This window comes from Falco biarmicus, chromosome 3 (assembly GCF_023638135.1).
Source record: "Falco biarmicus isolate bFalBia1 chromosome 3, bFalBia1.pri, whole genome shotgun sequence".
Taxonomy (NCBI): Eukaryota; Metazoa; Chordata; class Aves; order Falconiformes; family Falconidae; genus Falco; species Falco biarmicus.
In genome coordinates, this window is record NC_079290.1 from 87,684,393 (window position 1) to 87,809,730 (window position 125,338).

At 41.9% G+C, this 125,338-nt stretch overlaps 1 protein-coding gene and 1 long non-coding RNA gene across 7 annotated transcripts; one reads left to right on the plus strand and one right to left on the minus strand.

The window, feature by feature from the left end:
* Positions 1-325: 325 nt before the first annotated feature.
* Positions 326-45,007, minus strand: DENND3 (DENN domain containing 3). Of its 6 annotated transcripts, none has more exons than XM_056333024.1 (23): positions 44,793-45,004; positions 37,872-38,145; positions 37,031-37,146; positions 36,392-36,533; positions 30,231-30,280; positions 28,366-28,485; positions 26,708-26,926; positions 24,291-24,412; positions 23,677-23,832; positions 20,828-20,924; positions 15,469-15,572; positions 14,983-15,164; positions 13,856-14,377; positions 12,743-13,005; positions 12,021-12,191; positions 11,042-11,171; positions 10,467-10,574; positions 9,097-9,236; positions 7,704-7,864; positions 5,995-6,128; positions 4,897-5,012; positions 4,630-4,767; positions 326-1,865 (listed from the first exon to the last, which is right to left on the minus strand). In XM_056333024.1, exons 1-23 carry the CDS (start codon positions 44,874-44,876, stop codon positions 1,665-1,667), a joined length of 3,750 nt encoding a protein of 1,249 aa, XP_056188999.1. In that variant the 5' UTR covers positions 44,877-45,004; the 3' UTR covers positions 326-1,664. The 6 variants fall into 6 exon arrangements, with proteins under 6 accessions (XP_056188999.1, XP_056188998.1, XP_056189000.1 ...); XM_056333023.1 differs by lacking the exon at positions 30,231-30,280 and adding an exon at positions 30,089-30,200 and having other exon boundaries at positions 36,392-36,522; positions 44,793-45,003; XM_056333025.1 differs by lacking the exons at positions 26,708-26,926; positions 30,231-30,280 and adding an exon at positions 30,089-30,200 and having other exon boundaries at positions 36,392-36,522.
* A 228-nt stretch (positions 45,008-45,235) lies between these two features.
* LOC130146650 (uncharacterized) lies at positions 45,236-70,862 on the plus strand. The gene is made up of 5 exons (XR_008820970.1): positions 45,236-45,448; positions 61,099-61,199; positions 61,279-61,374; positions 62,837-62,923; positions 65,922-70,862. It is a non-coding gene; the product is annotated as an uncharacterized LOC130146650 (long non-coding RNA).
* The last annotated feature ends 54,476 nt before the right edge of the window (positions 70,863-125,338 follow it).

Here is a 125,338-nt window from a genome sequence, read left to right on the forward strand (position 1 = left end):
ACATTCCCTTTAGAATGCAGTTTTAAAATGTGGAGCAGAGCTGACATTTTCATCATTGTGTGTCTCTGTACAGAGAAATCTTTTGATTCAGTAAATAATTCATTTCACTTACCATCACCAGTCAGACAGCTGCCAGGACAGGAAATAAGAAGCCTGAAAGTTACAGATGAGAAGCTGATTTTAGAAAGGAGAATATGTAGAGGGAAAAAGCCAGGCAATTACTCCCCATAGTACACAAACAGGATGCAAGTGAGCACTAAAAATCATCATTCTTTTATCGTGTATCAAGTTACACAGGAAAACAAAGAAAGTATAGAGACCAGAGTATCAATATGGTGTTTAATATTCTTAAATTGAAAAATAAAACAAAACTAAAAAGGTACAATTCCAGTTACCATCATATGATAAAACCTTTCATCAGTACATTGAAAGAGTTAGAAATATTACAAGGTGCATATCTCCAGTACTTTACACTTGTATTAGGTCTACACTGTTTCATATTTATTAACAAAAGTAGCAGCCCTTTTTTTCCTTTCTATTTACAATATTTAAAATATTGCCTTCCACTTTCCTCAGCACTGATACAGATAAAACTATTCTGTATATATTTATTGTTTTACTTATAGAGAATTGTCATAAATGGAAAAAAAGACGTACATCAGGAAGCAGTTAGGGAATGCTAAAGAGAATCCTCAGACTGCAATTTGATGATGCTCACTTCAGTAATCAAGGAGTAGTTTGATGACTCTGCAGTAGTTAAAAATTAAAGCAGTTTCTACACAAAATAACAGCAGTTCCTCTGATTGTACTGCTCCTCCTTTCAGTCACAGTCTCCAGGTTTGTTTGCACAGTAACTGAAAGATTGTTTCCAAAAGCAAGTATAATATATACAGAAACCACTTAATTTAAGTGCTTCAGATGAAAGAAAAAAAAAAAAGGTGGGGTTTTTTTTCAGAGAAAAAAAGACCAGTTAGAAATGTCAAGCGCTGTGCATCGTTTTTAAAGAAGAAAAGTTTTTAAGTGCAATGGTCATTAAAAAATATGCAAGTGTCTTGTCTGAGCAGCAGTGAGCTTTCAGTGCCACCAGGAAGAACCTGTCTGTGTTTACATTTGAAATACAGCACCATAAATATACATACAGGGGTAATGGACAGTCTTCCCAGCTGAATCTAGCTGCTAGGTCAGAAAGATACTCAGCATTCATAGTGACTCCACAAGTCCAATAAATGCATTTTGTTTTTTCTTTTTGGTGATCGTTTCCAGCTATTATAGGCTGTAAACACAGTATCTAATTCCATTTTTTAGGCAACACATGCACTGCACAGAACGAGCTCCAGTAGAATTACTGAGCTGGCTTCGATGCTTTCAGTGCCACCTGGCCTATAACCCTGATCCTTCACATCACCACATGGCAAGCTGAATGCCAGTGACCCCTCTGTTCACATTTCTGTTTCTTTACCAAACCTGCAGGAGCAGCACAAGGTGCAAGGAGAGAGTCACTTCCATTTCGATTTTCTACAACGATGTAGGGATTAAAATAATTCAATAAATAGAAAACAGTAACACTGACAGGTGGTTGAAACATGTGCAAAACGCTGGAGTAAACACAGCCTGAGGTCTTCACTTTTTTCCAGCACAGGTAAGACATATTTTGAATAGCTTAACTATTCAGCTTTCCAAATGGCAATCTTCCCTTCTTCCTTTCCAGAGCCGCTGAGGACGTATCTGTCCTCTGCTGAGCACAACGCCTTTACTGTATCAGCGTGACCAACCAACTCTTTCTCCACAGTCTTCTTCTGAGCACTGATCACATAGATCTTCCCTTTGGTTTTGCCTTGCAAACTTCCACTGCTGCCAACCCACATCTGGAATAAAACAAGACCAAACCACAATCATTTTCATTACTTCACATTTCAGGCTAGGACACAGTTGAGGAGTTTGATGTGCCACATTGTATCAATGAGGATTCTCTCTTGCTAGGCTGGAAAAAAAGAAACAGTAAAAATGTCATATATAAGTATCTCCCCACCCCACCTCAAGTCTTTCTGTCTTCCCCACCCCGACTCCCTGATCCTCCTCAGCCTACTCCCCTCCTCCCGGTGCTCTGCCACTGAGTGGAGGAGTTCCTCCAGCTGGGCACATCTCCCACGGGAGCGCTCACCGCTGCTGGCTGGTACTGCCATAAGAGCCGGGCACGGCCTGCAGCGGGGCACCGGGGTGGCTGCCCGTTCCCACCCGAGCTCTGTCTGGGCAGCTGCGTCAGTCACCGTGGGTGCAGAGGACAGGGCCTTCTGTTGGGTGGATCCCCACTGCTCCCTGGTCTAGCCAGCAGAGTCATAACACCCTTCCTGTGCGCCAACTGCTGCACAAACTGCCACATTGTAGCCCATTTGCCTGTCCCCGTTTCTAGCATTCCCCAGGGGTTTCCTTTACAAGTGGGGTGGCTTGCCCACTGTTGACTCTGGCCCTGTTCCAGTCTCCTCAGCCGCTGCCATGTGAGCTGTGGGCTCCTGGCAGGTGTCTCTGCTCCCCTGAAGTTCCCCCAGTTCAGGAAACATCTCTGTGCATCACACTAGAGCGCTCGGCTGCTGATCGTGCCAGCACTGGAGCTGTTCACCTCAGCAACTCAACTTGCCTTTGGTTCCACAGACCCAGTGCAGAGAATAAAACAGAAGGTGTCACTTTACCACTGCATAAACCACAGCATGCCCATTTCTCCAGTGCTGTGTGCTCTGGATATCTGCTCTCTGCACTGCAAGAGCAGTGAAAATCCTGGGAAGATTAACTGCAACTATCAGGAGAAAAAAAACAGCTGTCGTACGAGCAAAGATGGAAAAAGGCAGGACTCCCTAGGCTGGAGAGAAGGCAGCTGAGGAGGGATCACATCAAGGTTTACAAAGTCACAAAAGTGCAGATGAGCAGAATGTAGAATCATTTTTCACATCCCACAGTTAAGTAAGGGTCACATGTGGAAGCAAGTAAGAGTTCAGTTTCACTTAGACAAAAGTACTTCTCTGTACGTGGCTGGCACTGAACTTCTAGAAACAGCTGCTATGGGAAACTGTGGCACCAGCAAGTTCGAAATACAATCAGATCCACAGAGATCTGGTTCAAAAATAGCTAATAAATGGCTGAGACAGATGTGCATACTGTAGTACCCATAAACAAGGACCACGGATAGTGAGGGTGCTTAAGGGGAATGGACTGCAGGTACAGGCCAGGTTCACGTGTGCTCCCTACTTCACACTGCTATTGCCAGCAGTAAGAAGCAGAATACAGGGTCAGAGGTACCTGGTCTGGCGCAGCAGAAAAAACAGAAGCTGTGGTCACCCTGCACAAAACTTTGCACAAGATAAGTACTCACTGCTGTGTATTAGCAATGCTTGGCAGCCAGAAAGCATCTTACTTCAGACAGGCACATTATACAAATGGTTTTGTCTCAGGTTTCTTAAAAGACTAAAATCGGCTGGTTTTTAATTGAAGCACAAGCCTGTGGCAGACAACCCTACCAATGCTGTCACTAGCCTTTAACAAGCTGCAAGTTCATTCTTAGCAACTGCAGCGCTGTGTAGAAGAGGAGTACGTGTGCTCCAGCTACTACAGCAGGCTCCAGACTCGTCCCTGGACAACCAAGGCTGCTGAGCTGTTGGCAGGCTAAAAGATGAGGTGCTGAACACTCAAGTTCAGGAGACATTTCACACAGGGATATCTTCCAGTTGTTCCTTTGGTATCAGTGAGCTGAATTACAATGGTAGTTAAGGTGGAGCTGTGTGAGGAGTAATTGAAAGAGAAAAGGAACACAGTTCTTAGGTAGAACAAAAGAGAGCTTAATGCCTTGGGGTTTCCAAACAATCCTCTTAACCCCCTGGGTTAAATATATTCATCTCTACTTTGAGGAAGGATGTATCAAAAGGTTTTTCTATTTTAGTTCACAAATCTAACCAAGGGCTGAATACACAGAGAGCTTCCTTATCTCATGAGGCACTTCATGAAAAAAAATCATTTTTGAGGAAGGAAGGAGGAAACACCAAAGATTCAGATAGTTGCTTTCCCAATAGATACATCTTAGATATTTATTTGTAAGTTAACCCAGAACCTGTCCACGTGGTATCACAACTACAATCATTTGCACCGCAACAGGTATGACAGGAACACAAGATGCTAAGGTAGGAAGCCCTTGGCTCCTTTTGTCTCTGTTGAGTTACAAATGTGGTAACTAAACAAGAAAAAGGTTATATATAAAAACAGGCTAGCTAGCTGCCATTTACTGTTTGTCTATTAATCTTTTCCAAGGCTTAGTCTTCGGAATCCTGAGATTAAATATCAACAAACCTAAATGTTCAGTTTCTACAGTTCCTCGAAAACGTTAATGGCTAATAAAAGTCACCACACATTTAATTATTGATGAGGCTTTTGGCTTGAGAAGCATTTTAGGCTATACCTGTAACAGCCAGTTGTGGCGGGCAGTCGTTAGCTTCTAATTTCAAAGGGGAATCAAAGTTTCAAACCAGTACATATGGCAAACACCCAGTAAGGACACTAACCAATGACAGCCCGTCAGAGCTGCAAACAAACAAAACTTCAGCAAAGAATTCCACAACAGGTAAACACAGTCCAAATGTCTCTCACCTGATTTTTAACTCTTATCATACAAGTAATCTCAGAGCAATCCTGAAGATTAATCTTTTGAGGTGTACTTGAAAAGTCTTTGGTGTTCCAAATATACACGTCACTACTTTGCGAGTAAGATGCCCACACTTCATCTCTCTGAAGCACAGAAAGATACATTTAACGTGAGTACTGCTGACAGGAGGTATATTGCAATAAGTAACTATGGCTTGTAATGCCACATAGTCATGCTTCCTTTAAACTCTATTGTCAGTTTAGATATAATACCTCAGGAAAGAGCTGGAAGCACAGAAAGTAGGAACACACATCCTTCAGGTGATGCTCAATTTTCATCTGCAGCTGATATTCATGAATTGACACTACAAGTATGCAACTCCGAGTACCTTCAATGTTAAAAATAAAAAGTTAGTAACAGAAGTGCCAACTTCCTCCATCTCTATATATCATGGAGAAAAAAGGCTAAATAAAATGGATGCATCTAACAACTGTCTTGTTTCTCAGTCAACAGTGAAATTTTTGAGGTACTTCTTCCTGGTTTTCACAGTATCCGTTTTCCAGATCGTTCTTTCTCTAAACACTGACTTCTATTCTGCAGCGCTTACGCTTATTAGTTTAGAATCCAAAAACGATTGAGAAAAAAACTCCTTAAAATTAGGACATCTTATACGTAAGAACTTAAGGAGAATAATTATTTTCATCTACAGAACTGAGACCAAGTGTCTGTGCTAAAAGGTTAACAGAGTTGAATCCTTACTCTACTACAGCACCAGCAGCATCACTACTGCCCATAGCAGGACCAGGATCTCCCAAGTCTTTAGCTGCTGTTTTGTTAAGATACGTTTGGATCCAGGCTCTTGCTATGGCAGTACTGAGAATCAGTGCAAAATTCTTGATCCGGTCACCATTTATGAAACGACTTCAAGGTGACCTTTTACCCTAGCAAAAAGCTTGCCTTTGTTCATCTAAATTCCTACAGAGGGAATGAGAAATTTCTACAAGTAGCCAAAATGCAGGTCTGAGGATTACCAAGCCAGACCAATACCATAAAATCTAGCTGAAATATCAAACAAAATTTGCAACTGCTATGGCCCTCTCGACAGGCATCGCTAGGGGAGGTGAGAAAAATACAGTGTAGCCAGAAGTCACACCCTGAAGTAGGGGCAATACCTTGAGGAGCGATCCAAGCTAGCCATCTATGCAAGTGTTTTGGAGGCCTTACCTACACAAGGGTGCTTAAATAGAGAATGGGGGAAGAATACCATGTACATATAAGTCTGAGTTTGAGATTCATGTATTGTTCTAATAAAACAGCGCGTTATGTGAATATGTAGGGGGTTTTTTTAATTATTTGAGAAGTGAACTTACAGCACCACAGTTGGTCATTATGAAGCTTGATAGAAGTGAGATTTTGGCAGGGCAGCTGAAAGATGTGATTAACTTTCAGAGTGCTGATGTTCCAAGCAATAACTGTTCCATCTAAGCTGCTCGAGTATGCTTCACTGTTTGTACAGATTAAAAGAAGAGTATAATATACATTCATGTTCCAAACAGAGCACATACACAGAAGAGACTCACTTGCAAAATAACCAATTTTCAGTGAGCCAAATTAATGTTCCTCATTTCAGAGACTGGAATAGTAAAGCACTGTAATGATTTCAAACAGACTGAAGTCCAAGAGTCTTCAAGGCCAGATACTGTAGTTCTTTTACTAGCAAACAATTAGACTGGTTCAGTTCTTTAAAACAAGGTAACCAGAGTCTTGAGTGCACGGAAGCATGTCCATCCTGTGCCCACATGCCTAGGGAAGGATCTAAACTTCTTTTCTTCCCTCACTGTATTCTAGGTAGCTGGCTCTAGACAGCTGAAAGTGCATTTAAGCAATGAACAGCTCTGGGTCACAACCAGGCATCCAACTTTCAAGCTGCTTATGTCTCCTAGTATTCCAGTAGAGGTACCTTTCTCTTCTTAGGAGTGTACTCTGTATCACTGGAAACACTGCAGGCTAATTCAGAGCTCCAAGTGAACTAGAGTACATGTTACATCATGCATGAGGAGTTAAGTACAACAAAAACTTTCCCTATAATTATCCCGAATATTGTTGCCTATAGGATTTTCTCTTTTTCTCTCAAGTTAGGACAAAAACATCTCAGAACTGTTTGTTACTGCACCTGAGAAAACAAACTATAGTATTTTTTTTCTACCCTTAACATCTGTTGTCTTCAGATGAGAAAACCTTTTTCGGAAGGTTCCAACAACACCTAAGCAAATTCTGCCTGAAACCCATTACGCCTGCTGCACCAATGGCAGAGCTACGGCTGATGTCTGGTCTGGCCTGGGAGTTGCTGCTCCCATGGGAAGACAGCAGGTTAAGGCCTCCAGCCAATCTCTTCCCGGTGCTACCAAAAGATCAAAAGCATTTTGTCTTAACAAAACAATAAATGTATTTTTTTCTTTTACAAACAGGCAGGAAAATCTAGAAGCATGCTGTAAACACCTAGTTGATGATGTGTTCAAAGCACAAGTGAAGTGGTCTTTAAACTGCATCTGTACTGATTCATCATTGGATGCTGCCAATTCCTGGCTGCTCTCATCCTCATCCAAAAAAGCATTCCTTTGTCCTCTTTGTTCCAAAGTACATAATGGCCTTTCTTTAAAAAGGAAATTCTTACTTTACCATATACAATATGGGAGCTACAAAAACAGGCTAAATGAAGGCTTATGTTAGCAGAATAAGCTCCCCCATTTAAAACAATAAATTCTTTCCAACATCTAGGAAGATCAGTCACTGGTTTCCTGTGTGGGCTCCTTTTTCTTTGCCACAAGTTAACTTTTTGCCCTTGTTTCAGTCAAATAATTAAAGCACAACATATATCATTTGGATCTTTAACTAGTCCTCTGCTGACTGCAGGCCAAATTCTCTAGGCTGGTGAATACTATTCTAGCTACATAAATGGCTTTCTACTCAACCACAGGAAGATTTTCCACATGTCTGTGTCTCTTCTGGCGGGTACAGACATCCTTCACATTTGCTCGTATATGTATTTTTAAGAAGAACACACAGTAATTAAATATACCTGGGTATTCCATTCTTTTTCTCCACAATGATGTCTGTAACATCAGAACGATGATCATTTAGTTGCTTATTACAAGACATACTGTGGGTGTTGATAATATAAATAATGGAGTCTTGAGAACCAATCCACACTTGACTCTGTTCTACCATGACCATACAAGTCTAGAGAGAAAAAGTAAGATTAAGTAAGATCTAGAAGAAAAAACACTCTTTAACATAACATGGAAAAAAATTGTATTAAGATGCTAAAGTTTTCTGGTGATTACCATATAAGATCACGACTTGGTGCTCCAGTATTATATCCTTTTCTCTGCTCTATTAAAAATAAGAGAGCACAGATCTCTGCTGAGTTTATTCTTCCGTAAATACAATTAATAATGTATCTTGGTAAATGATTCAAAGCTGTTTTTTCTGACCCAAACAAAGTAAATGCTACAAAGTGCATCAGGGGAAACCACAGAAGTTAGCGTACTTCTCTGTTCTGTACTGGAAGCCATCCTGTCCGATATAAACATACTTCCTACTTCAGTTTGAAGTAGTGTCTAAGAAAACACTGTCTTCTCCTCTATTGACTCCAGGACATACTTCCCTCATTCAGCTGCTCTTCATTTCTCTCCCTCCTGAGTCCCACCAGTTCCAAACTTCCGTCCTCGTTTCTTTCTCTTCTTTATAAGAGGTTGGTATCTGACTCTTCTCCTGGATTTCTATCTTCCCTCCGCCCAGCTCTTCACCATCAGCCTTTCCTCTCCCTTTCTGACTCTTTCCCACACTCACCCACAGAGATGTTTCACATAAGTACCCTATCCAATCCCTTTCTCCGGCATGTTCTCTCTACTGCATGTTTTTCACTCAGTCCACAGCTCTGGTCAGCTTCCCCTTTCATCAAGAGAGTTATTCTTTTCAGGTGGCCTTTCACAAGCAACAATCTTTAACCTGCAGGTTGTGTCATCTTCTTTTTGAGCACTGTCTCTCTTTCAATATCATCCACCTGTCTTCCTTATACCTTTCCCCAGTTTCCAGTTCTTCAGCACAGGTGACACTTCATCTGTTCTTAGGGCTCCCCTTCTCATCTTCTCTTTATATTGATTTTCTTACTCCTTCTCCTCAGCTGTTTCAAACCTGCCTTCCTGCCCCATGAACGCAGGCCATTAGGCCAGCAGGCTTTCCCAATATCCAATTCATCACTTCCACCAGTTGACTCGTTTCATTATGGACCCACCTTCCCTCCTTTCCTTTCTTCTCAAAAATCTCCATTTCTCCAGGTTAACTGAGGCCCAAAAATCTCAACTGTTTTTCTACAACTTTTAAAAGAATGACAGCGATTCAGGGTCGTACAGGCTATAGCAACAAAAGCACCAAACTAAAGCAGCAATCGCAATGTGTGTCAATCTTACCAGTTTAGAGCGGCCCATTTTGAAACAGTGCTGTTGAATAGACCAGGTAGATGCATCGAAGACCACCACCTTCCCCTCATTTAAAGCACACCACAGTTTGGGATGAGCATTGCCAGGTCTTTCTGAAGGGTCAAGATGTCCTAGAAATAAAGCAGAGAAGATGAGAGAGATACAAGAAAATAAACCACTTTTGGAGATGTGTGGGAAAACCATTATTAGGCAGAGCAGCTTTCTAACAAAATACATCTGTATTCTGGAACTTACATCATCAGCATACAACACAGTTCTCACAACGCATTTGTGCTTGTTCTCATCCATTTGTTGAGCTCACCTGATGATTCAATCTTACACTTCAAAGTTATTCAGAGCAGAGGCAATGTTTTTCGTTGATAATGTACTTAGCTAACTGGGATTGCCGGAAGGCTTTTAAGCTCTATGAAATACAACTAATAAATCTACTCATTCTGCCTGCTCCATTAGAGCTCCACTTTGTAGTATGAGGCTTCTAAGAAAGAAAAGCACCACTGAACCAACCACCACCCACCCACCCAAAGTTGCTCCTTCCCACTTTCTTAACGCTGGAATTCCACTAACTTTCCCCTTTTGTCTAAAATTGCCCAAATATCAGGAATCTCATACGAACTTACATCAGAAGACTAGCAAGGTTATGAAGCTAAGAGTTAGGAACTTCCAGAACTAATCTGCTATCTAAATTCATGCCCACTGCACGCAGTCCTTAGCTTTGGGGTTGGGTTTGGGTTTTTTTTTTCCTCTAATGCTTTTTGAGTTAGCCAGATATAAATGTGCCAAGTATCACCAAAAAGCTCACAAGGAAATTGATAGTGCTTTCTGCAGGGATGGATTTAAGTTACATGTGATGAACAGTACGTTAAATCACATAATATACAATGAGAGTCATGGGCATATAGGTCTGCCTGAGATTTCAAGAGGTGGTACGCTATTCCCTGCACTGTTTCAAACATCCCCATATGACTCTACTGAAAAATAAAAAAAATTAAAATGAATATTGATCAATAGTGGAGCATCATTCACCACCCCCCCCCCGCTCAATAAATAAGGCAGAAGTCTTAATGGGAAATCAGCACATTAACACATAATTGAGGTCTACTATAAGGCATATAAACACAGGAAGACACATTAAGACTGTGAAAGCTATGCCTTGGAGTATCTTACTCCAATTATTACCGTTTTTTTTTTAATGATTTTCTGCTTTAGTATTCAACACACAACCAAAGCATGTCAGAATGTGAACAAAATCAGGCAGTTATAATACCAAGCGTTATGAGATAACATGCTTTATAGACTAATTAAAGCTGGGCTAACATAAAGCAAGCAATACATCACATTACCTGGTGTATAAAGCAAGACATCTATTGCCTGTGGAAATGTCTCACCAGCTGAGGGGTTGATCTTGTGCTTTAATGTCTCTGAAGTTGTTTTGGGGACCATCATAGGCACTAAAACAATTTTTAAAAGGTCATGAAGCACACATTTAAGCCTGAAATAGATTCTCGTGAAATAAGAATTCTGCACCATTTATTCACATTTCTCACTTTTCTTTCCCTCTAGCCTTAGCTGACTGGGAGAGTCCAAACACCATTTGTATGAATTCTGGTAGCAGAAGCATGCACACAACACCCAAGCAGTCTAAACAACCAAAACAAAAACACTGCATCCAATATGGAGACACACATACCAACTAAGGTTCTGATGCACAGAAGAAAAAGAAAACAACAAACAAAACCCTCAACCCTAAGCTTTCTAGTAATACTATTTAATAAGCTATATCTGTGAAAGTGCAATCAAGACTAACATCTTTTTATATTTCTACAGAAAATCAGTTTGAAAAACAGAAGATAAACAGAAAGAGCTGAGACACATGATACAACAGCAGCAGGCTTTATATCATTGCTATGTGACTGACCTTCATTTTTCATCCTGTCAAAATAAGACAGTTTAGAGGCTGCATATATGGTTTTGGAGGACTGCAGGGCACCAACCACAGCATCCATCAGAAGAACATTTGTCAATGCTTGCTGAATATACTGAGGATCCTAAAACCAAAAATCTTACTGTAGTTTATCTATTGCTCATTATTACAATCTCCACATTCAACAACACGTCTTTCTTAACACAAGCACTGACCAGTTGCTGCCCTGCAGCATAATTCATGCAACTTACAGTGAAACCGCACTTCCACATTACGTGTTCCACTCCCAAGAAAGGGCATGGAGCAGGGAGTCAAGAGCCAGTGTAAATTCATTAGACTGGATGAATACTTCAGATCTGATGTAATCTTGATACAGATGTGCCAATGAAACCATATGAATGGCACTGATGGAAAACATACAGCAGACATAGGATGGGTACCCATTTTCAGGCTAGATCTTTCTTCACAGGAGGGAATTACACATTGTGCTTCCTTCCCGAAAAACCACCAAGCTATATTTTCACTATTATATTCAGCAGTCACGAAGAATCATGTAGTTTAAATGAAAACCCTGCTTCTGTGGCAGAACACATTTTGCTCCATTCATTGAAAGATTCTACAGTCACCAGGGTCCCAGCATGGCCAAATTCTTTCTACACATTATATTTTGAAGCAAGGTGAAGAAAATTTTCTGTTAGGATCATTACTCTCATATGTTGTTAGCTTCAGAAACTGCTTCACAGAATTGGTGAGTAAATCAAAAGTTCTGTGCCAACGAGTAAGAAAAAACAATCTATAACTTTATTTCTTTCCTTTTTTTATTATTCCAGAAGTATTCTATTTAGAAGCAAAATTTAAAGTTTTTTAGCTATTTTTTGCTGGAACTTAGACATTCTAAGATTGATACATGAATTATTTAGAACAGAAAGCACATAATTCATACTTATCTGTTTAGAAATTCCCATATTTATACCTTGTGATCATCTGCCATTTTTTTTCCAGCCCACATTTCTTTCACTATCAGGTACCAGAGATCACACTCAGTTTTAAGGTTAGCTTCAAAGACTTCTTTTTTATAGAATGTTTTAATCCTCAGAGTAGGTATTCTCAAAAGAAGGAAAGCTACAGTTGTGCTCTTAACATCCTAGAAAGGTATGAGAAAAAAGAAAACAAGGAGGATGTATCACAGATAAGGTGCAGCACCTACCCCTACAGGGCAACTCTCTATTCCTAACTATAGCTAATAATTTCAATTGTCCATACACACCGTTAAGCTGAGATGGTTTTATGAAAATGGAAGTTCCAGACAGCATCATACAGACTTCACTCTACAGTGGATACAAGTTTCACTGACACCAACAAAATAAATTCAAATAAGCACACTTACAGCTCGTGTTAAACTTCTCTAGCTCTATATCCCATGTGCTGCACTGTGCACATTTCTGTACATTGAGAGGCTACAACCTCTAGATTTTTATTCTATTTCATCCTAGCACCTAGCAAACCACACTACATCACCTCTGATGTTTTTGGTCCAAAGACTCAGAATTTTATCTAATCACTCGTAGGTTACGGACTTCAGAGGTTTCCTACACTCCTTACTGAAACTAAGTTGAGAGACAGATCATTTTGCAGAATGGAACATGGCTTATATCCATAGGCATGCAAGAGAACAAGAAGTTACGTGATGCTCACCTCTATATCCCTGAAAGCAGCAATCTGGACATAGCCAGGATGTCCTCCTTCAGTCAAAAGGAACAAGCGCTTTTGGGTCAGAGCTATTTTTCCTACACCATAGTTAGTTTTAACTGAGCACGATAACTTGTAGACACATTCATTTTTATCTAGATGTTCTATTACTGTTGGTGGTAGATTCACCTCTTGAGCTTCTGCTTCAGTTTCTTTCCAGTAGTTGTAGAAATCTCTGAATGTTTCAGGATCAATTTGTTTCTGACGTCCTAAAATTTTTTTTAAATTGCAACAGTTGAAGACTTCAGCAATAGTTACTCCAAGTAATTAATTATTCTAAAAGTTCAAGTGTTTGGACAGCAGAATCTCAAGCAAACACAAATTCTTGTGAGATGCTACCTCTGGCTTCAGAAAGTCTTGCTATTTTGACCAGTGTTTAATCCTTTGCGGCCACAAAATACAACAGTTACCAGGATAATGAGGCACAGAAGATAATTGAGTAGTATTTTATAAAAGCACCCTCAAACAATTTTTTTTAGAAATCAATCACAAGATTCAGATCTCATTCAGGAGAAAAGAAAATTCTCTCAAGTTTATACAAAACCTCTCCTTTTGCTATGATGACCATCCATGAGGAATTTAATTGTAGCTACTTGAATTCTGGATTTTGTTAGTTTATTTTTAACAGACCACCACCTTGTCATGTTACTTAGTGGTTTTATAACACAGAGCTATTTTCCATTAGGAGAGTTTGTATTCACTTCACTCATAATATACGCCAAAGCAGAACTGCACACCATCAGATCATAAAACTACCTCACCTACACAACATGAAAAATTGAAAATTGTGTGCCCAAATATAAGTAGACTTGTCGTCTTCATTGTGGATGCAAGTATAGGCATTCTTGAATACATTAAAGCTATTCTCTGTAATTATCCTAATTAAATAAAGTTGTCCATAAAGCTCACATATTGTGAGTTTTCAGAGGCCCAGAAAATGTTGAATAATAATTAAAGTCAACTGGAGACAAATTTTACTTTGGTGCAATAATAATTTTGAACTTTTTTTTTTTTTATGAACCTATGTAGACGGTCACTAAAAATGTATCTTATACTCACCTACTGTTAGGGCATCAAATAACCGATGTATAGTGTCTATATCTTTGACAATCCCAGATTCCTGGATTCGCTTCACAAAATCATCAAGTTGCATGTGCGTTTTTGGTAATTCAAAGTTTTTTACATGATCATCTATTTTCACAACTTCTCTTTGTTTTTCCATCACTCGACTTATCAGCTTCTTCAGCTCAGGTTTGCGGTCTGCTTGCAAACGCTCAGAAGGAGGCATGGTTTCCACTATTTTTCTTACAAGATCAGTAGGGAAAATTCTTAAGTCTGTTTTATCTAGGTTCTGAAAGTCAGAAAGCGCATTTAGTAGTTTGCCTTGCATCAAGCTTATAAGTCCCCGGAGGTAGAAGTACCTTGCCAGCAATGCTGAGTTATCAGGTGGTAAGGTATTTATAGCTTTGCTGAGATGATTGAAGAAGTCTGTATAGTAGGAGTGAACACACTGGAACATCAGAGGAAAGTGAATTTCTGGGATTTTGAACATACTGACTGATTTGGAGGGCATTCTCACAGCTAAAAACAAACAAAAAGTACATTAGTTAGAAGAAGCAGTGAGTAAAAGCGCAAGTATCTTCACAACCAGCAATACTATAAACAATAAAAAGAATCCCCATCACAGCAACAAGCAATTACATCACGTGAAATTCAAGTAAGATTACAGTTGTGCTAAGGACACAAATATATTTCTCTGTCCGCTGTTCTTACCATCAGAATATTCCCACATCTGATAGTGCCAATTCTGGGAAAGAAAAAACAAAAAAACCCCAACATGCAGTTTTATTAAGACTCACCTTGTTAAACAGTGATAAGCCTAAGCCTATGTTTAAAGGTAGTGGAGAACTAGACATAAGGTGGGCGAGGACTGAACATGGTCACTGCCCCAGGAAGCGATTCTCCGTCAGTCCTATTGTGACCAATCAGTCTTTTGTCAATCAGGCACAGCAAAAGTTACAGCAGGCTGCAGACTGATTTAACATGCAAGAAGCACAGATGCAAAATGACTCAGCTCACCAGTTCTTTACAGCATCTGACCCTGTTTCTGTGAAAATCACTCAGTGATGTCACCCATAAAGACAACAGAAAAAACACCGTATTTGTTCAACACATCCTTCTCTTACCAACGCCTGTTTCTATTCTTTGAAGTGAGGAATTTCTCGTAGGGCCCTCTGGCAGCTTGATATCTTGGAGATTAGGCATACTGATTACCATACGCCTATTAATTATGCGCTGTGGATTAAATTGTTTAGAAGCCATTTTCTCAATAGTCAGTCTTCTCGGGCTATGAAACATCAAGTTTAATCTGAGAAAAACAAAGATTATATATAAACTATATAATCAAAATTCAGTATACATACACACTAAATTACTAAATTATTATTTTTTTTATAATAGTATTAAATTACAATTATAGTACCAATTTACAATTTCAACAGCCATTGCTGGACAGGTTCATATCACCCTTGTAATCTTAATAAAATGGCCTATCAATTAGCCATCATCTTATTCAAAGATGACCTAATCTCATACCAATAGAGTCAAAAGGACTTATATCACTGATACGAACAAAAGAGTCAAAATCAGAATAAGGAATAAGAAAACTTTACCTCTCCTCTTCAGACTGGGTACTCAACTCAAGTCGAGCAAAAGCATCCATCTTTCTGTTCAGACGAGCTTTAAGAAAAGAGTGAAACATGTAGGTCTCTAAAACCTGTGAGACACAAACTGGTTAGCCATGGATCATTTACAAATTACATTTTTCTTAGCATTTTTTTCTCATTTTTATTACCTTTACATATGCAAAGCTGAGAATAGCAATCACAAAACCAAAAATATTTGAAAGCTTCAACAATGGAACACTAACTCAATTTCCATTCACCTTCCGTACCACGATACTTGCTTAGGGGCAAACAGTAATCTCAGACTGCCCTCAAAAAGATGAAACAAAAAAACCCCGAAGAAATATTAAGCAAAACAGAGTTTTAGCTACAAGTTTAACAGAATCTTTTCTGCCTAAGTGCTGATAATATTGTCTATGATTTGGATTAAGAAGTCTGCATAATGTTAATTTATAGTGTCACAATCAAAGTAAAATGACAAGAGAGGCATCTTTACTCCTGCTAACCACCAAAATTTTTCCCTGTCCAGGTAATTATCATAGTTTTATCCAGAAATAATTCCTAAAAGGTCAAATTGCTATTGTTAGGATAGACGCCGCCGTAAAAAATAACAAGTGTGAATTAAAGAGAGTGGAGAGCTATCACCTCTCACCACTGCAAATTAAAACAAGATGAAAGCTAGAATTTGAGGCAATACAACATGTGTACTATATGACTGTTAGTTCTAGCACTGGGCTTTTAGCATTGTTTGACATAAATAACTCTGAAAACTAATCTGTTTAGCAAATCAAAAGCAAATTTCATCAGGAGACAATACTGTCATAACCAGGAATCCTGTCTTTATGTTTATACAACCTCTAGGCTTTAGAAACTTACTGACAGACAGCTGTATCTTTGAATGTAACTATGAAAAACTACTATGATTAACGATACATCCCAGAGGCTTGCCTAAAGTACCCTAGTTAGTCTTGGAGTTTATCACAAGATCAAAAAAACCACCAAACCAACCCCCAAAAAACACTGATCAGTGTATTTCTATGATGTTTTTAAAAAGCAAATGAGAAAGATTCATAAGTAACCTAGATACTCTGAAATTAATAGAAATATTTCACCAACAAATAAGCTATTCTTATTCAAGATGCCGCTTATCAATCCATTTGAAACGTATCCTGTAAAATGACATCTACAAAGACATTAAGATTTCATAGAATGGTTTGGGTTGGAAGCGACCTTAAAGATCATCTAGTTCCAATCCCCTGTCACAGGCAAGGACACCTTCCGCTAGACTACATCGCTAAAAGTCACATGCACCCTGGCCTTGAACACTCCCAAGGATGGCGCATCCACAGCTTCTCTGGGCAACCTGTGCCAGTGTCTCACCAACCTCACAGTAAAGAATTTCTTCCTAATACCTAACCTAAATCCACTCTATTTCACTTTAAAGCTGCTCCTCCTTGTCCTGCCACTACAGATCCTTGTAAGAAGTCCCTCTGCAGCTTTTTGTAGGCCCTTTAGGTACCGGAAGGCTGCTCTCCCCAGAACCTTCTCTTCTCCAGGCTGAACCACCACAACTCTCTCAGCCTGTCTTGATAGGAGAGGTGCTCCAGCCCTCTGATCATCCTTGTGGCTCTCATCTGGACTTGCTCCAACAGGTCCATGTCCTTCTTGTGTCAAGGGCCCCAGAGCTGTATCCTTCAGGCAGTACTCCAGGTGGGGTCTCACCACAGCAGAGGGGGAGAATCACCTCCTTCAACCTGCTGGCCACACTTCTTTTGATTTGGCCCAGGATACAGTTGGCTTTCTGGTCTGCAAACACATTACTGGGTCATGTTGAGCTTTTTGTCCATCAGCACCCCCAGGTCTGTCTCCTTGTCGCAGCACTCAAAACTAGCCGGCTGCAACAAGGCTTTTACCATCCCATACCAGGTTAACTTCAATAAGTAGCTCCCACACCTTGCCCTGGCACAGCCACCAATCCACCACAAGGTTTCAAAAGTTCATCTACTGTCCACGCTGTTTCTTCATCCTCTGCAGGCCAGTCCACCCTGTTTCTTGCCTCTGCTGCGTCCAGATTCTCTCTTCATCCAGGCTCCTCTTCCAGCCAGCCTCTCCTCATCCAGGCCCCCTGCTTCTCCCAGGGCCTCTCCTACATCCAGAACACTCTCTCTCTCCTCCCTCTGCTTCTTACAGGTCTCTCTTCACCCCGGGCTCCTCTTCACCCCATCCTTAGAGCTATTTAACTACTTAACAGAACCAGCCACAGCTGCATATCATCCACATCAACTAACCCTCCACCCCTGAAGCCAGCCCACAGCTGCATATTATCAACATTAATTAATCCAGCTTCATTCCTCTATAATTACTCTACATTTCCTCAGGGCTACTCTCAATTTATTTTCCTCCCAGCCTGTATCCGTGCTTAGGATTGCCCTGACCCATATGCAGGACTTTGCACTTGGCCTTGTTGAACCTGATGAGGTTCACACGAGCCCACCTCTTGAGTCTGTCAAGGTCCCTCTGGATGGCATCCCTGCCCTCCAGCATGTGAACTGCACCACACAGCCTGGTGTCATCAGCAAACTTGCTGAGGGTGCACTCAACCCCTGTGCTCATGTCACCCATGAAGATGTTGAACAGCACCTGCTTTTACATATTTCGCCAGTAGATGGCATATTTTGTTGGCAATTGTGTGTGTAGGAGATGACAAGCTGCAGGAACTGGAAGAGTCTCTTCTAACGCTTTTTTGGAGTTCTCTTTATATAATTCTAGATACTATTAGTAACTATTCCATACTGTGTTATCTTCTAAGATTTACTTGAAGGCAAACCTGCCCCTAGTTATTTACTACTGAAGCGAGTCAACTGCTTAAAGCTCTTCTTAAATATGCACATCTGAATTTTAAATTATTTTTAAATTTCAATTCATAGAACTGCCACTGTTTCATTTTAAGCCTCAGAAACTGCTACTGAAAATACTTTAATTATTTCTATTCATTTGCAATCCTGGTCAGAACATTTCTGATTAGCTTCTCTCCTGATGGCATATTAATAGGTTCTTTTTAACTTTTTCTTTTTGTTTGTTTTTAAGAATATTTGCTAGTGTTGGAAGCTTTATCCAACAAACATTATTTCTTATTTAGGATTCATCAGTTTATCTTTGAATTGCCAGATATTCTGCCAAGTTTGACAACTACCACTTAAGTAAAATGAGATACTTTTCTGATCATTTCCTTCACACACTGACATGTCGTTAAAACAGATGATCAGAAACTTTTCTTACCATATGTTTGAAGTACAAAACAAAACAGGAAACTAAAAAGGTGTTATCAACCACAGCCTGTTGACCTTAGTGAACAGTTCTTTTTGCCAGGTATAAAACAGTTACTCCAGAGAGTTAACTGCCAAATTCTAGTGGCAAAGAAAACCTCTGGAACTTTCATATGCACACATGGAACATAATTAAAAGCAAATGTAAGATGGTAGGTGCACTTTCTTACATTCCTTGTTAAACCTTTGCTTTGACCCACAGGTTTGTTAAACAAGCTATAGTATCACCAAAAAAAGTGGGGCCATATTCCATAATATTTTACTTTTGAGAAGCTTAACTAACAGCACAACATGTCTTACAGCTGGTTAGAATAAGAAGCTACTTAATAAAGCATCTGTTAAAAACTACTATGTAAGTTGCATCAAAGGGTGCAAGAAGCCAAGAAAGATGTCTCACATCCCTTCAGAAATTAGGTATCAACCATAGACACTCCCAGTTCAAGGTAACACTCTTCCAAACAACTATTACTTTTTTTAACTAAGGCAAACCTTTTATTTGGTTAATAGTCACAACACAAAAAAAAAAACAAAAACACAGGAGTTTATAACTTTGGATTTTGGCTTGCTATGTCAAGACCAAATTCTCCTAGAACACTATGTGGGTAGATACAAATGCTTAAAACATGTAAATTCTGTTTCTCACATACACAACAGTTTAGTTCTTTGAAGGCAAATACTAATTTAATCAGGTGTAAACAGTTTAATGTAAAATAACTGTCTCAACTGCAAGGATGAAACTCTCAACCTTCCCACTTCTGGGCAGAGTACCCTAACACTGCAAGATAGTCTCACAGGAACCCGTGCACTCTCAGTCTCTTTCTTTCACTGCTCCTTTCCTTCTATTCCCCCTTCCTTTCTCCTTCCTTCTTACCCAAAGTAACTCCAACCTTTGATGGTCAGTGACAGTCCTACACCAAAGGCATGGAGAACTGCTCCAAATTCTACAGCCTGGTGACAAAGACATCCTCCTTTCAATGAGAAATTAAATCCACACCATTGCCTCACGATATACAAAGCCATTACAGAAAAGGGCAGATTCAGGCACTGGTACCACCTGTGCTCCATGGGATAACAGACCTGCATCCTTCATAAAAAGCTGGTTCACTGTATACACTGGGTGAAAACTGAGTCATTTTGGACCTTCAGCTGATTGAGCTGATGCTAACGAAGGATCAAGCTGATCAGTGCAAGCACAAAAGGGACTCAGGGCTTAAATGGAAAAATTCCACCCCCCTACAGGTTTTCAAACTCAGATAAGTATCTAATCAGCTGAATTAGCAGGAGGGCTAAAAAAACCCAAACAACTAAGTGGAGATTTCAGGTTGTCTCTTAGCCTCTGGCTCTACTGGGCCTGGCCTGAGGCTATGCACTATTTGAGTATTACTTCACAGGCTTCACCAGCACTTACAGTTATACTACTTGGTAAAATACATGTAAGCTAAATCAACCCACATCCTACGTGCCATGTCACACTGCAGGCCCTAAGGACACCAGTGCCCACTTACGCACTCACAGTCGGCATCATGCATTCACCGTGACTCGTTGTGGGCAACAGGCTCATGGCCTGGTGCCAAACAGGCATCGTTAACTCCATGCCCTGTTGCTCAGGATTCAGATAAAGCAGGTACTTCAATTTGTGTCATTGAAGCTCCCTTCCGCTGTGCTCACAGGCTTGCTGAAAAGTCATGTCTACATATGGGCTTTGGTCCAAAAAGTCTGGACAAGTGCCTGCACTTAGAATACAGTTTAGATATAGCTTTACTGACCACCTGCCATAGGTTAATCTCACCCCCGTCGAATTACATTTAATTTGCTCTGGAACTACACAGTACATTGCTCTCCAAAATACTGTCAACTATTTTATCTGTTTATAGGAAATAAAATAAATTTGGTAAAGCATTCCATGAAAGCTGGTGGTTCAACACCACCACACAGACCAAACTGTGACCATTTCATTAATATTTGACATTAATCCTAAAATTAATAACAGAGAATCACAATGTATTTAACACTGATTTTACCTTTTTGTAAAATGGCTGGTCTCCAATTGCCCTTGTTTTCAGAAATTCTTCACTGTTGAACACTCTGTGTTCATAATTTAGATGGTCTTTTACCTCCCTGGCGAAAAAAATAAATACATAGATAAATATACTTGCAGATTTGTAAGCAAGCTGCACTTTTGCAGTTGCAGCAGCCCACTGGTTCTACTAGAAATATGCTGCAGCATCAGAAGGCAGTTAGAAATATGCTGCAGTATCAGAAGGCAACCTCAGTTTTAATGAAAAAGTCTGAGTTACTGAATCATAGAAAAAGAATGTAAACTCTTCTAAGTAGTAGGGCAGGCTACCTGCTGCCACTGTCATTTCAAATCAGCAAATTCACTTTAGAGTCTTAGGTTTAGGAAACCACAGAGGAGAATCTATATATTTGGGCTCTATATTTATTAAATCTATATTTATGATTTAGGCTCCAATCCTGGAATTACATTTACATACACAGCTCCTGAATCACATACAACCCATCTGGAGCACTAAAAAGACAAGTGTAACTATCTGCATAGGCCATTTGGAAGCTGTCATCTGACCTCAACACTGCCTTATTACATTTCATCTGTAACACACACATGAAATATTACAGATTACATAACTTTTTGTTGCACTCTCAAACATGGCTTATAAAGCCAGCAGCAACTAGCAATTGTGTTAAAGACACCAAACCGTTGACAGAAAGAGAAAGCAAGATAAAGAATTGATGCATATTTTACTATATGCATGGTCACAGCAGGCAGCAGAGGTCCTATGCTATCCCTGGAAAACCAGACATCAATAGTAACTTCCGTGCCCTAAAGGTGAGCCAGAAAAAGCTGTTTCAGAAGCAGAAAGTGGGAGTTTTTCAGAAAAAAAAAAACTGTTCTCCAAACTGCAGTCTGTGAGTAAGAAATCCAAGTTATTTAACAGGTATGTGCAAGTGGTTAAATCAGGGCTCTTATTATTACATCTTATTTCATCTACTCATGCTGGGTATTGATGAATAAGAAATTCCCATGAAAAAACATGAATGAAGAAAATAAATTGGTAAGCTAAAATCTGAATGTAAGCACAAAAGGGGAATCTTATACCCATGCAGAAAACATACATCGCTTGTCTTTCACAGATCAGTGATAAAAGTGCATAAGTTTACCAAGCTGTATGGGTTCAGAAAAACAATCATTAGTAGAAGTACATAGTTCTATATAATTCTACATAATTTAGCATTGTTTGCTTTAAACGGGGAACCTACACAGACACAAAAATACTACAGTGCTTCACTGAAGACAGTAACAACTGGCAGAACAATTGCATCGCAGATTTACTTCCCTTCACTCCTGGACACTGGTAGTTATAGCATTAGAAGATAGAAGAAACAAGGCTGAAAAAAAAGAACAGAGAACGTAAGTTTGAAGGAAAGGAGAATGAAAGCAAGTGAAGAATCAATCCCTTTGCAAAACATATTGTCTCTTAGACAGCAAAACACCTGTTCATTTTTTGTAGCCAAGCATTTAGTGCATTAAAGAGCTCAAGCTGTCAGCAGCAAAATGCCTTTCTCCTCATCTTTATCTGGACCATATTGTTTCTAAACACTGAAATCCACCAGATCCCACTGTGGTAGCACAACAGGTTGTAAATGCATTTCAGTTTCCATATCCAGCTTGCTGTAAAGTCTGTTCTATATTCCACACCCAGCAGCTATTGTCCTCCTGGAGGGCCCAGCCACTTGTATGTATGCTCCCTAAGCTGATCCAACGAAAGCAAGCAGGTTATCAGAGACCTGGTATTTGGACTATATAAAATAACCCAGCATCTTCTGACTGAAAGTGTTAGGGAGCATTCGTGTGAGTCATTGAGTAGCTGATCCAGTGGGGAGCACCATCTCCAACAAAAGGCAGGAAGAAATAGCTGGGCATGGCCATGTGCACAGCTATTTGCTGACCTCTGTCCGTATTTCTTTAGAAGTACCAGGTAGGCAGTTTCACTTTCACGGTTGAGTATGTTAGTATCTATGCAAAAAGAAATGAAGCATGTGCAAACCAGCTGCCCATTTTCCACAATTTTTTTTGTACAAATCTCCTACCACACTTCTATTCTCTCCCCATATACAAGCAAATAGTAGCAGAATTTACAACCAGTACCCTGACAGGTAAGATAAAGCAACTATGGGTATCAACACATTACATTAGATTAAGAACAGGGAAAACTAGCATAGCTGAACCTTTTTCTAGAGGAGAAAAAAACAACCTAAACCCAAACCCTACTCCACATCATTGTTAAAAAAATAATTTCTTGTGCCAAGACTGTGTCCTTGAGCTTAAACTGCTCCTCTCCTTCCTTCATTCCCATGTGGTTGCATTCTCCAGATATTTTATCCTTTCTCAGCATTTGTTTAGTTAGCCAAAACACACTCAGGTGCTTCGAACTCCCGATTCTGCTTTCAGCTCTTCTACCCTGGTCTGGCTCGAATTAATTTTCCCCTAACAAAAGTGACCAAGATTGTGTCCATTTACAAATTGATACTTCTACTGGGCCTTAAACGCCTCCCAATTACAAAATGAAGACTGCGCTTCTCTTCCTGGAATCTTCATACAAAAGACATACAAGTTCAAAATTAGAACAATTTTATCTAAGATGTCCTAGCAATGTATATGCACCCAAATACTTTAATTATTGATATTCCAGCAGGTTAGCAGGATGTTCTTCTCATATTCCCTCACAAAACTTAAAAGATTTATAAAATATCTATACAGAAAGACAAAACAAGAAAATTTTCAGTGACAGTAAAAGTATCTTAACCAGTACCATGTGCTCTTATAAGAAAAAATACTATATCCACCCACCTGAAGATATTAACAATTAACTGCAAAGTTGTTTGCTGAACTTCTGTATTCAGTTTCTGTTGCCAAGCCCTTCTACGCATTTGGAGTTCACCAAGATCTGTGCTGGCTCGCTGATGGCAGAGCTCTAAATCATAATGCAGCTGAAGACTCTCCACTCTACAGAGAGAAGAAAATTATCAAGTTACATCCCAACACCAACAATTTTTTTCATACCTTTTAAAAAGAGTCATTTAGGCCTCACACATCTTACAGCCAGAGAAAGTGCCAGATTGATTTGCAAGTGTTGACAAGCTAACAAGATTCCTGGAAGTCCTATTAGCACATGTAAACCACAGTGCACTCAGTCTTCTTTGTAGAGAACAGTAAAGTTCAGAAAATAATCAGTAAGAAAAAAAGAAACAGTAATTCCAGGTGTAGCAAAATAATTTGGTTATGATTATTATTGCTTACAGTTACCTGTATAATCCATCAATTGAAATTTTCAGTTTTCCCTTATCAAACAAAGTGGGGTTTATATGAATGAAAGAGTGTAATAATAAATAATACAAAGTAAGAGAAAGAATGTCAAGCATGATTTATGCACTAAGATAAACACAACTTCAAAATCTTTTCACCTTTTTATGAAAGCTTCTGCTGCTTGTGCTGGAACATCTGGAATTTCAGGTTCCTCTTCAGCCACTTTTGAATGTGTAATATCTCCATTATCTATATTAATTAGAATTAAATCTTCAGTTTCCTTTTAACAAAAGAAAATAGAATGACTGTAAATATACTTTTTTTTTTTTTAAAGACATTCGTTCTCTTTTCTTTAATCCTCAGACAATGAATTATTTGAGCAAGGAGGTAAACCAGAGGTTTGACTTCTTTCCCAAACTAAAATGGATAACTAAACAATTACTTTCAAGAAAGATAAATGTCATTAATAGACATTAATCTCAGTACATAAACATTTACTAACCCAGTATGATCTTCATGCAGTATTAAATTAATACTGGATCTCTAAGCCCATCCTTGAAAAGCTATACATTATGATGATATGCACAAAGCCATACATATGTACACAAAGAGGCTCGCAGAAAGCTTTGTGGCAGTCCTTTTTGTCACCAAACACGAGGCACGAAGGGGTTGAGGTAATGCCAGATTCGATTCAAGTGTACTGGATTGAATTTATAGCTGTTATTGCTGTTTAGCTATTAATCAGCAGGCTCCTGTGCTTGCCATGGGGCTCGCTTGCCTTACTGTATACTTAAGAGTCTAGAGCTCGTTAGTGGCTGCTTTTCACTTTCATTGCTTGCTGTACCGCTGCATTGCTTGTCATCTTACTGTGCTGTGCCCGGAAACACTCTGATAACATCAATGGCGATGCGCCGGGGCTGGCAGATGGCCAGGGCATTGCTGCTGTTTCTGTGCTGCTGTACTGGACAGGCTGGAAATCCAGTGTGAGCTCGAGTCGAAGGGACTGAGACCTGCGGATGAGTCCATGCAGGAGCAGGACACCCCAAAACATCTGTGGCCATGAATAAGCCCATGCCCAAGCAGGTGTCTCTCAGGGTGTCTGCGGCCATGGTCATGCCTGTGCTGCAGCAGGTATGCCTCTGAAGGGACTGTGGCCCAAGGATAAGTTCACACTGGAAAAGGTACACGTCAAAGCATCTGTGGCTGTGGATAAGTCCCTGCTGCAACAGGTACACCTTAAAGCACCAGTGGCTGTGCGGGAGGACATGATCGGCCACCTCAAACTGCATGGCCATGGATAAGCCCACAATAGAGCAGGTATACCCCTGGACGGACTGCAGCCAGGGGTAAGGCCGTGTTGGAGCAAGTCTACCTCTGAAGGCACTGCAGCTGTGGGTAAGGCCACGCTGGAGCAGGTCTGTCTCTGAAGGCATTGTGGCCCATGGACAAGGCCACGCTTGAACAGGTGTGCCTCAAAGCGACTATGGCTGTAGATAAGTCTATGCCACAGCAGGTATACTCTTGGAGAGACTGTGGCTCATAGATGAGGCTCCACTTGGAGCATTTACTCTTGTATTTACCCCATGGGATGACAGGGTGAGATGATAGAGAGAGGGAGGGTTTATGTATCAGTCCAAAACACAGAAACACATGCTAATGCACAAAAAGTCACACAGAGGTAAAGCCCATGCTTATCCCTCAGTTTGCAATTTTAATAACCTTAAAGATCAGTCTGCAACACAGTGTATATAAAAGTAAACATAAAATCTTTCCAATTACATCAAAGAAAAATGTGTTCTCTAATCTGTACTTATTTATCTCCTTCATTTTAACATTTTTTTATTTTGGACTTGTCTAGGTGGACCAGTGTCACTTTGGCTTATAATCAGATAGATAAATCTAATAAAAATTAACATAATTTTTCTGTGTTCCATTTTGAACACCCACAGAAACCTTATGTGAAATCCTCAAAAAAGTAGATTCTCATCAGCCCTCTACTATGAAGTTGAGTTCTTCTGAAATCTTTTTGGGTAACCAAGATAATGTTACCCACTGAAAGAGACTTTATTAAATTATATTCTGAAAAAAAGACAAGAAAAAAAATCAGAAGAGTTGTGAGATTACATTCTTTACATTGCTTTTTCTTTCTTATTTTATTAAATAATTAACTCCACTATGGGGAACAGCAGCATCATTAGAGTATTTTCAAGTGCATGCTCAATTCTTAACCCAGATGCCTGGAAAAGGCACCTAATTCATCCCACACGAGACTGAGCAAAAAATAACCTCACCAATCTGAGGGAAAACTATTTATACTACACAAATGACATGTAAGGAGAATTTTTGCCCAAATGAAACTTGAACTCACAAAAATCTTTATATTATCCTGCAAAGAAAAGAAAGGTAAGGGATACAATAAGCTTTTTCCAATAAGCCAGTGGTCACATCAGTATGGCTCCATTACTTTTACTTTTTTTCCTTCTCACACACCTAAAGCCACACTAAAGCCAGTTTCTGCATACATCTGAAAGAAGGGGATAGTGAACAGCAAGAGTGGTAATAGTCTAAAACCTACCGTGCTAACTTCCTCAAAATGATCAATATGACATCCCATAAGAAAAGATGTTGGGGCCATTACAAAATCCAGCATTTGACGAGACAGAATAGGCACAAAAGTGTGCTGCCACTGAAGAGGATGAAGGTACAACATAAAGCATTCAGCAACGAGCGTCAACAGAGCCCAATCTGAAGAGAAGAAAACTATTTTCCGTTCAGTCAAAATACAGGTCATAATCTGGAAAAACCAAAATGCTAAATGTTTACAAAGAGTTGTATCTAGAACATACTAGATATGCACAAATATTTCATCTGCTTGTGAAACTCAGCCTCACAAGTTCTGTTTTTTTAATAGCTACCTTACATATTTACAAACTGAAATAATGTCCACTTAAGGATTCTTACAAAACTAAGAGGAGGAGAAAACAGAAAAGGAGAGGTGGTGAAGTGACAGTGGAAGTTAATAAGACTTTTGCCACCAATGTCAACAAGGCTAGGATCTAGCTGGAATTACTCAGACCTGTCGCATTTCTTTCGCAGTATTAGACCATAAAATGTCAATTAAAAAGTATCCAGATGAAGACTATAAGCAAACCTGTCTTTGATGGTGAACACAAAGGCCATTTACGTTTCAGACATCTCAGCCAAACATCTATTCCAGATGACAGCTGGTCGAGGTTCCTTATAGTGCCACTAGGGAGCAGTGCTTTCACAGAGCAATTCAGGAAGCTACCTGGAGATGTCCAGCCTTTTCCACTTACAGAAAGGGATCCAGTGGCATCTAAGCACCAGATGCCTCAAATTAGGTGGGATGAATTCAAGCCAAGACTAACGGCACACAGACGACATCTCACAATGGTGCCAATGTAAAATTCATAAAGCTCAAGATGCACCAGCTGCAGAAGACCATTTAGGATTTGAGATAGTTTTATTCATAACGTGCACATGTGGGCAGAATCCCAAAAAATAAACCAGTCTGCCTACTCTCAGGATTAAGGAAGCTTGCAATCATCCCTGGAAATAGACCTCCAACCTGCTCTTTTTAGAGGAAGTGGCACCAATAATACTGATGACCTTGAGCAACCTAACTTCACAGGTGGCCTTTGAGTGGGGAATTGGGTCAGGAAACCTACAAAGGACACTCCAAGCTCAAATTACCGTAAGATTCTATGAAGCACTGAAAAAAATCTTTGCAAATAGTTTGTATTTATTCTTCTTTTATATATATATATATATATATACACATATACACACACTTCTTTCTACATCATTTACACTTTATTTGTATGAGTGCCAATTGTTACCAATCCATCCTACAGGTCCTTTTCTTACACATTAAGAAGGTTCTTATAAATCTTGTAGAAATGCAAGAAATGAGAACTCAAAATCTGCCAATCAGCTTGGGAATTTATGTTTTAAAACTTACTCTTAAGAAATTTAATACCTATTGCTAAACCACAGGAGAAAAATCCAGCATGCCTTGATCTAATTGGTCTATAAACAACAAAATATCTTACTAAGAAATATACTTTATTGTGCCATGTGTCTAATATGTAGAATTATCACTACTTTGAATTCCTGGGTTTATAATGTTTTTTGGGTAACTAAACACTTTTACTTTTTCTAATACCAGTACTGTCAATGTCTAACACATTTTAAAGTATCAGTTAGTTTTACCTGCAGCACCTGCTTTGGCTTGAAACACAGCAATGGAAGATGAAGATCCAAATCAATAATTGGACTGTCTGGATCCTCTCGTGAAGGAATTATTATTTGAAGTGGTTTCATATTAAATACCTGTAATAACAGATGTTTTCCCATTTAGTTGTTAATGAAAATGCTCCCACAGCATGTATAGTTTGGGATTTTAGTTCCAACCTACAAAATATTAATATTAATTGAGACCAAGACAATAGATATTTACAGACTGCAGAAAACTGAAATAGAAAGCCATAATAACTAGTTTGAAAGATTAACATGGACTATCTCATTTCACTCTCATAGGTTGTTTAACCAGTAAAACCTTGGAAGTGTATGTGCGTGTATATATATATTCTTTTAACAGAATTAAACTTGCTTTGTTATAAAGATAATAAAATAATGGAATTTATATTTGTAGATACAACTGGGAAATCAAAAGCATTGATAAAATTCATACAGAAAATAGAAAAAATAGCTGAGCATAGGTGCTCATGTTAAAAAGATAGAATAAGCCAAAATGAATGTGCTCTTTCAGTGTTTCACATACTCTAGCTCAAATCTCTGGAGGCCAGATCCTGCACGTGCCGGATAGTTCAGCATGTCACAGCTGGTTTAGCCAATCATTCAGACAATTTTCCATCTATGCTATTTTTAATCCTGCTCCTAACCCCTCATCCCAAGGGCCAAGGAAAGCAGCTAAGAAGTCCATGGCCAAAGCACTTCTTCCCTAGAAGCCATTTCAGAGGTCAAAAGAGAGAGTGTGCTGAAATCACTGCTTCAGATAACATCTAGCTGGACTTGGGAAGGGTTATAAAGAAGCAAACACAGCCCACACACCTCAGCTTCTACACTGAATACAAATGTTTATGTGAGTTTCTCCTTTCAGCTAGGTCTTATCCAGGCAGCAGCCAATCCAGAACATTTAATTCACTCACCAGAACATTTAATCCACTCCACACTGTTCTGCTTCTCTAGAGTCATTCACACACACAAAAAGAACAAGTCCACAGCTGTACGTGTTGTTCCAAGCAACTGATTTCTTTGGCGCCTTCTCTCTCACAGGGACTGCACTACTTCTCAGTCTCACAGCTGCATGTCCACCCATCACACCATCAGGATGATAGCCATAAGCATCCGCATCAGGCAGCGTGTGTTGATATCAGACACGAGATGGGCAATTCCCACACTTTGGTGGACTAAATAGTTACATGATTTACTGGAGTTCATGCATGTGTATTCAATGACATGGTAATGCCATACTGTCCAGGTGAAAGGCAAGCTTCCATTCTTCTACAGTAGTTACAGACTGGAGCTTCCAACCACCTGTAGTAAAGATTATGTGGGCTGACCTTCTAGAAATCACAAGCTAGACTACGCTGTCCCAGACCTATCTAGGCATCATCTCAAACAGTAAACAGTTGGCATGAGCCAAATCCTCCCCAGAAGAGTACTAAAAATTAAGCAGCACGACCAACTGGTATGCCAGTGCTCAAGCCTGCACCTTGATTACCCTGTTATTTTAGGTACTAATAATGCACAGCCTTATTTTCAAAGCACGGGTAATGAGATCAATTTTATATCAGCAAGTACAACCTCTGACCTGAGAGTGAAGAAAGCTCCCAATTTATAGAAAACAACATCTTAGCGCTTTATAAAACATAATGTTAAATTAATTACGACATTCAGCATCAGTGATTACCAAGTGGAGTGGTCCTGGTGGCGGGCTGGGTATCAAAAATAACTTTGCTGCAAATTCTTTTAGGTGCTCCTCAACATCTAAATCCTTGAAAGGTTGCAATTGCACTAGTAGGCTGAAATTAAATTATAGAAAAATTACTTACAAACAGTAATATGCAAACAGAAAATGTGCCTTTCTGCTGATAACCTAGAACTAAAAAAAAATAAATAATAAATTACAAGCAATGAAGCTATTACTGCAGCTAATTAATTTCTAATTTATTAGATACTTTAGTGGCTCCATTTAATTTTAATGATGCTGCTATGTCAGAAGCAGGGGTTTTTTTACTTGCATGCATAAAATACTGCTGCATCATATATATCAGGGGATGCAGATAGTACACTGGGTCTCATGATGACAAAGAAAATGGAGAGGCAAGACACAGCTAAAGCAATGTGTCTTAAAGATTGCTTGAGGAACAAAACACCCACAGCTGCAACACAGTGCCATGGCATTTCTCTCATCCCAAGCACCAGACACCAGCTCTGGGATGGAAAATAGCATCAGAGAAAAAGAGAGGTTGTAGACATGGGCTTAACTGCAGAGGAGTGTGAAGCAAGAACCATATCTAGCGTAAAGCCTAAGCCTGCAGGAACACTGCTCTTTGCTATTGTTCCTAACTGTAAAAGAACAAATACAGTTATGCAAACCTGCCAAATGTTTCTATTTTAGAACAGTATTACCATTACCCTTGCTGTGTCAAAGCCACAAAGGTCATGCAGCTTATGTTATTACCAGATCAATTCATGAACATTTAAACATACACATTATTAAGACTGCAAACCATTAAGTCTAACTGCATTTCTGAAATGTAACAATTAACAAGTTTGTAGTCAGAAAGGGCATTTTATTCAAGATTGAATATATATTTATAGCAAAAAAACCCCAATCACTCAACCCCCCAAAAACCACACCTAAACCCAAAAAACCCCAAACCTTTACAAAATCAGAAATTTAAGCCTGCAAGTCTATATATACAGAAACTAGGAACTTAAAATGGTTATATTCTCCCTTGCAGTTTTGTTTCAGTTTGGTTTTACTGGTTTCATGCAGAAGAATACTTGCTCTTCAGGAATAAAGTGGTCTAGAAAGCAGCCGAGTAGGTCAAGAGGTATATTAGAATTCAGGACATTGTATTTGTGTATGGCACTTAGATTCCAGAATAAAAATATTCTGCCATATACTACTGAACTTTTAATCAATATTAATGAGACATTTAAATTCACAAATTCACATTTGGAAACTGCCCTGGGCTGAGTACTAGGCTGTTACACATATCCCCAAAAAAGCCAATCAGCTATTCAGGGGTGCAGATGAAGAAGGAAAATTGAGAATTACCAAAGAAAAAACTGATAGCAGAGCCATCAATTTAAACAAATACGCTGTCACACTTTGTAATGCCCTAGGTGCGGCCCAAGAGCATAGGTAGCATGCTTGGGGTTTTTTTTCTTTTCTGGTGTGTTTTTTTTTTTTTTAGACATAAAGCACATATCAACACATTCAGTCAATGTTAACAACAGAAACAACCTGACTCTGACACTGAAAAAGCAGCTGATGTACAGAAAAGAAGGTAAAGTGCTCCCTAGTCAGTACACTGTGTCCATTAATGCAACATAATAGCATTTGACAGGTCTGCACTGCAAACGTCTGCTGAAATAAATGAAGTAATCTCTAAAACATTAAAGTGGAGAGCTAAGGAGTTTATGAACCTTCCATTACCTCTATTAACTGTCCACAGACAGATATTTCAGAAAGCAAGAACATCTAAGAATAGGTCCTTTGTACGACCGCAGTGCTGTAAGCTATTTCCACAGTTCCACCTTTCCTCAAGGCAGCTGAAAGGACTAATACACAGGTTGGAAGATTTACTGTTTGAATGAAGCCTATTCATCCATCCAAGATGGGAGTTCATCCAGAAGGGGATTACTGCCAGGAATATTTCACTTTTCACGCAGTGTTACAGATTGAGGCAAAACTACCTGTGCAAAGCGCCAAAACCTCTCAATTTAAAATTGAATCTTTTCAAATAATGTAGAATAATCCAACAGTCACAGTGTTGTGAAACACTCTAGATGCACATCTGCTTGCTTTGGAGAAAGGCAGACACACTCCATTCAAATTGTTCCAGATTTGAAAGCACTGTATAATAGTAATATTTTAGTTTAAAAATTAATTGCACAATAATGAAGGTCTTCCTATTCTATGTTGAAAGTCTGCAAGTTCTTGCAGTTCAAAGCACCTACAAGGATTTATAGTTGAATGTTGCCTTTGCATGTCAGTTTAACCTCAGTTTTCAGTTATGGCTTTTACTATGCCATCTGAAAAAGTTTTAGGAACATGGATTTTTATCCGAGAACGTTTAAGATTATAAAATACCTTTAAGGACTGTTCTGAATGAGAACAAGTACCACCCCACCTATAAGCAATCCTGTGCACTGCAGGTCCTGGAAAGAAGAAGATAGGCATAGAAGAATTCTGGAGGAGAATGAAATCTGTTGCTGCACAAAGATCCTGAATGAAAGCAGAACCCCTTTAGAAGCTACTTCAACATCAGGCCGTCATTAGCAATGACAATTAGTGTTCTTCAGCTAGTTCTCATGAGGAAAGGGCTATACACTAGAAATAAGCGGTTTGAGGTCCACCAGCAAGTGTTTTCAAATCCCCAGACTTGCAGAACAATTAATGTTGAAGCATCCTGCAAAACACCACTGAAGTACACCAAAGATAGAAGTGCACTGAACACATTATTACTTAAGTATATAGGAACTACTACTTGAGTACACTCAGTCAACAAAAACATTTAATTAAATTTTTAACTATTTGGCCACCTGATTACAGTTAAGGCATCCAAAATGACAATAACTCCCTTTCTGGTTTACAGGAAAACAACATCAATGTTTTGTAATGTTACAAAAAGCTGAAACATCCCCAGCTGTACAGGGCACTACACTGAAAATACATCATAGTTGTCTTTACTGTAATTGCTTATATCACATTCAGAACGGCCATACATCCCAGCAGCTGTTTCATGCCATACGGAAAAATTTCAGTGACTCAATCAAAACAAGGAAAAACAGTACCTCTCCACCCCTTCCTTTACTCCCACTCAAGTATACTCTAGCACAGCAAAATATCTTTTCCAAAAAAATGTAAGGGCAGACATCCTGAAATTATCTATCAAATAGTATCAAAGAAAATATGTGGTGATTATGATATTTAAGAAAAAAAAATCCAGAGGAAATTATAATGGAAACTTAATCAGTTTGAGTTTCCAGTGCAATGGGAAACACCAGCATCAAATACAGCTTTGTCACTTGCATTCCCCCTCTCCTGCCAGTTACACAGACTTGCACCTCACATTCAGATGCAGCAGCAAAAAGGAAAGAGAAAAGCTGTGCAGGTATATGACAAACTCCCCTGTTAAATGCCCAGGACAACATAGAGTACTAATGTGGAAGGCTACTGTCCTGCTGAAAACTCCTCTATAATTATTCACATATCTACAAAACACTTAAAGCTTAGATGGCAGGTTACTGATAAATCTGAACTCCCCTTTGAAACCAGCACAGATTCAGCTTAAAGGGGAAAGCCATCCATAGTAGTTAGCTTGGACATTAATGCTTTAAATAGCTGCAAAACCCTACTACATATGATCAACCCAGAGATGTTTAATTATGATGTTTAAAATACCCACCAGAGGCAAAGCTTGCATCTCTAGAGAGTTAACTCCACCTGGTTCCTGTCTGCTCTAAACAAACATGAGATCTAGAAACAGCTTTGTAACCTCTGGAATTTTCCATGGTTCTCTTAAATGTTATCCCACTTCTCCCTCAGTGGGCTCTAAAAAATCCATTTGCAAACTGACTGCTTCTCCCAGCTCAGAGATGTCTCACTTTAGAGAAGCAATTACTCATTTATGGATATACTATATAAACCACTGACGAACACCATAACGGTAAAGCTGAATCTACCCTATTTCCCACCAGGTGGAAAGCTCATCTGCAGTGCACCCTCATACAGACTGAATTGACAGCATAAAAGCATGAGTCCTGTTACAAAGACTGGATATAAACAGCAGAGCACCACAGCTCAGGTATACAGCTGTAAGAGCTACATACGCAGATTAGTGTTTGAGATTTGAGGCTATAAAAAGACAGCAATGAATCAGCTCCTGCAATACCAACAACAGATACAACTGGCTTAAACATAAGAAGTGGGAAAAGTGACCTGATCAGGAAAGGAGAAAGGGAAACAAACACTTTCTTTCTATTCTTTTTACAGCTCATCACAATTTCACACTAACCTGTGCCTACATAGTTTCCAACATGTTGAAGTCCCTCACTCACATTAAACCCCTTCACTAACGCTTTGAAAATGACAGAGCAAAGGGTAGGGTGAACACCATGAGTGGTGTGTTTGCTCATACTTAAGGGCTGCCAGAGTGACTCTTTTCTGCTATCGCAGTTTTTTTGATGGCAACATCTGAATTGCCCAAGCGGCACTGCTTTGTTCCTCCAGGGCTCTCTTCAACCATGGAAAAGCCAGGGAAAGCCAGTCAGTGCTCCAAACAGTTCCAAGCCCACAGCACTGGGAAGAAGAGGTGCGTGGGGTGAGGAAATGAGTGCTCAGGTCTCATCCTGTTACGGAGTCAGGTTAGGGGCTAGTGATGCACCTCAGCTAGTGCCCAGAAAGCACACCCTTGCTTGCTCATCTGTTCAACACACCAACCACTGGCAGAACAAGCTGGAAGACTCAAACTCCAACCTAAAACACTAACATCTTTCATCTTCCGTATAAGCAGCAAAGACCTGCAAAAGGAAAACACCTGACTTCAAATTTGACTCTAGAAAGCTTGACTGGAATTTGGTGAAAAAAAACTCTTCTACCTTTGGCCCACAAGTAAAGATCACCCAGTAATGTCCAGCGTACAGAGACAGGCTCCCCAACGCAAGGAGTTTTTAATACGCTTCAGAATGGAAGTTCATGGATTTTAGCAGTTTAAAGCAACACACAACCTCAAAAGAAGTTAAATTACTAAATAATAAGACAGACCCAGATTCACTTATCTTTTAACTCACCTACACTGCAGAGTGTTTAAGTGTTTCTAATCCATGAAGTATTCTGTATCCTAAGATTTTTGCTCCTAGATCTACGACAGGGAAGTACTCACTATACTCCCTCAAATGACTTGGATTATTCAGTTAAAGTGTCATTAACTGCTTATCAATACATATATTCATGTTCTTAGGACATTTATTTGGTGCACTGTAAAGAAGGGTTTGTGCTTTCCAAGTGATTTCCACTAGTGTGGTAAAATTATAGTCAACTCTCTTCCAAAAAAAAAAACAAAACAAAAAAACCCTAAACAAAAACAAAACACCAGCCACCAAAATCTGCAAAATCTATTTCCTGCAAGTTAGTATTTTCTACAATAACCTCAAAGAAAACAAAGACAACATCACTAATTTCCTTGATATTTAGAACTTGTGCTTACTCTCTGGTAACATTCACATTACCTTTCTTCTTTTCCTCTCTGTCCTGGTTTTGTCTGGTACAGAGTCAATTTTCTTCCCAGTAGTTGGTACAATGCTGTGTTTTGGATTTAGTATAAGAATAACGTTGGTAACACACATAGCACGTTTTCAGTTGTTGCTAAGTACAGTTGATACTAAGTCAAAGACTTTGCAGTTTCTTAGGCCCTGCCAGTAAGAAGGCTGGAGGGCCACAAAAAAATCGGGAGGGGACACAGCCAGGACAGCTCAGCCAAACTGGCCAGAGGTATTCCATGCCGTGCTTGGTATATTAACAGGCGGGAGTTGGTCAGGGCCTGCTGACTGGTGCTCAGGGACTGGCTGGGCCTTGGTCAGCGGGTGGTGAGCAGTCGTTTTGTACATCACTTGGGTTTTTTTCTTCTCTTTGGATTTTACTCTCTCTTTTTCATTACAATTGATGATGATGATGATGTTATTATTTTATTTCAATTATTAAATTGTTCTTACCTCAACCCTCAAGTTTTACCTTTTTCCTGGGATGTTCCTCCCCATCCCACTGGGGGTGGGGAGGAGGGGTGAGCCAGAAGCTGTGTGGTACTTAGTTGCCAGCTGGGGTTGAACCACAATACACCCTCGCACACACCTCACACTACTGTAACAGAGAACTAACACCCGCTTTAGTATTATGCAGCTATCCTGACCACATGATGCAAATTCACATATTAAAACCAGCACAGTGACTTTGAGAAGCACACAGCACAGCAAGCCTTACCAAGAAAGACAATCCTTGAGGGCATTAAAATATGGATATCTGGATATAACACAAACAGCAAATGGTACAAAACAGACAGGCACCTTCCCAGTCTGCGCAGATTCCCAATGGGCCAGCGAAATACAGCCATCCTGCAAGAAAACTACAGATTATGTATTTATGTTAATCATTAATTTATAGCTCATATTGTCTTGAGAACCATAGAGATATGATACCCAATTCCCTCTAAATTTCCAGGGGATTTGGATGTCTATCTCCCTTAGGCCCTCCAGAAAAATGCCAGCCCACAAGACCCAGACATACGTATTAAAAAGAATTTCAGCACAAAAGATATTCAGAAAGAAAACAGGGTACAATCTTCACCAAAAAAAAAAAAAAAAATCATCGAAGGGACAAAGTCTGCTCCTAAATATTCAAAACTCCTAACTGAAATCCATAACAGTTCCTCCCAATGCAATGCTGTTCCAATGTACTTAATATACAATGACAATATAAAGTACAATTAGTTCGGTATTCCTACTAACATAAAAACGTATCTGTTCACTAATTTCATAATTTAAACCTGAAATTATTCTCAAAATGTTTTTTTTTATGTATCTTTTAATATATTTTAATAAAAGCATGAGTTAAGGAACATACTTGCATAGGCTGGTAATACTGTGCAACAACACCGTATGTTCTGTTACCACAGACATCTGTGAAGACCAGGAAATGAATGTGGTCCTCTTTTGATTCAGAAGTTACATAAAGTCCTCCTGCAATGAAGGCAGAAACCTTTTTTTAACTACATATTTAACTACAGCTGCTTGGAAAGCAATTAATGACAAATACTGCACATTTCCACTTAATTTCAAGAGAAATGTCTCATTTCAAGGGATTAAAATGCATGTATACAGTCCGTTTGATCCAAGGGTTGTTACAAAGGCTGCACATCACTGAGGAAGAAAAATATTATGTAATTATTCTTCATTTTAAGTGGCAAAATACAATAGATGGATTTTGTTCCCTTTTTTTTTTCCTTTCAAGATGTTTGTAAGATCTGCAATAGTGACATGAATATTAAAATTTCTGCAATTAAACCTGGAGGAAACAGTCACTACCTCAGGTATATCTTCACAGCAAATGAAAAGCGAAAGGGTATTTGGTCATGGGGCAGGGAGGGCGTGGATTTTAAAAGTGTGCATTTCATTCTAACTCAGATTTACCCATAAGGGGTAAAGTGACTTTCAACTTCCCTCTCTTGCAGGTGTTGCAGCTACTACTGCTAATAGATCCGTTTCACATAATGTGGCCATACAGAGTAAGCACACCCATTCCAGTTAACAGCTGCTTTCATCACTGACCTGCTCACACACAGACACACTTTTTATACTGGGAAAGACAAAGAGATAGATAAGATCATAAAAAAAATTGGCTGTACTATGGGTCAACAAATATGTATTAAAACAGTTCTCATTAAAAAGCGTAAACTCTACTGTACCTGGGAAGCATAGCTGTGGCAAACCAATAAGATCAATGTCCTTTGGAACTGTGATGTCTTCAGCGTCAGGTGCTTTCTGCTCCCCATTGAGACTCTTGACATTTTCAATCTTTGGTCTCTCCTTTTTCTTTCGGAAAGATCGGCGTTTGCTTTTATTCAAGTTATTACCAGCATTAATCACCTGAATATCATCTCTGCTGATAAATGGTGGCACAAATACAGAAAGAACTTCCGGATCAAGAGGAGGAAGACTTTTGGGTTTTCTTTGTGTACCCTATAAAAAAAACAAAACAAACAACCACTAAGTTGACACTCATCCTAATATTTTTTTAAAACTATTTTTAGCCCTGTTTTCTCTCCACCCCTTAAGCTGTGGCTTTAGACTACATTTTTTCTTCTTCCTAAATATTTGATTTTTCCTTCTAATTTCTTGCTTCATGTATGTTAACACATAGGGAATACTCTGGGCATTTTCAGTAGGTAAAGAATCATTCCTCATCATTCAAAATGCACCATATCAGTATTACACCTTTGGCACAAGAAAACTAACAAATATCAAACACTGTATTTCCTCCTTTGAAATGTAAGCTATACTTAAAATAAACACTGGTAGTAAGCAGAACCAAGCAACAAATACACAAAAACAAAGAAAACCAACTGAACTGCCTAGATAAGCCTTTGTTCATTTTTAGGGAAAGTGACATATTAAGGGAGAATAACTACTACAGGAAAAAAACACCACCAAGAAAACACATAAGGTTTCACATGACAACTTTTAATTTTATAAGACAATTAAGAAAGTACAATTAAAACTTACAATCACTGTTACAATAAACACAATTTTAAGACACTGTACAACATGAAGCCATGAAAAAACCTCTGTATACCGATGACTAAGTGCAACAGGCATCCCAAGAGCATATATAAAATTGCAACATTCTTCAGGAGGCAGCATTTAAAGTACTACTGCACTGAAACGCCTTGCAGCTTGACTATGAAAGACCTGTGGAGGAAGCAATCAGAAGAGGAGATTTCCTTGTACTTGCAAGCACTTTTTGTATTCTTGACCCTGCAGTAGAGACAAGTAGCTGCATTTTCAATTACTTCACTGCTATTTTAATTCTTCCTGCAAGGTCAAAACAGCAAGTAAAAAAAAAAAAAAAAAAAAAGCCTTGTTTAGTCAACGGATATTTGGAAACAGGAAAGGCAAGCTAACTGTGGCTAAAAAGCTGTTTCATTTTCAACTTTTTGCTAACTAATTCAAAGACAGATGCAGCATACATGCTGCATTCATCGTGTCTGAAGGTAAAAGCATCAGTATTGTATGTAAGATGTTCCTTCAGAATCAATGCTGGCCTCTCTCAATTTCCCTGCTTTTTAAAATAGCTACGACATAAAAAGCTCTATTGTTTCACTGAAGCCAATCTTCCTCCATCCAAGTTTTGGAACAGAAAGTCTCAGGTTATTTGTCCTAGTAGATGAGTCCACCAGTAGTCTTCTTCACATTTGAGCATCACAGGAAAAATGCGAAGGAATACTTACCTTCATGATATAGTTGTTACTGTATCATAAGCTCCACCATATTCTATACTAGGATACTTGAAACAAAGTACTTCAATAAAAATAACAAGTGAAAAAATACTTTTAATAAACACAGAGCCTGAACTAGAAAGAGATTAGAGTGGAAAAGATAAAACTTCAGGAAGTATCCACTGGGATATTCAGAAGACAGGAATTACCTTAAAAAGCTGTCCTGGTTTTGGCTGGGATAATTTTCTTATTAGTAGCTAGTGCAGTGCTGCGTTTTGGATTTAGTATGAGAATAATGTTGGTAACCCACTGATGGTTTTAGTTGTTGCTAAATAGTGTTTTCACAAAGTCAAGGACTTTGCAGTTCCTTAGGCCCTGCCAGCATGAAGGCTGGAGGGGCACAAGAAACAGGGAGGGGGACAGCCAGGACAGCTGACCCCAACTAGCCAGAGGGATATTCCATACCATTGGACGCCACGCTCTGTATATAAACTGGGTGAGTTGGCCAGGGCCTGTGGATCATTTCTGGGGGACTGGCTGGTCAGTGGGTGGTGAGCAATTATATTGTGTATCACTTGTTTTCTGTTCTCACTTCCCTTTGGATTTTCATTCCTCTCCCTTCTTTTCATTATAACTGTTATTATTATTGTTCTTTTGTTTTTATTTTATCTCAATTATTAAATTGCTCTTACCTCAACACCAGAGTTTTGCATTCCTCTCCGATTCTCCTTCCCAGCCCTCTGGGTGAGGGTGGAGTGAGTGAGCAGCTGTGTGGCACTTAATTACCAGCCAAGGTTAAACCACAACAAAAGCACATTACAAACTGGGGTACTCAGTGACAGATCCTGCCATGCTAAAAACTTTGTGTCATTTTCCTTAGCTGGCAGCTGACATCCATATCAAGTGAATAAACTGGAAACGCAGATAAATCCAACAGGATCACTCAAAATAACATGCAGCTCAACATTTCAGAAGCAAATGAACAATTATCGATCAGCCCTGAGGCTGTTATGCAAAAAAACCACTGACCTATTCAAACAGTAGCAATCTTAATTTGGCAGATTTGCCCTGCAGAGGTTTCCATACAAAGTTGCTTTGAGAGGGCAATCCCTGACTTACATTGAAGGAATCTCTGTGATACAAGTGCTGGATGACAGCCAGCAATTTAATAGCCTCACAGCCTACAAGCTTCTAAAATTGCAGGTCCTTAATGTCTTGAACTACAACAGAGGCATTAAACACCATTTTCCATCAGCCCCCGCCCCAGAAAAAGCACAGTCAGCATTGTCACTGACCCAGCGACTCAGTCAATCAGCATCCAAGTTGGCTCGTATTAACATCTGCAGCCAAAGTTGTACTTTCTTACACTTTCAGTTCAGAGATAGTGAGCAGGCAGCAACAGAGCAACAGTCACTTGTTTCTACTATTCTTTGAACACTTTGTAGTCTTTGCTTCTACTGTTAATTCTTCATTTCGAAATGCTTCTCCTCTATCGCTTTTTACTATCAAATGTCCTTGCATCATGCATAACCTCTTATAAATACTAATGCCTTTTCTTCCCTGTAATTCTGCAAGATTCCAGAAATCAGGGACATTGGTCCATCCCCATTTACCAATTATGTTCCTGTAACAATGATGCCATACAGAACAGACAAGACTTTTTACACTGACCACACTATTTTAGACACAAACAAGAAGTAGTGTGTTGAAACCACAGATTAGAGTGTGATCTCAGCTATTTGGTGTTTCCTTGATCTCATTCTCGTCATCACTGAAGAAGTTAATATTGTTTTAAATGCCACGAAAGAACGAGCTTCTTTAAGGAATAACTGGGCAGGGAAAAGTATGAAGACTTCGAATACTTAGGTTGGAAGAGACCTCTGGAAGTTCTAGTGCAACCCTTTGCTCAAAGCAATGGTAACTTTGAAGTTAAATCAGGTTACATTAGGTCTCGTCCAGTCAAGTTTCAGAAATCCCTTAGGAAGGAGATTCTTCCATCCTTGTGCTTCAGCCCTCATATAGGGTAGCTTCTTCTGGTCTCACTGCCATTGGCGTGCAGTTCTCTGGTATCAAGGTACCCAAATGTGGGACAGTATTCCAGATGTGACCTAAAGAGCATTGACTAATAACAATAATAGTAATAATCCCTTCCCTTCACCTACGAGCTATGGTCCTGATGATGCAGGCCATTACGCACTCACTTTTCACTGCTGCAGAAATCAGGGCCTCTGGTTGGAAGGGACCTCTCGAGATCACCCAGCCCAACCCCCTGCTAAAGCAGGGTCTCCTAGAGCAGGATGAACAGAGTCTCGTCCAGGTAGGTTTTGAATGTCTCCAGAGAAGGAGACTCCACAGCCTCTCTGGACAGCCTGTTCCAGTGCTCTTTCACCTGCAAACTAAAGAGTTTTTCCTCATATTCAGAAGGAACTTCTTGTGTTGCAGTTTGTGCCCGTTACCCCTTCTCTTCTTGCTGGGCACTACCGTAAAGAGCCCGGCCTCATCCTCTTGACACTTGCAGACATTGAAAAGATCCCCTCTCAGTCTTCTCCAGGCTAAAGAGGCCAAGGTCTCTCAGCCTTTTCTCAGAAGGGAGGTGCTCCAGTGTCTCAGAGCGACAGTATCTTGAGAATAGGAACAACTGATGGATGACAGCCCAGAAACTTCAGTTTCATGACCTTCCGTGCAAAACTGTATCTCCACCTCTCCCCTCATCATCTGTGTAGCCCTCTGCTGGACCCTCTCCTGTACCACCCTGTCTCTCTAGAACTGGGGAGCCCAGAACTGGACACAGCACTCCGGGTGCAGCCCCACTAGGGCAGAATAGAGGGGGAGGATCACCTACCTCGACCTGCTGGCCACACTCCTCCTGATGCACCCCAGAATCCCATTGGCATCCTTGGCCACACAGGCACGCTGCTGGCTCACAGGCAACTTGCTGCCCACCAGAACGCTCAGGTCCCTCTCTGCAGAGCTGCCTCCCAGCAGGTCAGCCCCAGCCTGTACTGGTGCATGGGGTTGTTCCTCTCCAGGTGGCAGGACCTTACACTGGCCTTTGTTGAACTACATTAGGCTCTTCTCCATCCAGCTCTCTGGCCTATCCAGGTCTTACACCAGAAGGCTATGCTGCCATTCGGCCACTTCTCCCAGTTTTGTATCATCAGGAAGCCTGCTGAGGGTACACTCTGTCCCTTCTATCCCTCTGTCCCACAAGCACACACTACTAACTAATGCTCAATTTGATCACACCTCATTCCTTTCATACAACTTGACACCCAGGAGGGCGTTACAGAAAAAGAAAAAATATGGTTTGGTGGTTATGTCTGCATTAGCAGGGCCAGAAAGCACGATGCAGACACTGTAAGAGACAAGATCTATACCACTGACTGTGGTAGGTAGATACAGAACCCAACAATGGAGCCAACAGGAAGATCTGAGACACCTCACTGATAGTTTGCACATCATACTTGTCATATCAAACCCCAGCTTTATAGCTGAAGATAACTTAGGGGAAAGAAGTTTTATCAAAGATGGCTGTATGATCTTCACTATTGTACATCTCATTCTTACAAAATAACACACTTCCAACACTAAAAAGTAATCTCTAGCTGAAAATAGCAGCCTTTGAGCTCTTAAAATTTAAATCTTAGAGTGACAGTATCCTGGCAATAAGGACAACTGATGGATGACAGCCCAGACACTTCAGTTTCATGAGCTTCAGTGCAAAACTTTATCTTTTTTTCCATTGGAATCTCCATTGACAACAGGTCAGTCATACAAGACTTTTCTTTGACAGTGGGTTATATCACATTCCCACTAACTTCATTGACTTTGTTACAGTAAAGAACATATTGCAATAAAGTTAAGAATACCAAACACACTTTCAAGACCAAGATTTGAAGCATTATCGAGATTTTTACTCTGCTGTTTCATCTGTAAATATCATCAGAGGTCCACTACTTTCCATTGAAATGTTCTTATTTTCTTTCAACAAGATCTCTTCTTTCTACATTCACTGAAATTAGACACAAAAATATTCCACTATTCCTTTACATAGATAGTGCTGCAGAAGGAAGAAGAAGCAGACTAAATCTATAAACTTGTCCTGAGACAGCGACTGAAAACCCTGTGGTGTAACAGCTTGCAGGGATGTTACTACAGTTAATACTGTCAAGCATAGGGACTACTTCCCTTTCTGACACTCCATTTTACACCTTCAGCAAAAAAACAATTCAAAACCTGTGGCGCGACCAGAATATTGGAATGGTTTCTATGTTTGTTGCCAATTATCTTATTTGTTGTTCTACAGGTTTTTTTTGGAAGCAATGAGTTCCAACTGAGCAGACTGGAATGAAAAAGAAATTGCCCTTCTTTTGGGTTTACTGTACACGCAGGTGCTGAAGCAACACACACACATACACCAATTTCAAAAGTCTGGTGGTGACATTTATGGCAAAACTATTTCTCAAATTTGAATGTATACAGGAATGAGATCCTGGAATTTGAAGCTCTGCTTAGCTGGTATCACTTAAGAAGCTGACATCAGCAAAAGCCATCTCCTCAGCGAGTTAGCAGCAACAAGTTTAACAAAGACTTCTTTATCTAATGGTATTAGAGCGCACAATCAAATTCAAGTTCAAGCAAGACAACAGCGATCCCTGGGAACAGCTTGGCTTTTCCGCACGTGCTGGCACCACAGCTACTCCCACAGTCAGGCAGCTGATAGGCATCTCACAAAATCATCTGCACATTTTAATAAAGCAAAATCAGGATGAGGCCTTTAATTTTTACCTCACATGTGAAAAGGCTACAGTCATAAACAAATTATAAACCACATATTCAAAGCAGGAACAAACTCATTAACTTCTGCCAGATCTGAGTTGCTCCGGTCCTGCTAAATTCAGAGCACTGAACTCAGGGGTTTAGACCTGGTTGTTGGCCTAAGGATGCAAGTCACCAGGCTTTATTCCCCTGTCTTTAGCTTTTATCTCAAGGGATGGCAGGAAATGGTGTATCATCCCGTAAAGGATATGCATTGTTCAAGCATTTTACTGTTCCTGCTTATATAAAGCCACATCGCATTCTTTGTCTAAGCTCAGATCTTTGAAAAAGCGTAATTCCTTAACATCGCTACCAAACTACTCCTACTTTGCTGAGGTTCGCCTTGTCAAAACAAGTTTTCTTTAAAGTATTGCAGCTCTACCCGATATATAACAGCAACGACCCAATCGTTTTATTCAAGTCCGCAGGAGGGAGAGGCCCCGCTAACCGGCTCTGGCTCGGGCCAGACCTCGGAGCAGAGCACGGCGCTGCCCCACACACCAGCCGGGACACCCGGCCGGCGGGCACCGCCAGCCCGCCCCGCGCCCCCTCACCACCCCGCGCCCCTCTCACCTGCAGGAGCGCCCTCACCCGGTCCCTAGGCACACCGACCAGCAGGCATATCTCGAGCAGGCCGGAGGGCAGCACGTCCTCCATGGCACAGCGGGGCAGAGGCTGCCAGCACAGCCGCCGGCGGCGGCGGCGACTCCTTCCCGCAGGGCCGCTCGGTCCCTCCCCGCGGGCTGGAGCGGGCTTGGGCGGAGAAGAGAGAACACCCGCTCCCTCGCCCAGGCAAGCACTCGCACAGCAGCCGTCCCCACCCCTCACGGTAATGCGCGCTTTGATTGGCTGTCTCTCCCGTCGCTCTGATGGGCTATAACCAATCAGAATGGTAGCACGCGTGTGCCTCGGCCTCGCGGGCCGGGCGGGGGCGGGGCGTAGCTCGTCACTGCCCGTTGGCGGGCGGGGCGCGAGGTGCCTGAGATGAGGGCTGAGGAAAGCTGAGGGCATGGCTGCCCCGCCGTCGCACGGCGGCCGGTGCTTGCAGTTAGCCGCACGTAGCCACCCTCTGCTCGCCTCACGCCAGGAGAGCCCCCAGGGAAGGCGCTTACCGACCCAAGGAGTAGTTAATTTTTCTCCTGGCCTGCCACGGGCTGATTTCCCGGTGAGGCTGTTGGCCCAAAGGAGCTGCGGTGCCTCAGGGTTGGCCATCACCGGCACATCGAGCGGTGGGTGAAGTCATGCCTCGTGCTTTGACAAGTGATGTCATTCCCTCTTGTTTGCTCCAGGTGACTCAGCAGGGGTATGTGACTGCTGCTAAATAAGAGCCTTTATCATGGGTCATAGTTTCAATGAACTGTAAGCACACAGCTGATGGCAGACTGGGTGGTGCTCTCACCTCGCGAGCAGCAGGGTTTTCAGTGGAGCTACCTGCACAGCAGAGAAACAACATAGGGGACTCAGGATTTCTTTTTGAGGTGTTTAATCTAAACAGACAATGAGTCACTCTGTATGTATTGGCGCTGTAGATCTTCACTGAGAGAAATGTGTTTCCTCTCAGACCAGGTCATAAAGTACCTGAAAATGTAGAGAGCAATTACTCTGAAACTGAAAGTGTGAGACATAGTTTTATCATAGCGACAAACTTTTTTTGCAGGCTAACATTCATGCATTTAAAATGCCAAAATTCCCAGTATAAATGGCTCCAGGCTTTCACAAGTTTGCAATCAGTCCAGGGTTCAGAACAGACTTCTTCAGAAAGTACAGAGAACATCAGAAACACAAGATGTGGTCTTTGTGGGGATTTTATTATCTGTATTTTTGTGGTGTTAAAGCTCAGGATTATATGGCCCCTTTAGAGGAAGTCACAGATGCAGAATGTAGGAAACTGTTTCTATAGCACTGACTAAAAGAAGGAAATTCTTGAAAACCTGGAAGTTCAGGGATCACTTCTTCAAAGTGATAGAAGATCAGAGGCTCAAAGATTTAGGTTAATAAAGTTTAAGGTCATAAGGGAGTGTTAAAATCCTCTTGTTTAGCTTGTGTAGCCCAGGTCACAGAATCAGACTGGTTCCTGTATTAAATTTGTCACTTTTGGCTGACACCATGAATTCCTGCAACAGGGATTACTAACAGTCACTGTTAAAAGTTAGGCATCTCATTTTTAGTTTCACTGTTTCGTTTAGCTTTTTGCCACTGATGATGTTACAGTTTTCCTGCTGTTTGAACAGATTCTTTACTACGAAAAGACTTCTTGCAGAATTCAAGATTGTTAATTTCTTTTTAAGACATTATACAATTCATACTTTTTAAATTTCTTTCCTGATCACTTGTGTGTATCTTTTCTCAGCATCTTCAAATGTTTCCAATATTCTTTTTTAATTATGAACACCAGAAATAAGCTTTACTATTGCCGAATATACAGTGGTATGTCACACTGCTATTTCTAACTGATATCCCTACCTAATTAAATCAGAGAAAGACCCATATTTGAATCATTCAAAACGGGTGTAAAGTTTAATTGGTTATCGACCATAACCCTGTATGGTTTTCTTAGGTTTATTACTTCCAACATGACAATCCTACCTCTTATATTCATTGGCCAATGATTATGACCTAGCATTTGACCACATTAAAAGGAAATTACAAATGAACTGAGGCTATTAAGCAAATCCAGGTCACACTGTAGTTAATTAATCTGTATCATGATTAGTTTCTGATTTCTCTGCTATCTGCAATGATAAATACTGAATGATTCTTGTTCATAATTAATGTAGCCCTTAAAGCAAAGATACAGTGAAGTTATTATCAGAACAGAACTACAAGATGAAAGGTACTAATGTGAATCTGATAAAATCTCAAAAGCTCTGGAAGTAGGAAACCTGCTATACAGGGTCACTGGTAAGAGACAAAATAATTCACATAGAGAAGAACCTCTTTGTGCTACAAAAAGATTTGTGTAGTTAAATCATTTTTTTCCTAAGAAAAATTGCCAACTGAGGAAGAAATGCCAGCTTTTGTTACGTGTTTTGTTTTCATAAGACTGCAAATACAGTAAATGTTTGTTTGTTTAACTGTCTGATGTGGTACTTGGCTGCTTAGAGCTATATGCAGAAAAAACACTGATCTTGATATATCCTCAACACGGATAAGGCTTTATCAGACCTGAGAGCCATATCTGAATAATTAAAGATTTCCTTGACATAGAAATCAAATTCAGCTTCCAAATACAGGGTATTATATTTCAGATAGACTGCCTCTGTTAAGAGGAGAAAATAATTTAACAAGTCATGTGTTTCTTTGATGCAGTCTTGCTGATAAAATATACCCTAGCCAATCAGATGAGAAGCCATGAGCTGGCTCTAGTTTAACAAGGCCACCCTCAAAATCCCACACTCATAGATGATATAATACAGCCTTCTGTGTTCAGCCTTACATTTGAAATACATTCCAAAATAATCTCCAAGCTTCTGCCCTCACCTCTTTCAAATTACTGCTGTAAATTAGTAATTGCACATGGAATTTGTCTGACAAGCATGCTGTAGACTGCATGGAAATGGTTGAGTTGCTCTCCATCAAGACTGAAAGGAGCTCTGAGTGACTTGTTGAGTTGTAGATTCCTATGGGATATGGACCAGGTGAAGAGTAGAGTCAGAACCCTGAATTTTAGGACAAACTTTCAGTTGTTTAAGGAATTAGTGAATGGGACCCACTGGGAAACTGCTCTCAAGAAGCTGAAAAGACTTGGCAGTTCTTTAAAGGACATTGTCCTTAGAGACAAGAGCTTTCAACTCCCATCTGTAAGAAATCAAGCAAGGAGGGCGGAAGACTGGCATGGGTCAGTAAGGACTTTCTGCTCCAACTAAAGTGTAAGAAAGAAATGCACAAGCAGTGGAATGAGGAAGAATATGGGACATATTCCCTGAGCAGGAAAGCTAAGGGCACAGTTGGAGCTGCCTTTGCCAAGGGATGCGAAGAATAATAAGAAGGGCTTCTACAGGCATGTTGGGCAAAAACTGAAAATTACAGAAAGAGTATACACACACACACACACAGAGATAAATAAGACAGGAGAACTGGTGAAAACCAACGTGGAGAAGGCTGAGGTACTCAACAATTTTTTTTTGCCTCCATTTTCAATCATAATCTCTCTTCCTACATCTCTCAAGCCCCTGAACCTCAAGGTAAAGTGTCGCAGCACTCTCCAAACTCTCGCTCTCTCGCTCTCTCGCTCTCCCATTTTAAGTGAAGATCGGGTTCAAGATCCCCTGTAGAACACACATAAGTCCATGGGAGCCAATGACATGCATCCCAGAGTCCTGAGGGAATGGGCCAATGTAGTTGCCAAGCCACTTTCCCATCATATTTGAAAAGTCATGGCAGTTAGGTGCCCCCAGTCACTGGAAAAAGGGAAACATCATGCCTATTTTTAAAAGGGAGGACCCTGGGAACTACCAACCAGTCAGCCTCACCTCTGTGCCTTGTAAAATGGAGCAGATCCTCCTGAATGACATGTTGAAACATATGGAAGACAGGAGGTAATTAGAGACAGCCATGATGGCTTTACCAAGGGCAAATTGTGCCTAATTGATCTGATGACCTTCTATGATGAAGTGGCTGCATCAGTGGACAAGGGAAGAACTACAGATGTCATCTACCTGGACTTCTGTAAGGCTTTGATATGGTCCCATACAGCATTCTTGCCTCTAAATTGGAGAGATTCGGGTTTGATGGATGGGCTGTTAGGCAGATAAAGAATTGGTTGGATGGTTGTATCTGAAGAGTTGCAGTCAATAGCTCGATGTCCAAATGGAAATCACTAACAAGCAGGGTCCCTCAAGGGTCCATAATGGAACCAGTATTATTCAATATATTCATCAATGACACAGGCAGTGGGATTGAGTGCATCCTCAGCAAATTTGTGAATGATAGACACCAAGCTGAGTGGTGCAGTTGATTCACTTGAGGGACAGAATGCCAGCTAGAGGGACCTTGACAGGTTTGAGGAGTGGGCCCATGTGAACTTCATGAAGTTCAGGAAGGCCAAGTGGAAGGTCTTGCACTTGAGTCAGGGCAATCCCCAGTATCAGTACAGACTGGGTAATGAATCAACTGAGAGCAGCCCTGAGGAGAAGGACTTGGGAATACTGGTGGATGAAAGACTGGACAAGAGCTGGCAATGTGCACTTGCAGCCCAGAAAGCCAACTGTATCCTGGGCTGCATGAAAAGCAATGTGGCCAGCAGGTCAAGGGAGGTGATTCTGCCCCTTTACTTCCATGAGACCCCACCTGGAGTACTGTGTTCACCTTAGGGAATCGCAGCACAAGAAAGATATGAACCTGTTAGAGTGGGTCCAGGGGAGAGCTATGGAAATGGTCAGAGGGGTGGAACAGCTCTGCTGTGAAGACAGGCTGGGAGAGTTGGGGTTGTTCAGCCTGGAGAAGAGAAGGCTCCAGGGAGACCTTATTGCAGCCTTTCAACACTTAAAAAGGGGCTATAAGAAAGACAGAGAGAATCTTTTTACCAAGGCCTGCAGTGGTAGGACAAGGGACAATGGTTTTAAACTGAAAGAGGGTAGATTTAGATTGAACATAAGAAAGAATTTATTTTACAATGAGGGTGGTGAGGCACTGGCACAAGTTGCCCAGAGAAGTTGTAGATGCCCCATCCCTGGAAGTGTTCAAGGTCAGGCTGGTCAGAGCTTTGAGCAACCTGATCTGGTGAAAGATGTCCCTGCCTATGGCAGGGAGGTTGGACTAGATGACCTTGAAAGGTTCCTTCCGACCCAAACTGTTCTATGATTCTATTTAGTGAAATGAATCCTATCCCATGGAGTGGTAAAGCCATTCAATATATCTTCATCATAGCATCTTCTCTCACATATATGTAATCTTTTATCTTTGGTACCCATAATACAGGACTGAGTCCTCAACCATTAATATGTTCCCCCCTGATGGATATGATAAAACCACCTGATAACAACAGCTCTGCAGTAAATCTAAGAAAGGAAATTGACCTCCAGAAACTCTAGGGCTGTATGCTGTAAAGTCTCTATGTGACTTAAGGAGTTTCAAAATACTATGATTATTAGGCATGTTCTTTTAGTACTGATTTATATTCATGCTTGTGCATCATTTCAAATAGTGCTGAGAACTAAATGTAGGCAAACTCAGGACTTTGTCCATGAACTCTTGCAGAGTTTCACCATGATGTGTTTAAGGACTACAGGAATTTCCTTTTGAAACTGAATGTAGACATCACTTGTATTCTGCAGGTTTATTGATACGTTGCTCAGTTCAATATCCTGTCTTTGGCTTACGTTTATGTGTGTTGCACGGTAGTGTCTTTAGGTGAGAACTGAAACTCAGGTCACTGCTTTATTCCAGTACCTGGCTCAGAGGAATGTATGTTGCCCAGAGAGATGGGTAGATGCTCCACCCCTGGAAACATTCAAGGTCAGGTTGGAGGGGGCTCTGAGCAACCGGACCTAGTTGAAGATGTCCCTCTTCATTGCAGGGGAGTTGAACTAGTTGACCTTTAAAGGTCTCTTCTAACCCAAACTACTCTATGATTCTATGATTCTGTGATTTCTGTGTCTATGCTAAGCAAGACTGCATAGATATGAAGTCTTTACTCAGTCTGGCAAGAACTGTGTGCTCTATCCAAAGGGAAGGCAGGAAGTACAGCATGATGTGTGCTGCTCTGACATGATTAGACAACTCTGTGCAGTCTAGAAGTCCATCCAAAAACACTGCATCTCAGGATTTTAAACCCTTTGTCTCTAACATCAGTTCTTATTAACAAGGTCATTCATAGGGGGAAGGATTCGTTTTGAACAAAACTCAGGGAGTCAGCTTGACGTATTCTCTCCAGCTTCAACATTTCTCATTTTATATTCCTTCTTCCAGAATAATGAAGCAGGAGAATTTGATGAATCTGCAGATAAAGATCTTTATTGGCAGATGTAACATTTCTTTCATTGCAGGAAAATACACTTTCTAAATTTACACTGATATTAGCAACCAAGCAATCACTTGGTAACTGATTATGCAAATTGAATCTTGATTTTCAAACTAGGCCCCTGCAGTCTTAAAATTCCTCTCTCAGTGTTTCAGACATTTATTCCCATTCTTAATAATGCTACAGAAACTTACTATGAGAATTCTTCGTTGTCACAGGTATCATCCGATTCAGTGCAATGACTTTGACCCCAGTATTGTTCTGTAAAAGGTCACCAGGTTCCGTGTAAATATATCAGAAGGAAAGAAGGGGCAGTCTAGGGATCTCTGTGTCTATTAACAGTTCCATTTGCATCTTCTTTCTTTTTTACTTGGCTTGTCTGGTTCGTGCTGCCACCGTTTATGGTATAACAGAACACAAATTTTCTGCAACATTAACTGTCATTTAGCATGCATCTCTTCAATAATACATAGATATGTTTCACTGACATGACAGAAAAATGCTAGCACGAGACCAGTTTTTCAACATATCGCCAGATTGTATTCTCCACAGCTTGTACCTGCCTGTGTGCTGGAGAACTCAGCTACTGTCTGCGATTTTCTCTGTTCTCAAGCTATGGAAAGTTAGCCCCAGTTCAAACTTATATAGGGAAATACACCCCTTAAAGATCAGATCCTTGGGATTTGTCCACCTATGTTGAAGAGCTTTGTCATATTTCTCTGCCACCTCTGAATAAGGCAGTGCAAGTACTAAAAACAAATAGCAGTGAAGTGAGGCATTTCAGCCTAGGAGGGCTCTTAAAGTACCTGAGCTAGTAGCTCTTCTCTGCACTACCGCATGCAGTATAGATATATCCTAGAACTGTCAATAGCAGTCTTTTTAAGATGAAAAATTATCAGATTAATTTAATATGTTGTTTGCAGAATATTCTTTGGATTATATTATGGCTGTAATTAGTTACGTGAATGTCTGCCATCCTTTTAAACATAAATACAGATCAAGCCACACTGTGAATGAGGGCAGGATATGGGAGGGAGAGAAGGGTGCCTCACACACAGCTGTGTTTTGTGACCTGATATTTGTGCCCCACCAGGGAGGGAGAGAGTGCTTATGAGGATAATAAAGATTCCTTAGCCCCACTTTCATCCCATAACATAATAGAAGCTTCTGCAAGGACTGTAGGATTACCATATGCAAGACTGGGATAAAGACATTGATAAACCGAAACAAGTTCAGCAGAGAGCTACCAAGATGGTTGGGGCTGAAGCACTTGCCCTGTGAGGAGGGCCTGAGGCCACAGGGCTGGAGAAGAGATGGCTTCAGGGGAACCAGCAGCATCCCAGTACCTACAGGGAGGTCATCAAGAAGACAGAGCCAGACTCTTTACCAAGGTGCACAGCCAGAGGTGGAGAAACAACAGTCATAAACTAAAACAGGGGAAGTGCAGACTGTATCTAAGGCAAATGGTTTTAATTCTGAGATTAGCTGAGCACTGGAGCAGAGGCCTAGAGATGTGCCATCTCCATCATCAGAGGTTTTCAAGAAGAGGCTGAATAAAGCTGTGAACAAACTGGTCTGATCTGACAGCTGACCCTGCTTTGAGCAGGAGGTTGGACTGGAGATCTCCTGGTGCCCCTTCTAACTTGGACGATTCTGTCATTCTCAGGGACTCTGTGTACAAATACAGCAAGAGGGTTAAAAAATTTTATATGAAGGAAAAAAAAGTTAGAATTCCAGTCAACCAAGTAAGGAAGATCCTTAGCCAGTTGTACAGTCAATAACCTTTCAATTTAACATGCATAATTTTTTTGTGATAGGATAACTGAGGCCCAAGGAAATAGCTTTGGATGTCAGTGCAACACTTATTCCTCATCATTTCTGTATTTCTGATAAGGAGGCTGGCTGTAGTTTTATTTCTCTGAGAAAAAAAAATCTGTTGAAAGTTCTGGGAGGGAGAAAAAAAAGCTGAGCTTTTTCACAGCCCCTGCATCTAGACAAGTATAGCACCACTAAGCTGCCAAGTCTTGGCAAAGAACCACACTAATGTGAGTGCTCTGAATATTAGAAACACTTTGCATTGTAGATATTATGAGATATTCCTGAGGCTACAGAAGAGCTTATTCCTAAATCTAATCACTCTAGGGTCATTTTTAGCGGTGTTTTATTTATGTGAGTTGCATAACATGTCCCTCAAACCTGACTTGCTTAACATGACATTTATTATACTTCCGGGTCTTTACCATCTGGCACATTCTCAGGCAGCCAAAGAGATTTTGCAGCTGTTTTTATAGTAGCATTAAGATTTCATAACATTTGTCCTTTTACTGCAGTCCTATAAAAGAAGTACAGATTCAGAATTACTGAAGTGGAGGGACAAGAGAGAGGAGAGGTCAATTAGTACAGAAAGACAGTCAGATACAGAAAATAAAATTTCAGGAAGAACAGTTTTTGTGTAATAGCTTTTTGTATACATCAGTGTAAGAAACTTTAAAATGCATAAGCATAGATATAATAATTCATAACCATGAACTGTTTTTTTTAATAAACTTGGGTTTGTCCCTGGAATTTGAAGAATCTCTTGAGATACTCCACTGTGTTCAGAAAACATCTATCAGCAGTTCATAGCTTGACAAAAGCACAATATAGTACGCTTCACTGGTAATTAATGTTACCTTAGTGAAACCCATATTAAAATCCAAACCCTTTCCCTCTTGATCTTTTTGTAGCTGCCCCTACATCACTCTCTTTATGAAAAACCAGCATATGTAAATAAAAATAACTTTGTTACATAAAACCTAGTCTTCTCTAAGCTTGTGAACTGTTTAAATATGATGTTTTTTCATTTTTAAATATTCACATTACTAGGTTGTTGAAGAAGATTAATCCAGGTTTGGATCTAACCAGAATACCAAACAGTTGTATTTTCCATGTAAAATAATTAGCTTCCAAGTGACCTCAGCTTATTCCCAGATAAAATTGCATCAAGAAGAACTGTAGCAAGGCAGCATACAGCAAGTAACCTTTATAACAGTCTAATGTAAACACAAAAATAGGAGAATCCATGGGCTTTAGCCAGTCTGGTTATGTACAGCATGAGACCATTCTAACTTGACAGCATTTCATGTTGATGCTTCTCTTTCTCTAGCAGGCAAGTCAACATCATGGAGCAAGAGCTCATTAACACCCTTTGTAAGCACAGAAGGAACAAGGTGCCTAGAAGCAGTGAGCATGGGTTTAGCAAGGGCAATCATCCCTTAACACCCTGTGTGCCTTTCCTTGATGACCGACTCGGTGGAGGAAAGCAGAGTAATGGATGTCATTTACCTTCTCACATGGCATGACACAGTCTCCCATCCTAGCTAAGCTGGGAAGATATGGACTAGATAGGTGAAGCACAAGGTGGTTGAAAACTGTCAGGACCATCAGTTTCAAAGTGTTGGGATGAACAGTTTGAAATCTAACAGCTGGTTATGAGTGGCATTCCTCAGTGTTTGATACTGGGGCTAATACTTAGCATCCTCATCATGAATGTGGACAATACAATGAGAGGCATCCTCAGCAAGTGTGTGCATTCCTATATACAGGGGAAGGCTGACGGGCAGAGCTGCCATAAGAGAAGGCTAAGGAGAGATCTAGAGATCTAATTGCCATCTACCTGAAGAGAAGTTATAAAGAAGAGCAACACAAACTCTTCTCAGAGGCACACAGTGGGAGGACAAGAGGCAACAGTTGAAAGTTGCAGCAAGAGATTTCCATTTGAATATGAGGAAGAAAGTTTTCGCCATGAGAATGATTAAGCACTTCAGCAGGTCCCCAGGGAGGCAGTGTAATCTCCTTCTTTAGAGATTTTTGAAACCTGGCTGCATGGCAGCCACATCTGACTTTGAAGTTATTGCTGCTTTGAGCAAAGAGTTGGACTAGAGACCACCAAAGGTCCCTTCTAAACATTTGCCTCTATAACTAATTAAGTCCATATAGTTTTATTTGCATCCAAGAGTCCTTAGAGATTTTGAAAGTGCAGCAGACAGAAATGAAAGTTCATCCATTTGCATAGCTAAACATATCATACTTTTAGGTGTACTTCTATATCAGTATAAAATGAGTATATTTAAATATTGCCTGACACGTCAACTATAGCAATTAGGCACATGTTGCTGTATCATGTATGACTGAAACTGGACAGAACGTAAATTCTGATAAATAATTAATTCCCTTTTATTGCTTAAAAATCCCTGATTTGCATGAAGACATTACGGGGCAACTTCTGCTGTGAGATCAGGCATGCTTTGCTGCCACAAGGCCAGGGAAGATTCTGCATAGCGGACTGTATAAAGAAAAATCGTAGTAGTATAAGCACTACCTGATAGTCTGTGCTTGCTTTCCGTGTTGCACTTCTGATGTTAAAACAAAGAACTGCCAAATTTGGGGTTGGAAAACTTAATTGACCGTGTGTCCCCACTGTCTTGTTTTCTATGGTTCTTTATTCATCCATAATAGCTATTCTAGTTTTCTGTAGGGTATCTAGTTAGTTGAAGAGCAGAGATATCTCATCTACAAAGCTGAATTATTCATCAAAGGTATTTTAAGAAACCATTTTTAGAGCAATTTAGGCTTGCTTTTCTGGCACAGCTGAATCTAATGCTGTCTTTCCTTATTTCAGTTTGTCTTTCTTTGCTGTTTGGAAAACTTTTCAGAGTTGATTTACCTCAAATCTTCAAATCTTCTAGTAGGAGAAACCCACCAAAATATAACGTTTCAACTTGGTGAAATAACATAACCTGACATATATGGAAATGACTGAAAATTATAAAAGTAGCTTCATATTCCACAAAGATTAACCTTATGTCCAATTTTTTTACTGTCAGAAAGCACAAACCGTTTATGACAACTCTGGCCTTCCTAGGTAAGGTGATCCTTCTGAAGGGTAGCTATTAATTTTCTGTGTTTGTAGAGCACACACAACAACAGGAGCCCAGTTTGGTCAGCTGCCAAATGCTGTTATAATGTTATAGGAGTGCTCATGGTGATTGTGGGGCAAAAAAAGGGTTTTATTTGATTAAGAGTTGAATGCAAAGGCAATTATTGTATTCTAGAGTGGAAAAAGAGTTTGTTGTGTGATTTGGGAAAGCTTCCTCTTACAGGAAGCAGTTACTCAGAAAACACTGCTCATAACTTTCTATAGTATTGTCACCAAAGCTGTTCACTTAGTGAAGGTAAATTAAGTAATATAAAAATATATAGAATTTTGAGAGATTGTATTAAGTACATTTGTATGAAAAACTAAAAATAGATATAGCCCAAGCTAGAGTTGGAAGCAAATTTATTAGTGCTTCCACAGACTACAGGTTTTATTTTTAAGTCCTGGCCAAAAGAGACAGACTTCTTTTGAGTTCTCACATTATGCAGACTGAAGGCTTAAACAACAATGTTTTCCTATTAGTTCTGTTCTCATCTACATGTTATGTATTGGCAAGTTCACTTGCTGCATCTTTTCTACAATTAAGCCTTCAGCCACAGTTTCTTCTTCAGGATCAAGCCCACACAACTCAGTATTGCATCGCAACCTTAGATCATAAATGCCTCAGGGTAGGAGGGTTTCTCCGAGTGTAGTACAGCAGGGCACTGATCCAAGGTGTGAGGATAACAGCACAACAACTACTTGCTTTCTGGTATTTCTTTGTTAAAGTTCCACCATTGTTTTAAAAGACAGCTGCTTTACATCTTTCAGCAGATTGCATTTTGGCCTTTTCACCAAATGTGGCTGGAAGTGACATTAATATAAATCGTGAAATATATTATTCTGCACTGTCCCACATTGCACCAAAAGAGGTAATTTTTCAAGCATGCTAGGTATGTGTAGTTTGGCACAACATGTGAGGCATTCCCTTTCAGGACTTTCTTCAGGCAGTGCAAGTTGCTCATAAGTCAAAAAGTTGATCACACACTGATAGAATCCATGTGTCTTTAATGGCAAGAATACATGCTTCTAGTAAAAGCTGGTTCAAAAAAATTTCTTGTGTCTTTCCTGTCTTTCCTTGGCTATAGTTACAAGAAAGCAACATTAGTGCAGTTCGTAAATGAATCTATGAACAGACTTTCCTGCTGAGTCTATTCTTTAATACATATTTCCCTGGGTTTTCTCCCAGATTTAACAAGATTTTTCACAAAAGCTTTCTTAGTGATTTGCTGCCAATATCTATGCAGCACCAGTAGAGAGCTGACTTGAACAGATACAATCACTTCTTCATAATGACATGCATGATTACCCCTGCAAATCATGTAATTATGATAAAGATTTCAAAGGAAAGAAGGTAATTTATTTACATACTGTCCAGAAACATTCAGTCTCTTGATGCAGAGCAAAATCTGAATCTCAATATGGAAGTATTTAGAGTTACTGCATAAAGACCAGAGTTAAACAGGAAGGAATCAAAGAGGCTATTAGTAAAGCAGTGCCGAAAAATGTACTACAGGGCACTGTGCTGCAGTATATATTTATAATATGTTATAAAGGCTGCATTTATTTCAAAATTAACATCTTTTAAAAGCAGCACATTTTGTTTTGGAGAAAGCAACCCTCAAACTGAGTTTCCAAGTGATCTGGACCTATCTAAATCTTGTGAAATAACAACCAAGCCTTCTGTTTTTCAGCTCAGCCAAAAAACAAACTTTAAACAAACCACACAAAAGCTTTGGCACTAAGCATAATCTGTAATTCAGCACTAATCCAGCTATTGAATCCCCCGTACAATATTTTTTTACTCTGATTTTTTTTCCTACCACCTAGATACCCCATGGGGGCTTGAAACACCACTGATGCTTGGTGCCTTACGGACCCATGGCATAGTCTTTTCTCAAAAGAGCTTACAGAACCATCAGCCAAGCAACATGGGCTTGTTTTGTCTTTATTCTCTGTGTACAGATGGTGTTCAGTTCTGCTAAGTTAAAATAAATGCTACAACTTAAATATAACATCTACATCCTCCAGACAAGTGATTGCATGAATATGCAGAATTTGCAGCCTTGTTTTTGTATTAATTCTAACTGCATCTCACTTACATCATCATGCAATGTTTTCTGCTTATTATCTTTCACTACCAGTCTCATTTCAGACAGCAAAGCCAGCTCCAGACACATGACAACTCTATGATAACAAAACATCCATGGCTACCTCTGTAGTCTATGTCAGAGCTCTGAAAGATGTGCTTACCCCTCCAGCTGCCAGCAAGGAAAAGGGAGAAGGAGTGTGAAATGAAGATTCAAAGGTTGCCAGCACGTAAGCAACAGCTATGGGCTCCTACATTCCCATTCTGTTCAAGGCACAAAAAGTATGCTCAGCTCTTCACAGCTTTCCCATGTGTTTTCTAGCCCAGGTCTTCTCCTTCACCTATTCATCCTGTTTTCTATGCCAGGAAATGCTTAGTCTCAGCCAGGCATCTGTCCTCACTCCTTAGGATGACAGAATTCAGATTGCCTGCAGAGACAGTAACCCTGAATTATCTGTACCTGAAAACCAGGGATTTATAGGTATTGTCTGGTTTCAGTGCTTAACATTTGTCAATGTTGCTTTCACCCTGTAGCTATAGTGCCACTCAAAAGCATCATGGAAATACCCAATTAATGATTTTTTCCTTTTGTCATTTTACAAGACATTTGCTGATTTGCAGCAAGGGAGTATGCAAGGTTTCTATGAAAGAAAAGGGTCAGGAAGGAGGCTGAGGTCATCAGTTTTTTCAGTTACAAGTGGTTTTCTCTACAGACCACATAACCCTTACCTTTGCCAATGGAGCTCAAAATGGTTCCTAAAGAAGTCATTACTACTTGTATTCCAGTGGTACCTAAAGCCACCAGGATCCAGGCTTTGCTAAATGCAGTATAAACTTGTAGTGTTTACCCTAGGGAATATTCATTCTCCATCTTTCCTCACCCTCATTGCATATTTTGCCCCAAGGCAGAATGGAAGCAGTCAGTGGTAGCTATAATGATGACTGCTGTCAGGTGAACACTTTCCACTGCAAATTGTGTGGATGCCAATACTGATTTCTCTTCAAACACACTACTGATTTCATGACATTCAGTCACCCTCAGTAATGGCTAAGTCTAAACTGCAAACTAGGCTGTAGTCTCCACTCTTGTAATCATCTGCCCAACAAGTTTTTCTTCCTTTTAATTAATCATGAAATTCCCATTCCTCAGCAATCTAATCTAATTTACATGTTACCCCTGCTTCAAGACTGGAGACACTGGTTCGAGGCTAGAGAGCTCCAGAGAACCCTTCCAACTTGAATTTTTCTTGATTCTACATTTTATAAAAGCATGCATATTGGGTGTTCATGTCCATGTGGTGACAGCCGGGGGGCTGCAGTGCTGATCTCTGAGTCAGAGCCAGCTCCAGCCAGCTCCAAAATGGACCCACTACAGGACACAGCTGAGACAATCAGCTACACTGTTGGAACCTCTGGGAAAACATAGTTGAAGGACCAAAAAGCTGTGCAGCAGCAGAGAGGAGCGAGAAGAAGGTGAGAGAAGCAATCCTGTAGACACCAAGGTCAGTGAAGAAAAAGGGAGAGGAGGTGCTCCGGGTGTCAGAGCAGAGATTCCCCAGCAGCCCCTGGGGAAGACCATGGTGACACATGATCTCCCTACAGCCCATGGAGGATCCTGTTGGAGCAGGTAGATGTGCGCCAAAGGAAGCTGCATCTCATGGAGAATCCACACCAGAGCAGGCTCCTGGCAGGAGCTGTGGCCCATGGAGATGAGCCCATTCAGCGTCAGGCTTTCTGGCAGGACCTGTGGCCCTTTGGGGACCCATGTTGGAACAGTCTGTTGCTGAAGGACTGTAGCCTGAGAAAAGGACCCACACTGGAGCAGTTCTTGAAGAGCTACAGCTGGTGGGAAGGGCATACCCTGGAAAAGGTCATGAAGGACTGTATCCTGTGGTAGGGACCCCACAATGGAGCAGGGGAAGAACATGAACAGGGAGCCGCAGAGATGAAGTGTTATGGACTGACTACAACCCCTATTCCCCATCCCCCTGTACTGGACGGGGAGAAGGGTTGTAGAGTTGGGAAGGAAGGAATGAAATTGAGCCTGGGAAATAGGGAGCAGAGGGGGAAAGGTGGTTTTAGTTTTAGTTTTGTTCTCACCGTACTGCTCTATTTTGAACTGGCAAGAAATTAAGTTAGTTTTCCCCAAGTCAAGTCTGTTTTGCCCGTGACAGTAACTAGTAAGTGATCTCCCTGTCTTTATCTTGACCTGTGAACTTTTTGATCTTATTCCTCCCCACCACCCTGTTTATGAGGGGGAGTGAGAGAGCAGCTGGGTAGAGGGTCTGGCAGCCAGCCAAGGTCAATCCCATGGCAGCAGGTACTGAACTTTGCAAGCAATTGCAGCCATGCCCTGATCACTTTAAGCACATGAACCACATTGTAGAACTCGTAGTGGAATTTATTCAAGTGCATAAAGGCATCAGGGTATGCCCTTTCATGGTTATACTAGATCACCTCTACCAAATGTCTTCAGCCTGTGCACAGCAGAGGTCAAAGTGTGCTGCACTCTGCCACTCACAGGATGAAACAGTAACACACGAAAGTACGTGACTCTCATGCTACAGCTGTAAACCTATACCTCTTTACGAAATCATAGAAATTATGCTAACAGATATCAAAGCAGGTATTTTTTGTAAACAGTTTTGAGGAAAATAAGAGTGAAAGAAAATCTTGCAGCAAGGCTTTCCTATTTATAGTTAGACAGGCTAAATCATTTACTATCACTCAAACCACTTAATGATTTCCTAATTTAATTAGGAAACAATAAAGTTTCAAATGTCAATGTAAGTTCTTTGCTTTCAGTGCTGATCTTTTGGGTGAATGAATACAAGCATGATACATAAATGTAACAAAGACTATTTCTCAACAGGTAAAGAAAAACAAGAAAACCCAGTAGTAAGGCAATACTATAAATGATGGCAGACCGGAGTTACTTAGCCCAAACTGGACTGATTGGTTTCACACACAAAGGTGAGGAACTGTCATTGTTATCTCCTTTCCCCCAGTGCAGCTATTTTCTTGGTAAGTTTTAATCCTCTGCTCTCACTAGTGTCCACTTTTTTCCAGGAGGAAAAAAAAATACTTCTGTTAGCACCGGGATGGAAGGAATAAGGAAAGTACAAGATTGGGAAAAGGCTGTTTACTAGTGAGTAGTGCGTAGAGTTTATTCTGCCTGTGTTGGTAAAACCTGCTGTGAATGTTTCAAAACTGTGCACTTGCAGATCAAACAAAAGCAAACCTCCAAAAACTTAGCAGCTGCAGGGCAGAGTTACAGGCTCAGATGATAACTAAGGAATTAGCAATGCCAAATGAAGTATGTCACTTCAGATTCACAACATCAAATCTGGTCACCCCTGCTTGCAATATATACCAGCACTAGCTGCACATAAAAAATAGGAAAAAGCAGGAGGTGAGCTGGTAAAAAAAGCTTAAATGGAAGCATCACTTCTCTTGGGGAAGAGAGGGGAAATGCAACCTTTTTAATGATGTATTCAATATGACAGATATGACAGCTGTTTGTGACACACCATTGATGTGCAAGATCCTACTGAAAGGAACCTGTCTTTGTAAGTGTGTGCAAACATCCTGGATGCAGCCCATGAAACTGTAAACAAAGGTGGAAAGGTTTACTTTTGACTAGTAGTGGTGTGAGCAAACATGGTATGAGAAAATAATTGTAGCGCTGTAACCAGAAGTTCCCTGTCTCCTAAGTCTACCCACAAGTAACCAACTGCAAAAGCTGGTGACAGTTAATGATATTCCACAAGCATTTGAATTTCTGAGTGTCAATGCCACCAATTTTATATCTTAGCAGACCAAAGCAAGTCTTTTCCCTCCAGCCTGTCATGCTTCAGGCTTGTAGATACTGCTTATACACAGCAGTGTATAAAAACAATGAGTTGGTTTTGAAAGTATACCTTTTGCTTGTAACAACTGTGGAGCAACTCAGACCAGGTTTCAACCTGACAGTTGGATGAAGACAATACTGAGAACAGAAGGAGCTTACAGTGGATTTCAGTTTAGGTACTTCGGTTGGTACTTAAAGACCAATGTGACAAACCTCAGCTTAATTGCTGTAATAAGAATACAGAAACATTAGAACAATAAATACATATAGGAAGCTGCAAATTTCTCAAGAAGTGTTTGTACATCTGCAGTTACACCTCCCAGTTACAAATGAGGAGAAAAAAATTTCACATTTGATGTCATCTGTGCATTCAGTACTTAGATTCTCATTGGAATTATTAAGAAGATGCTAGGTTATATAATGTGTTTTTTCACTTGTTTTTCACTGCTAACAAGAAGTTACTAAGACTAGCAAATGACTCTGCCTGAAAGATTAGTTTGAAAGCTTAGAAAGGTAATAGTTAAGATTACTTAAGTTAGAATAGTTAAAATAGTTAAAATAACAAGCTGGATTTCCTTTCCCTGCCAGCCTGTTCATGTTGAATAGTACCAGCAGCATTCTCCATATGATGCACAGTAATACTGTTATTTGGTTCCTTTAGTTTATAAATAAAGTACTTGTATCTGCACCTCTCTTCACCGTGACTCACCTCTGTAAGATCACATGAGAAAGATCAGTGCACCACTTTCTTCTCTAACAGGCAAACTGTGTTGGCTGCCATTGTGCCTTGACATTCAGGACCTGAGCTGCCTGCCTCTTTGTTTCACCTTCTGTGCAGAAAAAACAGGTACAATAGTTCCACAGGTTGTTTTTTTTTAGCAGCTTATTTTGTTTGCTCCATCTGTTCAAAGCAAACAAACACTGTGAACAGGGCAGGTAAGAGGCTAGGCTAGATGTACAGAGGTGGTTACCTGTTTTATTTTATGCAACTTCTGATCTTCAAATTCAATAAAGAAGGTCTTCTTTCAAGCTCTGTTCAAGCATTAACTCATAAAAATACCCATGAAGGAACAGGTAAGAAGCAACCATTTCACAAATAAGACAAAATATATCAGTTTGGGGGCAGTGGGGTGTGGGTGTTGGTGTTCTTAAGCTGGACAACTTGAGCTAAAACTCCTGTGAGTATGGCAACTGAGGTTTTTAACCTGGGTTAGTAGTAAATGAATACTTAAAAAGGAAACTTGAGGATATAACCAGTCCTCTCTATTAAAACCCCAGCTGACTTGTCTATGTATGAGGAGTGTACTTTCTGCTTGCATTCTTTCTTTGGAATGTAAGCACGTTCCAAATGGAGACAGGGAATTTCAGAAGTAGCTACTGATTTTGACTGGTTTTGTATGTTGAGTTTGAGGTAGCTTAAGAGAAATTTTGAGAAATGCTGTCTCTGACTGCAGTATAAACTGGAGGTATACAGCCATCACGGCTTCTTGGCAGCCAGAGACATCTCTGAGGAAGCTTGGGGGAAAACTACTTACCCCCTCTCTGAAAAACAGAAGTCGGATAAAATGCTGGTAAACTATGGACTTCCCTTCCCTACTACTGCTGATAAGAGAGGAGAAAAAGCTATACTTATTTGTTCCTTGCCAGCATGTGTACAGACTGAAGTCAAAGTCTTCATCAAAGGGCCTACTTGGAACAAACTGTTTCCTACAACTGAGATCGGGGTTTCCCCCACCACAAAGTACTCCTTTTATCTTCCTTTTTATGTGTAGTGTCTTCCAGCTGAGAAACCCCCAGCTCCTTTTGTCCACTGCCACTTAACTCTTGGTAGGCCTACTTCCAGATTCTCTGGAAAAGCTATTTGATTTTCACTGACACTCAACAATACTGTTTTAGATTTCACAGAGACTTAAATAATTCAGACTTGATAAAATACCCTAACATGTGTCCACAGCCACAGAGTGAGCTCATGTCTGAGCTAGCCTGAAACTAGAGCTTAGGACTTGTTAAATTAGTTCCCTATGATGTCTATGCAGATTATCTAACCCACCACCCCTCTTCATGAACAAGGAAATACTTCCAGTGTCATAAACTTCCTTTTTGGTATGGGGCAATCAGATTTAGAATTGTTTGAAAGAGGAAGAATGCTGTTCTTCTATGGGGCTCCAGATCTGAAGGTCATGAGGAGAAGGCAGGAGTTATTTCAACTGGTAATGACAGAAAATATTCATTCAAATACAATCAGCGTGTCAAGTGGCATTTTAAAAATCCTTTGAGGGCAAGATGGACACAGCTGCAGGCAACTGCTTTTGTCTAGGCAGGAACAGGGCACAGAGGGGTCACATTTGCTCAAGACTGAATCATCTTGCACAAATCACACTAGAAAGATTCTAAAGGCTTCTTGAAAAAGATTGGATTTGACAACCTCAAATTCAACTCTTACAAATGTGACAGAGGTAATCTCATGTTTAAGAAACAGTGGCAAACAAGTCTTTGCAGTAATTCAAAAGGATACAAAACCAGAGGATCTGTTTTTCAGGAAATATATTTTAGTTTCTGTTGCATGTCACAAATAACTGTAACTTCATACAGTCTTTTTCACAGTGGTCCTCCCAGTTGTCTTCACTGCAGACAGCAGACCAAGAATATTCAGGGTCAGCGGGCAGTGGGCTGTGTCAGGAATTTACTCTGAGGAGCTTTGTGAGATTAAAAGTTGGAGTCCTTTAAAAGTTATTTTCTGTTCCAAACAATACTTTCAAAATCAAATTTTATGGGGCACTGAGACATGCTTAAGAGAAATGTTGGGTTTAGATATGACGCTTCCTTCATTATAGTTACCTCACTTGTGCCGAGATGGGTTAACTGTTTTGACAGTAACATGCTAGCTAGAAGTCTTGCTGTGTATTTTAGTTCTTTTATGCCAACACATGGGTAAGTAGGTCTCTTGCCCCCAGTGAAATGTCTTTTACTTCCTGAAATGAATACACACACTAGTACTAAAGCCAGAGCAGCCACAACCAGTATTTTAGCCACTGCAAATGAAAATAAAACCCAATCTGATATGGCAGAGTCTGCAATTGCTAAAAAATCCCTTTGGCAATCTTCATCTTAATGACCTTCTCTGCTCATATCAGAAGGTTATGGCCTAGTGTCTTCCAATTTCTTTGCTTGTCATCTGTCTAAAGTCATGCTGCCTTTCTTTAAAATTATTCTAAGTATTTTCTCTGGAATGATTAATTTAACAATACTCTACTCTTCAATGGTATTTAAACACACTTAGACATGCTCATGAATTAACCTTCATAACCTCCATTACAAATTCATGGGTATCATACTTACTACACAAATTAGTTACTGTTAGATGTTCAAACAATCAATTTCATGCTTTCTCTCATGCTTTGGGCTTACAAAAATATTTACAGAGCTCTCTCATTAGCTTTCCTCAAATCCATCATTAAAATGTTTTTGCCACAATACGGAAGCCTTGGCAACAGCTTATACCCTGTGGTGGCTGTCTATCACGCTGATCAGTATTGCTTCACTGTTGCTTTAAATTCCCCTCTGTGACTGTATCCATCTGTTGTTTCTTGTCTCACACCTCAAAAGCAATTTGGGGCAGGATTACCTTTTCATTTCAGATTTTTATTGCTTCAGTCACAATAGGATCGTTTTCTGTGACTGCAGTTCCAACATCCAACATGCACAGTAGTGAACAAATGGAGAGACAGACAGGAAAAGGCAAAATGACTTGCCTAAAATATCCTGTGATGGCTAGGAGTCAGGGCACTATCCATCTTCCTGTGTTTGCATCCTTTTTCTCAAAGTTTTCATCTTTCTCATTGCAGAGGAAGTCCAAGAATTCTAGCAAGGATGAAAAATCAATTTGCAAAAGGAAGGAAGACTACGATGGGTAGTTATATGGAAAATGAAGAGTTACTCATCCAGTTTCCCAAGAGCTTCATAACGCTAGCAAACCTCATGTACAACATGTCATGGGTGCTTTTAACCACTAGGAGCCGTATTCAGACCATCTCCCGCCTATAACGGACCTGGCAAATTTTAGCATTTAGATCAAGGGAATAGTTAAGATCTTCAGTCACCCAGGGCTGCCAGATGCTGCAGTCACCTACACCTTATCCTTATGTCTGGGATTGCCAGGCTCTCATGATGCCTGGAAATGGTCGACATGTCCCAGCCTGAGCTGAGACTTAAGCTCCGTTACAACACCAACTCGGAAAGAGGTACCTACCTCTAGTTTAGATTTCCTTACTGTCCCAGTATGATCCCATCCCACCCAGCACAGCCAGCCAGTATTGACAGAGCTAGAGGGAGGGTTCTAGTGATACTTACACAAAAAAGTTCTGCAAAATTTGTAAAGGTTGTAAGCCTTACTGATCCCAGAAGTGTTTGTATCTATAACTCCTACTTCTCAGACAGTTACTTCAGCTAAAGGCCCCATTCTCATTAATGACCCATCTTGTTTTCACAAAGCTCTGGGCTCCAGAAAGGTCTGGAAAGGGGGCAATCATGGCTTGGCTAGTACTGTTAATTGTTATGGGTTATACACATTTTTTCCTTCAGTTTGCCTGAAAACCTGATGATGTTGGGTGTTTGATCGTTTGAAATGTTCATTCTTGCAAAGCTTGAAATGTCTCTTCTGGGAGATTTTGCACTTCAATGATATTCATCATTTCAAAGCTCAGATATCACAAATGCCTTTAGAAAAAGTATGCTAGGTCAGCTGCAGAAAGACTGGAATCTCTCTATCCATTGCCTATTTTGCCAAACAGTCTTCAAATATGAGGAGCTTAATGCAAAAAATCCAGATCTTTGCCACCTTTTTCAAACAAATTCTGTCCAGTCTAACCAGTTCATGCACACACAAATTTGCAGGACATTAACAAGCTTGTACAGAATTCAAAAGCTTAGAAAGTTATTTAGAAAGCAAACCTTTTGCTCGCTCTTCCAGTATTCAAGAACCCAACAAATCTGCATTTAAAAATGCATATAAAATTTTCTAGGTACTATGGCTGTGATTTATTATAGCAACTTCCACAGCCTCACTACATTGGCCACCTCCCTGGAAGCTGAAACACATCTTCTCATATTTGCTAGCCTACTACAGGTGTGAGCAAGGAGGATTAATTAGTTGATGCTTTGACAGGTATTTAACTTTGTGTGATGCAACAGAATTGCAGTGCTGTGTGGTTCTCATAGAAAGAACAAGTACTTAATAAACACCTAAATAATCTACAGATGAAATTTGGTCCCCTGAGGCTTAGAGTTCAACAGGTATAAGCCAAATGCTGCTTGATACAATAGCAGGTATGAGAAGACCCAGCACTGAAGGCATCTGTAATGAAGTATGTGGCATCACAATGACCGGTGTGTTACAGTTTGGACATAGGTATGAATCTTGTTTTACAAAAAAGCTGAAAGTCTATGCTGCTAGCTACGTGTCTGTCTTGTGTGCTAGTGGCTACTGAAATTGTCATGCCTTTACCCCGCTGCCTTTGGCACACTACAAGCCTTCATCTATTTTACTGAAGTGTAACATAAGCTACATAAAACAAGCTGGTTGTACCTGACTTAACAGTTCTTCATCTGCAAAGACTACAGAGCCAGAGCTTGAAAACTGTTGTGCTGGGCAACCAAACCATGAGAACCAAATAGGTGGGACCAGGCCACAACTGTGTGGCAGCAATGCAGCAGATGCACACCAGTCAAACTGGTGTCTACTGCATGCTCCTCGTGCATCTTCAGGGCTGGACCCCCTTACCCAGCCTGTCTTGTAACCCTGAGCAAACCATCCTACCTGCCTGCCAGACATTTCTCCTCTGTAAAATGAGAAGGCTTCCCTCATCCATGGGGATAACTTCCTAACATATGCAAAGTGCTTCGAGACATTCTGATTAAAGGGGTAAATTTGGATGTTTTATTTAGTAATACATGAATTATTTCAAAGACTGCATTTCTAGCATGTGATGTTGATACACTGTCAACTTTTTCTAAAAGGAAGCAATGTTGTAACTGTGGAGTAGGTTATTTTAAACTACCTATGCAGAGATGTCTTTCTAGCAACCTGCAAAACTTGCACAGTAGTTTTTGACCACCAGTGAATCCTGGCTTCCTGGAAACTTGTACCCTGATTGACTGCCTTCCATATCTAAAGAAGCAAAATCACCAAGTGAATCTTTTCCCACAATAGCAGCACCTACAAGGTGTCCCTACACCTGGATTCTCTAATGGTGCATGAGTTTCCAGCCTTTACTTCACTTAAGTATGCTTACAGGTACTTTAATTTCTACCCATCTGCCTACTTTCACAAAGGTGGCATGAACTTCTGTTCAGCATTTTGCCCTTCCGACATATTTGAATTAAAACAGATTGAAGGTCTCTTTCCAGGCAGCACAGGACATCCAAATGTAGCCTTTTCCTCTGGAATCCAGCACTGACTGGATTTTTTGCTCAGCTTGCATATATTGTTGCTGTACTCAGGAAGCACCTAGGTCTTTATCTGATCTCCGTGGCAAAAAACAAGGATAGGTAAATTTGCAAAATCTGCTTTTTATGTCCCTGCTTAGACAAAATAAAATATATTGAGAGAAGGGCTGACAACTTTCTGGAAGCAGCAAGAAACCTTCTCTGGCTACGTTCCCGACATAAAAACATCAATTGTTGAGATGCTAATTATGTTGTACACATCTGTTACTTTTTGTGCTTTTCACAAGTTAAGAGTCGCTGCCACAGATCCAGCTTTCATGGAACTAGCCTCCCTACTCTGCAGGGTTAATGTTTGCAAACAAATGCACATTCATTTGTTTATGCTTAGCTGCATGGATGATACACACAGTTATGTGCAAACACCGCCTCATTTTGTAGGTAGCAAGTCACATGCCTAACATTAAAGTGTAAGTCATGTGCAAACTCATCTCTGACCCTTGTTCAGATCCCTGCTTACCCTCCTGTATATGAATATACAACATTAGATGGCACTGAATACCTAAATTGAAGCGCTCTTAAGTTTTATTGAAGTAACAGACTGCAGCTCCTTTTGGTCTTTGCCAGCACACAGGTGGGAAGAGCCATCTTGGTCCCAAATTACATGCAGAAGGCAGCACGCTTAAGCAACTTATTATATTACTACAGTATCTTAAATGACTTCTAACAACAGTTCAGAGACCTCCTACCCAGGCTTGGCAGAGCCTGGCCTCCACGGCCTAGTAGTTGTGGGTAGCAGGTGGCCTGAATTGCTCTCATGACGTCAGTATGCCATGTTATTCCATCTGTCACAGGCACCATAAGGTATGTCCACCCTGTATATTAAGCCTGCCATGCAGAGTGAGCTGCCCAGCTGAGGCTGGTGTCTGCTTGTGAGCACTTTCAGCCCTCTCGTTTCTGTCTCCTTGATCACTGAGCAGAGCTGAGCACAGGGATCAGCTGAACCAGAGGAAGGAGCAGCTGAACAGAAATTGGGAGGAGCTTAGTGCCATCCTAGCCCACCCTGTGAAGTTCTAACCCTGGGGTCTCCTAACCCTTGGCTAAAGGGCACTGTAGCCCAGAGGTTTTACAGTGTGATCAGCAAGCCCAGGTTTGATACATCATGTGAACACAGCCATAGTAAGCAGATGGGTGAAGTAATATTATTAGGGTCTATTATATTATAATAAAATTGTAATTAAATATATGTAATTATATATATTTAGACCCATTTCAGGATATAGCCTAAAGAAAAAAAGTTGGGTGTGATTCAGTGTGTTTTCCAAACTGTACATAAAATTACCAGCACTCTGGGATTCAGAGAGGGGAAGGCCACTGCATGCTCCACTGATAAAACTGCTTGCTGGGATCTGGCTTTGAAATTTTTTGTGCTTGATAGTCAAAATGCTGTTTGTGCACAGCCCAAATAGTACAAGGGACCAGCACAGCAAACAGCACTTCACCTGGGAAGAATTGCCTGCAGGCTCCCATGGGAGCAGAGATTGCTTCTTCCCATCACTCAGCAGAGCATGAGGATATCCAAGTGCCATCACCTCACTTGACAGGCTTTGAGATGTGGTTTCAGTGGGTAGCTGCTAATTTAAATGTTCTGGCTAGAGGTTGTAGCACTTCAGATACGCTTTTTAACTTCAAAAAAGGCACACCTGACAGTGCAAATTAGTCACAGCTAAGGAAAACCTAAGAAAATGCATTAAAATTAGAGCAAAGACGTGGCTCTCAGGAGAGACTGATGTTTTCATTAGCTGCAAAATACAGATAAGATTTTGTGACTGCTTCCTATTTACATTTTGAGAGCCAGAGTTGCTGGATATTCCCTTCAAACAGGAGCTCTTGAGTGCTTCACACCTCAGCTGTTTTCCATGATTTCTGCACTAATCACTTCTGGAAAATTCAGTTCAAGCCCCTGTCTTACCTCTAATGTAGGGAAGCTTCAAAAATCTGAGGTATATTCTTTTTGCATCCGTCTATATTTGTATCACTACAAACATTTTCCTGCTGTGTGGGTCTGCAGTAAAGTTCTTACTGTGAAATTCTTGCCTTCTGAGGTACAATAGAGAAGGAAATCCGAAGGGAAATGTCCCTTTTGTAGGTTTTGGGGAGGCTTGTGAGCCAAAGCACAGCCAAACCAAAATGCAGATGAGGTCAAAAGGACATACACAAGTGCCAGACGGTTCAGCCTCTCACCGCTCATGCTGCACACCACAGCTGGAGCAGGATATTTTGCCAGGAAGTCACCTCCTAACCCCTGGTGGGATTTCCCCTAGTATGCAGATCGCTCTGGTGTGATGCAGAAGTCCCACTGCTTCCTAAGCAGTTCCCCCTCCTCCTGTACCATCAACTTTGATGCTGAGGCTGCTCTGGGGTTTTGCGGGGATCTAGTCACAGCAAAGGGTTCTGGGAGGCTATATCAGCCTTGTCCAGGCAGCAGTATCTGTGGGATGAGCAAGGATCTGGCTATAATAAGATCGTATGGCCTCTGGTTTACGGTCCAGCTCTAGTACTCTGCCAAGGAAGGATTTCACTGGGTTATGTTCAGGACCAGCAATTAAACTTTTTCCAGATGTTGCCCAGAGAGGGCCTCTGAAGGAGGAAAGGAGGTAGTGGATTTGTGGTTTGGTCGGGTTTTTTTATAAAAGGTAGAGGTTTGTTTTCTGACAGCTGGACTGCATTTGAACAGCTTGTCAAACCCTTACATCAGTTTTAAAAATACATTTTCCTACAAAGTGATTTCTGCTACAAAAAAACCCAGTGGGGAAGTAGGTGCTTTTTATAAAAATATTTCAAATTATCATTCTAGAAGAGGAAACAAGACAAAAGGCAAACTCAGTTTCACATTGTCTTCCCCATGGAGAATAATCCATCACTGTATATCACACGTGGTGCAGGTGGATGGGCAAGGAGGTGAGCTCCTGCTAGGCCAGGACATGGGAGTTCAGACTCAGAAGGAAGATGTCACATTCTTTGTTGTTATGGTATACAGAGGCAATACTTAGCCAGCAGTAATGTCCCAACAGCATGAAATACCACAAGATTTTCATAATAAACAGAGCTGATTAGCTGTGAAGAAACAATTAGTTTAAAGGACAGATGAATGAAAGTTTGGCCATTTACCTGAAGCCTCATATCAACACATTAATCAGGAGGAAAGCAAGGGACAGATCCCAGAGTGAAGGAAACAGACAGTTCCAAAACTATTTCTATGAAGATAAATCACCACAGAGGAAGAGCATGAATATTAATGTAGTACTGAATATTAACTTGTGTGCATGTGCTCTTTAGAGGCTTGAGATAAATCCCATTTGGGGTGCATCTACCAGAGTCCTGTGCAGTTCTGTGGAATTTGTTCCAGAAGTTCAGGGCTGAAATCAGAAATTCTGTAGTCATGCATATGAGAACATACAGATACATATATATGAAGTTCCACACTTTGGAGAGGTGGCAAGCAATGTTTGTAATAGCATTAACTTGCTTAAACTTTATAGTGAAGTAGACTGAAAATATGAGGTAAGGGAAATGGGCTGGAGATGAATGAAAGTAAGAATTGAGCTATCCTGAAAAGACACTGGAACAGGACAAGACCTTGGAGACTTCCCTCCTCCAGATACAGCTGAGCGTGACTGTATTTCCATTGTAGCTGAGATGGCAGTCTCCTACAGGAACTGTGGCTGTAAGCATGGTGGCTAATTCCTGTTTTGGAAATGTGTTCCTTTCCACCCACCATGAACAATTCCCTGCCCGTAGCACCCTGCATCACCTTCCATGTAGCTTTCGGTCAGGCCCTGGAAGGTGCAGCACTTGATGCTTTTGGTTGTGGAATGACACATGACACACAGAAGCACCCGGTATGGGCTGTGCCGAGCTACCTTCAGACAGCCTGTCCCACCTACCGTGCTTCTCCAGGCAGCAGCAGACTTCTTGCCTTTTGTGTGGTGGCCCTGTGGCATGTGGCCTCTCCCCAGTTCCTGCACTATGGAGGGGCATGATTTTTTCCTCTCCTCAGGTCCCTTCCCTTCCTCCCTCTCCATGGGTGTCACTGCCCATTTGCCACAGCAGTACTGGATACCAGCACCATGAGTAAAAGCTGGGAGACTACCAGCAGAGGAAATGCTTTGAAAATGAGATTTCCTACTTCTGTGCAGAGGAACAGGCTATTTTAGGATCAGATTGTGTTGGAGATACGGGCTGGGACAGGATTACTGCAGCTGCTAAAGGAAACGCTGCTGTATCCAAAGCTTCCCAATAAGCAAGGCAATAGACATCACGTAAAGAAACCCTCCAAGGCTCATCAGCTCCTCTCCTCCCTCATGGGCATGGCCTCTGGACTCAGAAGCATTAGGCAGGAATTACCCCAACCATAGAGACCACTGCTGGTTTACAGCAATGTAAGGGAGCAACCCCATCATTCACAGCTACCTAGAAGAGTAAAGATTTCCACACAGGCTCCTAATTACAGCAGAAAGAAAAGGTAGTCCTGCTGTCAGTCTGAGGGCAACACAAAGGAGCATGGTGACAAACAAAACTCAGCAGTCCTAGGCATGTTTAGCAGCATGGCTAAGAAAATTCAGTCCTGAGCAGCTCCCAAGGAAATAACACTCCCTTATCTGCCTGAGATTCACTGATACGCCCTCCAGCTGCAGCTCACCAGCCATTTAAATGACATCAGATAATTAAACATATTATGAAATGAGCTACAATGCTTGTCGAAGCTCTGTTGAGTTTCATCAGAGATGCTTAAGCTGAAACTTTTAGTTCTTAAATTTTCCTATAAGCAGTCCATTGGGACTGGCAGGCCACATGTATTTGTCATCACCTGTGTCTTCAATACATAGTTCCCATCTGCTGAGGCAACAGCCTCTAGCATGCAGTACCCAAAAGCTATCCCAGCAGCCTGACTTGGTGTATTACCTCTCTAAGCTACATCTCCATGCTACAAACAGGAGAAGCCGCAAGCCACGCTGCAGACCTTTGTCTGTCATTGTGCTGAACAGTCGCTCTGAGACTTACCTGCAGATTTATTACCCTTCACCCTAACTTGAGAAGAACGTTGCTGTCTCTATTCTTAGACAGATTTACAGCTCATTCTGCCTAGAAATGAGGCTTTTTTCTTTTTTAATTGAGTGGTCTGTCTTTTGGGGAAATATTTTATTTTGTGCTGTATGTTTCAAGGTCTTTGACTGTGTCACTTCTACTTTATTTAGCTACCCTGTCATACCAGCCTTGTGTACTCCCTGTTCCACTATCCATGGCAACCTTCATGGCTCATACATTTATTTTTCCTTTTACGCGTCTCCTTGATTCTTCCCAAACTGACTCTTGAGACTGGAATGTAGCTCTAAATTAGGACTTATCAACATGGGAGACTTTTCCAGAGATTTTGGGATAACTCCTCTCTGTGGAAAGACTTGCTGCAACATACATATGCACAGCTGGGAATTATACCACTGAGCTGTCATAGTTCACTGTGCCTTTGTGCCACGATAAACTAGTACAAACACTAACTCAGAAAAAAATCCTTGTCTATTTCTGGAGAAAGGTCAGTTAAGAACTGCATTTACTGTGTGGTTGCATCCAAAAAGCAAACATACGAGGCTATACAAAGGATGGGATAAAGGGTTATATAATTCAGTGACACAATGTATGTGATTGCTGTCATTAGAAGACTGTCTTCAGTGCTTGTTACTTTGTCTAAAAAATAAAGAACAGGACCAGGGTGTTCAGGGACAAGCAGCATTCTTGCAGGAATGAACTATAAAATTAAAAGAAGGATTGGAGCCATTTATCTGGAAGAATAAAATGTGATAAATCAGATAATGTACAGTCTAGAACATGTGGATTAAGCATGCCTATTTTCCCTTTCATATATTAAAAAAGCAGTGTGTCATTTGAAGAGATGAGAAATAGCAAATTACTATTTTACAGTGGAAGCACTTGCTGGACATAATTACAAACCACAGAGCTCTGGAATTTACTTATAACCCAGAATGTAAGAAATCTTGATGTGATAACAGGAACGTGTACAGTTGCAACACTGAAAGGTAATAAGAAACAACCCAAAAGGGAGATAAATGCTTTGCTATCTATTTTATACAAGGGATTGATACTACACCATCAGGGGAAAAGATACCAGGGCTTGTTTCCACCCTCTACTGATGTCTCCATTACTAAACCCTCTCATAAAAAAGCTATCCCACCAAATGGCCAATGCATCCAACAGTACAGTGATGTCTGTGTTCCTAAGGAACAATAACAGCACTGAAGGCAAAGGAGCTGCCTCTTATTTCCAGAAATTTGTAACATCTGCCTATTGTGGCCTTGCTGATACTCAAAATGGCTGTGCACACTAGAGCCACTGTTCAGAAACAACTTTCAAAGATGCCAGTTCAGCCAGTGAAAAATATTATGTCTGAAAGATCTTGGATTCAGTGAACTTTCATCAGATCTGAATTCCAGCTCTGGTTGCCCTGGAAACACTGGGATGCTGAAGACACCTGTCTCAGGGCAGCTTTGTTTGAGGCTCAGCATCAGGAGCCTCAGCCACTGCAGCACTTTCCAAGACAAGGATGAGAGCATTAATTTCACTCAGCAACTGCCGGGTGGGTCAAATTTCTCCTTCCTAGAATTAATATTGATTCACATCCAGCCCAGACCTTTTGAGATGAGTTTTCCTGGTAATAATGCACGTCTGTACCATATGGCTCCTGGCTTTGAGTTACTCATTCCCCCAGGTGGGTGCAGACACCGTGTCTCTTTATTTGCCCTGACAAAGCGGCAGAGGGAGCTCAAGCAGTTCAAACACATCCTAGAAGAACCTGAACTTTGAATAGACCTCTCGCCACTGTATCACAGTTTGCAACCAAACACACAGCTGTTCTCCAGTTGCATTACAAGATGGAGCTAGACCGACTATTCTCAGCTCTGTTACCAGTTTTCCACTCGTCTTCTTGGCTGCCTGGCCTCCATGCCTCATGAAGCTGAGAAACTGCAGAATTTGTAAATTTCATTAGGAGAACACAAGAGTGTTCAGTGCCTCTTGGACCAGGACTCTGTTTTATTCTGCTCTAAAGGATGGTATTTTGTGGCCAAGTTTCTCCCTCAATCCCAAATTTTACAAAGTTCTAATAAAAAAAGTTATGCAGCCTAAAATCTAAATCACTACCTAAATCCCCAGATGACAGGGCATTCTAGGAGTTAATCACAATCATTTAGGATGCAAAAAATGCTTAAGATCATCGAGTCCAACCATAAACCCTATACTGCCAAGTCCACCACTAAACCATGTCCCTAAGCACCATGTCTATATGCCTTTTAAATACCTCCAGGGCTCATCACTCAACCACCTCCACAGGCAGCCTGTTCCAGTGCTTGATAACCCTTCTGGTGAAGAAATTTTTCCTAATATCTAATCTAAACTTCCCCTGGTGCAACTCGAGGCCATTTCCTTTTGTCCTATCACTTGTAACTTGGGAGAGGAGACCAGGCCCCACCTGTCTACATCCTCCTTTCAGGTAGTTGTAGAGAGCCATAAGGTCTCCCCTGAGCCTCCTTTTCTCCAGGCTAAACAACCCCAGTTCCTTTAGCTGCTTCTTGTAAAACTTGTTCTCTAGATCCTTCACTAGCTTTGTTGCTCTTTGGACACACTCCAGCACCTCAACGTCTTTCTTGTAGAAAGCATTAAGTACCTCAGCCTTTTCCTCAGCTTTTGTCACTATGTTTCCCCTGCATCCAATAAAGCGTGTAGATTCTTCTTAGCCCTCCTTTTGTTGCTAATATATTTATAGAAACATTTTTTAATTTTTTTTTATTGCAGTAGCCAAATTAAGTTCTAGTTGGGCTTTGGCCCTTCTGATTTTCTCACTGCATAGCCTCACAACATCTTTGTAGGCCTCACGAGTTGCCTGCCCCTTCTTCCAAATGTAAACTTTTTTTTTTCCCTGTATTCCAGCCAAAGCTCTCTATTCAGCCAGGCCTGTCTTCTTCGCTGCCAACTTGTCTTTCAGCACATGGGGATGGTCTGCTCCTGCAGCTTTAAGCTTTTTTTCTTAAAGAATGTCCAGGCTTCCTGGACTCCTTTGCCCTTCAGGACTGCCTCCCCAGGGACTCTGTCAACCAGGCTCCTAAACAGGCCGAAGACTCCCTCCAGAAGTCCAAGGTAGCAGTTCTGCTGACCTCCCTCCTTACTTCTCCGAGAATTAAAAACTCTATCGTTGCATCATCACTACGCCCAAGATGGTCTCCAACCATCACTTCACTCAGTCCTTCTCTGTTCACAAACAACAGGTCCAGCAGGACGCCTTCCCTAGTTGGCTCACTGACCAGCTGTGTCAGGAAGTTCTCTTCCACACACTCCAGGAACCTCCTAGACTGTTTCCTCTCTGCTGTACTGTATTTCAAGCAGACATCTGGTAAGGTGAAGTCCCCCATGAGAACAAGGGCTAGCAATCACAAGACTTCTCCCAGCTGCTTATAGAATACTTCATCTGCCTCTTTATCCAGGCTGGGTGGTCTGTAACAGACTCCCACCATGATATCTGCCTCGTTAGCCTTTCCCCAGATTCTTACCTGTAAATGCTCAACTCTTTCATCACCATCATAAAGCTCTAGACTGTCAAAACACTCCCAAACATACAGTTACCCCACTTCCTGTCCTCATTTGCCTGTCTACCCCTTTCAAAGGGCTTATAGCCATCCATTGCAGCACTCCAGTTGTATGAGTCATCCCACCACATTTCTGTGATTGTAATTACATCATAGTTTTCCAGCTGCGCAATGGCTTCTCCAGCTCCTCCTGTTTATTGCCCATGCTGTGTGCATTAGTGTAGAGGCACTTCAGTTCAGCTATTGATCTTTTACTGGGGAAGAAGCCCTAATTCCTGTGTGATTGCTCTCAGGCACTTCCATGATTTCTAACACATCAACAACCCTTATGTCTTGGCTACCATATGCAGCTCCATCCCCTACCCGCACTGAGATGGCTAAGGTGCTGTGTTCATCAGTACAGGGACATTTCAAATGTGCTCCAATGTACTCGGCACATCATGGAGCAGACTGAAGGACCTTGCTAGCACACCATCCCTCAAACACTGTCATGCCACCCCCAGACTTATCTCTAGCAAGCCTGGTTTTATCCCTTTCCCGCTTTAAGTGTAGTTTAAAGGTCTTGCAGTGAGCCCTGCTAACTCTGTGCAGAGCCTTTTCCCCCTCTGAGACAGGCATACCCCGCCTGTTGCCAGCAGGCATCATGTCATGTAGATCAGCTCATGACAAAAACACCCACAATTCTGCCGGTGACACCAGTCACGGAGCCAGGTATTGATCTGCTGAATCTGCCTGTTGCTTCCCTCATCGTTCCCTGCAGCTGGAAGGATAAAGGAGAGCACTGCTGTGCTCCTGATCCCTCAACCAGGCATCCTAAGGCCTGAAGCCTCTCTTGATCACCCTTGGATTTATGGCAGCTTCATCGCTGCCCACATAAAAAGCCACTAACGGATAACAATGAGGGCTGTACCAGGGTAGGAAGTTTCCTCTTCACACCTTTAACCTGGGCTCCTGGGAGGCAGCAGGCTGCCCTGAGAGAAGTGGGTCCAGTCAGCATGTTGGGCCTTCTGTGTCCCTCAGAAGAGAGTCTTCAATGACAATGACCCGACTTCTTTTCTTTGTGGAAGTGGTTTTCACACAGGGCATAGGCTGACTTAACCTTGGCAACACCTCCAACCTAGATGAACTGTTGTCCTCGTCATTGTTCAGTTCCACTGGTGGAGCCTTGTACCTATGATGCAAAGGCACCTGGGGAGGTAGGGTAGTCGTGGAGGAGATGTGCCTGCTGTGCCGGGCAGGAAGTTGTCGCCGTGGCCCTCTCTCCCTGGAGTTACCACATTCTGCCCGGTGGAGAGAGGACAGGGAATCCTCTGTCTCATGCCTCCTGGCTGCCTGACAGGCCTGTCCCAGGGAGGCCAGGCACGGTTCCAGTCGTCTGGTTCCCCACCCCGACTCCCTGATCCTCCTCAGCCTACTCCCCTCCTCCCGGTGCTCTGCCACTGAGTGGAGGAGTTCCTCCAGCCGGGCATATCTCCCACGGGAGCGCTCACCGCTGCTGGCTGGTACTGCCGTAAGAGCCGGGCACGGCCTGCCAGCGGGGCACCGGGGTGGCTGCCCGTTCCCACCCGAGCTCTGTCTGGGCAGCTGCATCAGTCACGGTGGGTGCAGAGGACAGGGCCTTCTGTTGGGTGGATCCCACTGCTCCCTGGTCTAGCCAGCAGAGTTACAACACTGTGCCATGTTGCACCATGCCATTTCCCTGTCCCAGTTGCTAGCACTCCCCAGGGGATTCTTCTACAGGTGTGGATTGTGCTGGCACAAATTGATCCCCTGGCCACTGAGTGCTCATTTCCATTACACTGCATTTAAATCTCCCACCATTGCTTCTGACCCAATACAGGTCTCCTCAGCCAGAGCTGCAGGCTCCTGGCAGGTCCATCAACTCCCCTGAAGATCTCCTGGTTCAGGAAACCTGCCTGTGCACTGTGCTGGAGCGCTCCGCTGCCAATCGTGCTGGCACCAGAGCTGCTAGCCTCAGTGACAGAGTGGGAATGTCTTCACTGCAGAGCATTCAATAGCTGTGATGGACAGCTGGACATGCCGGAACATCATGACTAGGATCCAACCATAACTGATATGTGCTTGGGTTTTTTCCAAAGAAACAAGTACTTAATGACTACCATAATTAATTATGATAATTATTGTTCTCTCTGAAGTGCCTTCCAGTTAAGGATCTCCACAAGTTTTTTTCTGCACCGTTTAATTAATTGCCCTGTTCTTTGAGGTACATGTTATCTATGACCATGGGCAAGTCACTTAGCAGCCCTTTAACTTCCACATTAACAGAATGAGGTTAATAAGAACATTCTGTTTCACCGGCAGGAGGATACTATTAAAGAGATTATAGGATGTTCAACTTAGAAGAAGCTGGAGAACATATAAATGTCTAAGAGACCCATGGAGGAAACAGAGTTAGAGGAAAGCACCAGAGCTAGAAGTTTAACTGTCCTCCACACTTGCTGTCAGGCCACGCTGGTGGCATACCAGCTTGAGGCAACCCAGAGTCAAAGTCAGTTTGGACATGAGCCGTGGGCAAGGTTTCCGCAGGTATGCTTCTGGTAGATGCATTCAGGCTAAGTAGCCTTTAGGGCTAAATACAAGCTTTGGTTTAGATTTTTGTTTTCGCAAGCTATCCAACCCAAAATGCACTTCCCAGTGGTTTCCTTAGTAACCAGTCCATATGTCAGGAACGTATTTAAGATTATTATGTGTGAGGTAAACAACTCGAGATTAAAACAGGTTTAAACAGTAGCCCGTATCTACCAGATTTAGGGAAGAAAGCCACAGAATTCCCTCCATTTCTATTAATTCTTTTACATACATGGGAAGAAGTGTCTGTAGACTAGAAATCATGAAACTATCAGCTCTGCTATGGATTTATTGTCTGGGTAGAGAAAGAAGCAATTACAGTTAAGGGAACAGTATGAAAAATAACTGCCTTGAATATTTCTTTCCAATTTTAATCAATGTTAGGTATAACAGCAGAAAAGTTAGTGTTTATATTTAATGTCTTAAGTTCATAACTCTGCAAATTATAAAGTTCTTTTCAGGTAAAAGCATTGATAGTGAGTACATTTCACGTTGAGAATGAATAGCTAAAAAGGTTTTCATTTGCAGACAAATATTCATGGCTGATCTTTCATGCCCTTGAATATGTAGGGAATGGAAACAGCATCACATTACTTCTCCAACTAGGTGGAAATAACACAGCCTTAATGTTGAATCAATTCACAGAATAAACCCTGTGAATAGCTGCCGAGGAAATCAATATGAGGAAATAGTGAACTGAACATCCATTCTGCAAACAGTCAGACAAAAAAAAAATAAAATAAAATTGCAGCTATCCTGTTCTTGGTATCCCTGAAAAGTCTGGTCCTAGAAGCCAGTTGGGCACCCAGTTCCCATCCAGATTAACAAATTAATTGAGAACCAACTGGGAAGGTTGTGGAGAAAGAAATAAAGAAAAGAAATTGAAATAAAAGAAGGGTGATGGAGGGAAGCTGGGCAGTTACAGATAAGCAGTAGCATGGATAGGTAAGGGGAGAAGAGTATCAAATGAAGGAACTATTCAAAAGAGGAAGGAGTTAGAAAGAGGAAGTGGGATGGGGTTAAAGGCAGCAGGTAGAGGCAAAGTTCAGTGTTTTTCTTTCTATTACAAGATGGGAGACCTCTGTAAGAGAAAAACTGCCAGATGAAGAGGATAAGACCTCTGAGAAGTTGGAGGGAGAAAGATACCAGAAATAGAGCCAGATGTGACCATTGGATTTGACGTCCTGTATAGCCCTTAAATTTCACTCTTCTGCCTTCTCCCTTTTTGACAAATGGCAGATTTCCCTTGAAGTGATACAGTCTTAAAGGTTCAAAGAGTTGGAAAATTATCTTGGATAGCTGTGATCTTATCCATGATAGAGGAAAGATTCCAGGGACAGCACGACCAAAAGAGAAGGATAGGAGGAAGATGATTGCAAGGAGTCAGAGTACACAGAGGTTATGGGAGGGGAGGGTCAGAAAAGAGAGAAATGTTACAGATGAGGAAGAAAAACAGAGTGCAAATAAAGCTTTGTGCTGGTGAGAGCTGGGGAAGAATGGGTTGGAAAAGGAGAGAAGGAAGAGATGACTATTCTAATGTGGATTAGGATGACATCAGAAAAACTGTCTGTGCATTGATGCTGACACAGCAACCAGTTTGCCCAGGCTAGCAGTTGATAATTGATACCATCATTTGGGAGCTGCTGATCATCAAAGCTTTTTAGTATAACCCCAGAAACCACCACTCTCTCCTTGCTCTTAATTTGTTTTAATGGAACACTTTTCCTGCCTCTTCCTGTATTTTTTAGCAACTCCTTGCAACCTTTCTTTATCCGCAGCACTTTAAGCAAGTGATAAGCTGCTGGTAACCTTGTTTGCAATTTGCAGTTCATTAGAAGTTCAGTTGGAGGTAAGAGCAACAGCTGGGTGCAGGGTGAATTGTTAAGCTGATGTGTTTGGTCTGAGCCTTGTCTCAGTCAGCCACTTACAGGTGCCACCTAATCCAGATCAGTCAGCACTCACTGGGGTTTTTTGCTTTGCCACTCTGGTGTCAGTGGTGATAACCATCAAAATGGGGAAAAAAACCCCAAGTATTAACTGCACAAAAAGCACAAAGTTAAACACAACTGTCACAGAAAAACAAGGGGCAGGAGAAGATGAGGCAGGAGCAAGATGAGTGAGCATTGAGGATGTACTTACTGCAGTCATCAGTTGTCACCAAGCTGCAGATTGCCAGACTGAGTCCCAACTCCCTTGTTTCACACTCACCAAAATGCCCCTCAGTGAAGGTGATACTTCTCCCTGACCTGCAAACTTCAATGCCAGGAGGCCCGCAGACCCAGACTATGCCCCACTTTCCTAGAGCATGGAGCGCACACCCAATCCTGCAGCTGGGATGAGAAAGAAAAATGGAGGTGGATGAGCCATAAGGTTAAGATATTTATATTTGAAAACACAGGGAAGCCCATCTCCACTGGGTATGGTGCCCTAATCATATATACAGTGCCCTAACTGTATATACAGTGCAATGCAACTCCAGGCAGAAACCTAACAGCCTTCTCCGCCTTTCTGGTTCCCATTGTTGTTCCCCAAGCAGCACCTTCAAGCACTGCAAGGAGACTCAAAAGAGTGACAGAAACAGGGGCAATGCCCACATACTCAGAAAGAGTTGCAGGATTTGAGCCTGTCATGTGGCAAATGTCCTCCAACACAGAATTTCTACAAAAGCTGTGTCCTAGCAGTACAACTTATACGTAACCTCTGCTCTCACCTGGCAAAAGAGAAAGTTGACTGCCCAGTCCACATCATCAAGCCCTTCTGCATTTTATTGGCCTGTGTCTTCTTCCCCCGTTACAGTATTTCAAGAATCTTCAAGGTTCTTGCCCAGATCTTTTCTGGTGAAGTTTCACAATGTAATTTCTGTTTTACAGTCCAAGACTGGTCCCTTAAAATGGCATTTTCTGAGAGCTTGTGCTCTTCATCTTTGCGCAGGTCCAGGGCTTGATGCTGACACAGGGTCTTCCTGTGCTTACACATAGATCAGTGTTCTGTGTTTAAAAAATAAAACCTCAATGTGAAGATCACCTCTTTGAAAAGCAAGAAGCAATCCTAGCCCCCAGTCTCTCTCTTAAGGTAGGGAGATACTTGTAGAATATAGACAGCGAGGAATATTACTAGAACACGTACTTGTTTGCCATAATAGTAGCAGAGCTTAACACTTACAAATTCTCCAGATTTATTAGTGTTGAACTCATCATCTAGCCATATAACTGAACTCAAATGTTCAGGGAAGTGATTAATATTACTCAGAACTACCAGTTTATGGATCATTGTCTGTAATCAGGTTGTGGTAGTCCAACAAGATCCACATTTCCTGTGGTTGACAATGGATTATTCACATAGGATGTGCGGCATAATTGAGTTAAGGTTATGGAAGCAAACGTACCTTCTGGAATTTGCCCGATATGAGTCACATAGTTTGGTAAAGTTGCATAATTCAGGAGTATTTTTATGCACTTACACTATAAAAAACACTATGATCATACGTTCTGAAGAACAACAAGAATGTGATAGGAACTGTCTTAGTTCATGCTAGGATCTAGTCAAATAAATTAAAAGTACAGTGCAGTGTTTGGGAGGTTTAATTTATAAAGCTATTTCAAGAAACCCATGAGGATTTCACTAAACTGCAGCTGCAATGTGTGCACGCAAACAGGATGCTTTTCTATCACCAAAGGAATAACAAACAATTCCAAAAGAGGGGGTAATTTAGTTAAATATAGCACTTGAAATAATAAACTAAGAATTCACGTTTTGTGGTCATTCTACCTTCTTTGTGCAGTGGATAGTAGCAAAATCCTCAAACTGCTAATGATCGCAAAAGGTGTCCCTGTAAGAGAAAAAATGGGAATTTGGAGATGGCAAGCTAAAGGACAGCAAGGCAAGCACAGGCTCTAGGAAATAAGATAAAAAGAAAAAAGCACCTGAATGTTTAAGATCATTGCTTTGTCTGCTTCCCTAGGTCAGATTCTTGAGGTCTGTACTGGTTTTTGCTGGGATAGAGTTAATTTTCTTCACAGTAGCCAGTATGGGGCTGTGTTCTGGATTTGTGCTGGAAACAGTGTGGATAACACAGGGAATTTTTCATTATTGCTGAGCAGCGCTGACACAGAGCCAAGGGCTTTGCTGCTTCTCACCCCACTCCGCCAGCAAGGAAGCTGGGAGTGCACGAGGAGTTGGGAGGGGACACAGCTGGGACAGCTGACCCCAGCTGACCCAGGGGATATTCTAGACCATATGACATCATGCTCAGCATATAAAACTGGGGGGAGAAGAAGGAAGGGCGGGTACATTCAGAGTACATACATTTGATGGAGCCCTGCTTTACTAGAACACCTGCTTGCTGATGGGAAGTGGTGAATGAATTCCTTGTTTTGTTTTGCTTACACATGCAGCTTCTGCTTTACCTAGTAAACTGTCTTTATCTCAACCCACAAGTTTTCTCACTTTGTTCTTCTGATTCTCTTCCCCATCCCAGCTCGGGGGGAGTGAGTGAGTGGCAGTGTGGGGCTTAGTTGCTAGATGTGGTTAAACCACAAAGTCTTAAATGCACAGCAATGCTGAGATAAATGTACAATACTCTAACCACTGTGAAGGTGCTGATGGTCAGTGCATGAGCTTATTCCCTGATTTAGTGCAGCCTGAGGGCCAATCTCTGTTGTCTCTAAGAATCCTCTTACATCAGCCAAAGTAGATTCTTCAGGAAGAGGGTAAGAATTGGACAAAGCAGACTCCCAGTCTGCAATCATTTGCAGTTCAGGGACTTCCTGAAAAGGTGAGCTTCATATATTAATAACTCTCAATCTGTTTCTTTTCCTTGAAGAGGCTGCTAGAAGGGATACTTTTGAAGCCACATCAGCTTTTCGTTCCCACAACACACTGTGACAGGAAGTTCCAAAGTTTAACTACAGACACGAGGAGTCACTTCCTTCCGTTTGCTCTGAGCTTGTCCTCTCCACTTAAAATTGCTGCTTCCTTATTCTTTTATTGGAAAATGCAATGAAAAATCAATCTTTTCTGCTTCTCTATGATGTTCAAGATGTTAAAAATTTATCCTGGTCATCTCTTAGATTGAAGAGGTAACCTATTTAGTTCTTCCTTGTATCAACTAGTTCTGTACTCCTATCATCCTTGTTATTCTCATTGAATCTTTTTAGCTTTATTGTTTCCTTTTTAAGTGAGAGGACCAGAGCTGCCTATGGGCTTCAAGCTAGAATAGCCATAGATTTATACAATTGCGTAACAACATTCCCTGTTTTGTTCTCCATCCCTTAGCTGGCGATTCCTAACATTTGGTTTGCTTTATGGACTGTTTCTAAATGCTTAGCTGACTTTTTCATGGAACTATCTATTACAGCCCCAAGTTTTCACTCCTGGCCAGTAACAGCCAGTTCAGGGCTACATATGAGCTGAGAGCTGCTTTCTCCCTTGTGCATCATTTCACTGTCCAGCCACTGAGATTCTGCAGTTCTTCACAGTCTATCCTTATCTTTAATAACCATAGTAGATTTGTGTCAGGACTAAACCTTGTCATTTCACTGTTTACTCCTTCCCAGCTCATATATGATTTTGCTGAGCAAATAGCATATATCTCCAGGGGAAACACTGCTGATCAACCTCTACCACAAGACCTGACCATGAGCTCCCACTCTGTTTTTTAGGTTTTTGATTCATTGCTTTTTTATTTATCCAGGGATCTTCCCATTTACATCTTGACTTTCCATAAAAACCTCTAGTGAGAGATGCTGTCTGCAGCTTTCAGGAAATGCTGGTTATATCAACAGGATATCCTTTATCCAAAGACTTGTTGACACCTTCAGAGAACTCAAGTGGGACTATATGGCAGGACTTCCCTTTTTAAAAGCCATGCTGACTCTTACACAGTACATCACATTTACCCATGTGTCCACTAATTCCATTTTTTTTTGATAGTTTTTACAAAGCAGCAGTACAATACCAATCTGCACTTAGTTTCTTATGCTGCTGGAAGAGCTGAGGCCTCATGTTAATCTGAAAGGTTGGGGCAAAGGCACTTTCACTGGATCTGTATTTTCCAGACTGCAACATTCAAATGCCGGAAAAGCAAGAGTTAGGATTTTTTTTCCAGAATTTCCTCTTACTGTTTATTGGTTTTGGTCAGGTATACAAGTGAATGCATGACACTCAGACAGCAGCATCGTTTCCCCATGCTAGGATTCCTCTACCTACCCCAAAATGTTACAAGCAAAATTCCCTGCTGGCAGTAATAGAATCATGGAATTGTTTAGATTGGAAAAGACCTTTGAGATCATCAAGCCCAACCATTAACCCAGGGCTGCCATGTCCATCACTAAACCCTGTCCGTCCACAGACGGTGATTCCATCACCTCCCTGGGCAGCCTGTTCCAATGCTTGACAACCCTTTCAGTGAAGAAATGTTTCCTAGTATCCAATCTAAACCTCCCCTGGCACAACTTGAGGCCATTTCCTCCTGTCCTGTCACTTGTTACCTGGAGAAGAGACCTGCCACAGCCTGCCTACAGCCTCCTTTCAGGTAGCTGTAGAGAGCAATAATATCCCCCCTGAGTATCCTCTTCAGACTAAACAACCCAAGTTCCCTCAGCCACTCCTCATGAGGCTTGTGCTCTAGAGCCTTCACCAGCCTCGTTGCCCTTCTCTGGACATGCTCCAGCACCAATACATCCTTCTTGAAGTGAAGGGCCCAAAACTGAACACAGAATTCGAGATGTGGCCTCATCAGTGGCAACTACAGGGGGACAAATCCTTTTCCTGCTGGCCACACTGTTTCTGATACAAGCCAGGATGCTATTGGCCACCTGGGCACACCGTTGGCTCATATTCAGCTGGCTGTCAACCGACAGCCCCAGGTCCCTTTCCATCGGTCAGCATTCCTGCCACTCTTCCCCAAGCCTGGAACATTGCGTGGGGTTGTTGTGACCCAAGTGTAAGACCTGGCACTTCTCCTTGTTGAACCTCACACAACTGGCCTCAGCTCATTGGTCCAGCCAGTTCAGATTCACTGCAGAGCTTTCCTACCCTCAAGCAGATCAGCACTCCTGCCCAGCTTGGGCAAGAGTTCCAATTAATCCAAGGAAGTCAGTCCAAATCATTGATAAAGATATTAAACAGAACTGGCCCCAGTACTGCACTCTGGGGAACACCACTTGTGACCAGCCACCAACTGTATTTAACTCCATTTCCCACCACTCTTCAGGCTCAGCCACTCAGCCAGCTGTTTACCCAGCGCAGAGCACACCCATCCAAGCCATGAGCAGCCGGCTTCTCTGGGAGAATGCTGTGGGAAACAGTGTCAAAGGCTTTACTAAGGTCCAGGTAGACAACATCCACAGCCTTTCCCTCATCCACTAGGTGTGTCATCTTGTCACAGAAGGAGATCAGGTTCATCAGGCAGGACCTGCCTTTCATAAACCCATGCTGGCTGGGCCTGATACCCTGGTTGTCCTGCATATGCCGTGTGATGGCACCCAGGATGATCTGCTCCATAACCTTCCCTGGCACCGAGGGGAGGTTGACAGGCCTATAGCTTCCCACATCATCCTTCCTGCCCTTCTTGTAGATGGCCATCACATTGGATAACCTTCAGTTTTCTGGGATTTCCCCAGTTAGCCAGCACTGTTGATAAATAATGGACAGTGGCTTGGCGAGCTCTTCTGCCAGCTCTCTCAGTGTCCTCGGGTGGATCCCACCTGGCCCCATAGACTTGTGCATGTCTAAGTGGAGCAGGTCACTAACCATTTCCTCCTGGGCTATGAGGACTTTGTTCTGCTCCTCCTCCTCACTGTCTTCCAGCTCAGGGGGGCGAGTACCCTGAGGGTAACTGGTCTTTCTCTTAAAGATGGAAGCAAAGAAATCATGAAGTACCTCAGCCTTTGTGGCAATGCTCCCCACCAGTCAGTGCTCAGTCCTCTCCACATTGTCAGAACTGCAAGATGGGCACTCACCTCCCTTTGCTCACATCTCCAAGGGGCAAGAAATGCCCCTTTCTCACCACATCCCCTAAAAACCTGGGGGTGGGAATCCTGCCAAATGAGGGGAGGAAGCACCAGACAAGTTAGTTGCTGCCAGCCACCAGTTGCAGTCAGTCCCCAAGGAAAAGCAGTTATTTAGCATGTGGTGAATCAGGAACACGTTTATAGCTCCCAGACAGCCAGCCCCCACCCCTCCCTTTTAAGAGGGAAGTTCATGCAGGCAACAATCTGGCTTCATCAAATAAGCCAACATTAATTATTTCAATGATCAGGATGATTTTTTTGTTTTGAGGGTGCCAATTCATCAATCAATTTACCTGCCCTGATTGCCTGGGAAAGCAGAGGACTAAATCATCTAACCAGTCTCACACCACTCTTCTTGGGGTGGTGGGGTTATGACTTCCTCTTTAAATTTTGGAAAATACTGAAAGCAAAATAAATGATGCGAAAAGTGCAGCTGCTAAACAGCTCAAGAAGGGCCTTGTGGTCGTTTCCTCAAAAATAAACCACTGAAAGGTAAACAAGCACGCTTCCCTCTCATGAGGAGTACATTTCATCCCTTTCTAGTTTTAACAAATTTTAAATCAAGTGAAACACCAGCACTTTTGAGACTTGCATTGACTGTAGAGAGCTTTCTGGAGCCCTGACCTACCCCAAGGAATGTATTGCTTTGATACTTTTTCACAAACCCTGTTCCCATATATTGCACTGGACTCACAGCACAAAGCTGACCTCTCTGGGAAGTTTGAAAAGGTGAAACATTTTAGCAGACACTGGTAGAAACCAGCCGTCACACTGCAGAGTGACTCATGTTACAGGGTGCTGCTGACAGGAACACAGTTGTGCAGGAAGAAAACCTTCGTCAGACTGAGTAATTCAGGTGAGCACAAGTGTGACACCTGAAGGCACGTACATGCTGGGTGAGATGTGTAAAGTTGTGTATCTTGTATATATATATATGTATATGTATAGATGACCTCAGGGGTCTACATTATGGCTTCCCAGTACTTTGAATGTGAACCACACTGTCCCATCATGGAGAAGAGCTTTCATTTGCCTACACCAAGGAAAGCATGGCATGCTAGCTTGCTGTGCCTCCTGCCTCCCTCCCAGCAGCCCTGAGATGCTCTCAGATTACCAAATCAAGAAGCCTCTGGTTTTGTTCAGAAGGTTCCTGAGATCACCCACTGTGAGGGAAGATGGGATCTGTAGGCTGGCAGACCTCAGGATTCACTTTACTGGGCTGCTTATCTCATTCCCTTAAGAAGAGGTAGTCTAAATCCTGTCTGATATACATGAGCTCCTGAAGAAGAAACAAGATTGCATTTGTTGAACAAATTTCAACACATCGCTTCTCACACTGGTACCAACGGGCAGCTGTTAGACGATACACAGCTCTGTAGGGGCCTAAGTAACTGTGATTTTATTACACAGTGGAGCCAACCTACCTTTAGATTCTGCCAAGAAGGATGTCCACCTCCCTGATGCTGTGCCTGACCGTGGCATGCATCCTGTAACTTCTATTTCACCACAACCACTATGTCCCTGACCCACATTGTACCAGTCCAGGGAGCTAAACCAGCACAGACTCCTCCAGTTTTTATGCCACAGAAGGTTTTTTGCTGGTGTTGTTCCCAGCACCAATATGCAGCGGGATTAACACAATGGATGTAGTGGAAATGTGCAGCCTAGTAAGCCTGACCACCCTTTCCAACAACAGCAATTAGGATCAAAAATATGACAAAATCTCATTCTCAGCCTCCTAATACCACCATGACATGCAGAGAACAGCAGTGGACACCAGAGAAGATGCAAAGGGCTGTAAGGGGAAGAAACATATAGTCATGAATGACTGTGGGAATTAATTTCTGCCATAAAATATGGCTCATCGTATAAAATGTTGGAGAACCATCTCAAAACCTTGTCCTCTAGCAGTTAATTTTAGAAGTATCAGTTATGGTTTGACATCACCTGAAAGTATGTAAATGCCTCACAGCACAAACTGACAGACAGGGCTGCAGACCTGGGGAACTTGCAATCTAATTAACGCTTGACAGCACAAGGGCCACTGTCGATAAAAGAGAAATGGAAGGGCACCAGGGGAAGCTCCTGATAGCAACAAGTACCAGCACGTGGCTTAGTCACCAGCACAACACAGTGGTTTGCTAGACAGGGAGGAGGGAGAGCCTCCAATGTCTGGCAGTGAAGGGACCAGGGGAATATCTGGCTGATGCTGCTTTAAAGTTTTCTGGAAGTTTTTCCTGTTGCCTCACATCATGGAGATATGTGGGGAAAGGGCAATTGTTAGGGAGGAATCTGAAGGAAAAGGGGCTGCAGTGCTCTCCTTGCCCTCAGCATGGTCTTGCATTGCTGCAGTCATTGAAGCAGAAAACAAGCATACCAAATCAGTGTGCAGAAGTCAGGGGTGACAGAGACACATCTGCTGCCTGAAAAACTGACCTGGAGGGACAGGGAGGGATGTGAGCAGCTGGATATGTGAGAATGTATCATATCGATTAGTCAACAGGCTACTGTAACTGTCAGTTACACACGGTGTCAATACAAGTTACAGAGAGGCATTTCAATTAAGAGAAAAACCAATAACAAAAAGACCTTTCTCTTGTTTAGAAACACTGGCAGAAGAGGGTTATTTCTAAATCGCTGTTCACAGAGAATCCTATTGTTCACATAAATGAGGTTGACCTGAAACAGAAAGTTCAGGAGTTGCCAACACCAAAGGCAGCCACAGGTACGAGCTCATGAGAGGTTGCCGGTCCCATGGAGTTAGGCTGGTCCTGCCATGGATGGGAAAGGTCTAAAGAACAGCTGGGTTGTGGGAAGAAGAAGGTGTGTTGGGTGACCTGCTTCCGCCAGACCTGGTGCTGAGCCAGGGGCTTTGCATGGTGGTAAAGAACACCTCTGGTGGAGCAAGGCAGCCTAATCAGACATCGTGCATCCTTTAAATGCTGCACCTCTCTCCACAGCCTGCTGGATCAATGTGTTATTCTGCTCCAGGCAGTACAGCAGGATACCACTCGATGCAGATACACTTTTACATTCAAGCCATTCCACAAAATAGGAGGCTTGCTGTCATTTTTAGAGATGACACTGAAATTCCATTAAACCCCCTAACCCATGCTCGAAGAGAAACTATTCAGGTTTCTCCTGTCTACCGTTAGGGATTAGTGTTAGGAATAATCATTGCTTCACAATTGCTTCCCTCCACTCATACAGCATTCCCAATGTGTATGTGTTTTTCATAGTCACCCAGTCTATGTTCATCCATTTTGGCTCTTAAATAAGCTGTTATATACTGACATCCTCGAAACTGAACCCAGAAGTGTTTACTGGACTGAAAAAGACATCACCAGATGGCTCCAATATCAGCCTAGAAGGATTTCTGTTCTTCAACAAGTGCTAAATGTGGCTGAAAATTCAGCAGGCTGCGGAGTGTCTGCATAGTCAAATCACCTCTAAGAGGCTTTGTAATTGTGTTCAGTTCTGGCAGTGCTGAAAAATGAGGATAAGCTCAATGTATTACACTTAAACTGGGGGGCTAGACTCCATATATAGCGGTAATAAACACAGGATGAGGTTTTAAAGGCAGCTAGTGGGGGGTCAGCGCTTTGCTCAGTGGAAAAGGAGATACTAAGCTACCTTAGTTGACTTGAGAGTCACAGCCATGAACTCCTAAGTTTCCAGAAGTCCCCAGTGATGGGGGATCACCTATTTCAGATGGTGTGAAATGGCTCAGTTCTGAGAAGTCAGGTCTTACGCTTTCTTTAAAAATCAGGCTCACACAGTGACCTCAGGGTGAGAATCCAACAAACTACACAAATACAAAATCTGTAGGCATTTTTTGGACATTCAGATCCAAAATTGTTATTTTATTAGTCACTAGCTTTAAGGCTACAATATTCTTTCTGATTATGAAGCTTTACTAATCATTAAGGTATTTAGTGTTTTCTTGCTTTGTCTCACTTTCATTTCTAGTTTTCATTTTCTGGCTTTGTGCACATGAATTACACTGAGGAGTTTCCTAACAGTTGGCCATACTACCTACTGAAAAGTCTTGAACACATTTCCATGAACGTCTTCTCTGTGTGTCAAGTTCTTTTCAACAAAACCTAAGAAAGACCTGGACTTCTACTCTCTCCTCTATTTTTTCTGCACTGGGGCCAGTGCACTGGGTAGGTAAGTCAGTAATAGGTAAGTCAGTGAGTAGGTAAGTCACTCCAATGGTTTCACTTTGAAGGAGTACTTTTCTTTTATGCCACAGGCTGGCAAACACTTTTTCTAGCTGCTATGCCAATTTGATCTAGCTACAATCCCAATATCTCATGCTGCCCACTCGGTTGTGCCAGTACAACTTTCCACAGGCTGCTCAATAAATACTGCAAGGATCTATCTGCGATAATAATAACCTGACCAAACATGACTGTCCTTTTTTCTTAAAGACCTTTTAACCCTTGTTGAGTCTACTTAGCTCAGCGCTACCACTGAAAAATTGCACACCAGACTGCACCAAAAGCAAAAGAGAATAAATCTGAAAGCTGGTTTCAACTTACTTTTGCAAGTCAACCAGCCACATCGTTGCATGGAAATTCAGTGTAAAGTCTAATGTATTCATTTATCATCAAGCTCAGGTCAGAGAATGTGTGGCCCCACAGACTCTCACTCTGTAGTTGTAGCCATGTTCCAGGCACTAACAACCTGGTTTTATGTGTCAGAGGAAAGACTCACAAAACCTTCAGCAAAATCGGACCCACCATGGATTCAAAAATCCAGTAAGGGATGGTGAAGTCCTTCTGCAGTCCCTGGGGAGACCAAAGCATCTTGTACAAACATGACACCACAAACACCGACCAGGGGATTGGATGGAATGAACCAACAGGAAACACAAAGCACATGTCTGCACCAGAACATCTCCCCTCTGTGCATCCAACGGGCTGAAAAGTGGACCCCTTCTGCCTGCCTGGCTTTCAAAGCCTTCTTCTGGGGCTCAGCACAGTGGGGAGGAGTGGTATTCACTAAACCCATCCTCAGCTGGTTTGTCACCCCAAGTACCCTGTCTGGTCTTCAGTTAGGGACATTCAGAGGAATTTTGAAGAAGACTTTTCAGATCAGACAATGACACTTAGGATATGATTCATCTCACCTCACTTTAGCAGTTCACAAAATGCACGGTTGGGATTCAACTGCTTATCTAGGTGCTAGATACCTATTGCCATATGGGATGTTCTGTGCCACCCAAAACCTCTCCACAGGGCTGGAAGATGTGACACTGAATGTACAGGACCCATTCTGCAATGGCAGCCAGCATTGCTTGCCACCTTTGTTAAGCCAACTAAACATCACCCAAGAAGCCTACATCTGAACTAATGACCTGGGTACTCATCATTAGAAGATGTCTAATCATCAGCATTAAGTGTAGTGTGTCATTCACCCAAACAAATGCAGGTGTCTTCTTCAGGAGATTAATTACACCCTGAGTTCAGCTGACTGGTGCCTTTTACCCTACTGATTACAAAGGTGACCTGAATGAGTTCTTAGGACCCACACTGTAGATCCAAATCTAGTCAAAGGAATCACATGCCCAGGATGTTTTCAGGATGTGGTAGCTGCTTAGACAGGGTTGGCTGGACTGCCACTGTACCAGGATCATTTCTTTAACCAAGAAGAATTTGCTGGCTTGATCCTTTGGACCTTTCAGGTCCAGCTATGAAGGCAATAAAAATGCGTATCTCTTCTAATGGTCTTCAAAGCACTTGGCAAGGATCACTAAAAAGACAGTGCCTTGTTCTAAAATAGTTGATTGAACTGGTTTGCAAGTTACTGGGCCCAGTGTAGAACACTCTGAGGCCTTTGCTCCTTGGATGTCAGTGGAGAGGGTCAGCTTGGCCCTTTATGACTGTCAGTGGCTGTTGTCTGACTGCTGCCAGCCTAGGCACCCCCCAAAAAAACAGTGCAGGCCACAGGAGGTCAGGGTTCCTTCTCACAACCTTGTCTGTGAGTTTCAACAGAGCCTGCAGAGAAAGACAGCTCGTGGTGCAAGAGCGACTTCTGACTCATGTCGGTCAAACTTTGGCAGTGGTGCTCTCTGTGGTTTTCACCTCTTCACAACTCCTTACATAGTCATTTTCTCATCTGTACCACGTAAAACGCTAGGGGATCTCCTGATGCTCAGAAGCTATCTTTCCGTCACAACTACCCGCAGTTGCACTCCAACCACTAGCTCTTCAGTGAAAGGTTTCCATCCACTCCGCTTTCTGTTGCCCAACGGTTCCTTCAAGCTATTTGGACATTTCTGTATAAACCAGACTCTAAGTCCCTGCCCAGCACAAGTTGACTATTATTACACAGCCTGCGTCATTCATTTGCTTGGTTCATTCAAGACAAATCAAATAACTGGGTACTGCCTCATGCTGCCTGCAACTTAAATTAGAAAGAATAGACCACAAGAACAACTGCAGCGGTAGGAGAAGTGACTATAAATAAGGAAAGGAAAATGTTTCTCTTAGAAACCTTTGTTCCACAGAGGGAAATTGTAGTAGTCCAGGATATTTTTGTTGCTGCTTTTTAATTTGAAATTTCATCTCTGGAAACATTTACAGACTTAGAGTATTGTGCAATGTTTTTGCTGCAGTATGGTGATTGCTAAGATTAGCACAGTAACATATCTTTTCAGAGTAAATTGCATATAATTAATAGGAAGCAGGAGGAAAAAGGAATAATTGTACTTTAATCTAAATGCAAGTTCAGTTCTCCCAGAAGGTGGAACTGGCACTAAGGCCATGCTGAAGAGGGGTCCATTCCGTTCCTTTCAGATGGGTAATGAACAACAATTATGTGTCTTATTGCAAATTCACATTTCCAATTTGAGATGAGTTTTACCCAAGTCCAGGAACGTTCCGAGCTGGAATTTGTTTCAGGTCCTTCCTAGCAACGTTGGAGATTATTGCTTTGTGCTTCTGGCTTGTCTGCCATCCAATGTCAAAACACGTTACAGACGTTCATGTTTCCTTGTGAAAGAGCTATATAAAACCTATGCAAAACAACTTATATTTTGACCTCTAAGGCAGGACTTCATTGGCAATCTAAACACTGCTTCAGATCACCATTTCTGAAGGGAGGCTTCAATGTCCTGTGGAAGGAATGAGCAATTCCTCTCCGGGTGGACACCCAGAGGTTAAGAACCGGGACAAAAGCTCCTACAGTCCAGACAGGGTTTCTATGTGTTATGAACCCTGTGACACCTGACAGGAGGGGATCTCACATCTCATTCCAAGATGAGTAATTACAGCCTTCTCCCCAAACCCTTCTGGAGCTCATGGTCAATAACGGACCTGTGCTGAAGCTGCATGGCACATTGCATAATGAGCTCCTGTCTTCCATCCCACTGAAGCAACCAGATTTCCCAGTGCATCATTGTGCGCAGCAATGAGGAGGGCCAAGTCCATACGTCTGCCTCACTCAAAGCCTTTCTCAGTTCTTCACTTTCCCACACAGACATTCCTTCTTGAAGATGTTAGAGCATCACAATATTGCCAGATGCACAGCTCAGTAAAAGTACTGAAATAAATCATTGCAGCCAAGGTTTCACTTAGCTGCTGTTATTAATCATTAGCAATATCTATTGCTAATTAACATCATTACACATCATGACTATTAATCATAATCTGCTGATGCAAAACATATTGTCTCTTGTAGATAAGAAAGGAAAAAAGCAAGCAAGCAATAACCAAACTTGGAAATTATGATGGGCAGTGTCTGCAAATCCACATTGCAAACTTCACGCTGAAAGTAAGCCCACAGCCCTGCCTTGGTCGCTGCATCTCAGCTGTGTTTAAGTCGTGCTACTTGTCACAAAACTACACACCACCACACTGGGCATACAGCCTTAAAATACCATTTAGTATATGAAATCTTTTGATGATACAAGCTCTTAACCACATGGGAATGAGATTTCAGTTAAATCTCATTTAATTCTCTCTCGTAGCACTACACAGCTTCCCCCTGCCCCAAGAACATCCCCATGCTTGTGCTGTTATTTTTAAATCAAGGTTTTTCAAAAAGAGTTAAATTGTTCAGGTCAAATACAGGCTGTTAGGATGTATGCAAATATTACTGAGAAAATGTCTATGACCTTTGTTAGGTAGAAGGTGTGATTAGCTGACCCTAGAGGTCCATGAAGTCTACAAAATGCTACAGTGCAGCAAATTATTTGACAGCAGAAGTGCTGGGTCATCACGATTTGTTTGTCATTAGGATTTAAACCCTCCTTAATGAGTAGGTAAGAGGGGAGAGTGTTCCATCATAAGGAGGGAAAGGGAGATTTCCTTCATTTTATATTTTAATCTCAAGTGGAAATTTAAATGCAGGTGTCTGAAGGTGAAATGCAAGAGTAGAATCAATTCTGTAGCTCACAAAATTGATTTGCCCCAGACCTGAATTTGTAATATATGCCCTTAAGCAGGCAGTTGGGGGCTGCAAGCACTCCAGCACGCCTGGTTTCCCTGCGGCATGGGAGAGAGTTTGCATACAGCCTTCGGCTACCTGCCTTCATACTGATGAATGTGGACATTGCCTCTCAGAAATGAAATCTGTAAGCAGTGGTTTAAACAGAAATCCACTGCAAAAGCAATCTCACAAAAGCACGGTGCAAAGAACAGGACATATCTGCTGGCTTTGGGTCTGCAAGCTCAGGGGTAATGGGCTGCCAAGGAGGGTTGTATGGAGAAGGTGTCAGTCCTCTTAAAAGTATTTTTGTCGCACATTCAGATGGCCACAACTCCATCTGCTATGGGAGAAAGGGCTGTTGGTCACAGTGGTGAGCTCATTAAAATGAGATCAATAGAGATTTAATCTAATGCTGAGGATTATTCGAAGTGGAATGCTCAATTAAGTGTGGAGGAAAAAAACGTAACACATCAAATGAACTGCCAGCTGATTCCCCTGCTTTATTTGGAATTTAGCCCAATATCAAGGAGGGCTGATAAGCTCAGGCAGAACTGTGAAAAACAGCTGATGCTGGGGGGTAGTGGTCAGCAAACACAAGTTAAATGTGCCATTTTGCAGCAAACTCTGCAGGTACGTAGCATTTGGCTAGGATTATATACCTGCCAATTTCCACTTCTATTCACACCACTGGCTCTAAGAATATTCAAAAACTGCTAAGGTGAGGATTTGCATAAATAGGATTTACCATGGCTCTTGGAAAATTGAAAGAGTTAAGTGCAGTAAGTGCTACAGAATTTGTTTTTTCTTTCCAGTTCTTCTGTAATCCTGGCTATTTCTCCCTCCCTACCTCCTGCACCCCCACAATCGAAACTGCTGCTGCCTCCTCAGCTCCCTCACCTCTCCAAGCAGTGGCCACACAGGGACAAACAGGATTCTGTTTTGAATGAAACATTTTATTCTTGAGGCATGAAAACGCAGTACCAGGCAGTAAGCCAAGAAGCAAGAAAAGAGAAACACGGTCATTAATTAAAACAAGCATTGCTTGCTTTGAACTGAGAAAATCATGTTAAAAAATTGGAGTGATGAGTTCTCAGCCTCTTAAAGAGAAGAACAAGCTCCAGCCCAACCAGAGGCAGCAGCACAGCAAGCGACTGCATTGCTGCAGGAGAGGAGAGGCAGCGCAAGATGCATTCCCCAAACTTGCTAATTGGCAGGCACAGGGCCCCGTGCTGCTTAACAGAGAGAAGAATTAATCTTAACATGAACAGCTATGTGGCCTGTTGGCACAATATCACAGCAGGGTTTTTTTCCCAGCAAGTAGCATTTAATCTTTGCCCAGACATTTCAAGGCAGAGCTGTCTTATTTCTCCCATTATGGCAGGACACCTTCCCACGCCATTGCCTAAAGTCAGAATTCTTGGGAGCCCCAGCAGGATGAGGTCCAGCCAATCAAGACCTCCCTCTTGTGTCTTCTTCTTTTCCTCTAAGGGCCTCACCATCCCTGAGGCTTACAACTGCCTCTAAGAAGTTCAACAATTTGCCACCCTGAATATTTCACCCAAGCTCCTACACTCTGCCCCCCTCTTCATGACCAGAGAGGTTAAAAACATCCTGAGGCTGCACATTGTTAATGGTGCATGAAGCAGTGCTGCCTCCGAGGCTCTCCACATTGCTCTGCATCCTAGACTGAGACAGGCCAAGCACAGTTATCTTCTGCTGTCTGTTACCACCTACTCACGGCCCTGTTTCTTTGCTATTTACCACTGTTGTTATTGCTATTTATCACTATCATCTCTATTTATCTGTGGTCCAGGGTACGCAGCAGGAGGCTTCCTCCTGCTCCCTCCAGGCTGTTCAGTGCACTGAAGAGCGGGTATGTTTTATACAGTGGTTGAAGATGGGCTGTGGAGGGTGGGAAACCATGAGCCAAGGGAGTTAAAAGACTGAGCAGCACCTATGGCTATAGATTTCTCAAAACAACTGACTTTGGTATGCTTTGTTGCAATTACCCATCAAGTGGGAACAGTGGTTTTGCAGGGCCCCCAGCAGCAATTCCTCTGCTGTCTGTTCTTCTGCTTCTGCAAAGTTTTTCCAGGGTTTGTTGCAAAGCTTTTTGAACTCAGAGGGACAAGCGCCATACTGGCACTGTGGGGCTGCATTACCCCATCTGACCCCAAACTGGGGCAAATGCTTGTAGTATTTATAGCCTCTCCTGTCATTGCCCTCAGGAGCCTCCCAACTGATCCCGCAGACAACAAACTATTGTCCTCTGCTTGTAATGCAGAAGACCACGCTGATGGTCACTCCACTTTCCTGCCTCTGCAGCAAACTGGCAGAACAGCACAAAAAAAAAAAAACCCAACCCAAAAACAAACAAACAAACAACAACAAAAAAAAAAAGAGTTGGTCAAGGACGAAACAGATTTGATGGGAATTTCCTCCCAAGTCTTCTTATATATTTATACAGAGGAAGAGCATCCTGCAGGGCATACTGTAGGACGTGGGGTACAGCATCCTGGCTTGTCCCAGTGCTGCCTATGTCTGTGAGACCTGCCGAACCTCAAAGGGAGCCAGCAGGGACTGTATATCTACCAGAAGTGCCTCTTGGCTCCCCAAGGGAGGCAAAACATCTCCCCGCCAATGCACCTGGTGCTAGCACATGCTCAATAGGTTGTAAAGTCTGGGCTAAAAGCTCCAAATAAAAGTGGCTTTTGAAATGCAAAAAAATCCTGTATTGTGGAGTCTAAGCTCCTTGACCCCACAACTCCTATGCCAGCAGGTGTGGTATGGATAGACATGCAAAGGGAGTTCTGCAGGAGCTACCTCGGGGTGCAAAGCAGAAATGTTTGAGGTACTCGCTATTTTAGTGATGGTGAATACAAAATCCACAAGTTCTTTAACTTTTTACAAATACAACAGTTAAACAGAAAGCAAACAGCACTCGCTGGAGAAAAGGGTAAATGATGAGAAAAAAAACAAGACATGATTTATATATAGCATAGATCTGTATGCTTAGCATTTTTAAAGTCATAAATTCTACAAGACTTTCTATAAAGTTCTGTCAATGTTTTGTCTTGGGGTTATTTTGAGGCTGTTAGAAGAGACAGAGCATGTCCAACGACAGTGAAATTTGAAGTGGAAGATGTAGAGTTGCTGGTGCAATTCCACCCTGACCATGCTGTCACCTTGCGGCAGCCAAAGGGAAACAGCCCCAGCCCCAGCGCCTGGGTGCAGTCTGTCAAGTGCCAGGATCGATATCTTCATAAAGAAACACCGTTGTGACTGAACACTCCTGTCAAGCAGCCAAGCTGCAGCTAATGCTTCCGCTCACTGTGTCCTTGCTATAGCCAGCAACAGGAGAAGCTTTAGAAGATGAAGATAAATGCCCAGGACAGATGTTTTCAGGGAGAAGAGTAAGAAGCAGAATTCAATCCAGAATTGGTGCGGAATCAGACATGTCTGTGCAGTCCTGAACACCCTACGTTGTCCCTAGTCATGCAATTTTTTAAAAATAAGCAACTTTTTGCAATTATTTGCTGGCACACCATGAAAAGCAGTGCCCTCTTCAACTCTTTCTTTCTGGACTTTTTATTGAAACCAGGCAGTCAAAAAATGCAGTTCTATTGGAAACAGGACATGAGGACAGTTTTTGCCTGTGTGGCAATTTTCTTCTTGTGATGAGCTCCCAGCGAGAGCCTATTCTTCTCCAGGATCTGAACAATAAAAGTCTCAAACAAAGGGAGGTCACACAGCTGGAGAAAGGATGCTCAGGTCAGGGCTCCTTCCCTAACCTCCAGTAAGGTCAGTAAGATGGGTTGTGCCAGTCCCGCTTTCCTGGGTGAAGCTTGCCACAGCCTGTGGGACCTGCTTTGCCAAACCCAGGAGGTAAAGGAAATACACGGTCTCCTGCAAGATGGGGTTCGTGGTGCTCTTAGGCCTTTGGGGTTCAACCTCTTGTGCTGCTGAGAGGCTGTGTCCACCAAGGTCATGCCAACCCTGGGCTGAGGGCTCTCTCCATTGCTCTCATGTGACTCCTCTGCTTAAAAGGATAATTTTTGTCAGCTGCAGTCATTTTTAAGCTACAATTTTAGACTTCCTCATTGTGTTTGTTTTTTTTTTTAACATTTTCTAAGCCCACTTCATCCATTTAGGAAAACACACACATATAGAAATACACAACTATTATTTTGTGTGCAGCTCTTAATAACACTTTTCCCCCACCCCTTTAGACTGCATGCCCCTCTGTAACACGGAAAATCCATTTGTCTACCTCACTGGATACTGAGTGGATAAATACATTAAATATTTTGAAGCACAGCCTGTTTTTTTCCTAGTCAGAGCATCAACATATCTGCACCATAGCTAGACTGAGAAAAACCAGTGAACCCTGTAAACCACAACGCTGTGGGGACATTGAACTGAGCTAATGCTGGGTTCATACAAAACATGTGGTTATTCGAAGCTCAGGATGGAAAAGAAATTGATGACAGAGCCAGGTAAAATTGGCACAGCCCAGTGTATTTGTGTAGCTAAACTCCTATTTTCCCTGGCAAGGCAAGAAACAAATGGCAGGGACTATCTTTGCTCTCTCCATTTTTATTCCTTCTGTGCTACTCAGTGCCAAAATTACTTTTCTTTTCTTTTTTTTTTTTTTTTTTTTTTAATTTTGTCTCATCTGTCCCCGAGGCGATGCCTGGTGTTTTCTTGCTGCCTCCTCTAGTTGCTCTGGAGCCTTTCTGACTCCACAGACACAGGAATTTTTATAAAATAGTAGTGAGCAAAACCCCCAAACTAGCCGCCACAAGCAGAGACATCTTCTACCAGGTAATTTGTGCGCATGAAGTTTCCCTTCTGCAAACCTTGCCACCTGAGGCTGATTGGCTCTGACGGCAGCTTCCCATCCCGCGTGCTTTGCCTATGCTTTCAGCAGTGATGCATTGCTGAAGCTGAGAGATGCTTTCCCTTAGATGCAAGTTTGAATTAATTATAGAGGATCTTTTCTTTTAATTCCAGCACAAGCCTTACCATACGATTGACATGGTGGGACTCAGGCTTGCAGATCTAATTTGCTCTGAGCATTAAATCATAGAATGGTTTGGAAGGGACCTTTCAAGACTGTCTAGTCCAACCTCCCTGCCACAGGCAGGGACATCTTTCACCAGATCAGGTTGCTCAAAGCCCCATCCAACAAAAGGAATGTTCAAACACTTCCAAATCAAAAGCTATTTCTCTTCCCTGCGACCGATGTAAACACAGCCTGAAAACTAAGGGATCCAGCTGTTCCTTGCACTTCTCGCACCATCACCAGCAGCAAAATCCCCAAAGCCAACACTCTGCAAACAGCCAGCCTCATGGCCCAGCCAGCAGCTGAGAGCCTGGCAATATTTGCTTGTAGGGTGAAACACACTTTTGCTCAGTAAAGCCACCAGACCTAGCCCAAAACCAAACGCACCAAGTGAAAAGGTGCACTTTGACATAGCCATTGTGCTGTCAGCGCCAGCACTTTAAGGCGCTAACGGCAGAAATATGATATAGTAGAAAAGGTGTGAATCTACAAACTTACACTTTCAGGACTATCGTTTCTGTCCCTGGAACGTTACATGGTGGGAGTTCAGCAAGAGCCAAAGGCACTTCTCTTTGTAAAGAGCATTGCAAGGCATTTCTCTTTGCGCCTACATTTGCAGTAGAACTCCCACTTTCTTACCATGTTCTTTTTATCCCTCTGTAGCATATGAAGGCACAGACTTCAAGTGAGATCCCCTGTTGCATACAAAAATGCCACTTATATACAATCCCTTACCCACCCAAGTTCTGCCCTGGAACGTGCCTACACGCAGCAAAGCCCCTTTGCAGCCAGCTCACACTCCACGGAGCTGTTTACTCCCTCCACGCTCACCTGAGGAGCTCTCTTCTTCCCAGATCAGGATTTAAGCTGTGGGGGGCTTTGGGCAGCCCCTCATTGGGAGGCTTTGGGCAGCCCCTCATTGCAGACAGGTGTGCACAGAACTGGTTTGCAGGTGAGCTCAGAGAGCCAGACTGAGCGCTAATTGCTTCCTCACTACATTGTGAGGCATCATCACTCTGCAACCTGGCACCCAGACAGCAAACAAAGCCTTTTCTCAGAAAGGGCCCTAACATCCCTCCTTTTGCATATCTTCAGCCCTTGCAAGAAAAACTGCCCTCACGCTCACACCACGCAGCATCTGGCTGCTGGCACCCAAACACTGTTAGCAGCTTATCCATGATGCAGCCTTGCTTGAAGGTTTGTCAAGGCCATTTCCAGATCTAAGACCTGTTACTGGTAACATTGTCATTTTGAACTCATGTGGCAACACGCAGCTTTCCCAATGGCAGCTTATTAGTGAATTTGGCTTTTTGCTCTTGCATTGTTGGGACGAAATGCACAGTGTTTTCACTTTTCTGTGCATATTTTTTCACAACCAATTTGTACCTTCAAAACAGCAAAGAGGATTTTTGTGTCATTTTGCAAGTTCACATGATTCAGATGTGCATTGAAGCAGATTTTTGTGGATTCATTTGGCATCAGCTTACTCTGATTTGATGACCTACAGAGGAGGTTTTGGCTAAAGGAATGGCCCTACACCAGGCATCACTTTAGGTATGGTTGGCTATGCCATTATTTGTAGATAACACCCTGGATGCTTTCAGCTTGCACTCAGAGGGAGTCATGTCAGATAACAGAAGTCCAAAATGGTACAAAAAATAAGGATTTTAAGACTTCTTTATAAGAAGAATTTTTACCCCAGTCTCCACATGTGCAAGCATGCAGGTATGCTTTTATGCCATCAAAGTCTAGTGGAAAAGCCCCCAGTGATGGCAGTAATGAAGACTCCTTCATGCTGATACACCAAGAAATCTTAGTGCACTTGTCATTAAAAAGAGCATCTCTGGAGCATCATCCTGCAGTTCAGGCTGGGAGGGATATGGAGATGCCCATGTCTTTGCCCCTGGCGAAGAGGCAGGTTGGGCTCCTCACCTGCAGCACTGTTTGATATAAATATCCATTTTGTGGCAGCAGAAGCCACCTACAAATGCAGGAATGGCTCCATCCCAGCTTGGGACTCCCTCCTCTCCTCTTACACTTGTATACAGCTGGAGACCAAACTGTACATATCCCGTTCCCAGTGAACTGCTACCACAAAACCATGTTTATTTTTCTTCCACTTTGTTTGCAAGTGGGATATTTTGGTTCTTTCCTAATTCAGAATATTCAACATGTTTTTACTTCAATGACAGAAAGGAGTTAGCTATTGCTGTTACGTCAAAAAGAAGTCAGCACCTGGTGGTTTTGGCCCGTGTTAGTAAATACTGGTAACTTGGCTGGGTGAAGAGTGTAAGAGAAATACTGAGTCACTGAGCAAAAAAAACCCACCATCCTTGTCTGCAAGGATGGCTTCCCCAATGCCTCTTTTTGATTGCTATAGCCCCAAAGCAGGTGGCAGCTGAGAGGGCAAGCACAGGGCATCATTTCTTTTTACAAAATAGAATGTAAAATGTAGTCACTTATGCTGTTTGGGGGCCATCTGGTACTGTTAAATTTTTTAAGAACTTTCTCGACTGGAGCCAGCTTCTCCTTTGATGTGGTGCTGGTTTCATTAGTACTCATTCAAGGTGAATACCTGATTAGCTATGGGGAGCTAAAGGGTTCTTTCTTTCCCTTTTTCTTTTGACTTCCATAGTACTTACCACAGACAAAGAGCACCCATGCCCACCACACTTTAGAAATAAAAGAAGTGGTGTTTGGCCAAAAAAGTGAGTTTAGGTATGTTTGCCATTTCAAATGAACTAATTCATGCAGCCACAGCTGAGCTTTCTGTGCAAGCTATTTCCATGCCGCACTTCATGGTGTTTTCAGTCTTTTGGGGCTCTTCTCTTAAATCCAGAGCAGCTGCAGAATGGCTTGTAACAAATATTTCACTACATCTCACCACAGTGGCTTCTCTGCACAATGACCAAGAGCCCACGAGGTCTTACTGCAGGTCTGATTTCTACATAGAAATAAAGCCATGCAGCAAGATCAAGGCTCTTTCTTCTAGTTTTCTGCTGAAATAGACCTATCGACCCGCTTGGAAATGATCCTTCTGCAATGCTAGATAGATCCTAAATGTCTTTTTATCCCTTCTTTCCCTGGGAAAGCACTGTAATAAGAGACAGATTATCCAGTATTATATGTGAGATCAAGAAAAGGGCTGCAATTTTGTGGAAAAAGGGTAAGAAAACCTTGGTTACCTGAGAACTCCTAAGAAATAAATTCATCTGAGCACCTGCAAAAACTTCACAGATTTTTCTTGACTTCCTTCATGATTTCAAAGACAGAAGACACAGTAATATGTACTCAGAAGGCTTCCCAGAGATGCTACAATGTAGAGATGTCAGGCCAGTTTAGACATCCCTCCTGCTCCCTTTCCAGACCCCATCAATTCTTGGATAAGTTCAATTATTGTTGCAAAGAGAAAGAAATTACTTTCTCCCATTTTGGAATAATAATATAATCATAACAGCAAGCACTTAAAAAGCTGTTCTCCACAGGAGATGCCAATGTGCTCTGTGAAAGATTGTTTTACGGTCAGGGCAGTGGAGACACGGGAAGGTAGTGACTCGCCTATTGCCGTTCAGCAGAGCTGAGACAAGGATCCAGGTCCCCTGAGGGGGATGTAGTGTCATAGCTAAAGTCTCCTTCACATGAAACCTCCAGGCTTCTCCACAGTATTTTGCCATTTCACAGTATTTCTGATTTTGAATGTTTTTGTCCCCCTTTCTCCTAGCCTTCTTCTATCTTCCTCCTCTGTAGCTCATTCAGCAAGTAGTTTCTTCAACTTGTGTCCCCATGGAGAACAAGGCTTTTACTCCTAGTTCATGCCATATATTGGGGTAGATTTAAACATGTCTCACTTTGCCCTTCGGTGTCTAGGGGACCTTGGCAGAACTGGCCATTTTTTTGCTTCCTTCCAGGATGCTTCTGGGCTCTCTAGGCAGAGTAGGAATGCAAGGACCACACAGCTGCCAGGGCCAGCCAGCATGTGGTCCTCATTTATCTAGAAAACAGCAATCAAGAAACAACAGGAACCAAAGCAGGGTTCCCTCTGCCCGACATCTTCATTGCATCTTTTCACTTTCCTTAGTAGCATGACAGGAATCCAGGATGCAAAATTCCCATCTGCTGGCTCCTACCTTGGTTCTGATGGATCATAAGGCTCAATACAAAAGCAGAGAGCCTTTGAATAACATTCCCCAAGCATACCTTGCTGGAACGAGTCTGGCACCCTACTGAGTCTACTGCCTGTGAAAGACGATGTTGCGTCATTCCAGAAAGCTGCATGGAACATTGAATAGACTTTGTATAATAACATATCACTAGTGTCCTTACTAGCTTTTCACAGATTCAGAGGTTTTTCTAAAGGCAAAAAGAACCACCGGCTCCCTTCCCAAGTGCACACAGCACAGTCTCCTCCTTTAGCCCTGTTTTCAGCCAAGGAATATACTCTTTTGCTCACCATACTGTGCAGAAAGGTGCTGCATGTTAATCCAAAGCCATCAAGAGATGGAAAGTCCATCACTGGCTGCGTATCATGTTCCTGTGTTTAATGAAACTCTTATTTCTCATTTCAATTTGTCCAGCTTTAACCTCCCAGCACTGGCTGCTGTCATGCCGTTCTGCCAAAGATTAAAAAGCCTCCAGTTACCTGGTGCTCCCCCTACAAAGTATATAAGCATAGATACCAAGTCATCCCTTGGTCTTCTTTTGGGTAAACTAAACAGAGCTCCTAAATCTGGCTATGAAGCGTTTCTGGTGGGCCTCAGGCTGCCTCTAGCTTCTCCTTCCCACCAACACCAGCTCAGCCCAGTCTTCAACATTTTCTAAATCTGAACATGCTAGCTGGATGTGTTTCAGCCAAAGACAAAAGCTCACTCCCACACTGCCCTCCAACATGCCCTGGCACTGTGGCTGCTGTCATGTCTAACTTTGCGTCTGTCCACTTTAAGGTAGGCTTTATTTGTCCCATTCAGCTTATTAAGTCATTTATCTCATACTGCGCGACATTCTCCTTTTTTAGCGGGATAGGTTTTTAATCAAAATTGCCCTCTCACATCACTGTGAAATCGAGGTGGTTGGTCAGCTAGTAAAATCCTCTTATAGAAAGCCCAACTTTCATTCTTTCATATTCTGCTTCAGTACGGGAAATTATCCCTTTTGAACTACTCAATATATTCATTACTGCGTCAGTCCATCCTCTGCCTCTATTGAAATGGAGTCCCAGCCATATGTTCCTAAGATACCGTCAGCTTCCAACACACAGACCAATCTGTCAGAATGAAATCTGAAATACTGTTATCTCATGTTGGGTGTAATATCTCCTGGGCTAGAAAATGATCACACATCATTTGAGAAACTTCAAAGAGATTTATTTCTGGTTATATGAGACTTCCAGCATACATCTTTATGATTGAAATCTCCCATTACCCGATATTTCTTTCCATTTATTACAGATAAAAGCTCCAGGAGCAGCTTACCTCTTAATGTGAACCCATGGTCTGTAATCCCCTTTATAGGCACATGCACACTCACCTCTCACTACACCCCCTAACTTCATTAGTTAGAGCTTTAATACCTCTGCATTTAACAGACAAACAGGTCATGGTCTCCTTCCCACTCAGCCTTTTCTCTTGGGCACACGCTACTGTTCATGCACAGGTTGTAGTCAGCAGTTTTGATGCTCTAGTCATGTAAGTCAGCCTCCTCTCACTTCATTTTGGCAATTATATCAGATTTCTTTTAATTAACAATCATTTGCAATTCCTGTCATTGCCCGCATCCCTCAGAAACACAAAGAATGAAGGAGGAAAGTGTTCATACAGACATCAGATTTCAAGCCCTGATAACAGAAATCAGACAAATTTGCTTGGGTATGTGATCTGCTTTGATGGACAAAACAAATCTGCCAGCCACATTTTGGCATGTGCTTTTAGGCAAATAACTGCCCCTGCCCTGTTATGCCAGGCCACATGATTGAGGAATGCTGTTAAGCGTTGTCACTCAGTCATCTTGGGAATAATTAACAAAATTCATAGAAAAAATAGGACAAGAGTAGAGGGGACTCTATAGCATCCGCAGAGGATGTTCAAAGTCAACCTTTCAGCATCCTGCTCGGAGGAAGGCCCTTTGCCTTTGTTTGGACCTTAGCAGGAAAGGATGTTTATAGGTTGTGTCTTTTAAAGCACACCATGACTGAGTCAGAGGGTGTGTTTACATTTGGTTCTGGGTGTTTTTAATATCAGCACAACGTCCAAAGAATGAATTACTGTAACGGGAAGATAAGGTAATGTCACTTTTTACTGATGTGACAAATTTTAGTGCTGCAAAGCTAATGGGTAACAGGGCAAGCCTGTCCCTGTTGCTATACCTGGTGTAGTGCATCTGCAGTGGTATTTGCTCACAAAGCTGAGCACTGGCAGGTCCACGTGGTTTAGAGATGGAAAGACACACATGGTGGTACAAAACACCACCCTACCAATGGCAGCTTTTTGATCGAAGCATATGTAAACAGGCCAGGGAGGAGGTGCAGTAGTAGTTGCTCCAGAACTAGGAGGCAACCGTTCGTGAAATAATCAAAGCTTCCTCAAGGTCTCCAAAAACACTATTCATAACTAGAGCAAGAAGAAAACGGCACCAATTCAAACCACCACTGCAGTGTGCTGGGATCCTTCTCCCTTGTGGGGAGCAGTTCCCCCTTGGCAGAGCAAAACAACTTGGAGACCCTCAACCAGCCCAGGAAGGTTAAAATCTCACTGCATTTCACAGAATCAGAGAATCATAGAACAGTTTGATTGGAAGAGACTTTTAAAGGTCATCTAGTCCAACCCCCTGCAATGAGCAGGGACATCTTCAACTAGGTCAGGTTGCTCAGAGCCCCGTCCAACCTGACCTTGAATGTTTCCAGGGATGGGGCATCTACAGCCTCTCTGGGCAGCCTGTGCCAGTGTTTCACCACCCTCATCATAAAAAATTCTTTCCTTATAGCTAGTCTAAATCTACCCTCTTTTAGTTGAAAACCGTTATCCCTTGCCCTATCGCTACAGACCCTGCTAAAAAGTCTGCTCCCAGCTTTTTTGTAAGTCCCCTTTAGGTACTGAAACGACACAGGAAGGTCTCTCCGGAACTTTCTCATTTGCAGCCTGAACAGCCCCAGCTCTCTCAGCCTGTTTTCACAAGAGAGGAATATTTAGCCCAGACCTAAAGAAAATAAATCCTTTTATATCAAGCTATGAAACTCGGCACAATCAGATGCTGACAGGGACACAGAGCACTCTCCAATCATCACAACGCAGTGTTATTCCAGAGTAGATAGTTCCAGGACATTTTGGACTGTGGAGACTGACTAACTCCCCAGAGCAAACCTCAATAGGAGCAGGAAGAATATCTCCACTTTTCCCAACCAGCTGCTAAGAGCCTGGGCCCAGCTCAAAAGAAATTCATCTCAACTTAGCAAAGAGGCTTGCACATGTGTGAAACCCAAATGAACGGGCAGCAGAAACACATAAGAGGATTGGAGGCAAGATCTTTGAACAAGCTGCCCCGGTGTTTTCATCAGGAGGGGCTGGTGTTTTGTTCAAAATTATTTCCTTCTGTTACTTTTGGTTTATTCTGTATTCTTATACACTGCTGATATGGTGGAGTTCTGCCAAAATCAGATGTTAAAATGCCAAAAGGAGGAGAGGGTCTGCTGGAGCCTTTCTGAGTCGGTAGGAGCCGGGAAACAGGGAAGCCACAGGCACTTCTGTTTGTGTACAAGTTCCAGCCCCACACTGCTGGCTCCGGAAGCTGGATTTTAGCTAATCATCTGAATTAAACCCATAATGGTCCGTCATGGCTTGTAAGCAGGTGCACTTTTACCAAGGATACTAATTGCCCTGGAAATAACGCTGAGAGCTCTGCAGCCCAAAAGCCCAAGAGAGTCCAAATCCCTACGCGAGGCACTAAGACTCAGTATTAATTTCACACAGAAGACATTTTTTGTTTCTTTTTAACATGAATACTGTCCTTGGCATCCTATAAGACATGCGACATTCCTGTGGGGATAAATGGAGGTTTGTTGCAGCTTTGACTAGCCTCTTGTCAGACACACAACATCTAATTCACTATGGTATTTCCACTTGTCCCACTCTCGTTGGACGTACATACTCCCACCATTACACTACTACTTTTAACTGGGAGAGTTCATATCTTCTTTGATTGCTTTATCTCCTGTACAGCAAAGGGAAAAGGGATGGCGTTGGAGGTCAGTGTGTGGCTCAGCCCCAAGGCTGAGGCAACACATCTCAAGGGGCTTTTCCATTTCTCCAGAATGATATAGTGGGGTTTGCCCACAAGTAGCACCCGGTGTCTCTCCCTGGGTACTCCTCTCATCCCAACCTGCGACGGCCAAATTGAACTTACCTGTACATGTCTATATCTGGATTCTTTTTATGATTTGCCCTTTTAATCACAGAGGAGAAGCAGGTTCACAAAGGCTGCAATTAATTTAATCTTAAATTTGGTGTCTGAGCCAGCTTGGGTGAACTGTCCCCAGGATAACTCTTTGCCCTCATTAATGAAAAGGGGAGCCCAGATGCTCTGATGGAGCTGCTCTCATTGTAGGGGCCTGCTTTTAGGTTAGGTCTGAGCAGAAATGTAGAAACCTCCTGCCCTTCAATCATCCTTGCTGAGATGGGAAAGAAAGAATCTCAGACACAGCATATAAAACATTTCCCTTCCCACAGCCTTTTCCTCTCGTCATTGAGAAGATGACATTTATATTCACATAGCATTTAGCACAAGGGACCCCCACTCTCATTTCATCCTCGGGTGCCGCTGTAGTAAAAATAATAAACAGCTGAATGTGGCGGTGGGGTTTGGGAATGATGCCAGCTAACAAAGGACAGGCCCGCTTATTTCTTGATGAATAACAGCATTTACAGAAGGCCTTTCACCCCGAGGTGCTTCACAAATTATAAACATACATCGCCACATCACAGAACAGGCGAAACAGCCAACTTCAAAGTTTCAGCTGGGAAAATCCCACACACAGCCCACTGCAGGGAGCGATTCACCTGCCAGATACCAAAATGCGAGGCAGTCCTGCGCACAAGGGAGGGTTTGCTGCTAGACTCGAGGCATGTCCAAGCTGCAAAGCAGACCATAGGATCATCTTTCTCCTCTCTGGAAATTATTTGGATTGTCTTTTGAGTATCTGCATTTAAACGTTACTCCCTCACTGCCAAAGTTGAACCCATGTATGTTTCATTGTGTTTCAACATGTTTGCAAGGTCCATGTGACCTTTATTTCCTCTCCAAACAAGTGTTCCTTTCTGGTTTCTTCACACGCGCTCAGGCCAGCCACCCCTTCCTCGCAACCAGCAGTCCTGCAATACCACACCAGTGCAAAAGCCCAAAGGAGAAACAAAAAGACACGTCTGTATAAAAATGTCAGCTGAAGAAACCTTAAAAAAGATGATTCAGGAGTGTTAGCTGAAAATGTGTGAGGCAAATTCAGCTGCTGGGATTCTGAAACCCTCAGAGAGTGTAAGAGCCTGAAACTGAGCATGGAGGTGAGGAGCATGCCCTGGAGGTGGGTCTGGAAGGACCTCCAGCCACCTGCCCTGAGTGTGCAGCCTCCTCCTCTCTAACTGCAAGTGTGGGACCGAAACAGAACCATACTGTACGCAATCTGCATCGCGGACATTTCCCAGCATCACTGACCACCTGGGCGTTTTTCCATCCATCTTCAGGAGCCTAGATAGGGATCGGCAAACTGAACTTCACGCTCCAATTAAGTGACACTTTCGCAGAGGAATCCTGGGATACAAAGTATACAAAGTGTGTAAAAGGCCAGCAGTCCAGAGAAAATCTTCAAAGTCTGACCGGCATCCTTTAATTTGCATTCACCATTTATACTGGGACTTTCTACTTTCTGCAGTGCTCCCAGCCTGTCCCAGTCAAGATCAAGAGGCTTTGGTGCTGGTCGTGAGCACGGACACTTTACAACCAGGATTTTTCTCCTGTGATAGATACTGCAATGCAGGTTCATTCATTCTTAGCTGGAATAGACTGAATCAGCAGATAGATGGGATGGTAGAAGGACTCCATTATAGTCGGAAGTGAGCAGGGAATAATAAATTGAAGTATTTGGGTGTAATTGTCCAAAGGAAAATACAGATTGTGCAAAAAGAAGAGCTTCTCAACAGCGTAATTTATGAGACTGCAAAATAATCACACAAGTGAAATACAGGAAACCCCAAATTAGAGACATCTGAGCATCTAGAAACCATCTGAATACTTTCTTCCTCTCCCCAGTTTCCCCAGTGCTCTGATTGCAGTTAGTTCTGCAAGGCCAGGTTTGTTTTCAGAGTGATAAACAATTAGCAGCAGCAACAATTTTTTTCAATCCCTTCTGCAGATCAGGAGAGAAAAAAAGTGCAGCTTGAACAGAATTTCTGCCTCACACTTCCTGCTCTCGGCAGGGCTGAACTCTCCAAACAGCAAAGGCAGCTACAGGTGGTCAAAGCAAGAGTATTACCAGGAGAGGATTTGCTCCAGCTCATAACCGATCCACCCACTCATCCTTCTAGAGTTGATGTTCTTTTTCTTTTATTTATATTAATGAACTCCACCCCAAATAGTTTGCTGCATGATAAGAACTTGGATAATCTATTAAACCCCTCGCATTGGGTGGCTGCCCCTGTTGAAATGAGATTTGCATGTCATCAGGCACACATTCCACAATTCAGAGTTTCCCCTAATTACATTCTCGTACATATTAGTATGAATTAAAGCCTGGTTGCAGAGATCTTGCCTTCCTAATTTGTTCCTGTAATGATTTTTGTTCTGGCTGTTGCTGCTGAATAATCCCCGCTTTGGTAATCAAACTGAATCTGAAAGTTTTATTGGACTTTACAGCAAACGACTCCATTTTAGGCAGCAGATAAAGTTTCCCATGAAACAGCATTGCCCTTGACGAGTTAACCTTCCTCTGCTCCAGCGTTTCCTGTTTTATCATTGTCCTTTAAGCATTATATTTAAGTTATTTATAAGCATTACATTGGAATTTATGTACACTAAGAAACATTGACATTATAAATAATCTAATCCTAATAAATGTATAGAAATAAATAGGTATGGAATCCTGAAAAGATATTACAGTTTGTCCTTTTAAACAGACAATGTAGAAGACATTATTATGCATTCTTATGCCAAGAAGTGAGACGGTATCATGCCTAGACATTATCTCATTAACATCCTGTTCATTCCCAAATCTAAATCCAGATTACAATTGTTTTATTTCGTGTGTGTATATAACTTGTGGGTTACCTACCTTTTGGAGAAGTCGAGAGATCCAAGGCTACTGCAAATACATGCATTTCCATTCCCACAGAAGACCAGGATAAATCACAGGTCCCTTCTCTGAGTTCAAAAGGTGTCTTTGAAAAGGACAGGTCATTGAATTACCCTCTTGGAATCCAAGGAAATCCCTGAATTTGTACTGATCATACCACTTAATGATTAACTAAAGATACGTACCATGACCTAAACCCTATTCCATTCATCTCTAGCAGGGCAAATACATTAGGAGCATACAAGGTAAGATGCTGCTACAGCTGGAAAAAAGAGACAGTCTGATCAACCCCGTTCCCTGATAAAAATCACACCAAACACTCTGGGAGAAGAGGATAAACATCCTGCCTCAAAGTTTCATTCTGCTCGTGTTGCCCTCCAAGTGCTTGAGAAACCAGAGAGGCGTTGCACTTTGTTGACAGCAGAACAAGAAGGCTGAGGTTACCTCCAACACACCAGAAATTTTTTTAAACACCTTCAGCTTACAAATCCTTTATGGAATTATAAACAACAGAGGCTCTGGTTACAAAGAGGTGGATTAGTCTTGGGAAAACAGACTCTCCTCCAGGACGTCGCACGGTGGATCATATAACCGCCTTCTGAAGAGCCTGAAACACCAACACCATCTGCAGCAGCTTTTCACCTTGCCAAGAACAAGGTGGCAGGGGAAAGCACGGGGCAAAGATAATTTATATTCTGCCACGCTGGTGTGCCCACCTTGCTACTGATACCCAAACAAAGCAGTTTATTAACACTTATGGGTCTCCCTGCACTACACTGCTGCATAGTGGGGCAGGTATCTCCTGTTACCCCTTTTTTTAGTGAAGTTTGGGGGAAGTTTTCATTAGATTACAAGTTCAGCTGAGGAAGGAATTGATGTTGGGCTTCTGTAAGAAATGTGCCTTGTAACAGTACAGCATGCTGATGAAGAAACTAAAACAATACAAAACCACTATAAAACACATTAAATGGATTAAGCATTGGCTAACTTCAGGTCTCAAATATAATTATAACAGAGAAAATTTCTTTGAGTGGGTGTGTGCTTGGAGAGATCCCATGGGGACTGGTTTTTGGCTCTACACTATTGTATTTTATCAACAACTTAGGAAAAGAAAAAACTTTAAATCGTTGTCAACAAATGTTTCAGATGAAAAAACCTGGGAAAGTGGAAAAGGAAGGAATACAGGTCATGGATACAAATGGGTAATTGATAATCTGAAGGTAAGCAAGAACAACCAGGTTATGTCACAAGATCGGAGAAAGAAGGTAATTGCCTGGAAAGCTGTGACTACAAAAGCATTGCAAGTTGTAGTGAGTAATGAACTGTTCATGAACTGACCCAATCTGTATATATATAACTGGAGGAAATTCAGGGAGAAGAGGAGGATTATGTTGTCTGAGTATTCCCCCTCTCCCGAAACTGCTGCCAACACGTTGTGCCCTGCTCTTGTGTCCACAAAGCAAGAGGGAGGTTGAAAAGCTGGAGACAATTCAAGAAATAGACACAAGAATGTACACAAGCCTGAGAAAGATGACTTGCAGGGAGAGATTTAAGAAGCTTAGTCTATTTAGCTTGTCAAAAGAAAGCTAAGGGGTGGCTGGATCCAAGAACCTCCAGGGAGAAATCGAATCTCAGCAGTTGTCTTCAGTCTAGCCAGTACAGATGTCCCATGCCACCAGGCTTGGTCCGGGTTCCCACACCAGGTGCACACCTTGGCCATATCCTGCCACCACAGGTGGGGAACACACTGACCTTTCTCACAAAGAGAAATCCAGGTGCATGGTCCAACCAAGAGCTACAGCAAGCTCTGACAGGTCCTCCTACCTAGTCAAGCCAGGAACTGGGAGCCTGTTGCACACCAGATTTTGAGTGCCAAAGAATTTGGGACCAGGATCCTCCAGCTCTGTTTTCATTCTGTGGTTTTTGTCTCTCTTCTGATCCTGGTGCCAAAGAAATGTTGCATTGTTTGAAAGATTTGAATCTGGTGGCACAGCCTGTCTCAGAAGAAGCACTTTCAAAGCTCTCATCTAAACTCTCAAGAGAGAAACCCAACCAAGAGACAAAGATAGCAGGCTCAAGCAAGAAAACTGCTGTGCCTTCCCCCCAGCTCAGGTGAAGGAAGGATTATGCATTGACCACTTTGAGCAAGAGAAAAATGGAAAGGCCAGAGAGCAGCAGCACTTTGGAATGCTGTACATGAGAAAGACATTAAAAAATAACAGCTATTTACTGCGCCCGTATCTCGGCACCATTTATTTCCATTGTCCTACCTGCCCCTTTTGGAGACCTCTCATCCCATCACTTCAAAGGCCAGTAGCCAAACATGACAGTTAAACAAAGGTCAGAAAGGGGTGGCTAACATCAGACTGATCCATCTGGCTCCAGATACTGCCTTGAATGCAGTTCCCTCCCTTTTCGTGTGTGCGTGTTTTCTTCTTCAGCTCTACTGGGAGATGGCTGGAGGCACTCAGAGGGGAAAAATAACCAGTGAATACGTAACAGGAACAATTTGTTCTTGGATTTAGAGCTGCCTATGAACAATATGTAAGCTAGTGTTTCGATTGAAATACTTGACTAATGATCACTACAAGGAGTATGGAATAATTAATGCCTGGAAGCGATATACAGGGACATGGGGAAGTTGGAAGTGGGTGTAACAGAGTGGGATCATGGCAGTATTTGAGAAAAGCCCACACTGTTGGAGGTAGCTTTTCATGGGGGAACAAGCTGTGAAGAAAGTACATGGTGAAGAACAAGCTGGATGCTTTAGCACACTTTTAAAGTGTTTTTAACACGTTCTAAGAATGTGTTAAAAACAATGTTCCTGTATTTTGCAAGCAATCACAATGCTAGCTGCATATTTTTAATTGCAGCAAATTATTGACTTGCACAAGCTTTACAAAACATTGCTGAAACTCAGGCCATTATACTTAAGAATAATTGTATGAAATACTTAAATATTCAAACACTGGTGAACAAACAAGTATTGTTCTGTATTAAGTTCTCAACAAATTGTTGCTTCTTCTGGTTGAACCTTGTGTTCACTGCAATGACTACTTTCTTATGGCACTTCTAAAAGCTTATGTTCAAGAGCAAGTGCAACATATAATCTGAGGTCCTTTTAGCTAATTGCCCACACAGCTGAATTCTACATAACTGCTAAATTCCAAAAAGGCAAAATCGGAGCTGTTTGTTTATTTTCTCTGCAGTGGGAACTAAGCTTTCTACTAATCAGTGACTACAGCTGAAATGAATTCATCATCACAATAGTAAAACAAGAAGTGCATTCATTTAACAGCACGTTAAACTGTGCATGCATTTTAGCCCCTTTGCAATGTGGTTGCTATGGCATTTGTGGGTGGTGGTGAAAATGACAGGAGATTCTCAACATAAATGCTAAACCACGCTCTAATATATATCATACTGACCTGCTATTTATCAGTGGCTGCTCTTTTATCATTAAAAAAAAAATCAGCTCAACTTTCACTTCAAGAATGGATGTGAAATTCAAAACAGCAGTGCCTCTAAGGGTGTAAATCACATGACAGAAACTTCAAAGGTTGGGGTTTTGTGTTGCTGGGGCTTTCTGAAACCATAGGACTATAAGGAAATGGGAATAAGAGGACAGTTGCACTAAAAGTTGGGCTGTGCACCTGCCCATGGACTTAGTTCTAGCAATTTCATCTTGCCATAAAATGTAATGATTGTCAGGAACATGCATTAACTTAAATATAAAGGTTTAATTCCCTGTTAGTTTTTTCTAGGTGGATGTGAACCCTGTGGCACAGCTGGGTATTTCTTTGGTCCCATGCTCTTTATTTTCAAGGAATTGGTAAGTTTGTTTTCTTTAACCTCAAGAAGAATCAAAGAATGAAAAATCTTTTTCATGGTCCTTTTTTCTTGGGATTACGTTTATCACCTTTGTGCCAGGGGCTGGGGCTGATTTTTTAACTGCCTGGAAGCCATTCTCCATCCTGCACATGCCTTTGTTTGGGCAGGGACAGATCACTGTTTTGTGTAATTGCTGCTATTGTTTTAATTATCTGTGTCTTTAATGAAGATTATGGGCTACTTACAGTTTTATTAACAATAATGTGGCTCTAAGACAGTCTTGTGAAGTAAAACATAATTATATAGGAAGCAGAAGGTATAGATTTATGTTTTCTATTCCAGTAACCCCATGAGCATCCTGTCTGGAGCGTACCAGTGGCTGGTGGCTTCTTGCTCATAGGAAGGTGACACCCTTCCTGCAGGCACACATTTCTGAAATGGCTCTGGAGGCTGGGTATCAACAGGCATTTAGAGTATGCTGGCACTGGGCTCTTCCCAGGAGAGCAACCTGCCTTAAACCTGAGCTTCTCTGATGGTTACAACAGGCTGTCTGTCGTAGGGTGAGAAAGGTGGCAATTAAGACAGAGCCTGCTGCTTGCATTGGCACGTAAAATTCTGCTAGAAATAACTTCAGCAGAGGATGTGAAACCGGCTTGTAGGTGCCAAGGCTTGTCCTCTTGTCTTTCCCTGCATTGTTTTCTGCCCTGCAGATCCTGACCAAGGTCACAGCTAGCAATATGCCCGTTTCCGTCAGCCCCCAACCACAGAGCAGCCCTGAGCAGTGAATACTAGGGCCATTCATGGTGAGCATGCAGGCTCACTGCACAGAGGCAGCCAGCGTTTCTCTTCTGTGTAAGCATTTCAGCTCATCTGGCATTTTTCATTCAGGAGCATTAACCTGCAGTCCAATATAATTATGTACTATATGATCTTAAATTTTTAATTAGTTACATGCACTCGAGAGCAAATGGTCTCTTTTTTCCCCTGATATACAACTATAACTCCTCTCAGCATTAATGGGATTTACATGTGTTTATCAAGTGAGAATAAAAGCCTAAACGTCAGCTTCTGCTAACATTTACTATGTAATTTCCTGCTCTCTCAACACACAGGGAGTATAACGATGCACTATTAAGTGCAACGTAACAAGGAGAAAAAACTTTTAAGGTTAATGCTCAGCTTTACCCATGTCATTGTTGGAAATCTGTTACATACCCGGTTCTTTTTGAAGCGTTATGAGAAATCACACAGAATGAAACAAATCAAAGGGAAAACTGATTTAAAAGTCACAGATGGGTCTTTTCTCCCCTGCAAAAGGGCATGTCTGTACTTTGAAACATCTGGGTGAGCAGAAGTCTTTGTAGGATTCTGCATGTTGGAAGCTGCAGCAGCAGAAGCATGGGAGGGTCCAGTGCAGCACCTTGCTCTTGCTCTGAGGGGAATATATGAAGCAGATAATGCCAGCTGGGCTGATTTAATCTACTCTCACATGCCTCCAGTCTCCCGTTGGGCAGGCATGAAACAACAAGTCCTTCAATGCTACCTCGGTATTCCTTGGGGCTGGGACTCACCGCTCCCAACTTCAGCTGTCTGCAGCGCTGGGGCCTCCCACCGCCTTCTTGTCCCTGAAGTGCCTACATCTTTCCCCCAAATACTAAGGAATAAAACTAGCACAGCCGAGGTTCAGTGGGAGCAATTCCACCTGAACCGTGCATGAATGGCCCTGGCTTCTCCACGATTTCTAGCTATGAAGCTGTGGCCTGCTTCTTCCCCTGGAAGTGCCCTGGTCTTTAATGGTGAGAAGAAACCACTATGAACAGGTGTGCACAAGGCTTGTCTCACCCCTGCTCCGTCGAGGCAGCTTTAGGGTAGAAAGGGCTACATTATAAATTGACTATTGAGTCACAGCCATTTCCACAGTTGTTCGAACCAAACCATTTTAAAATCTCATCAATAATGCCAGTATTTTTTAATGCTTTGAGAGCTGAATTTTGCATGAAGAACTTTCTTTCTGTGAAGGCTTCTCATGCAACATGCAGAAACACACAGCCTGGATACATTTTACATGCAGTTTCAGTGTAGGGCCTCAATATTGTCCTTCCAGCCATTTCTTACATGCCACAGCAGAGGTGACTTGTAAAGAGGAAGCTGAATGGGAAGGGAGTATGGGAACACAAGCAAATTTAGTAACTGCTAATACAAATTCTAGCCACATGCTTAAGCACCTCCCAGAGAAAATCAGATTAGTGTTAGCAATAACACCGTGCAGATCTTTTTATTGGAAAAATCGAAAAGGAAAACCTCTGTAGAGGGTGACTGCTCCAGGCTGAACTTCTGTTGGACAGACGTTGAAAACTGATCTCCCCTAGCACCCTACAACCAGGAGTGACACGCATTTATTGTGCCGCCGTAACACGGCTCGATGGAATAGCCATGTGATTTGCTGCCTTTTATCTAGCGACTGGAATAAAATAGGAGAGAGGGTTGGGTTTTTTAACTTCCATATTGGAAAACTTGCCTGTTCTAAGGGTAATGTTGTACAGGCTCAGCTGCAGGCAAATACAGCCAGAGGCATCCCACACACATACCAACATGTACATAGGAAGCCACACACAATAAGCAAACACCCTGAAATCCCAAATAAATATCTTGAAAATCAGTTGTGCTCCAGAGGAAACAAGGGGCCTGCCCACACACAGAATTAAGAAGTTAATTAGTGTTTAAATATTTCCTTGCGAGCTTTGGCACTATTGCTGCTTCAATTAGTATAAAACCAGCAAGAACGAATGACTGTATGGGAGAAGAATGACTCTGTTTTTCAGCACACTAAGATAAATGATAAACAAAAATCAGGCAGGTAAACTGCATGCTTTTTACTAAAGCTTTCCTGTGGCATCATTGGGAACTGAGGGAAATACCTTTCTTTAAACATATTCATTTTGATCTAGCAGTGACCTTTTAATATGTTCAGGTCCCTTCAGGGAAGACGAAGCTACTTGTGGTCTGTAAGAAAAGATGAAGAAAAAAGGCACTTCAAGATCACATAAAATTGAGGATCAGCCATGGGGAAATACGTTTTCACCCTCTTAAGTATTTCTCCGGACTTGATGATCTATTCATTTTGATACATTCCCCTGTATGACCTCAAGGCGGGATGGGTTTTATTGGGTCTGCCACAAAGACTCATCTGTCACCTATAGTTAGAGAATGGGGTATCTCTGCTATAGCTGGCCATGGACAGATGAAATACTGCTTACCCATTCCTGTAGTCATTTTTATACTTCCCATCCGGGATGGAAGCTAGGGTTTTGGTTTGTTATTTCTTTTGATTGCCATCAGCAGATACCTAATATAGTGCTGAGGGAATCACAGATGTCTAAGGTACCTTGCCGAAGTTTTTAGTCTCTCTTTACTGTTACTGTACAACCCTAATGGGAATAAATGGACGGTGGAAAAGAGCACAGATTTGGACTTTCCTTTTTGAGGAGAGAAGAGGAGAGGAGAGGAGAGGAGAGGAGAGGAGAGGAGAGGAGAGGAGAGGAGAGGAGAGGAGAGGAGAGGAGAGGAGAGGAGAGGTGAAGTGGGAGAGAAGAGAATATTCCAAGTGTATCAACTGGAAAGGACATAAAATCTCCATCTAGTCCAACTGTATGACCACTTCAGGACTGTCCAAAAGTTAAAGCATAAAGGGCCTTGTCCAAATTTTTTGAACTCATTGGTTTTTAATTTACCTATAGGCCAAGTCTGCACATTGCCTCTAGTGGCACAGCAATTTCATTTCAAGTACTGAAGCTACACATTTCTCTATTCAGGCCTCTATAGACTTAGTTATAGGCTAGGTAATTCTGCTTCCAGAAACAGGATGAGCATGTCAAAATGGAAAGATCCTTGAATACTACATTTTAAAAAAGCATAAGCAGTGGAAGGGTTTTCAAGCTGAAGTATTCCATGATCAAAATATGCACTTACCAAGCTAAGAGTCGAGAAAATAGTTTTATGTAGGACCAAAAGCTTTAGACTGGAGATCAGGAAAAATTTCCTCACCGTAAGAATTGTCAAGCACAGGAACAGGCTGCCCAGGGAAGTGGCTGAGTCACCATCCCTGCAAATACTGAAAAGATGTGTAGATGTGGCACTTAGGGACAAGGTTTAGAGGTAGGCTTGGCAGTGTTAGGTTAATGGTTGGACTCAGTAATCTTAAGGGTCTTTCCCAACTGAAATGATTCTATGATTCTATGCATCAAGGATGGAGAGGAAAAACATCACCACATTAGTGCTTACTAATTGCTGTCTGCATTACAGTGGTGACAGCATAACATTTTACAGTTCACTTCTCTTAACAGCTGATACATTATTTGGGTTTATGTGCGATTCTTTGTCTAGAGAAGTTCATTTACACCAACAAGTATAAGATCAATGTTCCCCAAGCACAGCTGCAGCAAGGCAGCTGGCTGCCATCAGTACATATTAAACTCACCTCTCAAAGTTCTCTTCCAGCTTTGCCACCAACTCATTTTTCTGACCTTGAGCAGAATGTTGAGGTGCCACCTGGTGCGCCTGCAGATGGGAATCCTTCTGAGCTTTCAGAGACTGCTATCAATTTAGCTAAACCTGTACCTATAATGTGCTTTGAGGTCTTCAGATGAAACATCACAGAAGTGGAGGCATTATTGAAACACAGAGGTAAAAGTCGTGAATAAAACAGTCTTTCTGGAAATTACTGTCATGGTCTTGATTGTCTGTATGCAGTATTTGTCCTCAGCACATTCTGGACACAAACATCTAATGTGCTTTTTCTTTTAGACACGAAGAGGTGGATCAGCAATGAGAATATTCCTCTCTTTTATTAGGAACTGGTGCTTCTGTTTAACTCTGTATAAGAAGAAAAGTAAATAAATGGAAGTAAATCTCAAGGTTTTTTTCCTCCCTTCTGGCTTCCACAACTGATATGCATATTTGTGTGCATTTATCTTACAACCTTCAAGTATATTTAGGAAAATGATAATGGTTGAGAACCCCAACGTGTTTTTTTTCAAGCCAGACTAGTTCCACACTCCAGTTCCCAACCTAACCCCTCAAGCACCTTTAGTGATACAGTTGTAGTAGCAGGGCCAGAGTGAAAAGCAAGGAATGAGAATACTTCAGAGTATCGCTGTTGAGGACCCAGCATCTTAAAACCCCAGCCCAAAGGACTTACTTTCATCAGGGAAACTGCAAGCCTGAGGACACTAAGGATGCTAAATGTATCTGCCACAGTGAATGATCCCTGGCCCCTACACAAGGGAGTGCAAAGCTGTGATGTGCTTTGCCCCACCACTGGAAGTGTTCCAGGTCAGGCTGGACAGGACTTAAGTAACCTGATTTAGTGAAAGAATCAGAGAATCATAGAACAGTTTGATTGGAAGAGACTTTTAAAGGTCATCTAGTCCAACCCCCTGCAATGAGCAGGGACATCTTCAACTAGGTCAGGTTGCTCAGAGCCCCGTCCAACCTGACCTTGAATGTTTCCAGGGATGGGGCATCTACAGCCTCTCTGGGCAGCCTGTGCCAGTGTTTCACCACCCTCATCATAAAAAAATATTTCCTTATAGCTAGTCTAAATCTACCCTCTTTTAGTTGAAAACCGTTATCCCTTGCCCTATCGCTACAGACCCTGCTAAAAAGTCTGTTCCCATCTTTCTAACAAGCCTCCTTTAAGTATTGAAAAGCTGCTATAAGGTCTCCCCAGAGCCTTCTCTCCTCCAGCCTGAACAACCCCAGCTCTCAGCCTGTCCTCACAGCAGAGGTGTTCCATCCCTCTGATCATCCTTGTAGCCCTCCTACAGACCCACTCCAACAGGTCCATGTCTTTCCTGTACTGAGGGCGCCAGAGCTGAAGGCAGTACTCCAGGTGGGGTCTCATGAGAGCAGAGCAGAGGCCGGGGGAAAAACCCTTCCCTGACCTGCTGGCCATGCTTCTTTGGATGCAGCCCAGGATACAGTTGGCTTTCTGATGTCCCTCCCTGCCCATGGCAGAGGGGTTGGACTAGATCTTTAAAGGTCCCTTCCAACCCAAACCGTTCTACGATTCTATGATGTGCATGGTTTTCAGGGCTAAACCTTCTCTAGAACAGACTGATGCATGTACCTGGGGCTCTTGGGGCTCCTCCCTGCTGCCGTAAGGCCTAACTGATTTTTTTTTTGATGGTGTAAAGGGTGTTGGAGGACTGTATAGAACAAAGGGAGATAAACTATAGAATTGCTTGTACGATCCCCTGGGAGTGGTCTTAGAAGTGAATAAAACCAACACTACGGCTAATTTTATTTCAGAAGAAAGTATCTGAGTGACTTCCAAAGACAGTTGAGACTGAACTCATGTTTTTGCATTGTGGATGCTCAAGGGCAAGGACCCCAAAGTGAATGGGGAATAAAGTTATTTAAGACAGTGGAGGCATCTTAAAGTGAGAGAGGGGAACTGGGTGCTGCTTGTAGACATAGAACAGGAGAAAAGAAGTGAAGGGAAAGAAAAGAACTGTTTAACTTAAGGTACAACCTAGGGAAAAAGGCAAACACAAATAACATCCCAGACAAACATGCTGTGGAGACTGAAAGAAGGTTTCTCACTCGTGACTAGTTAACCACACACTCTTGAAGGAACTTGCAGAGCTGGGAAGTGAAATGTTTTGTAGTTGCATATGAACAATTCACGATCAGGCTCATGCCTCGAGGCAGTTGGTGGTAGAAGGATACTGCACTGATGACACGAGCATCAGTCCCAACTTCGCTCCTTGCAGGGTAGGCCCCAATCTATGTTTCACCACAATTTTCTCAGGCTGGGTCCCCAGGCCTGAGTATTTCCTTCAATAAAAATATTAATGAATGCGAAATGGTATTGTTAATTTTAAAATAAACAATAAATATGACCAAAAACATAAGATAAAGGTCTTGCTCCTCAGCTGGGATGAATAGACGCAGTTCTGCTCACTTCTGTGGCCACATTATGGCAATGAAGGGTTTGATTCCGATAAAATTAATCACAAAAAAAGGACTTGATTTGGATTAGGAGTATCATTAGCTCCTTCCTTAGTCTGTTCTTTCAAAATCCTGCTGAACAAGAGAGGAAAAAGGATGAATCATTGCAAAGCTGCAAATATTTGGCCAGTTTTAACAGTAGTAAAAGCCATTCTCCTATATTTATCTCTTCCTCTGTGGGCTCACATTGATTATTTTAGGTCATGAATGAACATATCAAGTATGTCTCTTGAAATTCAAGACAAATAATTTAATTTAGAGTGAAAAGGCAAAATAATGAAGGATTGTTGATCTATGTACCTAAAAATAAACATCACCAAGCCTGTATTTAAGCACATCAAATATTCCACAGGTGACTTTCCGGTAATTCTAATACTTGACACTACAGCTGCAGTGTAAGGAAAGAAAACAGAAGCCTAATGGACTCTAAACTAGTCCGCATTTATTGTGGTCAATAGTCTAGTATTTGTATTACTTTTACTGAGGGGACATTGTTCAGTACAGTAGTTTAAAAATAACACTACTATTGCTATTGAATTTGTTCTTTTTGATTTTTGTTTCCTGTGGAGAACTTCTCAGGCAGAGACTGAGTGAAGCAAGGCAGGGACTGGATCTATCAACATAAAAACTTTCTCATAATTTTTGCTAGATGTAAACAAGACTGTTCTAACTCTTCACCAGCCCTAGAGAAAGGGTGTTCTCTCCACTGCAGGGAAATTACAGATAAACTTGAAATTCTAGAAGCTCTATTGCCATGGTTTACTGTATTCTGGTTAAAAAACCTAGCTGCAATTTGTCTTCAACAAAACAAAAAAATCTTCAGGATTTATTTAAAAAACCTGCAAGGCCAGTCTCAGCTTTATAACATAACTAAGTAAAGCTGCATGGCTTGGCATGGAAGTGGAAGCTGGGTACTCTACAGGGATTTTCAGTAACTTGTTTCTCTTTTTCTATCTAAAAATTTTGGAATGCCTTGGAAATCTAGTGTATTACTAGCAATCTTAAAACTTCTTAAACTCAAAACTTCTCTAAAATGTACTGTTGTTTTAACTTAGAGCTAATAACACTACAGCAAAATCCTACTTTCTGCACTCCTTTCATATGCTCTTTATATTTATCATATACATTTTTCCCTTCGTGCTAGAATCATGTGCACATGCACAGAAGAACACTACTGCAGTATGCATATTGCTTGTGTACACAAATCGTATTATATTATGGCAGTTGGTATCATCTGGTCCTTAACAAAGACAATTGTTTTCAATGCACTAGAAAGCTTCTAATTATTCTTGAACTCTCACTTCTGAAACATTAGAAAGATTAACAGAGACAGACTCTTTAAAGTACACAGATAACCCTATAAAATAAAACTAAAGCCTACAAGTGGTCTCTTGCTGTAGGAAGGGTGGGAGAGGTATCCATGCCAAGCAGCCCAGATGCTAGTATCTGGAGCAAACGCTGCAAACAGCATATGGCTTTTTGTTTGCCTACCCAGGCATTTCAGCTGGTGGCTCTTGCAGCTGCTTCCAAGTTTCTGAGCTAGTCACTGGAATACCTTGACATGCTCAAGGAACTTTTTTTCCTTATTAAATCATAACAATGACAAAATATATAAATATCCCCAAAATATCATACATTTCCCAGAAAAATTACATATACTTTCAATGTGAACATAAAGAAAACAACATTCTCTGCAGATACTGATATTTTCCTTGGCACCTGGTTAGAATCCATGGACTTTATTTCTATTCTTGATGTCAACATCTGTGAGTTTCTGTTTTCATATTGCAGGGCTTCTCTCCTTACAGCAAAGGGCAACCAATATGTACCTCTACAGACAAGAATTTGCTTTTTAAGTGCAAAATCTCTCAAATGTCTTAATGGTCTTTTTTATTA

Excerpts from the sequence above, each read along its gene's own strand:
- DENND3 (XM_056333023.1), bottom strand. The coding sequence starts at position 44,876 with ATGGAGGACGTGCTGCCCTCCGGCCTGCTCGAGATATGCCTGCTGGTC. Across the intron at positions 24,413-26,707 it reads ATTTTGAGGAAGTTAGCACG|GAAACTGAAGATTTAATTCT; the intron begins GTAGGTTTTAGA and ends TTTTGTTAAAAG. Across the intron at positions 1,866-4,629 it reads TGATAAGAGTTAAAAATCAG|ATGTGGGTTGGCAGCAGTGG; the intron begins GTGAGAGACATT and ends GTTTTATTCCAG.